The 111,758-nt window shown below is 45.8% G+C and overlaps 23 protein-coding genes across 24 annotated transcripts; 12 read left to right on the top strand and 11 right to left on the bottom strand.

Moving 5' to 3' along the window:
* Nucleotides 1-6,442: 6,442 nt before the first annotated feature.
* L3040_007389 (uncharacterized protein) lies at nucleotides 6,443-9,364 on the bottom strand (the record flags this gene model as incomplete). Its single annotated transcript, XM_066154845.1, has 7 exons — nucleotides 6,443-6,763; nucleotides 6,867-7,758; nucleotides 7,807-8,591; nucleotides 8,660-9,034; nucleotides 9,094-9,120; nucleotides 9,184-9,270; nucleotides 9,344-9,364. The coding sequence occupies 7 exons, from the start codon at nucleotides 9,362-9,364 to the stop codon at nucleotides 6,443-6,445; spliced, it is 2,508 nt and encodes an 835-aa protein (XP_066010737.1).
* A 562-nt stretch (nucleotides 9,365-9,926) lies between these two features.
* On the bottom strand, nucleotides 9,927-11,958 carry L3040_007388 (uncharacterized protein; the record flags this gene model as incomplete). The annotated part of the gene is made up of 4 exons (XM_066154844.1): nucleotides 9,927-9,964; nucleotides 10,018-11,566; nucleotides 11,650-11,713; nucleotides 11,927-11,958. 4 exons carry the CDS (start codon nucleotides 11,956-11,958, stop codon nucleotides 9,927-9,929), a joined length of 1,683 nt encoding a protein of 560 aa, XP_066010736.1.
* Nucleotides 11,959-13,088: 1,130 nt separating this feature from the next.
* Nucleotides 13,089-15,258, top strand: L3040_007387 (uncharacterized protein; the record flags this gene model as incomplete). The annotated part of the gene is made up of 2 exons (XM_066154843.1): nucleotides 13,089-13,602; nucleotides 13,802-15,258. 2 exons carry the CDS (start codon nucleotides 13,089-13,091, stop codon nucleotides 15,256-15,258), a joined length of 1,971 nt encoding a protein of 656 aa, XP_066010735.1.
* A 1,370-nt stretch (nucleotides 15,259-16,628) lies between these two features.
* L3040_007386 (uncharacterized protein) lies at nucleotides 16,629-19,935 on the top strand (the record flags this gene model as incomplete). 2 transcript variants are annotated; one of them, XM_007297562.1, is made up of 7 exons in its annotated part: nucleotides 16,629-16,674; nucleotides 16,805-16,916; nucleotides 17,023-17,255; nucleotides 17,309-17,613; nucleotides 17,660-18,030; nucleotides 18,080-18,423; nucleotides 18,473-19,935. In XM_007297562.1, 7 exons carry the CDS (start codon nucleotides 16,629-16,631, stop codon nucleotides 19,933-19,935), a joined length of 2,874 nt encoding a protein of 957 aa, XP_007297624.1. The 2 variants fall into 2 exon arrangements, with proteins under 2 accessions (XP_007297624.1, XP_066010734.1); XM_066154842.1 differs by having other exon boundaries at nucleotides 16,805-16,922.
* Nucleotides 19,936-23,845: 3,910 nt separating this feature from the next.
* On the bottom strand, nucleotides 23,846-24,425 carry L3040_007385 (uncharacterized protein; the record flags this gene model as incomplete). Its single annotated transcript, XM_066154841.1, has 2 exons — nucleotides 23,846-23,947; nucleotides 24,096-24,425. The coding sequence occupies 2 exons, from the start codon at nucleotides 24,423-24,425 to the stop codon at nucleotides 23,846-23,848; spliced, it is 432 nt and encodes a 143-aa protein (XP_066010733.1).
* Nucleotides 24,426-27,092: 2,667 nt separating this feature from the next.
* Nucleotides 27,093-28,146, top strand: L3040_007384 (uncharacterized protein; the record flags this gene model as incomplete). The annotated part of the gene is made up of 4 exons (XM_007297560.2): nucleotides 27,093-27,256; nucleotides 27,323-27,726; nucleotides 27,798-28,029; nucleotides 28,113-28,146. 4 exons carry the CDS (start codon nucleotides 27,093-27,095, stop codon nucleotides 28,144-28,146), a joined length of 834 nt encoding a protein of 277 aa, XP_007297622.2.
* Nucleotides 28,147-29,759: 1,613 nt separating this feature from the next.
* L3040_007383 (uncharacterized protein) lies at nucleotides 29,760-32,009 on the bottom strand (the record flags this gene model as incomplete). Its single annotated transcript, XM_066154840.1, has 8 exons — nucleotides 29,760-29,926; nucleotides 29,981-30,016; nucleotides 30,059-30,128; nucleotides 30,376-30,784; nucleotides 30,849-30,910; nucleotides 30,968-31,193; nucleotides 31,248-31,525; nucleotides 31,710-32,009. The coding sequence occupies 8 exons, from the start codon at nucleotides 32,007-32,009 to the stop codon at nucleotides 29,760-29,762; spliced, it is 1,548 nt and encodes a 515-aa protein (XP_066010732.1).
* Nucleotides 32,010-32,232: 223 nt separating this feature from the next.
* Nucleotides 32,233-33,553, top strand: L3040_007382 (uncharacterized protein; the record flags this gene model as incomplete). The annotated part of the gene is made up of 5 exons (XM_066154839.1): nucleotides 32,233-32,239; nucleotides 32,375-32,419; nucleotides 32,931-33,115; nucleotides 33,168-33,344; nucleotides 33,395-33,553. 5 exons carry the CDS (start codon nucleotides 32,233-32,235, stop codon nucleotides 33,551-33,553), a joined length of 573 nt encoding a protein of 190 aa, XP_066010731.1.
* A 456-nt stretch (nucleotides 33,554-34,009) lies between these two features.
* Nucleotides 34,010-34,658, bottom strand: L3040_007381 (uncharacterized protein; the record flags this gene model as incomplete). The annotated part of the gene is made up of 3 exons (XM_066154838.1): nucleotides 34,010-34,111; nucleotides 34,199-34,338; nucleotides 34,478-34,658. The coding sequence occupies 3 exons, from the start codon at nucleotides 34,656-34,658 to the stop codon at nucleotides 34,010-34,012; spliced, it is 423 nt and encodes a 140-aa protein (XP_066010730.1).
* A 1,235-nt stretch (nucleotides 34,659-35,893) lies between these two features.
* L3040_007380 (uncharacterized protein) lies at nucleotides 35,894-38,337 on the bottom strand (the record flags this gene model as incomplete). The annotated part of the gene is made up of 10 exons (XM_066154837.1): nucleotides 35,894-35,993; nucleotides 36,144-36,485; nucleotides 36,621-36,646; nucleotides 36,780-36,860; nucleotides 36,924-37,043; nucleotides 37,116-37,165; nucleotides 37,234-37,412; nucleotides 37,477-37,801; nucleotides 37,933-38,167; nucleotides 38,239-38,337. 10 exons carry the CDS (start codon nucleotides 38,335-38,337, stop codon nucleotides 35,894-35,896), a joined length of 1,557 nt encoding a protein of 518 aa, XP_066010729.1.
* A 1,260-nt stretch (nucleotides 38,338-39,597) lies between these two features.
* On the bottom strand, nucleotides 39,598-41,877 carry L3040_007379 (uncharacterized protein; the record flags this gene model as incomplete). Its single annotated transcript, XM_066154836.1, has 9 exons — nucleotides 39,598-39,766; nucleotides 39,914-40,207; nucleotides 40,307-40,413; nucleotides 40,482-40,601; nucleotides 40,667-40,716; nucleotides 40,779-40,957; nucleotides 41,011-41,056; nucleotides 41,125-41,698; nucleotides 41,770-41,877. The coding sequence occupies 9 exons, from the start codon at nucleotides 41,875-41,877 to the stop codon at nucleotides 39,598-39,600; spliced, it is 1,647 nt and encodes a 548-aa protein (XP_066010728.1).
* A 223-nt stretch (nucleotides 41,878-42,100) lies between these two features.
* Nucleotides 42,101-43,223, bottom strand: L3040_007378 (uncharacterized protein; the record flags this gene model as incomplete). Its single annotated transcript, XM_066154835.1, has 2 exons — nucleotides 42,101-42,849; nucleotides 42,902-43,223. 2 exons carry the CDS (start codon nucleotides 43,221-43,223, stop codon nucleotides 42,101-42,103), a joined length of 1,071 nt encoding a protein of 356 aa, XP_066010727.1.
* Nucleotides 43,224-43,611: 388 nt separating this feature from the next.
* On the top strand, nucleotides 43,612-45,022 carry L3040_007377 (uncharacterized protein; the record flags this gene model as incomplete). Its single annotated transcript, XM_007297555.1, has 3 exons — nucleotides 43,612-43,894; nucleotides 43,969-44,847; nucleotides 45,003-45,022. 3 exons carry the CDS (start codon nucleotides 43,612-43,614, stop codon nucleotides 45,020-45,022), a joined length of 1,182 nt encoding a protein of 393 aa, XP_007297617.1.
* A 1,238-nt stretch (nucleotides 45,023-46,260) lies between these two features.
* L3040_007376 (uncharacterized protein) lies at nucleotides 46,261-47,377 on the top strand (the record flags this gene model as incomplete). The annotated part of the gene is made up of 2 exons (XM_007297554.1): nucleotides 46,261-46,399; nucleotides 46,557-47,377. The coding sequence occupies 2 exons, from the start codon at nucleotides 46,261-46,263 to the stop codon at nucleotides 47,375-47,377; spliced, it is 960 nt and encodes a 319-aa protein (XP_007297616.1).
* Nucleotides 47,378-48,301: 924 nt separating this feature from the next.
* L3040_007375 (uncharacterized protein) lies at nucleotides 48,302-50,428 on the top strand (the record flags this gene model as incomplete). The annotated part of the gene is made up of 6 exons (XM_066154834.1): nucleotides 48,302-48,610; nucleotides 48,674-49,014; nucleotides 49,085-49,257; nucleotides 49,312-49,361; nucleotides 49,432-49,542; nucleotides 49,607-50,428. The coding sequence occupies 6 exons, from the start codon at nucleotides 48,302-48,304 to the stop codon at nucleotides 50,426-50,428; spliced, it is 1,806 nt and encodes a 601-aa protein (XP_066010726.1).
* A 5,631-nt stretch (nucleotides 50,429-56,059) lies between these two features.
* On the top strand, nucleotides 56,060-58,192 carry L3040_007374 (uncharacterized protein; the record flags this gene model as incomplete). Its single annotated transcript, XM_066154833.1, has 7 exons — nucleotides 56,060-56,182; nucleotides 56,230-56,843; nucleotides 56,931-57,136; nucleotides 57,206-57,258; nucleotides 57,401-57,520; nucleotides 57,643-57,724; nucleotides 57,843-58,192. The coding sequence occupies 7 exons, from the start codon at nucleotides 56,060-56,062 to the stop codon at nucleotides 58,190-58,192; spliced, it is 1,548 nt and encodes a 515-aa protein (XP_066010725.1).
* A 1,737-nt stretch (nucleotides 58,193-59,929) lies between these two features.
* Nucleotides 59,930-61,008, top strand: L3040_007373 (uncharacterized protein; the record flags this gene model as incomplete). Its single annotated transcript, XM_066154832.1, has 2 exons — nucleotides 59,930-60,256; nucleotides 60,379-61,008. The coding sequence occupies 2 exons, from the start codon at nucleotides 59,930-59,932 to the stop codon at nucleotides 61,006-61,008; spliced, it is 957 nt and encodes a 318-aa protein (XP_066010724.1).
* Nucleotides 61,009-63,743: 2,735 nt separating this feature from the next.
* On the bottom strand, nucleotides 63,744-64,739 carry L3040_007372 (uncharacterized protein; the record flags this gene model as incomplete). Its single annotated transcript, XM_007297550.2, has 1 exon — nucleotides 63,744-64,739. One exon carries the CDS (start codon nucleotides 64,737-64,739, stop codon nucleotides 63,744-63,746), a length of 996 nt encoding a protein of 331 aa, XP_007297612.2.
* A 5,252-nt stretch (nucleotides 64,740-69,991) lies between these two features.
* L3040_007371 (uncharacterized protein) lies at nucleotides 69,992-72,368 on the bottom strand (the record flags this gene model as incomplete). Its single annotated transcript, XM_066154831.1, has 4 exons — nucleotides 69,992-70,134; nucleotides 70,189-70,964; nucleotides 71,010-71,940; nucleotides 71,993-72,368. The coding sequence occupies 4 exons, from the start codon at nucleotides 72,366-72,368 to the stop codon at nucleotides 69,992-69,994; spliced, it is 2,226 nt and encodes a 741-aa protein (XP_066010723.1).
* A 764-nt stretch (nucleotides 72,369-73,132) lies between these two features.
* Nucleotides 73,133-74,954, top strand: L3040_007370 (uncharacterized protein; the record flags this gene model as incomplete). Its single annotated transcript, XM_007297548.2, has 2 exons — nucleotides 73,133-74,786; nucleotides 74,836-74,954. The coding sequence occupies 2 exons, from the start codon at nucleotides 73,133-73,135 to the stop codon at nucleotides 74,952-74,954; spliced, it is 1,773 nt and encodes a 590-aa protein (XP_007297610.2).
* Nucleotides 74,955-76,770: 1,816 nt separating this feature from the next.
* L3040_007369 (uncharacterized protein) lies at nucleotides 76,771-78,783 on the top strand (the record flags this gene model as incomplete). Its single annotated transcript, XM_007297547.2, has 3 exons — nucleotides 76,771-76,890; nucleotides 77,303-78,567; nucleotides 78,699-78,783. 3 exons carry the CDS (start codon nucleotides 76,771-76,773, stop codon nucleotides 78,781-78,783), a joined length of 1,470 nt encoding a protein of 489 aa, XP_007297609.2.
* A 5,496-nt stretch (nucleotides 78,784-84,279) lies between these two features.
* On the bottom strand, nucleotides 84,280-84,642 carry L3040_007368 (uncharacterized protein; the record flags this gene model as incomplete). The annotated part of the gene is made up of 1 exon (XM_007297546.2): nucleotides 84,280-84,642. The coding sequence occupies one exon, from the start codon at nucleotides 84,640-84,642 to the stop codon at nucleotides 84,280-84,282; it is 363 nt and encodes a 120-aa protein (XP_007297608.2).
* A 4,395-nt stretch (nucleotides 84,643-89,037) lies between these two features.
* On the top strand, nucleotides 89,038-89,593 carry L3040_007367 (uncharacterized protein; the record flags this gene model as incomplete). The annotated part of the gene is made up of 3 exons (XM_066154830.1): nucleotides 89,038-89,138; nucleotides 89,282-89,398; nucleotides 89,551-89,593. 3 exons carry the CDS (start codon nucleotides 89,038-89,040, stop codon nucleotides 89,591-89,593), a joined length of 261 nt encoding a protein of 86 aa, XP_066010722.1.
* Between the last annotated feature and the right edge of the window lie 22,165 nt (nucleotides 89,594-111,758).

Genomic DNA, 111,758 nt, shown 5'->3' with positions numbered 1-111,758 from the left:
CGTACCCGTCTTTGCGCTTGGCGAGTGAGGTCTCTCTCTCTCTCTCTCTCTCTCCACCGGAGAAATCAGTGGCCGATGAAGGCACGTATACAACCACTTACCAACTGTAGAAAAATCCATTTTCGATTATGTGACTTTTCACACTGAGTCATCTGCTTCTCAAGTCGAATACAGTAGAAACGTGCAATCCCTTCGTATACTAGTAGAATCGATTAGAAGCATTACCCTTCTTTTGATCGGTATCTTTACCGGAGACAAAGATACTTCGTACCTGGCGGGGCCTCGATCGGTCGTTCAGTACCTACGTAGTACCTACTCCGGTGAAAAGGTCTGGCCAGGCGTCCCATACGAAGTGACGTTGAACCAACAAATCATTCTGCTACTACTACTTACTACGTAAGTACTGATGCTGCTGGCATAAAGCCAAAAATTCCTATACTCTCCCCATGAATAAATGTCGGACCCAGTTTAGGCCCATAAATCATAGAGCGGTGGTTTCTGAATGGCTCAGAGCCCTGTCAACTCCGCTATATAGACCAAATACTAGCTCAAAATTTCTTTTCAAAGCTAAGTCCTTATACAGTACTACGTACTACGTAAGTTGATTGGTTGAAGCCCTGGTAAAATCCCTTGCGAAATTATACTTTCGACATTTCTTCATAGAGGGGAAAGTAAATAAAAGAACGGGGAAACAATGGCATATGAATCGGTAGTCAACAAACCTCCTCCGCACAGCCTATACCCTATATGCCGCTACATACGCTATACGGAAATACGTAGTAGTAGTACGTAGTATATAGACTCACAGCTTCATCTGTTAAGTTTAGCATGTTCAAATTCGATCTCGCGATTTTTAAAGTATCGGTAGGGCTAGTAGTATTAGCTGCTATCGCTATTACTTTTATATACTTTGATACGTAGTAATTATCGATATTATCCGCAATGTCTTCCTTTATCCCATTCTCTTGCTTTCTTAGTCTACGCTTGGCTGCCTCCTCCTCTTAATGGTCTGCGTATCAGCAGGTTATCATAGGCCGGTCTATGTATCATATCTGTGAGCGTTTGTACGAATAGTACCGTAAGTATGATACTTACTTTATCTTTCAAACACCGCTACTCTCTCTTTCCCCTTGTGAATAGTAGTATTACATTCCTCGATTCCTCTACCCCTCGCCTCTGGTGTTCCTTGCACTAACTCGAACTTAAGACAGATAACAGGCCTCTTAAAGAGAAACCCGTAGCGATCAAGCAAGGCGACGACGTACGTAGTATTTCATATTCTAAAGTTCTTCAAAGACGCGGCACTTGATCAAGCTGTTTACGAGCGACCGGATCAAAAGACTGTAGTATACAGTATATACAGTATGATACAGCTATGCTATACATGCGCTACCTTAGCATGATACAACTGTGTATAGCCGCGGCTTACGCTTGATAAGAGCCCAAGTGTCTCAATAACCAAAGGACTCATAGAAGATACTACGTACGTATCCTTCTCTAAAGATACGTGCACGTAAGTGCCGCCGTTACAACCTTAGAAATCTAAAGGCTACGGTATCGGTATACCAAAGGAAGCATACGTAGTACATGCTCCAATCGTTTTACTTACCTCTTTATTTCAAAAAGTTTGCTACGATAACTAGTTTTACGTAGTACTACTACATCGACATCACTGAAAAAAGTATAAGCGGCATCACTGATGGTTTTCTCTCGCACAGAGCGGCAGCTGGCTTCGGTAAGGCAGGGGAAGTATGCAACACCGCTATTTCCGAGGCATTAAACAACAAAACCATCGACCAAACAAATACAGTACCGCCGCGATACTTTCCACCTAGAGGAATACACTTTTTCAAATCATGTAGAGGAGACACAGCACAGCACAGCACAGCACAGCACAGTACCTACAGGACGAAATGCAATCCCCAAGCTTTCGCCCGGCCGCAAAGCTGAACCACGCGCCATCCGCAAGCACCGGGGCCAGAGTTTCGCGGACTTGGCGGTACCGCACGATACACTTTTTGCGTCGCAGTAGCCTCTCGAGATGCGATGCAGCCAACTCTTGTCTTTCGCCCCTCGAGCAAATCCAAATCCACATTTACTTCCAAATTTACTTCCACGTTTACTTCCACATTTACTTCCCCCTTCTTTTCTCCTTTCAGCGCAGTATGGCTACAAGTAGTTACTGTAGCCGTAACCGTCCCTCTTCCTCTACCGAAACCCCCTTTTGGCCATCAGTAAGCCGTCGATCCGCCGTTTCTCAAGAAGTATCTACTACGTAGAAATAGTCTCGTCTCGTTCTAGGTAGGTAGTCCCATCGGAAAATAATCCCATCCAAATCCATTCCAATCTAATCCAATCCACATCACACACAACTTAAAAAACTAAACCCCTCTTTTCCTCCTTATACCCCCCCTTATAATAACAACATTAAATAGAGTAGGCCTCTTTACGTAGTATATCCTTTCAGTCTTAGTCGGCGTATGTAAGCGAATGCGGATTTTTCGTACACCACGGTACAAGCATAAGTACTACTATTACCTTTCGAAAATGCTTCAACAAAAGTTTTAGTTCCTATGATGAACCCCTTTAATGACCCTCCCCTCGAAGGATAATACTACGTACTACGTAGTAGTACTTACGCCTAAGACGTAGCGTATTAGAACTCCTTTCACACTATAGCAGCTACTATTATAACTAGGTATATAAACTATCTATACGTATAAACACTCACTCAACGAGTATACTTCTACGTAGTACTTTCCTTTCGACACATCCAAAATCGTCTCCTTCGATGAAAACATCGGACTAGTTCTAACATCTCGACTCGGGGGAGAGGATCTTGACCCTGCTGCCAAAATATACTACTAACAGCGGATCGTCTCGCGATAAGCTTTGAAAAAAAAAAAAAAAAAAAAAAAAAAAAAAAAAAAAAGGGAAAGAGATGCTGAATACTATCCCGTAGAGGAATCCGATTTACGCAGAGTTAGGCGCGAGCGGAAGAGGACTACTTACTATAGTACTACGTAGTAGTAGTAGTAGTAGTAGTAGGTACTGTACAGTACCGGTACATATCGGAAGTCTAATCTAGCAAAGGCTTTTCTCAAAGCTTGAACCAGAACCAATAAACTTACTGTACTTACTCTCTCCCCCCCCCCCATGAATAAATGTCGGACCCAGTTTAGGCCCATGAATTAGAGAGCGGTGGTTTCTGAATGGCGCAAAGCCCTGTCAACTCCGCTGTATAGACTAGATACTAGCTTAAAAATCCTTTTCAAAGCTGAGTCCTGATAGTAGTACTACGTACGTAGTAAGTTGATTGGTTCAAGCCCTGGTAAGATCCCTTGCGAGATTATACTTTCGACATTTTTTATTCATGGGAGGGGGAGAAGTATGATTGATGATTTAGCTTTGAAAGGTACTACTACGTACTACGTACGTACTACCGGTACGTAGTAGTACCTATCTAATCTACGCAACAGAGTTGATAAGTAAGTAAGGGCCTGTACAGTAGCCATTCAAGAACCACCCACCGCTCTACGCTCTGTAAAGCTAAACCGGGCCCGACATGTATGTACCACGGTACAGGCCTAACTAAGTATCACCCCTGGTCGATTAGTAGTATTTCCCATGCCTCGAAGAAAGTGGAATTGTAGGTATTTCCCATGCCGCAACCCACTTTTGAAGTAGGCCCGCCCAGCCAAATCTACTCGCTGCTCTATACAGGAAAATATTTTTCAGTAATGCCGCTTATACTAGAATTATTTTTTAAAGTTCTCGATTTTTCATTTGAAAGCTATTCACATTTACAATTTTTAAAAAAAAAAAAAAAAAAAATTTAATAGAAATGGATAAATACAATTCTATCGCTTATAGTAGTAGATCTCGGTGTAGCGCTGGACCTGATCGCGAATTAAAGATACATGTATGTTTTTAGTTATAGATATCAGCTTAAGAATCGATTTTAAAAGATACGCTATTCGCGCAAGCAACGGTCTTACTACTATATAACGAACACGATCAAAGCATATATGTTTTTTCTACTTTACCGATACCGTAGCTTTTGTAATTCGAACGTCGTAGTTGCAATGAGCGCGCTACTTACATATATCGTCAAAGTAGCATACATATCTCACATAAGTCTTCTTGCTATTCGAGCACTTAAGCTCTTATCGCTCGTAGATAGCTTGATTAAGTACTGCGTCTCTAAAAGCTTTTAGATTGTAAAATACATCGCTCTGCTAAATTGAAACAGAGTTTCTCTTGAGAATCTGCAAGAAATAGATCCGTATCTATATCAGAATCGAGTATACCGAAGCCGAGGTCGTTAAATGTAGCGTCAAGCAGCGAGTAGATTTGGCTAGGCGGGCCCACTCAAAAAGTGGGTTGAGGCATGGGAAATACCTACAATTCCACTTTCTTCGAGGCATGGGAAATGCGTAGTAATCGACCATTACCCTTCGAGGGTGCCTCGAAGGTTTGGTTTACACTTTAGACCCCTTGGTTACCCTACCCTCGAGGGGTAATACTTAAGCCTATACCGTAGGTATATTGACGTGCCTGCGTCAGGTCCCGATCCATATACTCCGCAGAGAAAGGCGGTCTTACGTAGCGTTGTTTAAACGTGATCGAGGCGGAGGGGTGGTATACTCCGCATAACTTTTTTAAAATAAAAGCTTACGGAGTATTAAAGGAGCGAGAATGTATCTTCAGGCGGTAGTTATTCGGAGCGGAGAATAGTAAATCGTTATCTCTCTCTCTACCTTTAGATTAGCGAGCCCTTTTGTTTTTATCAAGAATTTTTCAAAACTTGTTTTTTTACTTATTATCGGCAAGGTCTGAGAAAACGGAGCGGAATATACTACACGTAGTACTGTACACCCCCTGCTTTAACCCCATCTTTGAAAATTTTCAATTAATCGCCTGGGCCGCCCTTCCCCTTACCTTTTAAACGTAGTAAGATCCCGTCCTTTTGAAGTGTCCGTGTTTTCCATGTGTCTACTTGCCTCAACCACTTAAGACTGTACTACCGGTACGTACGAAAGTAATAAAATAAAGTAATAAGGTCCGGGGTAAGGTTGAGCTTACGGCCGGGCTGACGCGTTATAGTAGGTACTGCTACGGTACTTACTACGTAGTACTTACTACCTACTTATCGTCAACCTAGTACGTCGTAAAGCTATAGCTAATCTAGCTCCACTGCTAACTATATCAAATTGCTATACCTACCTACTATGCTGCTTACAGCGTCGCAGCGAACAGCTAAGAAACCGCTCGGCAAAAAAAAAAAAAAAAAAAAAAAAAAAAAAAAAAAAAAAGGCGCTGATAAGGACCCCCACTCGCGTAGGAAACAAAGACCGAAAGCTACTACTACCTACCTACCGCTACCTATACGCGCGTATTTAATTTAACCTGTACGGAGTAAAAAAAAAAAAAAAACAGTACTATACTTCCACTGCTAGTTTGCTTTACTGATTTTACGTAGTACTTCAAACGAAGATGGCATCCCGCGCTGGGAACTAAAATATGATATTTCTATCCGATTGGATATGCCCCCAAAACCCCCCCCCCCCCCCCCCCCCAAAAAAAAACGCTTGACTCCAGAGCGAGAACATCTTATTCCAATAACTCTCCAAGATCTTGCAAAACACACCCCGTTCCCGCTACGAAACTTCTCCATACAGTAGCAGCGCTAGTACCCGTATCACAGCCGTCCGACCGGAGCGTGGACTTGTCCTCGGGGAAACACAAACTGTGGTGGGAGTGGAGAAATAGGTTCGAGACGTTCTGGGACCGAGCGTGGGGGTTTGAGGACGGGGTGGGAAGCGATGAGGAGGGAGAGAGCGCGCGAGCGAGCGAGCGACTTCTTTATGGGTTGTACGCATATATACTTACATACATACATACTAGGTACATACATACATACATATGTTATGTTATGTCAAAAAGAAGATAAGAGGCAATCGTGTGAATTTTTTTTCCCTTCCCTTTCCCTATCCCTTTTGCACAAGTATGAAATTTTCGCGCGTGTCGGTCGGTATCGAAGTGAGTAAATGTATATAGGTACACAGATAGGTAGATATACATTTTTCCTTCAGCCCGTGGGTGGGGAGACGAACGACCGAACGAACGGGCGGAAGAAGTACGCGAGGATTTTTCTGGAATGTTGAGATAGATATATGGATGGATGGACCGACCGGTGTGGAAGGAAGGCCGGGCTACCTAGACTTTTACATCTATCGCGACTACCACGAAAGTTATCATGGTGTTTGATCTCATTCTAGTTCATACCTATAGAGATTGTAATCTTTCAGCGCGTTGCAAATTGTCTTCAAATCCGACTTTGACCTGAGGATTTTCTGTCAACGCCGTCGCTCACAAATTTTGAAATTCAACTGTGAGCGGATATTACCCCTACACCCCTATACCCCCTCCACCCCTCCACTTAGTAGACAAACGCAACCTGCGCCAACGGCAACCTCTCCGCCGGCTCACACGTAGCATGCACGCCATCAGCCTCGACCCGGTAATTCTCCGGATCCACCTTCATCTTCGGCATCACATCGTTGTACTTCATGTCGCTCTTGCCAATCTTCCTGCAGTTCCTGACGGGCTCGATGCGTTTCTTGAGGTCGTAGGAAGCGATGGTACCGGTTTGGATGGAGGACTGGGAGACGAAGAGGACGGAGGTGGAAGGTACGAGCGGGGCGAACATGGGGCGAGCTATGATGGGCTCGACGGTTGGGATGGACGCGTTGGGGTCGCCCTAATTTGTCATGTCAGTATGAGTGGTCAGGTAGGCGGGGGGGGAGGGGGGTGGAGGGAGGGGCGGAGGAGGAGGAGGAGGAGGAGGAGGAGGAGGAGGATACCATCTGAGCATAAGCGATCATCCCACTCTTAACAACAGTCGTCGGCTTCGTTCCAAACCAGGCCGGATCCCACACTACAAGATCTGCCAGCTTGCCAACCTCAACACTGCCAATGATGTGGCCCATACCTTGGGCAATAGCGGGATTGACAGTGTACTTGCTTACATAGCGCTTGACTCTGAAGTTGTCTGCGCCAGTGCCTTCGTCTTCTCTGAGGGTGCCGCGCTGCACCTTGTTCTTGTGCGCCGTGTTCCAGGTGCGGAGGATGACTTCGCCGCAGCGGCCCATGGCTTGCGAGTCGGAGGACATCATGCTGATGGCACCGAGATCATGCAAGACGTCCTCGGCCGCGATGGTTTCGGCGCGGATACGGGATTCGGCGAAGGCAACGTCTTCGGGGATATTTTTGGACAGGTGGTGGCAAACCATCAACATGTCGAGATGCTCGTCGAGTGTATTTCGAGTAAATGGTCGCGTGGGGTTGGTAGACGAGGGGAGGACGTTGGCGTGCTCGACAACGCTGATGATATCTGGGGCATGACCGCCGCCAGCACCTTCGGTATGGTAAGTGTGAATAGTCCGGTCCTTGATGGCCGCGATCGTGGCTTCGACGAAGCCGGATTCGTTGAGGGTGTCGGTGTGGATGAGACACTGAACATCGAGCTCGTCACAGACCGTGAGGCAAGAATCGATAGCAGAGGGGGTACTGCCCCAATCCTCGTGGAGTTTGAGGCCACAAGCTCCTGCAACGACTTGCTCGCGTAGAGCGATGGGAGAACTGTCGTTTCCTTTACCAGTGATTCCCAAATTGACTGGCAACGAATCGCATGCTTGGAGCATTTGCCGCATGTAGTTCTTGCCTGGAGTACAGGTCGTCGCACTCGTGCCAGCACTATCTGATGTTAGCCGAGTCCGTCAACACTGATATGTGAATGAATACCTTGGACCAGTCCCTCCACCCAGCATAGTCGTGATACCAGAAGCAATAGCCTCATTGGCCTGCTGAGGGCAGATAAAATGGATGTGCGAGTCAAACCCTCCCGCTGTAATGATCTTGCCCTCCCCGGCAATAACATCCGTACAAGACCCAACGATCATATTCGGCGAGACCCCCTCCATCACATCCGGATTTCCCGCCTTCCCAATACCTACGATGAAGCCATCCTTGACCCCGATATCAGCTTTGTAGATACCGGTCCAATCCACAATCAACGCATTCACAATCACCAAATCGAGGGAGACCTCATCCGAAACCCCAGTAGCTTGTCCCATGCCCTCGCGGAGGGTTTTACCACCTCCGAATTTGCACTCGTCTCCGTAGGACGTCAGGTCTCTCTCAACCTTGACCCAAAGATCCGTAAAGCCCAGCCTAACCGTATCCCCAACCGTCGGCCCAAACATCGTCGCATAAGCCGCCCTGTCCATCTCAAACGCACTGATATGCGCCGCATCGCCCATCGGCTCCGGGCTATGCGCGAACCCGCCTTGTTGGAGCTTATCTACGATATCCTCGACACGCGAGAGATCCAATTTGCCCGTGGCCAGATGGTTGCCGCCGCGAATGACTCTGTTCCCACCAATCTCAACCAAGTTAACAGTCTTCGTATCGCCAGGCTCGAAACGGACGGACGTTCCAGCTGCGATATCGAGGCGGTACCCGTAGGCTCTTGCGCGATCGAAATCCAGTTGGGGATTCGTCTCGATGAAATGATAGTGTGAACCAATCTACCACTGTCAGTTGCTTCCCCCTCACCACCCTCCCCTAGGTCCGGATATCGGTAAGGAGGACACACCTGTATCGGCCTATCGCCCTTACTGGTAACCCTCAACCGGATTCTCTTCCTCCCCTCATTCAGCACCACCTTGCCCTTCACCACCACCACCGCGCCCGGCTGCTTCTCTGCCGCGTACTCCACGCCTTCGGGCAGCGCAAATGCGGACGGGTCTGGAATGGGCAGGAAGCTGCCGTACAAGGCCTTCGCGAGATCGCCGTCGTCACTGGCGATGGGGTGGTGTACTGTAACGAGGTAGGTGCCGGTCGGGAACGTGCCTTCGACCATGATCTCGGTGAGGGTCGAGCAGACGGATGGCAGGACGTGGCGACGGCCCAGCATGGTGGCGCCGATGGACATGAGGTCCGCGACTGTGTGGTTGCCATCGCGGATGAGCTGAGGGGGGTGGTTAGCTGGTGGTTTGCTGGAAGGTGGGGGGGGGGGGGAAGGAGAACCTCTTGCAGATTGTTTGCGATTAAAGCCTGCAGAAATTTGCAATTTCTTTTAGTTCTATGTCAAGAATAGGGAGGAAGAAAATATATTACGCAAGCTTCTGTATGGTTGAGCTTCACGCCTCGAGCCAGTCGTCGTTGGGCGAGCAGTCCAAGCTGCGAGATGACAAGCTTATCGAGCTGTACGGAGCAGAGGAGGAAAAGCCCAGTTAGCGATTAATAAATGCACGTCCTTGGTCATAATTAGACTGACTTCTTTTGGAACGAGATGCATCTCGAAATATGGTCTGCCAACAATGGCGACTTCAAGTCCTCGGAGATATCAACTGGACCCAGGAAGCCAGGGAGCTGGTCTGGTCTGATCTGAGCGCGGTGTTACCGGTACTTGCCTACCGGTACTTACCAGTACCCCCCCGCAGTCAGCAACCGGACAGGGATTTTGATAAAGGAGAGTAAATAAATCCATTCAAGATAAGTAGAGAGAGACAGTACTTCTTGTCAACATTATACTAAATAAGCAAGAAGACACTTCACAAATGTCTTCACAAAAGTTTTCGAATATATCCTATGCATCCGCTCATTCGTGCTACTCGTCCAACTCCAACCAAGATCTGTGCTAGCAAGCCACTCGTTGAAATAGAGCACTCCCCCTCCTCTGTACAGCATCATCAACCTCACAACCGACTACCGGTATGATGGCAGGTAACTCCAAATCGCTTCATATATACTCCAAGGTATTTGCCAGCGCCGTAAAATGGCATTCCATGCCATGCCATGCAATGCAACGCTAAATGCAATCATTCAGAAATCTCAAAACAACACAAATCCCATCGGCATCAGAATCCAGGGAACGCATTGGATAAAGTATTCAGCCCTATGCGATTGTCAGCAATCATCTCGGGCGGGACAGGGAGAGATCAAACATACACCTCGGTGGCTGTCGTTCACGCACGAGATCGGGATCTCGTAAAGGAACTTGCGCAGCCTCCAACTCGCGAATTCTGTAACCAACCAGCTCTTCCCTGGACAGCGCTTTGCCCAGAGTGTCATATTGCCCACAGCCCGATGGTTCATGATTTGCAACAAAAACTGGCTGTGGCTGATCAGGTAAGGGCGGTCTTGCTCGTCGGACAGACGGCGCGCTCCCAAGATTCCTCCTGATGGTAGCTGTGATGTCTTGGACTCGCCTTCTTGTACCGTACGCCTCGAGGTCCTCATCATCTTTGCCTTCTTTGATACGAGATCGTACTTTCCGAAGATTACGTTCTCGTCGAACCATAGCATTGGTAATTCTAGTCGGACAGCACCCGAGAGGCAGTGCACTTTTTTTGCAGATCGGGCACAGAGAACTACTGCAGGATAAGAATGTATCGATACATTCCGGGTGGAAGATGTGCCCGCAGGGGAGCTCTCGGATCTCCGAGATGCCCGACTCAAAGTCTTCTAGGCATATTTCACACGTAGGCTGGATGTACGGAAGAAACGTATGGGCAACGACAGCCGGGACATAGGGGGTGCTGTCATCAATCGGAACAAGCTCTGGTATCGTGGAATCATTAGATGTGGAGAGGGCGTAGCGAACTTGATATTCCGACCCGGGACTCGTGGAACATCCATCTGCAAGGTCGTGTCGCTCAATGGTGGTAAACACTGTCTCTGCTTTCTGTGGGGACATCGGAGGCGAGGCCTCGTCTTCAGAAGTATAGATGAACAGTGGCAGACGTTCGATCTCCGACAGCGGAATCTTGAGCCGCTTGATGCCAAGAGCCTCGAGGTCTACTTCCCCGTTTACTACCCGTCGATGAAGGGACTTCCGGCGGGCTCGTTGCACAACATGCATGACAGCCGAAATCCCGCCGAGACAGATCATCAGAACAGCCGAGATCACTAGGAAGTAGACCCAGAGTCTCGGGAGAATTGTCTTGTTGCCGAGTCTAATCTGGGTATAGAGCCTGACATAGTCCCTGGGATCAACACCAGGCACTTCTGTGAGTTGGTGTCCGTAGGGTACTTCAGTCATATTTCCCGAGTACAGACTGAGTTGGCGCATCAAAGTAGAGCCCAGAACACCGGGAACGGCATACACCGGGAATTGATGCTTGGTTCTCCAGGCTCCTCCATCCCGAAGATCCCATGCGGATGAGCCGGAAGGCGGTGTAGTTGGATCTGTGACATTGTTTGCTTGGTAGAATATCAGGGCCCGTACGGGATCCGAACGGGCTGCCCGCATGTATGACAATGTACATTCCACGCTGATCCACGGGGCCAGGGCGACGAGCGTGTAATCGGTCGGAGCGAGGTTTGCTTGCCGGGTAACGTTTGCCGGGACGTATTCTTTCGAGACGTTGAAACACGCATCGTCCTGCTTGAGGTCGGGCACGTAGAGAAATCCACTAATTTTTCCGTCCAGGTCCGCGTCGCGCGTCGATAGGGTCTCGAGGTTCTTCTCGGCCCGTTGCGCAAACGAGATGTTGGGCTTTTCCACGACAGCGTCAGTCACGACTCGATGCGGGGGGTAGATAAGGAGGCAGAGCGACAGGGAGACAAGGAACCACATACCCGTAGTCGTGACACGACGGACTCGGGATTCCGACTACTCCACTCATCATTGGGAAACAGCAAACTGGTGGAGGGTCAGTGATATTTGCTTGATTAAATTGATTACAGCTTGGCTGAGGCGCACAAGCAGCAGTAGGGCAGGGCAGTGCAGTACAGGACATCGGGGGGTCGTTGTCTACACCGGATCACCGCGGAGGGGGCGACGGTGAGGTTTGGTGAGATTGATGAAGTTGGTGAAGTTGAAGGAGAGAAGGAAGGGAAATAGGTGAATACATACACAAAAGTCTCGATGGCTCGGATCGCTATCATCAGGGCTAACGGGGCAATCTCGTCTCTTTTTCTTTTTCGTCAGCGGTGGGAAGGGCCGGTTTGGATTTGACGGGCTTGGTGGGCTTGGGGGGCTTGGTGTGCTTGGTGGGCTTGATGACTGAGCCAAGGGCTTGGGAGGAGATGTAACGGATGCCGAGAGATCTTGGCATATCCCAGCGATCGGGCCAGATGGGGGAAGATGGGGGGAGATGGGGGGAGATGGGAAAGGAAGTATGTCATGTGATACAGTATCACCAAGGGTATACGGGTACGGGTACGGGGATGGAAGAGGGAAGGAACGGTAGTAGTCCTCTGCCAAGAGACCAAGAGACCAAGAGGCCAAGAGGCCAAGATGATACCGCAAAGCTTATCTGTCCCGTCTGCCCGCCTGTGCTGTGCTGTGCTCGGTTGGTCTGAGACACGGGACGTGGCAAGTCTGGCAACGGTACCGGTACTGTAACAAGGGATTCCGCTAGCCACTCAGTCACTCGAGAGTGATCCCATTCATCGGGAGACGAGACCTGTCATCTTCACTCGGGATAATGCCGCAAAGCATTGGAATACGGTACCGGTACCGGTACCGGTAATCATCAGCCTGGCACATGACCACACTTCCATTTCTGCCGACCTCATAAGTACAGTATTGCTACTTTCGAATCCACGCCCTCCGACCCAGTACTGTAGAATGCTTACCATGAGATCCTTGCGCAGCTCAAGCCTCCGTTCGATATCCCCCATAGAGTCTAATATCACGTGATCTCCACCCAAAGTACCTGGGTGTGTGTCGCAGTCTCAACACACCCACTGCAGTGACCCATATCGCAAGTAAAACAGAGCCCACGACTCAAGCCTCAAGTCTAGACACTCCCATCAAGACTCCCACACGTGTGCCTTGGATCGGTCAGACAGCCAAAGCTCTGCTACGTAGAGCCTTGAAGCCTCGGATTAAACTTTCCGCGAGGGCCCGCGCGGCTGCTGCGCTTGCAGGTCCACTCCAAACCACACCACATTACCGGTACATCACGTAAACTTCAGTGATGTGACGTCTTTCCAACTCCGACTCCAACTCCGACTCCAACTCGAGCACCATCTTCTGATTCCCTCAACTCCCACTCAAGCGCAGGATCAAGATGCCACCTCCTCTCCCAGGTCAGAAGGGGACGGGCAAGAAAGGCCGCGACCGCCAGTCTCGTAGTCGCAATAGCACCCCGAGCCTTGTCTCTCACCATCCCGACAGTGGCGGCTCAACTGCGCTCCTCGAGCTCCCCATCGCCAGCTTCCAGATTGACGACGAGATACTCGAGCACACTGGTGGCTCCATATCCAGCTCCAAGGAGCTCGAGGCCTTGCTTGAGCGCTTGAACAAGCTGGTTGCAATCGTCGAGACCCGAGGAAGTGTATGCGATCGGGGCATGAGAATGGCCAATGAGCTGCGTAAAGCTCGAGTGCAAGAGATTGAGAACGATAGGAGAGATGAAGAGCGCAGGGAGAGGCTGAAGAGAGACGCCGCTGAGGAGGAGGAGAGAGGGCGGAATAAGAAAGCCAGCAAGATGAAGAAGAGAAAGGATGCGAGTACTGCGCGTGAGGAGAGGCCTTTGACCCATGGGGCGCATGGGGTGGCACCTCAAGACGGTTCTCACACAGGTGAGATGAATTTTTCTTTTCTGTTTTCGCTTGTCCGCCGTGTTCAGTTTTGCCTAGTGGTGTCTAGTCGACCATCCATCGACCATCGGATTCCGCGCTAGTGTAGCTCTGTTACTATCCACAAATTCCGGCCCCACACCGCACTCTTGCTGTCTCTGTTCTGCTTTCCATGTGTTCCTCGCTGACATAGCACAACCAGAACGCTCCGCTCCATTGCAGGATAAGAAACACGCTCGCAAGATATCTCGAGAACGTGACAACGACTCGGCCAGCTCCTCTCTTTCACCACTTCCAGTAGCACTGACCCCCGCTGCCTCAGCAATGGATCTCGACAGAGACGACAACGCTGAATCAAGCTCGGACGAGCATCAGCCACTACCGGCACCTGCCTATCCCGCAGAGCAAACCTTTGGACCCGACCCCTTCTCATTCCCCGATCCCACTGTCTACGAGATTCTCCCTGCGTGGGAAGGCATGACAACCGACGAGAAGAAGGAACTCTACTCTGTCGCCAAATTCCCATCGCGCACCCTCGAGGAGTATATCCCTGCTTCGCCTCCCGACAAGGACTTCAGCAACGCGAAGCCTACCAATCAGGTCCAAGCTAATACCTTCGCTACCCATATTGAGCCTTTCTTCCGTCCATTGACCGAGGAGGACCTGACGTTCTTGCGTGAGAGAGGAGATCGTGTTGGCCCCTTCAGTATCGCACGTCGTGGCAAGAGGCATTACCTTGAAGTCTGGGCGGAAGAAGATGGCGCGTTGTCTGCGGATGGGCCTCAACCAGGTCGTGACAAGCTGCCACTCAATCAAGCTCGCGGTGATATCGAGAGCATGACCGATCTCATTGGCGAGAGTGATCAGATCTCTGCTGGCCCTATGCTCGCACGCCTACTAGCTACGATGAGACCGGAGCACCGAGCACCTGCTGAAGAGAAGACCCATGGCGCGAATGGCGACGTCGACACCAACCCTGACGGTAGCGATATCCTCAGCGATCCTCACGACTCCCAAACCCTACCGCCCGCCACCTTCATGGCCGACTCTAATTTGGACGCCTGGAAGAAAGCCACCCACCCCAAGCTCGACCAGCAACAGGTCGACGAGCGCATCAAGCAAGAGCTCCGCCACATCGGCTTCCTCGCCGCCGACGACGAGCCCGACTACGACGGCCACTACGATGATGAGGTTGCCGCCCGCCTCCGCTCTCTCCAGGCGCGCCTCAAGGAACAGTCCATCATCAACGCGGCGCGCAAGGCCCGTCTCATGGACATCGCCAAGGACCGCATGGCCCACCAGGAGTACACCCACATCCTCGAGGATCTCGACGCCCAAACCCAAACATCGTATCTGAAGCGCACCCGCACCCTTGGCAAGAGCAAGAAAGCCAAGCGCCCTGGCGGAGCCGGAGGCGGAAGCAACGTTGCCGCTGGCAATACCGGTATGGCTCGTCCCGGTCTCGGTGATGGCGTCAAGAACTTGATGGAGAAGCGCAGCAAGTGGATTGACACGGTCGGGAGCGTCTTGGACGAGGAGTCGATCAAGGTTCGGCGAAGCAAGGATCCTGAGAGCTCGATCTTCAAGCCGGAGGATATGGCGGAGTATATTCGGCGGGAGAAGGAGACTTGGGCTCAGGAGGTTGAAGATGAGGAGTGAGTGAGTGAGCGCTTTCTCGGCTTCGCTGACTACTTGATGATACGATGCTGAAAAAAAAAAATTGGGGTGGTGATAATCTGGGTCGGGAGGAGTTCTGGATGGTCTGGAAGGCATGGTCTGGATGGCATAGTCTGGATGGCGTTCTTCATGTCTTCATCACGCATGTATGGTGCATATCTCTAGAGGGAATGGGAAAAGAATTGTATTTATATTTCTATCCGAGCGTGGGGTGGAGTTGGCTGGCCGGGGGCAAACAAAACTAGATGGCAGCAATTCTCACTGCCTACGTACGGTATGCTCACTGAACAAGTCAAATTCTCAATAGCAGATCTTGACCCCCGCGATGCGATGCAGCCAGCAGACCGTCAAGCGATTGCCGCTTTGCTTTTATCACCCGTGCATGCTCTCACACTCTATCTACTCCTACCTAGTCCCTCTCCTCGTTACCCCGTTTCTCTTCTCTCTCTCGTATAGTAGCGTATAGTATAGTATAGTAACAGGAACGAGACGTGCAAGACCTTGTTCAGAGAACAATCTATCGCTGCTCAACAGATAGCAAACGAGGTGGTACGCTTTCCCCGCCAAGTTCTCATGAGAACCTTGCTGATGCTTCTAGCTGCCCCGAGCCCCTTTGGAGCGTTTCGCAAGAAGGAGGAGGCTGCTGAGGAGAGGGGGAAGGCTGAAGAACATGGAGGTGAAAGTGAAGTATCTGGGGCACCTGATTAGACGCGGAAGGCTGGGAATGGAAGTTCCAAGGGCAGTAAGGATTTTGCAGGGTGAGAAGCGGGCTCGTATTTGAGTCTTTGCGTTGGCCCTGGTTTGAATACGCGAGTGGGCGGAGATCTGGGGTGTTGGCAGTGATGATAACTAACTGGATTGATGCATAGGCGGGATGAGTTATGGAAGCTATGAAGCTATGTAGGTACAGTAACAAGATGTAGGTATAACGCGTCAGAAGTCTACAGACTTGAGATATAGGTCTTGCCAGGCAGACATGAAATGGAGTACATAGAAGCGGATATCTTGTGGCCGAGAAGCGCACATTTTATTTGAGCCATAAATCTCTTAAGACCGGTTCATCTCGTAGTCATACATTAAGGTCAAGTCGAACTCACTTGGCTACCCTTGGTTGTACAGGTCATGTGAGTCCGCGCCGCTGCCGAGACTTCGCGTTCTTTCTTGTATCAAGGCGAGCAGCCTTTCACCCACCATATGAGCAGAGACTGACATCCTTTTGTTCTGTTCTCTCGAACCGCCTCTATCAATCATAACAACTCGTGCCTGACTTCTCTTCTGTCCACGGTATAGCCGACTTCGAATCTCCTTTATGCCTATGATAATTATACGCTGTCACCGACCGTCATCGCACCATGTCGACCTTCAAGGGCGTAATGGAAGGGTTTGAGGATATCAGAGGTGGGTACAAAGTCATCGTCTTGTCGTGTTTTCTTTCTTCTTCTTCTTCTTCTTCTTCTTCTTCTTCTTCTCTAGAGACTGAGACTTATTGATTGATTGATTGATTGATTAATTGATCGGTGCATCACAGTTGACTACTTCCGCCCTGCTGCGGGCCTTGCACCTCCCCGTGCCTGCTTTCTAAGTCACGTGCACAGCGACCATCTGGCGGGTCTTGATTCGAAGCACTGGAAGACTTCCTTGTACGTGTAGGCGATCTCCTGGTGGTGAAGAGATGATATGGGTGATATGGGTGATATAGGTGATATAGGTGATATAAATGTGTGTGTTCTGACTCATATCCTAAAGTATCTACTGTTCACCAGCTACCCGGGAGATCCTCCTGCGACTTGAGCGGAGAGTGGACCGCGTAGGCTTCGAGATGAAGACCTTGGCGGCGCGAAAGGTGCAATACGGACATCTGGAGAAACTCCTGAAGCCGATTCCGCTCGGGACTCCCACCCAGATTGAGCTGAAGCCTGGTGTCACACTGCAAGTCACGCTGTTTGATGCAAACCACTGCGCTGGTGCGGTTATGTTCTGTACGTTTGGCTGAATTCCCGGTGGCATTTCCCTGAACTAGAACTCGGTGTAGTATTTGAGATGGACAATCTAGCGGTTCTGTACACTGGAGACATCAGATCAGAGCCCTGGCATGTCTCCTCTCTCGCCCGGAATCCACTCTTGCTTGAGTATACATCAGGCATCAAGACCCTAGACTGCATCTACCTTGACACCAGCCGTACAGACCAGTCCATCTTCCCTCCCAAGGCCGACGGGCTGAGGGAGCTCTTGCAGAAAGTGTTGCAGTACCCTGCGGATACCATCTTCCACCTTTCAGCATGGACTTATGGATATGAAGAGGTGTGGATGGCACTATCAAAGGCACTCAAATCCCAGGTACGCTCCTTTTCAAGACTCATGCCAAATCTGCTGATCGTCCCAGATCCATGTTAACAAGTACACGTACCGAATTTTTGAATCGCTACGAGGGGCGAAAGAGGACAAGAAGAGACCACCCACCGAGTTGATGATACAAGAAGGACCTACCTTCGCCGGCTACACCTGTGGGAACAATTTCCAACCCGGCTGTCTTACCACTGACCCCAATGTTCGCTTACACTCATGCGAGAAGGGTATGAAATGCCCAACGCTGGGCTCCAAGACCGTGTGGATTACGCCCATTGTCAGATGGAAGGATGATGCAGCGGAGGTGCCAGAGCCCGAACCTGCCGTCATCCAGTCTGGTAACGATCTCAGCGGAAGTCCTCAGATCGAGTTCGATGATAACGTTACGATAGACCAGCTCATGCTATTGTAAGTTGCGTATGCATTATCCTTCGGTCTCACATCTGACACTGCTCAGGTTTCCAGATGCAGATCCATTGATCAAGAGAGAAGTGAGACGATTTCTCGTTGCCGCCCTCGAATCACCTGGCCGAGCTTTATTCCTGAGTGACTTGGGGCTGGGTGACGAACAGGAGGAGATCTCCCTCGACCAACTTGGGAGGGCGATTGTGCGATCTGTGACCGAAAAACAGCAAAACGCCAGTACTCGCGAGGATGGGCAGGATGGCCAGTCTCTACCTCGGACCGTTAACTTCCCTTACTCCAGGCACTCGTCTTACCCGGAATTATGTGAACTTCTGAAAATCTTCACGCCAAAAGATGTCTGGCCGTGTACTGAGAATCCGCTCAGCTGGCATGAAGGTGCGTTCCCCAGGTGTCATTCGTTGAACGTTCAATGACTAGTTTGCAGATAGTCTCAGCATCAGGGGACTCTTTGGCTGTTATTGCTCGGCACAGATTTTCCGCTATGATGCGGAGATGAAGAAGGCTGTCGCTGAAGCTGAAGCTAGAGACCGGTATACGATCCAACAGACTCAGACGACAGAAAGCTCGCAACGATCGCTCGATCCACCTGGTAGCAGTTCACCTTGTCGTCGAAATAGCGATGCCGAAGGAGCTTTGCACGTCAGCCCTCGCGCTGCTATGGGAAAGACAAATAGAATACACCCTGTTCTCGGGTCTGCAACTGATAGCTTGGGATCAAGTAAAAACCCCGTCGAGATTGACGAGTCTCCGCCTACACGCAAGAATTCGACTTTGGTGAGGTTGCAACGGGATCAGGGAGGGAAGCTAAGACCTTACAACGAGAACGGCAACGAGGTACGATTATCACGGAAGGTTATACCACGAGATAGATCTGCTGGACCAGAAAGTCTCCGTCGCAAAGAGGCTCCCGTTACGCTTGAACAGAACAGCGCAAAGCGTTCACGGCCTACGCCAGGGGCACCGCAATGTTCCCCCAGAGATAGGGACCAAAGCTGTGATGAACAGTTGCCGTTGGTCATATCAAATGATCAAGCAGAAGAACTTCGCCGCCAGCACGGTACGCCCGCCCCTGACTCGGCTGGCAATGACCATGCGAATACTTCTGGCTCCGGAACAGACGGTGAGCAATCTGATGGCGTAGAGCCAACAACATACCATGACGCTATCGATGAGATTTTCCGCTGCATTTCTTGTGGTCACGAGGTCTGGGGAGGGGAGGAGGGCTACTGCATGGGTTGTGAGACCGGAGAAGACAGTCTTCCATATTTCGAAGACGCCCAGGAAGGGCCTTTACCGCAAATCGCTCTGGATGCATACACCGACGACCTTATCGTTGAGCACGAGGACGTCCAAGCTATAGTTGGTGCATGCCTCGACTATGACTCCTCGGCGTATGATTCTCAAGACTCGGGCGACAAGGATTTCAACGAGGATTACGAAGAGAACAGCATGATAGACAATGCTGAAACCCCGGAGCCCGAGTCCGAAGACGAGCCGTCGTCAAGCAGCGCCGATGTTGACTGGGAAGCAAAGTTCCGAGAACTTCAAGCTCAACATAGCCTTCTGGAGATCAAAGTTGTGGAACTCCACGGCGAGCTTCGGAGAGTCGCGGTTGGCAGCGAGGACTTTGAAGACAGCGAGGTGTTTGAGGATGATGTGGATGAGGATGGCATACTGATGGTTGAAGCGGCTGCTCCCGAACCGACTGTGACGGAGATTGTGCTGTCACAGGCGAGAGGGCAGTCTCAGGAGTCGGAGATCTCGGAATACCGTATCCTCAGCCGTGCTGAGGCCTTTGAGGCGGCGAGGAGTGGTGGTTGGCATGATGTTTCGACCGGTCTGGCTTCCGTCTCCGGTCATCACCAGGAGGAGGAGGTTGAGTTGTGAGGTCCCTCAGTCGGTGGTGCATCTGGCACGGGAATGGAGGTGTGATGCGGAGGGGGCGATAGTTGGGAGTGATTTTGCTTTGCTATTTCCTGGGAGGAGTCGATGTACATGTGGGGGGGGGAGCTAGCCAAAGATTGCTTTTCATTGCTGTTATTATTGAAAGCGGCGTATGGAAAGAAACGGGAAAGGGACACGGAAAGGGATAAGGAAAGGCAATATGATACCCCGGAGTGGCATCGGCATCATTAGCAATTGGCGTCTGCGCATTATAACCGATACCTACTACTAGCTCTCTCATATGATTTCTGCAAAATATATATCCGCAGCACCACCTCGTGTCTATATTCTATTCAGTAGTGGATTGTATCAAGCGTTTTGTAGATTGTGGATAGCTCAGAATCGTAAAGAGTTATATCACGAATTTATTCTCAATTTTCATATTTATTATATATATATATGTATATATATTTATTTTCTTACGAGAACGTGAACGTGACTTAAGAAACGTACATACGTAGGTATGCTGCTGCTTAGGTACGGTAGGTAGGTATGTAGATATGTAGGTAGGTACATCCGTCAGCGGGAAATAAATTATCACAGGAGACTGAAACTTGACCGATCGATCGATCGCTGAGTAGGTAAAATAGTAAAGTAAGTAAGTAAGGAACACGTGCGTGAGTTATTAGTTACGTGAGGGAAAGGGCGAGGGTTCCTTTTTTTTTTCCCTCACGGGTGTGGTGTGACGTGGTTGTCGGGCCGTTAAAGTACCTACCTACCTTACCGGTATTAACAATCGTCGGCTCGCTTAGCGGGGCCTCCTTACCGTAAGTACCGGTACCGGTACCGGTACATCCATCCTTCCAGTCTCGAGTCGGCGTAGGCAAGCGATTGCGGAATCGGAAGCGAGTGCGGATTTTTTCGCGCATACGTAAGGTATGTTGGAAAATTCTTTTCATGCTGTAATAGGTACTAGTAGTAATGAGCATTATCGTCATCACAAGCTATGAAAATATTTATATATATATAAATAATGGTTTCATCTACAGGTATACTACTACTACTACTTACTTCTTTGCGCAACGTCGAAAGATCGTGTTGTCCGATGAATTACCGAGTGCTATTTTTGTTAGCTGGCTAATTAATCAGCAGCTGAGAGAGACTAGGGCGGGGATGGAGAGAGAGGGGGAGAGAGAGAGACGGTAGAGCGAAAGGCCCGGTGGGTTTTATATTATGACTAACTATATCGATAGGGCGTCTGATTCTCAACATCGGGTTCACGAATGCCGTCTCGTGGACATAGAGTCTATTTCAGGTCTAGGAGGTACGAATAAGTAAAAATGATGTTTTTGCTTAAGGCTGTTGATAAGATCCAAGAAAGATCACGACGAGGGTTATAGAGTCATCTAGGTCCCTGGTTCGTTCGTTCGTTCATATTAGCTGTATATATATATATATATACCTGACGAGGAAGTAGATCCACCTCTTCCTTCCCTCCCATTCTTACAAGCTGAAAACCGTTGCGTGGTTTTTTGACTAAAGCTCGAGCTCTATAATATCCTCCGCCCAAAGATATCAAAGATGGGATTTCCTTGAGCCACCTTTCAAGAGGTGAAATTATGGCCCGCGAGGAAAGTCTATAATAGTAGTCCGCAAGGCGCCGGTCGCGTCAGTGTAAAATTTAGAGAGAAAGAGAGAGAGAGAGAGAGAGAGAAGTGTGTGTGTGTGTGAGAGAGAGAGAGAGAGCATGTCCGGCCCCAGGGTAACTGACTAACAGCTTTAATTGAAAGTCGCCCTGGGCACGGCCGAAGATCTCCTCAGCGGGATAATACCGTACTCACAACTACTTCGAAATGCCTTGTCTCGTAATGATCTGCCATACGTACTGGGGGTGGGGATCAGTATTCGTCCACCAGCAAACCCGGAACTGTACTGAACTGTGGAAGACGGTCGAGCCTACACACCTACCAAAAGCTGATCCTGTATAGTTCCCCGGCGCGGGATGTACCGGCGCACCAGACGTCCGTCGCCTCGTTGATCCCTCCTCGTCCAACGGTTGTCTGTTTCTGCGTTGTCCGTAAGTGACTAGGTGATACCGACATCGCAGTCGGGTGCTTGCTTGCTTGCTTTAAAGAATCCGGAATCTCGCTCAAATGAGTGACGGCCGGAGGGAAAAAAACAAAAAAAAAAAAAAAAAAAAAAAAAGGGAGGAGCTTGCGTGCTTGGCCTCACGCCTGCCTTCACATTTCGAGTATACGGTGTACAACTAGATCTGCGGGTATAAGGCAAGGAAAGGATAAGCCGTAGTCCCAACGGATCCGGCTCAATCAAGCCAGGAATATAGAGCCCTACTATCTCCTCCCCCCCCCTCCCCCCCCTCTACTCTAGGACGATCATCTTGCCGGCGATGGAAGAAGATATACGCTAGAGGGGGTTAGGACAACGACCTGTTTCGGACTTGGTTCGCTGGTGTGATCCAGCATTTCCCCCGACCTGCATGGTCTATCTGTCGAGGCCCGGGTCGAGGGTTTAAAAAAAAAAAAAAAAAACATAGATACTTCGTTCGCCACACATGTTCTGGGACGATCCCGACCCGGTGACCTTTTCGCTGCCGAATCTCGATGAATCCTCTCGCTGGTTGAGCTCGTGGAGTGGAATTGCAGCCAGCCAGCCAGCCAGCCAGCCAGCCCAAAACATCAACATCAACAGCGAAAGTGAAACCCGTCGTCTGCGGGTACAGTAACTCTCATCGCAATCGCAGTCACCGATAATTCCATACCCGGTAGAAGTATCAAACGCGTACCTACCACCTAGGACAGGTGAGCTACGATCTTAGCAAGACCACACATACATACACACACACATATATATATGCCCGCCCGCGAATCCAAACACCCTAAGCGAGCCCGGAGAATACCCGCACAATGCTATACGGTAAGAATTTACGACCTGTGACATATACCCAGCTACCACGACAGCCGACATCAAACAGCGCGGTACCTCACCATGCGTCATGCTACAGTCGGCCCCCCCCCCCCCCCCCCCCCACGGGTTGACTTGGTGTGAACATGGTGAGCCGTGTGGGTGGTAATGGTTTGAGGGCGCCGGACTGTACGCAATCCCGCCCGGCCTCTACTGGGTTCCCTGAAATGAGGTCCGCCATCTGGCCTAGCTAGAAATGGTGGACCTCCCCCCAGTAGGAGAGGAGTCGCGGCGAGCGGGGACTTCTTTTTGGCTATTTTTTGGCCATTCTTTTTGCTATTTTTTATCTTTTTGCTATTTTTCTGTAGATGAAAAACTACTTTTTAGGGGGGCGAGGCGGCGGGGAGGGAGGGAGAGGGGGGGGGGTCGTGATTCATCTCTTCCTCGGAACTAAAAAGAGAGGGAGACGCGTTCTGAGCGCGTTCTGAGCGCGCGTTTCTTCTCTCGCCTAGCGGCGAATTTTTAAACCAGGTCAAGAAAGAGGTAGGCTTCTCGTCGCTTTGAGCCCGTATCTTTCCCGCGGGCGGTGGTGCCACTTCACTCGCCTGGTGGCGATCACAGCATGCACGCATGCGCTCGCTGTCAGCAGAAATCAGTACGAGAAATGGAGGCTTTGCCCTAGATGAGATCGCTTTGGATACTCGCCATGGGTACTGCGAATTTTGGATGGGTGGCCCGCTGCTCGCTGCTGCCGTCGCTTGGAATTGAGGCGTGGAACTGTACTAAGACAGGGTAAGGTGAAGCCGGATATAAATTTCTACTATGCGAACGTCTCCGACCCTCAGATTTCGCATGAGTTAATCGACCTTTCTCCTGCGGTAGAGGCGCGCTCGTGTACCCCAAAATTGTGGGTACATGCCGTCAAATTCAGCCCTTTGACTGACTGCCCTCGCACAAGGCTCAAGGCTCTCGCTCTCTGCTGCCCAATCCATCACCTCCCCTCTGCTGCAGCGGGCTTACTGACGCTCCCCGTAGATATTGACTCATCTTTGGGAAGAGGTGTTGTCTTCTCTTCGGTGGGCGTCGGCGGTGACTGTGCTTTCGTTAGACGATCCTCTGTGTACGCTTCATGGCTGGACGGAGCCGATTTTAAAAAAGATTTTATTCTGAATTTGAATATATATACATACACATATATATATGTATATATTGAAGAGAGGGGAGTTGGAAGAAAATCGAACCTTTGGCTTTCTAGCAAGCGCAATCAGAGCCCTGAGGTCTCCAACGAGTATGATAAACGAGCCCAAGAAAAACGGCGCGAGCAAAAGTTTTATCTGCCATCCCCGTGTATCGAACAAGAGATCGAAATTGACAGAAAACATCTTGCTGTCGTCCTCCTCTGCTACCACTTTGTAACCTGGAAAAAATGTGAGGATGCCGGAAGGAGCTTCAATGATGATGCTGTCTTGGGAGAAGAGGGAGATGAAGACTTTGAAACTCTTCAAGTGTGATTTGTGCAGCCCCTGAACTAGACTTCTCGGGGATTGGCCAAGCTTCAGTGCTTGGCTCATCTTTGGGAAATGGAAAATTCCTGCTTGTGTTTTTCACAAATTTGCAAAGATGGATTGACCAGGGAGCTTGCCAGTCCCTGGCTTTTCCGCGGATGGGATGGGTTGTCCAAAGCTGGCGATGAGGAGGACAGAGAGGTGAGGTTCTCGAAGTGAAGACTCTGCAAATGCGTGCCTGATAGACAACTGAAGCCTTAACACTTCGCAACTTCGAATGTTAGCGGCTTTGGGAAGAAACATGTACATGGCTTCAATACAGTCGATAGGAGGTTATTAAAGCGAAGTCCAGCTCTAGTATCGCATCGACAAGTCGACACACGTGACCTTTGGGTCATCAGCACCTAGCTCAATTATACCAGATTCGGTACTTGACTGCAGATACCGAAGGCAAGATCTTGAGTACGGATCCATGCTGTCGAAGGATGTCGATTATGAACCTGTAGCCAAGTACCTATGTAAGACTATTCAGCAGGACACTGAACTGTTGTCCAATTGGGAGTTTCTGTAGCACACCTGATGGAAAGCTCCATGTACGTACCTACGGTCCACTAGGTAAATTCTCTCCGCTGTATTGACCTGGCTTCTTGAAGAATAGCTTTCTCTACTATTCCCATTCATCCCGATCAAACTCCTATGCATCCTGGCTCCGTGTATCGTATCAAAGCAGGCCCACACAGAGCTCTTTAACTGTAGCGCTCAGCTGTCGAGGGTCAATCCCCCTCTAGACTAATAGTTCATGCGATTCGACGGAGTTCACTAAGAGAAAGTGTTTCTCTTCAGCGTCTCGTTCCTGCATCCGAGAATCGATATGCTAGAAATATATGTTTGTTATCCGCTTGCTATGATGCCAGACCTAGAGAAGCAGCTGGCTCGTCGTCGGAGGAGGATAGCCGATACAGCCAAAGCGGATTCTGGGTTAGCGTCAGCTGGATCTTTACAGAATAACATTATCAATCCGTGGCAAAACATCCCCAGTTACACTTTCAATACTCACGGCTCAGTCCGACGGTGGCGTATTATTGCTCGTCGCTCCCATCTCTGCTGATATCGCTCTTTGATCTTACTTATCAACAGCCTTGATTAATCTCATTTTTACTTACCTCCTCGACCTCAAATAGATTCAAAGTCTACGAGACAGCCTTCATAATCTCGATCGTAAGAAGAAGAAGAAAGTCTTGCTCTCAACCACCGTAGAGGGTTCTGGCATCCTCAAAGAATCCATCGCCCAGATTTCCACGTAATTTAGTTCCTGCTCTTGGTGTACCCAACAACCAAGAAAATCGGTACTCTTTCCACAGGATTTGATGCAAGTTTCCTAAGGCAGAGGGTGCAAAAAGGAAGTTGGCAAAAGACATACAACAGCAGGTATTCGCTGGTGGTCACCCACCCAACTACTAATCTGCCGATCTGAGGCTTGTGTATGGCAGAGCGAACGGGATGCCCAATTCTCCTCAGTCTATGGTCGTATGTGATGGCAACAGCCAGTATTTGCTACTATATTGACAATTTTGTGGTACCGCGAATGGAAATAGATATGAATTCCACGCTGTGACGCTCTATCGATGCAGTCAATCACAATACGAAACTCACCGGGCCTCTCGCTATACCGATCCGCTATAGCGCCTCGCTTGCTCTCTCTCTCTCTCTGCACAGCGTGACTTTCCTGCTAGACGTATGGGGGCATCTCGAGGGCAGTAGATGGTGGTCACTCGGCTCTTGCCATTCATTCCTACTGTACTCCGCAGATCGATAGACTGTATTCTGTACGGAATGCATCTTATCTTGACGTTGGGAGACTACCTAGTCTGCTGGGCGAGTGGCAACAGTCGGGCCAGGAATTCACAGAAATGAATCGATCCAGGATGTTTACATTGGGCTAGCCCCGAGGACTAGCGGATCTTGGCAAGGGATTCGTGAGAAGCCAACTTCAGGAACGCTCCAAACCTTCTCCAGACCTCTCTCCATCACGGCTTTACTTCTACAGAGTACGGACTTTACATACAATCACTTGGATGATTCATGTTATTGTATTGTATAGTATTGTATTGTACTATCTCCATTTCTCTTCCTCCTCTCTGCGCATCGATTCTTCTCCCTGCTGTGATTTCAGTCCATTTGTTCAATTCGTTGTTTTCTTTTGCCCGGACAAGGTGACACAAACTCCCTGTCTCGTCTCACCCGGGCTCGCTGCTTTTACGTAGTACTTACACTCAATTCTCCACTCTCCACTCTCTCTCCTCTTTCGATTCGCTGTAACGTCCCGGGGAGTTGGGATAGCGGCCCTAGCAAGGCCCACCCAGACAGGGCATGTGACCCAAAGTCACGATTTTTGGCGTCGGATCGCGTAAAGTGCTTTTCCTGATCCCTACCTAAAGGCGCGTCTCCCCGAGGCCGCCTTGACCCAAGCCGCGTTTTTGCCCGAGAGCAGTATGCGGTGTATATATAGCTGCCTCCTCTCCCCCCTTTTCTTCCCCCCTCTGTTTCTGTTCTGCATTCCATCTCCGTCTCCAATCCTCGACGACGCGACAATCCGGCAATTTATCGACAAATCCAGCAAACAACGACAGCAACATCGACATTGACGAGGTAGCCGATCAGCAAGAGGCTTTTGTACGATACGATAAAATAACACTTATTACAACAGCTGAATCTGCAGGAAGAGAGAGCAACATGTTCAGCCGTAGTGTCAACAAATCAAAAACCGAGAGCTTCTCCAGAAGCAGTCGACGCGGCATCAAGAAGTCCTCATTTCGGGACCACGCCGTGTCGAAGAACAGATCAGAGAGGTCCACAACCCGCAGACCTCCAACCGAAGAAGCATACCCGATGGGCAGGTAGGCTACCTTTCCCACCTCTCACTCCGCAGAGCCATTACACTCACTAACAACTTTCCCAAACAGTACCCTCACATCCCCCATCATCACCCTCGTCGTCGGCCGTGAACAACGCCTTTTCGCCGCCCATGAAGATGTCCTCTGCATCTCCCCCTTCTTCCAAGCCGCCTGTCGTGGCCAGTTCATGGAAGCGAGCACCAAACGCATCTTTCTGCCCGACGAAGAACCCGAGATCTTCTCCTCGGTGCTCGAGTACCTGTACAAAGGCGACTACTACCCGAAACTCGTACACAACAAGCGGAAGAACACTTGGGATTTGGAGATGGTCGGTGGACAGGGCAGTGTGGAGAGCACCGTCTATCATCATAGTGTAGATGGGGAGCTGTTGAAAGATACGTTGATCTACTGCACAGCTGAGAAGTTTGGGTTGGATGAGTTGAAGCGGGTGGCGCTGAGGAAGCAGGGTTTGCGTATGTCTCTCGAGGTTTTCACTCTTCCACCTCTCCTCCAAGCTTGAAACACTGACAAGCTGCGAACACAGAATCCGGCATCCAATGCTCCACTATCCTCACCTCCGCCCGGTACGCCTACGCCAACACGCCCGACACCGACTCCAAACTCCGCGCTCACTACCTCGCTCTAATCATTCGCTCGCGCGGCACCTTCAAGCGCAGTGGCACCATGCAGATGGAAATGCAGGCTGGGGGGTCTCCGCTGTTCTTTGACTTGTTCGTCGCGCTGTGTAACCACGTTGACGACGTTGCTAGTGTCGTGTAAGCTCTCCTGCCTTCTCGAGAACCTCATCTCCAAGGCTCGACCGTATCTCGTGATCAAATGACTGATTTATATTATGTAGGGAATCACCACGTAGTGCCCGGACTCACTACTAAGTCACGAATCTACCGCCTGGCACATGGTCCATCTCGCGACCTACCCTTGACTCATCAACTCCTAATTCTTCTTCTCATACAACCGATAGACATTTTCTTCACTTCACACTCTCCTGTGGCTTCTTGACACCTCGTCAATAATTTGGGACGGCTTGCTCTATTATCTCTTGGCCATGATTTGATACCAGGCGTCCGGTATCAGGCGTTCAATATGGGATATGGACGGACGCTTGAACGCAGCACACACAACACAGCCCTTGTATTTCTAACCTTCACCTGGTTGCTGTTTAGGCTGGCTCAGATCATCGTATTCTCTCAATTCCTTGCTGTATTTGCTTGCTATATGCTACACGCGCTGCTCTACTCTACTCCTCTCCTCTCCTTAGCTCGCCTCCCAGTCTCTTTGGCGTGTCATAACTCATTTGAACCTGTCTGCTCCCCAAGGAAAAGAGAGAATAAAATTGTACTTCGTCTCGAGGGACAGAGAAGAGAAAGGGGAGAGCGAGTATACCATGTATGGTTTCTCGTTATTGTATCTCATACTCAGGCCTGGTCGTCTCAGTCACTGTCATTGTTCTTTGCTGCAATATCTTCCCATCTATCTATAAATTTATGTAATCGACGGGACTCCAAGACTTGCCTCTAGGCACGGGCTGCGAGCTGCGGAAGTCCCTCCCTTGAATTTCTGATGGGAGTGGGAAGAAGACTGGACTGCGATGGAGGAACTCCGTATAGCCGTGGGCCTATGAGAAAGATTGAAGCTGTATTCAGCGAGCAGATGAGCGAAAAGAAGAATGACGGACGGTCTAGGCAAGGCAAGGCAAGGCAAAGCTGCTTTGTGAATAAAGGTTTATTCACCATATCGATTAGATTGATGTGTTTATGTGTATCTATATCAATATCAACATCTAAATCAATATCAGAATTGATATCAAAATTGATATCAAAAGATCAGAAGTGCGAGTATGGATAGATAGACAGATAGATGAATACGAGAGACCACGAAGGAGAATGAGAATGAGAATGAGAATGAACAGGCAGCCAGGAACAAGGAGGAGGAACGTAATACGATATGATACCATAGGATATATGATATGATAGGTATCCTGGGAAAGAAAAATTGAGTACGGAAGTGGGCGATGCAAGCGAGTCAGTCATCATCATCATCAAAGGGGAAGCAGCTTTTCCTTTCGACGTGATGAGTGAGGGTGGGTTGTATGTATGTATGTATGTATGTATGTATCTATGTATGTATGTACACGGATGACCAACAGACGGACACGGAGGAACACGAGGTAGGTACTGTGGGTGCTCAGTCGCTCGGTTGGTCATCTGGTAGGTATTTTCGTCGACGGAGCAGCGGAGAGGTATGGGTGGGTATAGGTATGGTATGGTATGGTATGGTTGTCGATGCGGGAGGTGTGTTTATTACAGGGTGTGGGGGGGGGGTATGGGTATGGGTATGGGTATGGGAAAAATATGAGTGAGGGGGGCAATTGATTAGGTGAGCGAGCAAGCGAGCAAGCGATAGTCATATCTGCGTGGATGGATGGATTGATGATTGATATGATGGGAGCGTGTGGCTAGTACACTAATAGAGTAGTAGTTGATGGTCACGAGGAAGCTTCTTGTGATGTGTGCTTGATTGACTTGTATTCTCTAGAACTAGGAATTGGGACGAGGTTGTAGGTACGGTACCTTAGTATAGGAACCAGTGCCAAGGTCTGAGGTCCGTGCACTGCCTTGGTGGCCCATGTACCCTGCTCTCCTTCCGCATTACCTAGCAACAGAGTGTATGAGCAATAAGATAAGTCTACTTGCTGTAGGTACGTACTTGATGAGATTGAGTGGTAGGTGGTTGATACTGATACTGCGTGGATATATGAGGAGGGAGAGTCTTAGACGCCAGTACCGGGGAAGGCTCCAGCCTTGCTGAGGACGACGAAGCCACGCTCGCGGGCTATATAGCCTTTCATTAGGTTCTGAGGGAGGTGGCACGGGGTATTAGCCAGATAGGTTCACGAAGATGATAATTTGTGCAGGGACGAGATGTGTATGATTGATTGGTGTCGGGTGTGAGTGAGGTGAACGATAAAGGACATCGCCTGGCCAGGCTGCTATTATGTTAGGGCAGGTAAGGGACGCCTTAAAAGGGCGTACCGTCCAGCCCGTGAAAGTAAAGAGAATGTGCAGAAGGGTGTTTACGATGAAAGCAAGAGATGGACATACCTTGTAAATCATCGTACTTAACAAACACTCCACCTCATCCGACTCCATCTGCTCCTTGCTCCCAATGCTGATCGCTGCCCCAAACTCCGCAACCGGGATCCTCGTCCTCCTCACCGGCGCCGCTACATCTTTCGACGCCTCGAAACCGCCTGCGATGAACACCTTTCTAAGTAGATTCCGCAGCGCAATGTCGCGGCCCCGCTCTAGTGTGAGGTAGATGCGACGTTTCGTGAACTCGTCCTCGCCGGCTACCAGGGCGGCGTCAAAGCCAGCCAGGTCGCCGCGCTTGATACAGCGACACAGAGGCAGGAAGAGCTCTTGCAGGTGGGGGTATGGTGCTAGGAGCGTGGCGGAGGGCAGGGTGTGGGTGGTTAGGAGGTGGCAGGGTATAAGGTAGGTGAGGATGAGCCTACATATTTGCTATTAGTGTTCCTCCGAGGGCTTTGGATTTGATAGGATTTGCAGGGACACACTCTTTGTTGTGGATTGAGTCTTGGTGGCACATCTTCCAGGCTTCGGTGAGATGTTTCTCAGCCTAGGGTGCTACCTTAGCTGAAGTTCATTGGAGAGGTCTTATTTGGGATAGGCAGACCTCTTCGTAAGCTTCCTCGAGGAAATAGATGACTCCGATGTAGTATTTGAATGTCACCTGGTGGGCTTTCGGAAAGGCATCCAACGCTGGCATGTCTCCGCGATAGGCCTGGATCGCCTTGAGGACGTTCTTGGACAGAGACACGGAGTTGAGTTTGAAGTAGGTTTTGAAGAGGAGATTGATGATATTGTAGATCCCCCATTTGCGGGACTCCTCGAGTGGTGCTCTGACGTTGTCTATAGTCAATATCATTGCTTCACTGCGGGTGTGAGGGGCTTACCTGTCGCTGAGACAAATCGTGAATATCCTGTTTAGATGTCTTGCAGCATCCTCCAACTTTTCGTTCTTCTCGGCCTCGGGATTGAAGTCATCAAAGTTGGTCACGGAGCTGGTGGTTGCGGCAGCACCCTCGTCTGCCTTGATGGCGAAGATTCTAAGGTATTTGCCTGCGACGTAAAGGCAAGGCACTGTCCAGGCTTCGAAGCCATTGTTGGTGTATCCTCTGACGAGAGCCAGAGTCATATCACGCCATGCTTCATAGACTTTGACGTATGATACCTGGATATTGTCAGCTTGAACTTGACCTTTCGGGATGGCGAGGATAGTGATGGGATGTTAGATGTCACGTGAATGGTGAAGCCGAGGAGACGAGAGGTTTTGCTTGGGAAGTGTTTTGAGCTTCAACATGGGCTCAGATATTTCGTGCGTGTCTGCATTGCAATTTCAATGTGATCCTTCCTACCTTCGCATCCGCTTCAGCAGCACTGTCTGCCTTCAATATCTCCCCAACCGCCTTCCAGTAAGCAACGTAGACCTCAACCCATCCATTTCCTTCCTCTGTCGGGAGGGTAAATGGAGTATTGTTGCCGTTCAAGATTCCGTTCCGAATATCTCTCTGGGCTTGAGCATGATTTGTACTTCGAAAGAATTTGCTGAGTCGGTCTGGTTCGCCCGCTGGTGATACAGGAGTCAAGGTCATGGAAAGATCGTAGCCATTACCCTCCGAGTATGCCTTTCCGAACTCTGCGAAGATACGGTCCATCTTGAATGTGTGATGAGTAAGCGTCCGTGGCTGCAAACCGTGGGATGTCGTGAGACTTTGCTGGAGCCACGTGACTTCCACAGTGTAAGTGGTGATCTTGGGAGGTCAAACGCCCGTTAGGAGTGCATTGTCGGCGAAGACCGGAGCCGTGAGAGCCTGAGTTGGGAATTATTACTCGTCACCGCCTTGAAATCGAAACATTGAACCGTTGCACCAGTCCATCATGATCTGTTGTTGTGGTTCCGCGTTTGGAGAGTCTGTTGTGGTCGAATGAGGCTTAGCTTCAGCAGCTATCACGTGTTGGCTTTCGCTAAAGTGCCGAGCGAGCGGGCCACACATAGAATTTTGAGCGCAATCTGCAAAAGTCCGTTCAACGACAATTTCGACAACCGGCCAACGATACAAAGTAAGTCGCCCTGTTCCGAGTCGCCTCTTGATCAATTACTGACTTATCCAAGATGGGTAAGCTCTAGTTTTCTTTCCTCCCTCTGCTCCAGGATCCGGCGACGGCACTCCCACCACAGCGACGGGGTCGATATTCGAGGACGAAGCGACGAGGACTTTTAGGACTGCAAATGTGCTGAGAAAACTCGGTAATGTCTGGGACGGAAGGAGAGATTGAACAATCGAAATGAGACAGCAGGAGCGCGGGTTCGAAGGTTGTGGTGTTGAAGGCCTGGGTGGAGATAGGGACAGACGACACCCACGGCATGGCGAGTCCTGAGCCTACGAACCATTCCTGCTGGACAGTGTCGCGAACTGGCGTGAGACTTGCGACGGCATCCGATACTTACCAAGCAAATCGTACTTCATACCTGTATCAACAGCAATATTCGAGCGCGCACGACAAGTCTACACGACCGCAGACTCAAGCTACTGGATGGCGCGATACTGGATGGCCCAGCTAACATGCCCCCTCAGGTCGTCTTACAGAATACCAGGTCATTGGCCGTCACTTGCCAACTGACGCCAACCCAGCCCCCAAGTTGTACCGCATGAGAATCTTTGCCACCAATACCGTGGTTGCAAAGTCTCGATTCTGGTACTTCTTGATGAAGCTCCGCAAGGTCAAGAAGGCAAACGGAGAGATCGTCAGCTTGAACGTCGTACGTAGCCTCGGACTCATCCGCACATCCAAGTACTGATCTCAACCCCCAGATCCACGAGAAACGCCCCCAGAAGGTCAAGAACTTCGGTATCTGGATCCGATACGACTCCCGCTCCGGCACCCACAACATGTACAAGGAGTACCGTGAGATGTCAAGAACCGATGCTGTTGAGGCTCTATACCAAGACATGGCTGCCAGACATAGATCCCGCTTTAGGTCGATCCACGTACGCGCCCTAACTCTGCTCTTCGAAGTTTGTATGCTAACAAGTCCCAGATCCTCAAGGTCGTTGAGCTCGAGAAGACCGACGACGTCAAGCGCCCCTACATCAAGCAACTCCTCACCAAGGACCTCAAGTTCCCCCTTCCTCACCGCGTTTCCAAGTCTGTTGGCAAGAAGATCTTCTCCGGCAGCAGACCATCCACTTTCTACTGAGCGTGGGTTGTTGGTGGTTGATGGGTTATTCGGACTTGGGAATGGAAATCCGGTGTTGCACTGCATATGGGTTGTTTTTCTCGCCCTCGCTGCTAGATGAGCCACGGAAATGAATGGCAATGCGTAGCAAAATTCGATTACGAAACAATGGGAATGGCTTTCTGGAATTCGTGATGTGTTTAACTTGGAGGTAGGCTAAAGGCCGGCGCAATTGCGAAAGTGCAGCAGATGTGTTGTAAATTGCGAGATACCGAGATACAGAGAGTTGCAAGTGGACTCTGCTCTGTGTAGCAGACGGGACAAAACTTCACTACCTCGAACCCCCACATTTCTCCGTCCCTCGTTATCTTTGCTTTCTCGCTCTACTTGCAGATACTCACTCCATCGACGGATATTCTCACAGCTCAGGATTGCCATAAACAACAACCGGTTACTGCCCTTCAAGATCACACCCCGTTACTGTTCACTCGGCACTCTCCCATGAATCCTGGATACTAGCCCTTCAAACTCAACCGGCAGGTGGCTCATAGTTACCGACCCACAGGTATCATCATCATACTGAAACTCTGTCAGTACATGCAAGCCGAGGTCGTCGACAACGACCCGACGACCTTAACGAATCTGCTCGAAGATGACAAAACCTACTCGTTGGGGTTGTCGCTTGTTTCCCTGTCCCAGTCGCTGCTGTCGAGAGAGAGAGAAGCTAGTTTGCACTACTAGGACGACGACGATATAGGTTTGGAGAGGCCATGCTGCTAATTTGGAATCGACGACCTGGATGGCGGCTTTACACAGTCTCTGGCTAGCCCATGTGCACAATGATTTGATTCTTCATTGCTAATTGTGCTAGGCACGGACCGTTGGTGACTTCGGGGTTTGCTTACGAGGGCCAGCGCTTGGAGAAGGCAATGCTTGCTTACTAACCTGGACTCGTTTCGATGTTGACCGGTATGTGGTAGTAGCTTGGGGAAGCTTCACCAACGCACGGCAGGAGACGGAAGAAAGTACCGTTTGGAAATACAAGGGCAAGAAAACGCTTTACCAGGCGGACGATGCAGTAATCTTCGATAAAGAGCAGGCTTCCTTCGACACCTGACACCTGCATCGTGTTTTAACCGGAATGGGCTTGTCTTGTAACTCTCATTAACCGTGTCTCTAAGCGTCCGTAACTTCGCCTATCAGCCCAGAAACGGCGTTGATACTCACTGATGCTTCACTAACGCTCCGGAACGGATGTCTCCTAAAATTATTCCCTCAGCCTGCTTTGTATATATGTAAGTACATCGAGACCGACCATCATTTGCACACATACACATATCTCTCTTTCTCTCTAAGCGTAACACTTTCCTTATCACCAATTATTCTCCGTCCCCTTCCCCCACCCTACACTTCTCAAATCCGATTCAAGCAAGTCCTCCTCTGACTTCCAATATCAAGAACAACGCTTTTCATCTTGCTTCTGAATCTTGATAAATCCCAGGCAAGAGAGCATAGCGCTAAGCGCTAAACGTAAAGAAAAAGCGCGCCTCTTCCACACAGCCAGCCTCCACTCTGCTATTCCGGCAAAAAGGCAAATCCACCCTCGAACACAAATCGATTTCTCCGCTTTGTGGTCTCGGCCTACGAAAACACCCCGCTGCGTCTTGGTTCACAGAGGGGGTTTTTTTTTTTTTTTTTTAAGAATTAATTAGGTTCACTGGTTTCTAAGCTAGAAGTATGCATGCATACCTTCAGGCCTGTGGCGTAGGAAAGACGAATCTGGATCGATTGTATATTTGAATCCGGCATCTGACCTGGTGGATAATGAGGAGATAATGCAGAAGATGAGATGAGGTTTGCTTTTCGACATTTCTCGATTTTAATTAACGCTCGGCAGAGAGAAATGAAAGGAAAGCAGGTGTGTGCCTTCTTGACTGGAAGCCTTGAACGTCAATCGGTGCGGGTCTGCCATCTTCTTCGGAACGTCGCTTAGATTGTTTACGTGGGTCGGAAAACAACCCCTAGCTGTTTTTGTTTTAGAGCGAGATCGAGAGTTTATGTGTTCCTTTGCAAATCCAGCTGGGTTTGAGGCGGATGACCGGTGGCCTGATTGATATATCTGGAAGTACTAACTTGATGAATTTTTTCAATTGGATCTAAAACTACCGCCTTCTATCTACTGCTAGTGGTATCCTGATCGTGATTAAAGAAGCAAAAGGACTCCGTAGACAGATTGGCTGAATAAGAGTGTGCAGGCTGTGAAATAGTCTGGCACAAAAGAGTTTGACGGTACATAAAACGATCCTCGTTGATATCCAACTTATCAAAGGTACCTCCTCATGTACAAGTCTCAACCATTTCTTATCCTTTCGGAGACGGTCGGCGACGAGACCGACCTGCAGCAATACCCTCAACTTGCGGCCCACCGGCAGCAGCTCTTGCAATTGCTTTTGATATATCTCTATCATGTCCAAGTCAGTATAGAAGCCCAAGCTGCAAAAGCCACCAGATGCTCAACGACGGAAAAGGGGGGACATCAAAGTCCAACGATGGCATGACGGCTAGCTAGCTGCCTTTCGGTGGAGAAAGGGTGTATGTTTGCTCGACTTACACAGCAGCAGGGTCTGGAGTCTCCATATCGAACCACTCGTCTACCGTGGCACCACCTGCCACCAGCAGCGCCATCTGCGCCGCGATGGTCTGCTTCAACGTGGCGAGGGTGGGCCTTTGAGCGGGAATCTCGTACAGGCATTCATGAACCAGGTCTTTTAGCTGGGCCGAGTAGCTCTGCTGTTGCAGGACAAGGGGTGGCAGGGGCGGCGAGCCTGCCGGGCCTAATGGCCTTGGCTGGCCAACCCCGTAGAGAATCCCTTGGGCTGGGGCGCCCTGGATATTGAAGCCTGGCATGAATGGCTGGGTATGGTCCGGCGGCCAGAAGTCGAGGCATATCAATCTGTCGTCGAACATCAGCAAAAAATCCGTGAGAATGAAAAAAGAAAAAAAAAGTCGTTTCAGAGATCTCATTCTTCGCGTAGCAGCCTGTCCGGCCGGCCGGGCCTGGACTGAGATTCGGGGGGTGCTTGCTTACTGGTACATGATAACACCGACTCCCCACTGCGATGGCCGTCAGCATTCGTCTTCTAGACTCATATCCTTCGCAGGGAATCCACCCACGCCCGGTCAGAGATCATCACCGCGGGCGGGTTGTCCCTTCTGCACTGAAAGGATTATAGCGGTTGAGACTTACGATATTGGTAGCGCTACTGTACTGGCCGCAGACAGGCGACGCGGCGTAATCCGCGTTGTTCCAGCGCGCGGAGAATTGCTCCTGAGATGCGAGATCCAAATCAGTCCCCTCGGAAAGACGATTCTCAGAGTCGACTGGACCTACCGGTGCATAATAGCCATCCGTGCCCTTCGCGCGCAACTCTTCGTTGGTTGCCCAGTCCGCAGCAGGTACCAGCGGAGGCGGCATCCTGTCCTGCAACGTGTAGGTCCCAAAATCTCCTATCTGTCAAGGGTAGTCAGGCATGCTGTCTCAGAACCTGGACTGGACGCTCCTATATCGCATCCTCGGGCTTACTTTGTATAGCGGCAGCTCCGGATGGGCGACTGTCCGATTTCCCGCCATGACTGAGAGCCGAATGTTAGCACGTGGAGGTTCTCCTGGGCTGTTCGGATCTCTTTCGTGCTTCGCTTACTATTGCCTGGCTTCATGTCGAAGTGAACCCCTACAGGTCTCGCCGCATCAAAGGCAGGAAGGACGGCCAGCCCGGTGGCCGGATCATATCCAACCTCAGCACCATAATCTAACACGCCAATCCCGTCCACCATACATTCGAAAATCATCCATAGCGTTAGCTCGGAGAAAGGAAAGGTGCTACCGATAGAAGAAGAAGAGAGTCAGCCGAAATTTGGTATCATCGGAGGCTTGAGCGAGAAACTGTACTTGCCGAGCAATGCGTCTCCGGAGGAGCGTCAGTATCGAGCCCTGAGGACAGTATTCCATAATGAGGCGACGGACTTTCTGGTGCCAAGTATTATCCAGAGCCTCCCGCCGCCTATCTTGAGCATTCAAAGCTTTTGGGGGGGCCAGCAAGCGGGTTATGTGCGGCGAGCCCAATCGGGTGAGGTTTTGCATGATACCACCTTCATAGGTCAGATCATTCTCCACAGCTGTGATGGTCTTCACAGCGATATCTAATGGCAGAAGGGTGCCCTTGTAGCCAGGTACCCTCAGGCTTTCCCGCGACCATTGCCAGAGAATAACTGCAGTACAGCGAGTCAAAACCGATCAGCGAATTTTTTTTTTACCAAAAAAAAAAAAAAAAAAAAAAAAAAAAAAAAAAAAAGGAGGAGGAGGAAAGAACCGTCCAGTCTGAGCACGGAGTCAAACTCACCACTCCCAGAGGCTCCGGTGCCGAGAATCTTGGTGCCCTTCCACAATTTAGGAGTTCCAGTTCCTGAGATGCCTCGAGGGGCTAACGCGGGGACCATATAGAGGTTTCGTTCGGCAGGCGTCGGGGCTACGATGGCTTGCGGTATGATAGCACCGGGTGCTGGAGGAACAGCAATCGGTGCAGCTTGTCGAATATTCGGAGGCGGCGCCGCGAAAGGATCCCTTAGGTATTCATCCTAGTAGACACCAGATTCAGAAGCTGTGTATTGATCCCACACGTGGCTGAGATGAGGGTAGCAATGCTTACTCTGACCGTGGCATTGCTCTTGTCTGGGGCATTTGGATCGTTGTATTTGTCCCAGAATCTCCATTCGCGGTAGAATTCGGGGGTGTAGTTCATCGCCATCTTCAGACTTTACTACCACACACTTGCTGCGTGCGAGATTGATTGCTTTGTTATTGATCGACTTGATCGATTCGACAGGTGACCGTGTAGAGAATCAAAGAAATCGCATGTTGGAGGCTGCGTGGAAAAGAACAGTGTTATCCTTTGTGAGCCGGGCTTCTTTGTCGCACTTTTCCGGCCGGACCGGATGCGGAAGTCAGAGCAGAAACGGCTGGGGAAGCTATACAGAGAAAAAGGGTGGGAGATAAGCCAATCGGGGTATGTTGCGATACGAATCCAAACCTCGGGTTTCTGGGGAATACTAACTAAACCTGAGTAGGTAAACAAACAACCCTCGCTTAAACACCGTGGAAGCGAGTTGCAAGGCGAAGGCGGCAGTTACGTGCCGTATAAATAAACCACCCGTTCCAGTCAGCGTAGAACTGGGCGTTGTAAGCATTTGCCATGGTTACCAGATCTCTGGGAGGTAGGCCAGAGAGAGGTAAACCAGTGGGAGAGAGAGAGAGAGAGAGAGAGAGAGAGAGAGAGAGAGAGAGAAAGAGAGAGAGAGAGACAATAAAACACCACAATCCAAAACGCGGACAAAAAAAGTAGTAAGGTTGGGCAAGAAATTCCTTCGGGAGGACAAAGCCGTTGTTTGCATTCGGCTACCGTACCGCCAACGCAATCCTGCCGGCCGGCCCCCTCGAATCACTAAATGGGTGAGAGTGCCCGCCGTACACAATTCACAGATATGGAGAAAGCTCGTTTGGAATGAAAGCCCTATGAGGGGGAGGCTCCAGGTCCTGACAGATATCTACGGTAGGGAAATAGGCTCCCCAGCACCACTTCGCCAAATGGGGGAGGAGTAAATTAATTGCTTGGCGAGAATAGCTCGCTTGTGTTTTATGTAGACACGGCAACGGGCCATCACACAGACGCATTGCTCAGAGAAAGAAGCTAGAGAATTCCGTAAACGGCGCATACATATATTTTGCAAACGGTTGGATTCTGGCCCTGCATCGCATCGCATCGCGTACAAAATTAAAACAGTCCGCATTTATAACAAGCAACATACATTAGTTTCTTTGGCCCCCTTTGTGCAACATGTCAACTTTCACGTTTCCCTTTCGCACCGCTGGCTATACAAACCTATATAGCCCTTCAAAATTGTCATCGATTGAGACACTGACAAAGAGAGTGGTGCCCTTGGAGCAGCATATCAATTACGCAGGAAGCCACCGCCACCACCGCATCCGGTCGAGGTGCACGTCCATTCTATCAGAACCCATGCGGGTACCTGACGAGATCTTTATGGGCGAAGCAACGGGGCCGCGGATGGTCGGCACGCACTCGTTTTCTTTTTTTGCACCGAGCCATGTTTGCGTCTTGGCGCAGACAGGTACACTGCAGCACAGCTAGGCCGACGGCTGGAGGCACCGGTTGTCCGCTTGGAAAGATGTTAGCTTGACGCATATAATTTTCATGGAGAGAGAGAGAGAGAGAGAGAGAGAGATGGGGAAGCGGGAGATGGACACCAAGCAAAAGGGGACCTGAAGAATGAGTGAAAAGAATGGACGGTAAGGCCAAAACGCACGGGGGCATAGGTTCCGGGCGACCCAAATCCTCCCACGGCTCGGCGGGCGTCTCGAGGTCCAGAAAGAACTGCAGGCGCTCGGCAACCCTCGTCTTGAGATCGACGAGAGAGGGTCGGAAGCCGGGGATCTCGTAGAGACATTGGTGGATCATGTCTTTCAGCTGCTTGGAGTACTGAGGCTGGCCTTCGAGCCTGGTGCCGAATATGTTTCCCAAGGCTGGTGCCCCATCGATCGTGTACGCAGGTCGAAAGGGCATGTGCACTTCTGCTACGCCCTGGGTGAGGCAGGCTAATCTGCTCGGACTGTCAGCGGATCGAGCGGACGAATACTTTGTCAGGGCCAGAACCACACTCCACGTGTGTGGTAGCTGTCAGGAGATAGTACCAACGTACTCATACATGATTTGTCCTATCTGCCACACGTTGGTTGCGGATCCATATTGGCCGCAGACTGGTGACATGTTGTAGTCACCAAAATTCCACCTTGGAGAGAATTGTTCCTGATTCCGGGAGTTCCAAGATTAGCCAAATGGCCTTTTCCTGGCAACTCATGCGTACAATTACTTACGGGAGCCCTATACGCCCACGTTCCTCGATTCCGCCACTGTTGGTTCATTTGGTAAGTGGGATGGGGAGCCATGAGACCCAATCCTCTCAACAGCCACAGGGCAACCCCGAAGTCAGCTATCTGTGGCAGAGTCAGTATCAGCTCTAGCGATGTTTCCCAAGCGAGAAAGATTCGATACGTCTTACCTTGTATACTGGCATTGTCGTATGACCTGGGTTACGATCACCTGCAAGAACTTCTCGGGGTCAGCGAACTTCATTTGCCGAAAGTTCAGCTGCAGCATTGAGGATTACCCACTATTTGCAGGCTTCACGTCAAAATGGATTGCAATTTCATTGCCTTCAGGGTAGCCTTGGGGGATGACTGCCTGGCCACCGGTGTCAAGCGTAAGCTCTGTGCGGAAATCCATGATACTACACGCATCGATCAGACAGTCGAAGATGTGCCACAGCGTGACTTCAGCGAACAGCAAATTTCTGGAATCCTGTCAGCGAGATTATCCAGTGGATGCACGATGGAAGGTGGATACCGGGCACGACGCGCTTGGAGGAGGTCCTCAAGGGAGCCTTGAGGACCTGTGAGGTGAGTTTCTGTTGTCAGCATTACTTTCGGTGGGTTTCGCACCAAGAGGAACCCCGCTTACAGTACTCCATAATCAGTCGCCGGATACGCCCGTTCCATAGAGGGTGAAGGCCTTCAGCTGCTATCCGCGCAGGGTCCATAATCTCCGCTGGGTATTTCAACAATTGCACAAGATGTTCGCAATTACCAGATCGACTCAATTTCCACATGAAATCAACTTCTTCATCTAGCGGAAATTGAAAATTTGTCGCGGTCTTCACGGCTACCCTGTTATGTCGCGCTATGCCGGGCGGCCGATTGACAGGCAATCCTATGTATTCCCATAACGCAACGACTCCGTTGCCACCGGCCCCAAGAATCTTGACTGCCCTCCAGTCAGGTATGAAGGTGTTTCCGAACGCCCGGGGACCTGTTCCTCCCACAAGCATAGCTGCCTGAGCAGGGGATGGCACAAATGCCACGGCAGGGACCCTTGGGCCGGGCCTTGGTCTAGGAGGTAGAACAACAGCTGGCGGTGGAGCTGCAGGCGGACCGGCTCCGAATATGGGTAAAGCTGGCGGAACAATAGGTGGTGCTGGGTTGGGACCTGCTGCAACCACTGGCGCCGGGGGTGCAGCATAACCTTGCAATTGTGCCTAAGTGATGCGTGTTCAGCATCAGGATAGATAAAGGAAGGAAAGCAGTCATTCTGGCAGACAAGACTTACCATGATGACAGCGTTGGCAGGGAAGGGAGCGGCATTTGCATTCGGGTTGTTGAATCTGAACCATTGTTTCCATTCAGCAATATAATTAGGATAAAAAGTTGAACCCATGATGTTCCAAGAGCCACCAGACCAGTGACTATGAATTTGATTATTACCGACAGGCACGAGATCGCAATATGTAAGGGAGAAACACAAAGCGAAAGAAGTCATAAACTGGAATAAAGGCTTTGCCGCGCCAAAGTATTCTTTGTTGCAGCAGACTAGCCTGGTGTCAACAAAGGAGCCAGGAAGGCCAAGGAGTATCGACTCATCGTCTTCAAGAGTTCGGAATTTAATCGGAATTGCAATGTTGTTGCGATTTATGCCCACGTGATATCGACGATCGGCCAACTTCCTCGATGGCTTCCACAACAACTAGTCTTCCCTCCGGTCTCACTATAATCTCCGTATGCAATGAGCCCCCAATCACCTTCTTCTCAACCTGAAGCCCAAGCTCAAAACATCTCTTCAAGAGGACGTCGCCATGTTCAATGGGAACAAGCTCATCTTTGCCGGCCTCAAGGATCAGAGTCCTGGGGGCTTCCATGCCAGCATCCTTGAGGCTCTGCTTCATCACCCCCAGAGCCTCATAGCTGTCCAGATGATTCCACAAGAACGGCCAGAGATGCCTGTACGGCAACCATTTTTGTGGATATAAAGTCTCTAGCATAGCTCGGACACTGATGAATGGAGTTTCGAGGATCAAGGTGTCGAGAGCGAGGTTGTACTTCGAGAAGAGATGCTGTCGGGCGGAGAGGTTCGTGGCTATTCCTGCGCCGACGCTTTGGCCCCATATCACAACGGGGATGGCTTCTGTAGGGTTGCCGCCTTGCTGGAGGAAATGGTCTCTGATCCATTCCAAAGAAGCCGCAGCATCCATGGCGATGCCTTTCTCTGATGGCCGACCTTTAGAATTCCAGAAGCCTCGGTAGCTGCAGCAGACCATGGTGTATCTGACAACCAGATCCCGTGATCGGCCTAAGAGGGAAAGAAGGATAGGAGACAGGAATGGTAAGCGAGGAGGGAGAGAAGAAGTATTACCTGTGTACGAGAAATGAGCCTATGCATTCATGAAAGAAGAAAGTGTGACAACCCTGCAAGTAAAGGATATACACCGTCTTCGCTGTTGGTATCCCATCGTTGACACTTGCCACCAACAAACTGATCCTCGTCCCGTCCAAAGACTTGATCTTTTCTTCTCTCCATTCGATACCCCCGCATTGGCCTTTGTATTCTGCAATCGTCTCTCGGCGAGCGTTGGGGGGCAGTCCCGGCATGTATATGATCTTGCTCTGGAACAGCACCATCATGAGGCATTTCCAGCTCCATAACGCCACGATCAACCCACTGAATATCACCGGCGGCAACAGAAACGGAGCACTGCTTCCCAGATACCTTGGTTGACCGGCTTCCATTCGAGCGTGCTGTCGTCCTGGCCGGATGGGAATCGAAGGACCCTCGCGGCGGGCCACAAATGGCTGTCTGATGAAAGCCCTACTATGCACACGAAGCATTACGATGCCAACGATGCGTTGCTGCGACCGTGGATATGATGCGATGCGATAAACAGCCTTCATGCATGTTGTCGTGTCGCTGCGTGGGTTATGGAAGGATGATGTCGCCCAACACATACAGAAAAATCAAAATGCGGGCCATCTAAACTGTCAGTGAAGTCACAGCAGCCCCGCCATCTTCCCATCTACCGTACCATGGCCAACCTCCCATCTCCAAACTCCACGCCATGGGTTGCGCTGTCCACACCGCATCTCTCCAAACACCAAATACACATCCCCGAACCTCAACATGGCGACCAACGGCCACAAGAAAGAAGTCGTACTGGCGGTGGAGCCAGTCGACAAAGTCCCGGCATCCAGAGAAGTGACCCCACCACCGCACATCTCGATCAACAACTCTGAAGACGGCGCCGACCACGACATGCCCAAGTGCCCGCGGAGCAGCAGCGGCTGGGATGGGAAGTTGCGGCTGGAGAAGAAGACGGAGCTGGTGAACCCGGAGGCGATTTCAGACCCCGAGTACTCGGACGAGGAGAACGTGCTGCCTGGCGAGCGCATCGAGGCGGACGAAGGTCCATCTCTCTCTTCCCTTGCCAAAACTACTCTACAAGCTAAGCATACTGATCTCAAACCTGCTACGATACAGATCTCCTGGACGACTACCCGCCCGACACGACTGAAATCGACTGTGTGCACGCGCGCGTCTCCTCGATCCCCTCTCTCCGCCTCGAGCGCTTCGCACTCGTCGAACGGCTCTGCCTGCGCCAAAACTCCATCGCCACCATCGAAGCCCTATCCCCGCTCTCCGCGACCCTCAAAGACCTCGACCTCTACGACAACCTGATCTCCTCGATCCGCAACCTGGACTCCCTCACACTCCTCCAGAACCTGGACCTGAGCTTCAACAAGATCAAACACATCAAGCACATCTCCCACCTCAAGGAGCTGCGGGACCTGTACTTTGTGCAGAATAAGATTTCCGTGATCCAGGGGCTGGAAGGGCTCGGGAAGCTGCGGAATCTGGAGTTGGCGGCGAATCGGATCCGGGAGATTCAGGGCCTGGAGACGCTGGTGGGCCTGGAGGAGCTGTGGCTGGGCAAGAACAAGATTACCGAGATCAAGGGGCTGGAGACGCTCCAAAATTTGAAGATTCTCTCGATACAGAGTAACCGCATCCGCGAAATCACGGGGCTCAGTACGCTGCCGAAGCTCGAGGAGGTGTACATCTCGCACAACGCACTCACCACGCTCTCTGGCCTGCAGGACTGCAAGGGGTTGCGGGTGCTGGACATCAGCAACAACCAGATTGCGAGTCTGAGGGGGCTGGAGGGCCTGGCGGAGCTGGAGGAGGTCTGGGCGAGCTACAACCTGGTGGCGGACTTCCGCGAGGTGGAGGAGGTGCTGAAGGGCAAGGGGAACCTGAACACGGTGTACTTTGAAGGGTGCCCGCTGCAGTTGAGGGCGCCGGCGCTGTACAGGAATAAGATCCGGTTGGCGCTGCCGCAAGTGATGCAGATTGATGCTAGTGAGTGCTGACCCATTTCCGACCACGTACCCAGCCAGCTACCTCGCTACGTACCTACCTACCTCCCTCCCTCCCTCCCTCCCTCCCTACCTCCCTCCCTCCCTACGGATGGGAAATGATGGGAAAGGCAGGCAGGCAATGCTGACCGGTGACAGCCTTCGTCCGGGTGTCATAGAAAGCTAGATTGGGGTGGTCGATAGATACACGATTCACAGGCATGGAAGACAGCACGAAGGTTGGGAAGCCCGGGCGCGGAAATGTGATTGACTGATTGTATTAATGGATGGACGGATAATGGATGGCTGGATGGATGGATGGCGGCTCTGGATCTCTGGATTGGGCTGATCTGATCTGGACGGGACGGGACGGGACTGGACTGGAGATCGCTCCCTGTGCTGGCGGGGCACTCGCTGCTACTTAGCAGTCACCCGAAGCTACCGGTACTATGTACTTAGCTACCTATTCAGCCGCGTCGGCTTCGTCGCCTTGATTAGATTTAAGTATGCCTTTCTGGTATCTCTGGGTATCCCTGATTCCCTATCCTTGTCTTTACAGTATTCTTATCCTGATCCTTATCCTCAGCCGAGGCTACAGTACAAGTACAACTCTATCCCTTCCCATCCCTTCCCTTCCATTCAATTCAATTCAGCCGCCGCACGGCACGCCAAGCCCAGTGACGCACCCCAACATCAACTCAGGCTAAGTACCGGTACAAGTACGGTAGGATGGCTTGGTTGCCCTCCCCGTGATGGCGATGCAGGGGCTCGAGGCGGGGAAAGGGGGAGGGAGACTGTGACAGTACGGTACAGTACCGGTAGCTACGTAGTACGTAGTATTTAGCCAGCTCTGCGTCGGGGCGGCTGAAGGATGGTCGTGGGGGAGGGGGAGGGGGAGGGGGGAGGGGGGAGAGAGGGAGGGGGGAGGGGGGAGAGAGGGAGGGGCAGGGCCAGGTGGATCCGGATGGATTATGGGTTGTTGACATGACCTTGATCTGGTCCAGTTGGGGATGAAGAGAAGAGTCGAAACGGCATTGCGGATAAAGACACCCACCACCAGGCATCATCCACTCCCCATTCTCTCCTCTCGACATCAACCGACACCAGCTGACTCTTGACTTGGGACTCCCCGCACTCCAACTCACGTCGACCCCTCGATCTTCTACTGGATCTCTACCCCTCATCTCATCTCATCTCATCTCATCTCATCCTCGCTGCCACCCTTCAACCTCATCGTCAACCTCCCTCACCCTCCCTCACCCTCCCTCACCATCCCTCACCCTCCCTCACCCTCCCTCACCCTCCCTCACCCTCATCCTCACCCTTCTTCCCGCACCAACGCAGATCCTCCACCCTCCAAAAACACACACATACATACCCCCATACCCAACCCCCCCGCGACACATCTGCCCGCACTATGGCTACCGTCAAGCTCAACACCGGCGTCGAGATGCCACAGGTTGGCTTCGGCCTGTGGAAGGTTGCAAACGCAACCTGTGCCGATACAGTCTACAACGCCATCAAGGTCGGGTACCGACTGTTCGATGGCGCGTGTGGTATGTTATTTTTCTCTTCCTTTTTTTTTGAACCATTTTTCTTTCTTTTTTGGTCACTCACTTGCCTGTTCTTCTCTTCTCCGTGTTCTAATCTTCCCACTCTGCCCCTCTGCTCCGCGAGATTCCCCACGTTGACCAACCCTTCCCCCCCGCGCAGATTACGGCAACGAGAAGGAATGCGGCGAGGGTGTGGCCCGTGCTATCAAGGACGGCCTGGTCAAGCGCGAGGAGCTCTTCATCGTCTCCAAGCTCTGGAACTCCTTCCACGACGGCGACAAGGTCGAGCCCATCTGCCGCAAGCAGCTGGCCGACTGGGGCGTCGACTACTTCGACCTCTACATTGTCCACTTCCCCGTCGCCCTCAAGTACGTCGATCCCGCGGTCCGATACCCACCCGGCTGGGCCTTTGACGGCAAGGACGACGTGCAGCTGTCCTCGGCCAGCATCCAGGAGACCTGGACCGCCATGGAGGGGGTGTACAACAAGGGGTTAGCAAAGAGCATTGGCATTTCCAACTTCCAGGGCGCCTTGATCCTGGATCTCTTGAGATATGCCAAGGTCCGCCCCGCGACGCTGCAGATCGAGCACCACCCATACCTCGTGCAACCCACGCTCCTCGCCCTCGCCAAAGAGCAAGGCATGGCCGTCACTGCATACTCGTCTTTCGGTCCCCAGTCGTTCATTGAGCTCGGCTGGGACAAGGCCAAGGAAGCTCCCGTCCTCTTCGAGCACCCGGTCATAACCACGATTGCCGAGAAGGTGAAGAAGACCCCCGCCCAAGTCCTGCTCAGATGGGCCACGCAGAGAGGGCTGTGCGTGATCCCGAAGAGTAATGACCCGACGAGACTGCTGCAGAACCTGGAGGTAACGCAGTTCGATCTGGCGAAGGAGGATTTGGATGCTATCTCGGGGCTCGACCGGCATCTGCGCTTCAACAACCCTACCGACTACCTGGGGACGTTGCATATCTTCGCTTAGATATCGCTTAGAGATCGCTCCCTTGAGACGCGAAGCAAAGAATTGCCTGAGCATCTCTCCAAGTCGCTACCGCTGACTACGCGAGCGTTGGTCTGCGGGTGCATTGTTCTTCGTAGCGTTTAGCCTGACGTTATCCTTGCTAACTACTTGGTCCATGAGAAATCTTCCTGCGCCTACACTTCAGAGACTAGAATTACACAGCTTTGCCTTCCAAATTCCAATCTTCCACCCGGGTCGCACAGGTCCGGTGGCTGATTACTGTTTCGTCGAAGCAGCCTAAATCTTGTGTGTGTGTGGTGTTGTACACTCACCAGACTTGAACATCTGGGTGGAGAAGTTTTTGCCTCTGGTCTCGTTCGATTTTGCTTCGGCACTTCCGTTTTTTTCTTCTCTTTTGATCCTTGTGATCATCGACTAGTGAGCCCGTTTTGTCCTCTCGTTTCTATTATTCCGTTGTTCCGTTGCGACGACCATTCTCTGTAAAGCAGAAAGTGGATAGATCTCTTGCCGTGCGCTATTGCGCTCTAATTAGCACCAGAAGATGAGAGTGGAGGCGGTGAGAGGTGTGATTTCTTTTACTGAATGATCAATTTCTCGTCAAAAGTCCGCTTTCGGAATCCGGGCCGACGAAACCAGAAATCCGGGCCTGGGGCGGCATCATGTTGACAATTGCATAGTTGCTTGTTGTCTGTTGTCCTTGTGTCGCTTGATGCTTTGAGCGGTGGGAGTGATTGCATGCAGCGCCGTGTCTAGCACAAAGAATTACTCGACTCGACGCATAGTTGAGGAATCTCACAATCAGCTCTCAAAGCTCCGTTGGTATATCATCTTTTCTCATATGACCTCCGTCGTTGGAGGGACCTTAAATTTCTATTTGGCGTTCATTTCCAAGTTGTAAGTCACGTGCTCGTACTCTTGGCAAAGATGGCCGACCCAGCGAGACCAAACTCAAACATGACGCCAGCGATGCTGGAAGAAATCAACTTCTGGCGCAATTATAGGGGGGAGGGAGGAGATCTTGACATGGCAGCCGCGCAGGACTACTACCGACTCCACCCCTATGCATTTCCAGACACACCTCAACCAGAAGTTATTCCGCCAAGGATCACGTTTAATGGTGCACCAGGAGTCCTCGCACCCGTCGATAAGGTCCCTCCCGAACAATACATGAAGGACTTCCTCGCCCAAGATCCCCTGGGCATACCAGGAGGAGCCGGTAACTGGAAGGCAATTGTAAGCTCAGGCGTCCTACCTTGGGAGAAACATCACGGGCTTTCGGCTGATGCAAGACCACAGCGACTTCTCGGTGAAGGCGCGAGTGCGCTCGTAGGTTTATGGGAATGGACGGGCCTTGCCGGGGGGAGGCAGCCAAATTTAGACAAGGTCGCTGTGAAAGAGCTGAAAGCGGACGCTCCGGCGACGAACACCACCATGAACATCGAGGATCGATGGCTCACGCACTTCAGAGACACTACTAACTCTATCCACCTGGTGCGAATGCTCGCGGATGCTCAGGCTTTTGACCTTGTAGGCGATGAGGGCCTCGACGCGGCGTTCGATGGCAGACTGCGCCGGTTGTTCCTGGAGTACTGCGAAAATGGGGATCTTTCGGATTTGCTGGAAAAGCGCATCGTAGAGTACGGATGAATCTGTCGCTCATCTCTGTCGCTCACCTGGCCCTTTGTTATCTTGCTGACGCCCGAACAGACAGAAACCCTTCTCGGAGCTCAGCTTATGGCTCATATTCGAGTGCATGGTTGACGCCATTTGCGTTCTCGCGAATGGCTCCGAAATGTCTGAAAATAGCCGAGGGGATTGGGCGAGCGACAAGATTGAAGGCTGGTCGCCTATAGTGCATTTTGATCTCAAGCCTGAAAACAGTAGGTAGTCCAATATCTCTACCTTGGGCTCCCTCGGCTGACGACGGATCACAGTCTTCGTGGGCGGAAGGAATCGTCAGCATATGAGCGTGCCTGTCTACAAAGTAAGCCTTCATTCTCCATCCGAGAAGAAAAACACCGCAGGTGGGCGACTACTAATAGAGGCTATCATAGTTTGGCGATTTTGGCGTCGCGGCAATCGTTGAGCACGATGAAGTTGAAAAAGATGATATCGAAAGGAGAATTGGCTTGAGACGCCGCGGCACCCCTGGATACATTACACCTGTAAGCCCGGAGTCGCTTTCTTATCCCTTCTCGAAAGGTGACTAGCTAGCTAATACCAGAGAAGGAGCAATTCACAGCGCAATGGGACAGCTCGGACTGGTACGACGTGAGACCGGCCATCGCAGGCCGCTTCGGGCCCTGGACTATGCTCTGGTCCGTCGGCGCGATGATGTACCAACTCTTGACGCTCGATGGTTCCCCGCCCGATCACCTCGAGCCCTTCCTGCCCGACTTTGAGATCGACGGCGAGGACCAGCCACCCACCACCTACGGCTTGAGAATGATGGCCTACGACGAGTACAGCGTGGCCCTGCGAGACCTGATCTTTCAGTGTCTGTTCGAGATTCCTGATCAACGGCCAACGCTCGACAACATCCGGCTACGCGTTGCCAACGGGATCGAAGATACTTTGAGCTTGAACCTGGCCGTGGAGCCTTATGAGGATTTCACCAAGGCCGAGCCGGGCGATGCGCCAGCGCCTGTGGTCGCACCTGTAGCACCTGTCGCTCCTGGGCCTGTCGTCGCTCCTGGGCCTGTCGTCGCTCCTGGGCCTGTCGTCGCTCCTGTAGCACCTGTCGCTCCTGGGCCTGTGGTCGCACCTGTAGCACCTGTCGCTCCTGGGCCTGTCGTTGGTCCTGGGCCTGTCGTAGCTCCTGCTCCCGCGCCTGCCCCCGCTCCCCCAGCCGCCCCCCTCCCCCAAACCAGCATCTTCAGGTGCCAAGGCCTGCTCGCGACGGGCGTGCAGTGCGGCAACGTGATGCGGCTCCCGCTCCCGCAGCCCGTGCCGCCGGCGACGATCATCATGTGCCGGCAGACGCACGTGTACAACGCGACGCAGGTCGCGAGGGCGGTGCTGCTTGCGAGGAGTAGGAAGAGGAGGAGGTAGGGGGGGGGGGGGGGGGGGGGATAAATAGGCGGGGGAGGGGGAAGGGGAGGGGGAAGGGGAGAGGGGGAGGATGGAGTAGGGGTTGAAGTGGAAAAGTAGGAAATGGTAGATGATAGGGCGGAGAGGGGTGGAGCGGAGTGGAGTGGAAGTAGAGGATATTTATCTATTTATCTATCTGTTTATCTACCTTAAAGGGTGGTAGGGGGTCATCTAAATGGTCCTCTGATCCTCTTTTATAAGAGACGGCCATTGGACCGCTTACATTCAGTCTTAAGCTCTTTTCAAGAATAGTAGTTTATCGAAAAGACCGTCTTATTAAGAGAGACCGATTTATGGCCGTCTTATAGCCGTCTTCGTTTATATTTTTCAAAACAAGCTTATTTATTAATTAATCAGCTCGTTTTTAAAAGAATAAAAAAATCGAAATCATTTGATAACCATATGAAAGAAGATATACCTTAAAAGGTGGTAAAGGGTCATCTAAATGGTCCTCTGATCCTCTTTTATTAAAGACGGCTATTAGACCGCTTACATTCAGTCCTAAGCTCTTTTCAAGAATAGTAGTTTATCGAAAAGACCGTGCTATTAAAAGAGACTGTTTTGTGGCCGTCTTATAGTTAGCCGTCTTTGTTTATATTTTTTTTAAAATAAGCTTATTTATTAATCAATCAGCTCGTTTTTTAAAAAATGAAGATTGAAATCATTTGATGATTATATGAAAGAAGATATAGTTATAATAATCCTCTTTTATAAAAGACGGCTATTAAACCGCTTACATTCAGTCCTAAGCTCTTTCTAAGAATAGCAGTTTCTCGAAAAGACCGTGCTATTAAGAGAGACTGTTTTGTGGCCGTCTTATAGCTAGCCGTCTTTGTTTATATTTTTTTAAAATAAGCTTATTTATTTATTTATTAATCAATCAGCTCGTTTTTTTTTAAAAAAAAATTAAAATTGAAATTGAAATTATCTGATGATTATATAAAAGAAGATATAGTTATAATAATTCTTTTTTATAAGAGACGGCTATTAAACCGCTTGTATTCAGTCCTAAGCTCTTTCTAAGAATAAGAGTTTATCGAAAAGACTGTGCTATTAAGAGAAACCGTTTTGTGGCCGTTTTATAGCTGGCTGTCTTTGTTTATCTTTTTTAAAATAAGCTTATTTATTTATTAATCAGCTTGTTTTTAAAATAAAATAAAATTGAAATTGAAATCATCCGATGACTATGTGAAAGAAGATATAGTTATAATGATCCTCTTTTATAAAAGACGGCTATTAGACCGCTTACATTCAGACTTAAGCTCTTTTCAAGAATAGTAGTTTCTCGAAAAGATAGTGCTATTAAGAGAGACTGTTTTGTAGCCGTTTTATAGCTAGCCGTTTTTGTTTATATTTTTTTTTGAAATAAGCTTATTTATTAATTAATTAATTAATTAGCTCGTTTTTTTAAAAAAAAAAATTGAAATTGAAATCATTTGATAATTATATAAAAGAAGATATGGTTATAATGATCTTCTTTTATAAGAGACGGCTATTAGACCGCTTACATTCAGTCTTAAGCTCTTTTTAAGAATAGTAGTTTCTCGAAAAGACCGTGCTATTGAAAGAGATTGTTTTGTGGCCGTTTTATAGCTAGCCGTCTTTGTTTATATTTTTTTTGAAATGAGCTTATTTATTTATTAGCTCGTTTTTTTTTAAAAAAATAATAAAATTGAAATTGTTTAATGATTATTTGGAAGAAGATATGGTTGTCGATGAAAGATTATTTTTGGAAATAAAAATTGTTTTCATCATTATTGAAGAAGTTCGACGCTACGATATTTCTCGGTATCGCTGCCACGGCTTGTAGATCAACGCTCTGATTTTTTTATCATCGGAATCGATCGATTGCGCAAAAGTTGACCCGCGTCCCACGGCCACCCTGGTAACCTGCGTCCTCCGGAGGTGGTGTACCGGTGATAGTACTAAAGGGGGGTGTCGTCAGTGATTAAAGGAGGAAAGGGTAGACTAGCAAGCAATCGAAAGAGTAGGTATTTGCTTATCAACTTACGCTCTCCGAGACGGTTTTAAGCTCACGGACGGCCATAAGACGGCTATAGGACGGCTATAAGACGGTCTCAAAACGCTCGAGAACGGTCCTTAGACGGTTTTTTATACTAAAAGACGAGTATTTACCAAAAGGCGATTTCATCGAATATAATAGTTCTCTTTTAGCTACGATTTATAAAGGATTTAAATCGTTTGTTTTCAGATTCTGCGCGGTTTTAAATCTCGGCCTGAAGTGATCTATTAGCTATGCTAGCTTGTTCAAATCGTCCTTGAAAGGGATGGTTATCGGATGATCAGCTGAGCGTCGAAATGCTCTTGCATTCATTCCCCTTTAAGGTAAGGAGAGTAGAGGGAGGGAGTACATAGAGTAAAATTTGTTTGCAAAATGAAGAGATAGAAAGATAGGAAGGCATGTGGTGTCAATAGTCTGTTTATATGATTTGGATGGCAGGAATTGGGATCGGGATTGGAATGGGAAATTGGAGATTAAAGATTGGAGATTGGAGATTGGGATTGAAAGGGTGATTAAAAGGGTGATGGATAGATAGATAAGTGGATAGATAGATAGATAGATAGATAGATAGATAGATAGATAGATAGATAGATAGATAGATAGATAGATAAGTAGACAGATAGATAGATAAGTAAGTATGCTTGCGCTAAAGATAAAAGTGAAATGTTTGTTTGTTCGTTTTATAAATATTTTGTAAATACTTTGTGAATACTCTGTGAATACTTTATAAATAATCGATGAAATGTTACCATTATTGCGTAAAGAGATAAGATATGGAGTAATGTAAATAAGTAGGTGAAGTGGGTGAAGTGATAGGAAGCAATGGGAAGTGAGTGATATGGGTGAAGTAGGTGATGTGATGTGAATGATGTTAGTGATGTAGATGATATCAAGCGAAATCGATATGATGTTAAGCGAAGCCGAGCGAATCCAATCTCGCCAAGGTAATCAATCAATCACCCCCAGGTACGTAATAGTGGGACTTGACGTCGCAACTTTTGGGGCCCTTCCCTAAAGTGGGCGAAAAAATTATGTCCCGCGAAAAAATTATGTCCCGCTTCAACGCCAAAAACCGCGAGGAACGTAGACACTTATATTGCTTATAACATTGCTCACAACATTGCAATAATATATATATATATATTTAATAATATTATTCATTCTCAATTAAGCTACGAAAATTTTATTTCACCGCGTGTCCTTTGAATTGAGTTAAAAGATGCTATAGATCGAACCGACGGCGAATCTTTTTGTTTTTTTTATTTATCTTCTTCAAGCTCTTTCTTAAGCTCTTTCTATTTAATAAATATTATTTTTATTAAAGAAAACGAAGATAAGTATTTATTTTCTTGTAATCTTCGTCGTCGTTATTGATTTAAATGCAAGCTAATAGATTTTATTTAATTCAAAAGCCTTTTTTTTTGCAAATATTTAAAAGTCGATTAAGTACGAAGCGTCCGCGAACTTAGCAAGATCTTTTTCTCGAACTTTTTTTTAATAAAGCAAAGCGAAGCAAAGCAAAACAAAGCAAAGCAAAATAAAGTAAAGTAAATCAAAGCAAAGCAAAGTAAAGCAAAGCAAAGCAAAGTAAAGCAAAGCAAGTTAAAGCAAAGCAAAGCAAAGTAAAGCAAAGCAAAGCAAAGTAAAGCAAAGCAGCGCAACGAAAAAGTAAAATATTTAAGTAAATTAAAATAAATAAATAATAAAAAGTATTTAAAAAAAGAAAACAAATACGTAAGTGAATAAATAAGTAAATACGTACGTATATATATACTATTTTAAACTTATAAGAGATTAAAGTCTTAAGAATTAAAGAAAAAAAGAAAAAAGAAAGCGAAAAATCGAAAAATAAAATCTATAATAAGCTTAGCTATCTAAATTTATTATATATATATATATTTTTTTAAAAAAAAAAAAAAAGAAGAAAAGAAAAGGAAAAGAAAAAGGAAAAGAAAAAGGAAAAAGGAAAAAAAAAAAAAAAAAAAAAAAAAAAAAAGGACGAAAAAAAAAAGGATTTTTTTTCCCTTTTTAATTAAGATTAAAACTAACGCTAAAAAGATTTTAACTTATTTTTTTTAAAAATATTATATTAGATTATCAACGTTTTTCGCCGTTTTTTACGCTGAAGCTTGAAGCGGGACATAATTTTTTCGCGGGACATAATTTTTTCGCCCACTTTAGGGAAGGGCCCCAAAAGTTGCGACGTCAAGTCCCACTATTACGTACGTACGTGAGTATTTAAGCGAGCGAGCGCGCTAGGCATTGAGTATACCTGCCTCTTTTCTTCTTCCCCCCCCCCCCCCCCCCCCCCCCCCTTTTTTTTTTATTTATTTTATATATATATATTTTTTTTAGAGGAAGGATAAAAGGAAGGAAAGAAGGAAGGAAGGAAATATTTCTTATTCGCTGTTTGTATTTGTGGGTTTTTTTTTCTGTTGATATTGATATTGATATTGGAGATGAGATGAGATGAGATGAGATGTTGATATTGGAGAATGAGATATTGGAGAATGAGATTTTGGAGATGGGATTTTGGAGATGAAATTTTGTGGGGAGGAATTAAGTTAAGTTGGGTTGGGTTGGATTGGATTGGGTTATCTCTATATAGAGCATGTATATATATAGGTGTATTTTTACGAGTTCGGCCTTTTTTTTTTTTTTTTTTTTTTTTTTTTTTTTTTTTTGCAGCTGTGGTTACATTTTTTTAAAAAATGGGAGGGGGGTTGCTTAATAGGAATTAACGTTGAAGGTTAAGGAGTTTGGATGAGGAGAAAGAAGAGAGGAGAAAGGAAGTGGGGGAGGAGAGGGGGGGAGAGGGGAGGGGGAGAGGGAGAGGGAGAGGAGAGGGAATTGGGAATTGGGAATTGAATTGGGAATGGGGAATGGGGAGGGGAATGAGGAATTGGGAAGGGAATGGAAAGGAAACTGAAAGGAAGTTGAATTGGGAATGGGGAACGGGGAGGGGAATGGGAAGGGTAATGGAAAGGAAACTGAAAGGAAATTGAATTGAGAATAGGGAATAGGGAAGGGAATGGAAAGGAAGTTGAAAGAAGTTGAAAGAAGTTGAAAGAAGTTGAAAGAAGTTAAAAGAAGTTGAAAGAAGTTGAAAGAAGTTGAAAGAAGTTGAAAGAAGTTGAAAGAAGTTGAAAGAAGTTGAAAGAAGTTGAAAGAAGTTGAAAGAAGTTGAAAGAAGTTGAAAAGAATGAATTGGGATGCTTCGGACAAACAAAGAGGAGTAGAGGGGAGAGAGGAGAATAGAACAAAGAAAAGAAAAGGAAAGGAGAGGAGTTTTATGTTGGATGATACTCTGCTCGTTTCTCATTCCTTTCTGGAATTGGATGAGAATGATAGTGAGAGAGAGATTGAAGGGTTTTATTTCTGGATGAGAAAGGGAGAAGGAAGAGTGGACGACAGAGAAGAGGGAAGAGAGATTATAAGGACGTTTCTAAGGATTAAGATAGGAATTCGACTCTTAACTCTGCAACTTCTCGCCCAACCCTACCATCAACGACATCTCGAGAAAGGCCGTTCTTTTTGGCCTCTGAAAGGGAAAGAAAAGGCTTGCTCAGATGGCGGCGGCCGGGGCGCCGGGACCGGCGACAGCAGCCCCGGCTGACATTGCCGCAGAGTTTAACTTCTGGAACAGAATAAACTATTCAGCGTTCCCGGCGTTGCCGGTGGGGATGGTCATGGTAAGTCCCCCCCCTCTTCCTCTTCTTTCCACTGATGAGAGCCACAGCCATTATACCGACAACAGGCATTTGGGCCTGGGACCCTCGGACCGTTTCCCCCGCCGGACCCGCCCACGTGGGTTCCTCGGGTTCCGGGGCTCCGAGTGCGAATCGACCGAAGCTATATCAACAATGTGACTCGGCAGCAGCGCTTCGGCCGGGGGGCCATGGCGCGTGGCTTTGGCGACATGAGTCAATGGAGGGCCATCCGAATCCTCGGGACGGGAGCCTTCGGGGAAGTAACGCACTGGAAGTGGACCCGGGTCGGCAAAACCAGCCCGCGCTCCCGAGCGCTCAGCACGCGGCAGGGCGTCCGTGACGTCGCGGTCAAGACGGCCGCGAATCTGGCCTCCGCTGATTTTCTCCTCAACGAGTTCAACATGATGACGGAGCTGACGCTCCAGAACGACGATTGCCACGTCCTGAAGTGCTACAACGGCCTGCCGTACACCTTGGCGGATTGTCAGCGCGAGGGGATCGTGGCGGGGGTGCCGGGGGTGCCGGCTGGGCCTGGTGTGGCTGCCGTGCCCCCGACAGGCTGGTTGTCGAGGACGCGGAAGATCATCTTGGAGTATTGCAAGGAGGGGAGTCTGGGTGACTTGCTGGAGAGACGCCAGATTAGGTTAGTCAGCCAACTAACTCCCGAGCCGCCGAGCTCTTGGGAGCTGATATGGATCTGGATATCTGATATATGTCATGTCCTTGATAGAAGCGTCCCCTTGACCGAGATGACCATGTGGCACATCTTCCGCTGCCTGGCCGACGGGCTCAGCATGCTCGAGTACGGCGCCGAGATCACCACGGCGCCTAATCTCCCGCCCACCGTGCCCCCGACCTTCGCGGCGGCTGCTCCGGCCGTGACACTGGCCCCGGCTACCCATCTTATAGTGCACCTGGACCTGAAGCCCGACAACGGTAAGGTCCCCCTTAAATCTCCCCTTAGAAGGTCATCTCCGGTTACTGATAGACCACTGTTCTGCAAAGTCCTGATGGCCGATCGGGACCAACCTACGCATCCTGACTTGCCCGTCTTTAAGGTAAGCTATTCCAACCATCCATCCGTTCCCCCATTTATTCATTCGTAAACTCTGATTCAACAAACGTAAAAGAGAAGAACCTTGATTCTTGATTCTTGATCTTTCAAAAACACTGACTAACTGCTGCTTCTTCTCCCTTCAGATTGCCGATTTCGGCAACGCAATCAAATTCAGCCGGAATCCTGCTCAGGTCTTCCCCTTGAACGATTTTGTGAAGGATCGTGGGCGGCGAAGAAGAGGCACTCAGGGATACTACGCACCCGTAAGGTTATTTTATTATATTTTCATAACTGAAAAAAAGGGGGACGGGGAGGAGAGCGGAAACGCTTTGCCCAGATCAGTCCGTCATGCTAGCTCTTGGCTGATAGAAAATATTCGTTACAGGAGCAATTCACGCTGCGCTGGAACTACAATAATTTCATGACCTCGCCTGTGTGTGGAAGATACGGCTCTTGCACGAATATCTGTACGTACCGCGCCCTAAAACCCCGTCTCGTCTATTTCATCCCATGCCTCCATCCAACTACACTACCAGCTCACCAACTACCCACTAACCTTCTCCCTTCCCCTTCCCCCCGATACAGGGCAAGCCGCAGCCACAATGTACGAGGTCGGTCTCTGCGCAGACCCCAACCGGCCCGTCGCCACCACCGGCGTACGCGCCGACCAGCCCTACCAGCTCCCGCCCGGACGCACGATCAAGGGCGCGCCCGCGCTCGGCGTGCTCTTCGGCTTCGAGATCGACGCCATGACCTACTACTCGGCCTTCTTCCGCGAGACGCTCATGGAGTGTCTGTACGAGGTGCCGGCTCACCGGCCGACGCTGCTGCAGCTGAGGGCTACGATTGAGGATGGCATTGCGAGGTGTGCGCTGGCGGGTGGTGCGCAGGCTTTGGAGGATGACTGGAGCGATATTCAGGATCCTATTCGGTAGTGATTTGGTGGGGGCAGAGGGAAGGGAAGGGGAGTGAAGGAGAAGTTTGAGCTTTGGCATTTCTCTTTTTGGAGTTTATATTTTTGGACTTTCTCTTTTTGAAATTTCTCTTTTTGAAATTTCTCTTTTTGAAATTTCTCTTTTTGAAATTTCTCTTTTTGAAATTTCTCTTTTTGAAATTTCTCTTTTTGAAATTTCTCTTTTTGAAATTTCTCTTTTTCCCCCTTCCTTTCCCTCTTCAGACAATTTAGAGATCGAAACAGACCGCTTTACTTATCATCATAACGTCCGTCTACAAGCAAGGGAATCAAGGAAGGAAGAGGTGGATTGTATTGAATTTATGCTGCAAACGGATAGACAAGACGTCTACATCTTACCTCGCTTATTCTCGAGCTCCGAGTGGGATATTAAGCGAGTTTTGGAGATAGAAGAAAAAAAAAAATTGAAGGAGATGTAGATGGGAAAGGGTTATAGGATATAAATGTAGATATAAATAATCGGGCTTGCAATTCGCAGGTTTGAAGATTTATTTATAAGTAAACTGAATTTGATGAGATGAATCTTGCTGGATTTTTGTTTTTTATGTTAGGTAGGGGCAGGCTTGGGATGGGGATGGGGATGGCAATGGGAGTGGGAATTGTGTATTGGGGTAGGTGCGTTTGGTTTTTGGGATTCTCATTTCGTTTTGTGTTTGTGGGTTGTAATGTAGGGGTTTATGTTTATGTTTATGTGTATGAAGAAGTAGGAGAGGCGGGTTATTAAAAAGAGAGAGAGAGAGAGGGGGGGGGGGGGGGGGGGGGGGGGGTATGGAATGCTTGATGTGAAAAGCTTGATATTTGATACTTGATGTTAATCATAAGGGGATTAATAATCAGCATCGCTGAAAATGATATGAAATATGAAACGTGATAATGGTATTACGAAGTATAGTATGTGATACTAAGAACAAGAAATGTATTATGCAAAACAAGTCTTTCTCGCACCTGCACCTCCTCGTCGGTGCTAAGAGGGAACACCAAAGTCCAAGCTTCACCATCCGAGCTCAGCCACGTGATCTCCTATGAGACCTTTCCAGTTTTCAAATCCGATCAATCATCCAGATCGCTGGTGATCTGCAGCGATTAGGCGTTAAAGGGGCTGCGTGCTATTAGGAATCAGGAATCTTGGTGTTGGGATTGGTGAATTGAGCTTTTCTGATTATGATCTCCGACAGACTTTTCCAGCGTAACGGTAGGTGGGTGGACGATGAATGAATAGGCGAGGTTGGCGACCTTGGTATAGCAGCTATCGGGGATCAGATAGAGGATGGCGATTTGAGATGAGTTAGTTGTTTCTGATATCGCCGTTGTTAACTTCGCCGTTGCTGAGCTCGCCGTTGCTAAGGTCGCCGCTGCTGAGTTCGTCATCGTCATCCATCTTGTCCTACAGCTTCTTTTCTTCCGTCTCTCTCTTTGTGCCTGCCTGTACAACGGGTTATTTCCCTAGATCAGACCAGATCTGCTCTATTATCCGCTAGTCCGATTGAAATCGACGATTGATTGCTGCTTTGTTTCGTCTTTAGTGAAGCCGAATACGCATTCTCCTTCTATTATATCTCCTGCGTCGCGCAGATGATTGTCTTGCTTTGGGCCTGCCGCATGTTACTCCGGACGCGGTGACCGCGGGTTGCCATCCTTGAGGACCTTTGATATAAGTCAAGCTGGGCCGGCCTCTATCTTGATGGCACCCGTCGGCAGCATGCATCGTCGTGAGACTCAGTCCGCGGGTTCTCTATCTGCTATTTCTGAATACAGCATATCGTTTCTCGAACCGCGATCACCTCCGCCAGTGCCACCTCGAGCATGGAATCGCCTTGGAAATGAAAATGTTGCGTTAAACTACGGAACGAGTCAGCTGCCGTATAGTCATTTCGACGAGACCGCGAGTGTGCACGGGCCGAATCGAGAAAAATTGGAGAATGTGAAGAGTTGCTTGAAGGAGAACAAATACATTGCGAAGATAAAGGGATGGAAGCGATTAGGTCTCATTGCTGTGGTGGCCATATTGTGTTTGGTTGGCTTGATCGTAGGATTAGTCGTTGGGCTGCGGAATCGACATTATGGTTCCTCGTTCGTCTCTGCCTCCTATCGTCAGGATTACGACTGACGACTCTATAGAAATAGAAGTAGAAATATCTCAGCAGATAGCACATCAAGGACAACTTCCAACTCGGGCAATCTCGCACACAGCACCACTTTCCCAGCCGGCTCTATAGATTCGACACCTATCTCTCCACCACAACGACAAACTGCACCTCCAACCCGGCGACCTGGCGCTGCTACCCTTACTTTACCTACTCGCAATCACCCTCTCAAGCAACAGCCATCTTCGACTGGATCATCATCCCCGTCCCCAACACACACAACAACTATACCATCTCTTCTACCGCAAACCCCTTCTCTATATCCTTCGCCAACGCCCCTCTCATCTTGAAAGACGCCGCTGCAGACAACGAACACTACTCCTTCCAAACCCGCATGCGGAAAACGACAACCCCCGTCAGACAGCTAGGGAGCGAGAACGTGGCTGCGAAATGCATTTTCAATAGTACCATCTTCCAGGGCACGCTATGCACCAAGATGGCGAAGACGTACAAGGCGAAGAACGAGACGGATGGGATGGAGACGCAAAACGATGAAAATGATGGTTCAATATTCAAGATGTGGCCGTATGCCGTCAAGGTAGAGCTGATTGCCGCTGCTGGATCGGGGACGCCGACGTGTTTGGACCCCAGCGGGAACTCTTTGGGTGATTTCAGTGTGGTGGGTGCGAGCTGAACGTTTGATTGCTTGTATCTGAATACTGAGACTTGATATTCGATATTTGGTATGATATGATTTTGGGTCTTTCGGATCGGCGGCGTGCGTTGTAAGTGGAGTGAGAACTGGTATGTGGCAGGCGATCTCGGGAATTTATGTGGATGGGTTGTGCAAGGGAATGTATAACGAGGTGAAGCACGTCTGGGACACGATTCTATACGGTAATGTGTTCTCATAAGAGGTGGGAACTTGTTCGTATATTCTTGCTTTCCAATTCTTATATGTATATTATTCTCCACAGCCAAGCGTTCTAGTATCGATAAGTAAAATACTATAAATCCGAACTTCTCTTCACCAACCTTAAATCAAGGGAAATCGATGGAGAGAAATATGATATATAGAAAAAGATTCTGAGAGCCCTGAGCAAGACCCCGTCCCTTGACTGTCTCACAGCCGTCCCCGTTCAATTATTCATAACGGGGTTCTTGAAGAGCTCATTCTGAATGTTTAAAACAGTCTATCAATCATCTCTAATGAGATATAACTACAAAGTAGAAACTCTTTCTCTAATGGTATCGTTTTTGATTATATTTGTAATAAATCCGTGCCAAGATATTTCTCAGTATCGCTGACACGGCTTCCTATATCAACGCCTTACGATATTTAGAATTGGAATCGATCGATTCAGCACAAGTTCATATCACTGACCGCGAAATGCTTGCGCTTGGGAGTTTGTGGGGAGGGGGGGCAAAGGAGGGAGGGAAGGAGGGAGGGAAGGAGGGAGGGAAGGAGGGAGGGAAGGAGGGAGGGAAGGAGGAAGGGAAGGAGGGGGCAGGCAAGAGCCGGGGATGGCCAAGGGACGGTCTCAAAAAGGTCCAAAACGCTCCGAAAAAGCTCCGGAAACGCTCCGAGTCCTAAGACGGTCTCTCAATCAAAAAGACCAGCTTAACTAACGCCGATTTCAATCGTCTAAATCGCTTCTATTCTATCGACATTTTAAATGGTTATTCTGATTCAGCTATAGACTCAGGGTGATCTACCAGCCATGCTAACCTCTTTTTCCGTCTCCAAAAGAGCTCGTCATCGAATGACCAGCCGGTTTTCCAAAAGCTCTAGAATCATACCTACGTATATATGCATCTCGCACCCCTGGCATATACAACCACGCACTCCTATATAATTTCACACCTACCTAAGTAGAATTACTTCGTGCAAAATTTCACAAAAGATTTCCAAGCGCTAGATGATCGATTGCCTGAGCAACATTACCCCTCCTTTAGCGAAAAAAAAAAAAAAAATATCGGCACAGAAAGTTCGCTGAGGATTCTATAGCATTGCGGAGGTACGGCGGTTATGTAGTCCCTACTTTTACAATTCACTATAGAATTAGCTTGATAAGGGAGTACCTTCGGAGTCTTTACGGAGTCCCTCGTTTCGTGTCAAGGTACTGCTCGATTAGGCTAGTTTCCAAAATGTACCTCCATAGATGATCGATTACCTAAGCGAGCGTTACCCCTCCATTAGCGAGCAAATATAAACAAATATTCAACCTCATATGTCTAAGCGATCCGATAATTTTTTTTCATTATTCGTCCTGATACTTGTCACCACATCACACAAAACATAAAGGGGAACTCAATGTAGAGAACCGCTCTTTGTATTGCAGAGGACGCTTTATTTTAAGCTTAGCTTAGCTTATCTAGCGTTTTTTTAGTCTGGCCGACCACAGGTCCCCCCCCCCCCCCCCCCCCCCCCCCTACCCCGTGAATACATGTGCAAAGTACTACATCCCAGGCGTAAGTATTACCCCTCGAGAGTAGGATAACCAGCTGGTGAAACTAAACTTTTGAGACACCCTCGAGGGGTAATGCATAGGCCTGTACCGAGGGTATAATTTTGGAAGGGCTCTTCCCAAGGCTCGAACTAGTAAACTATAAATATTCAGCCCTACGAAGAAGTCCCTTTACGCAAGTGTTTAGTCTGTAGTCTGTGCAATAGAGTTCATAGGGCTTAGAGCCGACCCGACAATTTTTTTCATCATTCCTCTTGATACCTGTCACCACATCACACAAAATATAAGGAGGAACTCAATGTAAAGAACCGCTCTTTGTATTGCAGAGGACGCTTTATTTTAGGCTTAGCTTAGCTTATCTAGCGTCTTCTTTAGTTTGGCCAGCCACAGTCCCCCCCCCCCCCCCCTCTTACCCCGTGAATACATATGCAAAGTATAATTTTGGAAGGGCTCTTCCCAAGGCTCGAACTAATAAACTCTAAATATTCAGCCTTACGAAGTCCCTTTAGGGAAGTATTCAGTCTGTGGTCTGTGCAATAGAGTTCATAGGGCTTAGAGCCATGCTGAAACCGAATCACCGCTTCACGATTTTGGGGATAGTCTGCACATGAGTTCATGAGGGGGGCATTGTACTATATGTAGCTGAAATAGTTTACTTGCTCGAACTTGCTCATTCTGAAGGGGACCCAGTAGAGAGGCAAGAGCGTGCTTCGCCCTTAGCTACGAACATCAGCTACGTACATCAAATCTCGAGTCAGGAGCAAATAAAGTCATGAACTTACTCACTCAAGATAGAGAGAAATGGTGAGGGGCAGCGTAGCGAATGGTAAGAGATGATGTGGATCAAATTCGATTCTTATGAGTATGACATTGGATTCTAGATTTACATTCTCCACAAAAGCAGCTGCCAAATCAATTTCTCCCTTTTCCAACTCCAGACTAACTCAAGCCTAACTCCAGCCTAACTCGATTCCATAGCCATCCAGTCCAGTTCCAGCCCAAGCTCATATCCTGGGTACCGCGCCTCTGGCGCTAAGGGGGCGTCCTCCGCTGGTGGCTGTGGCTCAACCCAGAGCTCGTCAGCGGCGAGAATGGGCTCTTCAGCGGCGAGAATAGGCTCGTCAGCGACGGCAATGTGCTCGTCAGCGGCAAGAATGGGCTCTTCAGCGAGGAGGATGGGGTTGCCAATATCGCCAGGTGTTGACCATATTGCCGCATCGGGAAGGGCAGGCGCGAATTGAGGCTGCTGCCAGCCGAGGTCGGCACCTGGGTCGTAGAATTGTGCGGCGTGCTCGTTTGGCTGTGCCCCGTAGGGCTCGATAATCTGTGCCATCTGCCCTAGCACTGGAGTTGTGCCTGCAAAATCAGGCCCTGCCATCGCTGGCCATGCCCTGAGGTATGCCCGTTGGTCTTGAATTTGGCCTGGCATTGACATTGGGCCTGATACTGGTGCTGGGCTTACCATTGACCAAGCTGGCCCTGCCCCGAGGTGTGCCCATTGGCCTGGCATTGGGCGTGGTACTGGTGCTGGGTCTACTATTGGCCAAGCTGGTCCTGGCTCTTGGTATGCCCATTGGCCTGGAATTTGGCCTGGCACTGGTACTGGCCCTGCTGACCTTTCTGGGCCTGCCTGTGCTCCGCCTCGGAGCCCCTTCAATCTCTCAATCTCCTTCAGGATCTTCTGCTCCTCGTTTCCCTTCTTCCTCATATACTTTCGGATTTCCTCCGATCTCTGCCCCTCCTCCCCCATCTTCTGCAGGCCCATGGCCATCTCCTCCGTCTTCTTCTTGAGGCTTCTCTCCATCTTCCGGATGTAGCTGTTGGGATCGAGCAGCTTCATTTTCTCGGTCACCTCCTTCGGGTTTCTTCCGGCTCCCTTCTTCTTGGGAACGGAAGGCTGCCATGCCTTGTTCCAGAGATTCTGTCTGACGTTGAACACGAATACCCGGTGCTCCATTGCTCTGTGACTGCAGTGGAGAGAGTGGAGGAAAGGAGGCGAAGGAAAGAAGTTGAGGAAGGAAGTGAGGGGAAAGAGCTAGGCAAGGAAGTTGCGAGCTGATCCTCGGCGATGTGGTGTGGAAGTGAGGGTTTTGATGAAGGTGGAGTTTGATGTTGGCGGTGGTAATGGTAGTGACAATGGTTTTGGTAATGTTGGTATGAATACAGGTGACAGTAAAGTACAGTGAATATTCTCAAGATGCTTGTGATAGGCAGAAGAGACTGGATCCTGTGAATTCTGGTTTTGTAAAGTTGGGAGAGGGGGCAGAGCCAAGGCTTTATACTTCTGTAATTTTTGTTGGGAGGTGCGAGGGAGACTTAGGACAGTAGTAAACCCGCGATTGACATAATAGTTCAACTTTACTACTGTGGTCCTGTTCTAGCCTCTGACCCACTGGTCGAATGCTCCAGCAAAAGTGTGGATCGCACTTGGAGTATAGGGAGCATGTGCCATATAGCGATCACCGTAAGGCATCATCACCTGTACCATATTTTTCAATACATTTTCTACAGTTTCTACTATACGCGTATCTTGTCGCTGTCGGGACAGCTGAAATTCACTACCCATGATCTGTCTCATACAACTTGACGTGTAGGTATCATGACAAAGATATGAAGAAATATTTTGAGGGTATGGCCTTTGGAGTGGCTATCTCCAGCTCGCACCTGACGCATCATAACAGACTTACTGATTAGCGCTTTATGTAATTGGGGGTGGCCCTTCTAATTCAGGGGTCAGAATAGAGTTTGAGACTAAGCGAGGTGGGGCCATTACGGAAGGAGCAAAGCAAAAGTTTGCAATACCTCATTGTTCTTTAGCAACATTCGATTTCTGGTTAAAGTCTTTGCTAGAAAAACACAATGTACGAAGTATATGCGGAATGGCGAGACGGAAGTGTGGACACTGGACATACGACTCAGGTGAACCGATGAGCTAGAATATCGTCATAGAACGAGTCCGTGGGCTATGCACTCCTCGTTGCTGGTGTGGCAGTAGGAAGAAAGTGCTATGATCCGGATACGCTCTCGATTTTTGAGAAATTTTGAGAGCTTCGATGTAGAGAGAGTGTGTATCTGACAGTAAGTCCGCCACACTGCAAGGAGCTATGGCTTCTACGCGACCGTGTCCACATGGATCCAGTTGTTGAACCGCCAGTCCGTCACCATTCACTCGTCCACTTTCCCGCTGTCATCGCGATCTTCTCCAAAAATGGCCAGTAGGACGACAAGATCAAGACGATGGAGACCCAGATGTTGAGAGAGATCAGATCGCACCAGCCTCCCCGCAGGAGCGTGGTTGACGTGTCGAGTCGACGAAGGCAATCACGTTTGTCTCTTTCTTCGTCGCTATTTCTATTCTCGCAGATAGTGATTTTTTGCGTACAATTCATGACGACATTGAGGACTCAGAAGGGTGACCTGTCCGAGCCAGAAACCTTCACAGCGATAGAAGGAGTTGGGCGCTCGAGATCTCTAGACTACATTGAGCAGAAAGGTAAACGACAGCAGCAAAGCTTTTGACAGCACTCTTAGAAACTCAAATACACCGATGATACACAGAATGAAAATGGACAATTTTCGAGCTCTCAAATGTAGTTAAACGGATCATGAATACTCACCTCTGAAGAACATATCGACGTCGACTTGGCACATATAACACAGAAACTAAGCGCATTTTAGAGCATTCTATTTTTCGGCATTCAATCTGCCGTTGTATATACGGAGATCTGGAGCTGTATATACTTCTGTCCATGTATCTTTCCCAGGCCCATTCTGAATATTTTTTGGTGTTCGTCTCAACCAAAATAACGAACTTTGGCAGTCCTTTCAATAAGTAATAACTATCGAAAGAATCAACCAAATCACTATGGAAACAAAATTACCTCTGATTTACCCCTCTGAGTTAATTTTGAGAAAATCTGTCAATTGATGGTGATATGGTGAGGAAGTGGCGATGGTAGGTGCACGACACGGGATTACATTCCGCCCACCTCCATTCCGCCAGCCCTAACCCTTCCATCACTTGAAATTTTGAAACCTTTCCCACGCACTGTACGTGAAACGGGCAGGGGAACTAGATCAAAAATAGAAGAAGATTAGATCGCGCACAATTTTAGTTCTCAAGAACTTGAGATGAAATCATAAAAAGATATCCCTTCCGCTCCTGTTCTAGAACATTTTCTGGTTCTCGGTAGAATATATGAACTTTGCAACTTTTTCTAATAAAATTTGATTATTGAAATGATGAAGTGAAATATTTTTGAATTATTCTCTATATCTAATCCTTATTAGATAGTTTGGTTTGCGGAATTCTATATATTGATGGTGGAATGCGAGGAAGTGACGACCGTGAGTATGCGACATTTGGAGTGGGGGGTAGAGGGGGAAGGGGAGAGGGAGGGGAAGAACCAGCTCTCACGGTATTGATTGAGATTGTAATCGGCAACCGATAGTAGCGTAGAGAAACAGCGGGTGTAGTAGAGGGAGGGAGTTTGTAATTCCCCAGAGCTCGAATCCATTTTTTTTGACTCGAATCCAAGGTTTGATTGCTGGGTCGAGACATACCTGTGGCTCTTCTTTTTTCCTATTTCATGTATGGACTTTGCTGGCAGTGAATACGACCTCAACTGCGTGTATACGAATCACACATACTAAGAGCAAGCTTACATGACTCTGATCAAGATACAGCATAGGATTATGAACAAGTGATTCGCGATCTATATGTGCGAGGTTATATACTCCGGGCTACTGGAAATATGAAAAAATTGGCAGAGTACCTTGTGGCTGAAAATATTTCAGAAAACATAGGGTAAAGAAGATACATATTCAAGAAAAAAAAATTCATGGCAGCAAATTCTCTATCGACGATAGATATCACGTGATCCTAGACGGCATTCCGAAACCGAGTCAGTCAGAGACGATGGAGTAAGAATGAAAAGCGCGTAGTAGTACTAAATCAACGTGATATTGACCCGCATACCAGCGGTTGGGCAACATGGTTACCAGTGATCAGAAGCTCTAATTGTCCAAGAAGCTGCGATTATACAAAATTGATAAGGAGTGAGGCTTTTCGCCCTCACCTGATATAATCCCAACCGTTGAAAGTTGATACACATACAGATGACAGCACTCAGAAGTACAGGCGGTAAAGTAAGGAGGTCCAGAAGTAGGCCTGGCGCAGCTCTGCTTCGCCTTTTACTGCTTCTTCGTCCAGGAGACAAAGGAGAGGAATAGGTGGATGATATCTAATACCGTACCCGCTGCATATATTTATTCAAGTAGAAGAGGGACAAGAAATGAGAAATGAGAAATGAATTTGCGCATGAATTCTCGGGTCTGGTATCCAGACGCGTCCAATTAATCAACCAAGTTTAAAGGCAGGAAAGAAATAAATTCATTCTCTTTTGCTGCACACCAAAGGCAGTCACGAAGCCACTGTCCATCAGGAGGTTCACCTGCGACTGCACGCACTTCCCACTGAAATTTATCGACTACAGAATGGATTAGAATACTAGAAACTCTTCATATACCGCCGAACACTGTACATACAATTTTCATGGAAATTTGATACTTGCTTTGGATATAATGATACCCCAGTTGAGAAGTTCAGCCCGTCAGCAGCAGGGAAAGACACAACCACAGCAGAAGTTCTACCGACAGCATGAAACACGATTGGCAATGAGATAACAGTAAGCAACAAGGAAATCATAGACCAAGAATGAGTCGCAGCCCAAGCAATCACTCCATAGGTACCTATAATATGCCCCGGATCTCTAATCAAATTTAAGCCTCGCATTCGCAAGGCCGAGGGGGTATATAGGTACGTAAAACCCCAAATTCGCTCGACACTTCTCGATTTATCCAGCTCAATACTTATATCTTTCCGCTTTCGCTGTCCTGGAAAGAGAGAGAGGAGTAGGAGTTTTACATAGCTCCTTATCTCCTAGTCTAGATACTGCAATCATTCAATCACTTACTTTCTGCAAACAATTGATTATTAACAGGTTGAGCCTGGTGAGAGGGAGGATCAGTGAATGTATCAAATACCTCCACGCCAGCCAGCAAGAAAAGAGCCTGAGAAGGGAGAAGTATATAATATTGAAATCTCCTCGAAGCCCTAGACGATAGCTGTTAACAGTACGTCACAACAAGGCACAGCTGCACATGAGCCGCGGGGAGGGGGATGTATTCTTTCCTACACCAGCACCAATTCCTCAATAACCATTCCGTTATAAATGAAAAACCCGCCTCGCTCACTATACTATTAATCATCTCATTTCAAAAACTCATTTTCAACAAAAAAGTTAATATATATCCCATACCATTTCCATTTTCGTATATCCATCTCATATTATCTCTTTTCTTCACCCTCCCAAAAGGGGTAAAAAAATAAATAAATAAATAAATAAATTAACCATCATCGACTCCCATGTTCCTACATTCACTCACTTCCTCACTTCCTCACCCTCAAAACCACAATCCAATAATCTAAAAACATAACTAAAAAACCCCCCAAAAAAAGTCCACCATCTTGAACCCAAAATCCTCCATCTTATAGTCAAGTCAAGCGAAAAAAATGAACGCTCTTCTTCCAACTTCGCTCTAAAAGTGATAACTTTACCAACCAACCGGCTATAAAAAGAAAACCGGTCAAAAAAATAAGACGGGTGCGTTACATTGCAGCTATTCCCTTCATTCTCTTTCCATTCTCTTCCATTTCAAACATCCGAAGAAAAGCACGATAGAAAAAAAAAAAAAAAAAAAAAAAAACACTTCGAGAAGCGAGAAGAGGTAAGTAAGCAGTAATCAACAGCTAACTACGTCTAAGCTACACCTACACTTCGATCACACTGTCCCTTCTCATCTCATCCATCCCGTAACCTCTTATACAAAAAAGCTCCTATTGAGCCAAAAACCTTTGCCCCTTCGATCAAAAACGCCGAGAACAATGCTGCATATGTACGTACAATCATTCAATGCTCGTTTCGCTCCATCATTCGTTGCATCGAGTCCGTCCGTCGCTCGTCAGATTCCAAAAAATAATCCTCCCAGTCCCGCTCCCACTTCCGGCCCCAGTCCAGCGTAACCAAAGCAGAAGCCGTACGAGCCATAATAAAGGAGTCCTCCCTCGTGTACCACCAGAACGCCAAGAACCACCCTGTACACACACAGTTACCCCGAAAGAGAAAAGGAAAAGGCTGGCAAGCTATGTTACGACATCTCCATCTCCTCATTCTCGTCACCGTCGCTCCCCATCTCCCTCGTCTGGTTACTGCCAACACTCATCTTCCGCGCTACACCACCTACACCGAACCTACCCCCACCAAGACCACCCACAGCCTCCAGCTCGTCACCTAAAAAATATATGTTAGATTAAATATTGAGATATGCGACATCGAACTCCTCACCTCCAACCACACGGCCTTCCGTATCAATCTCCTGGGACAACTCAACCAGAGCTGAGCGTGGAAGTTTGAGGAATCCCCGAGTCCGGACCACACGGCCCCAGTGCATGAGGCAGAAATTCGCCGTGCGCTTACGCAACCATTCTTCATTCGCTATGCCGGCGCAATGCCAGATGACACAGGCGTGATCGACGTCCAGCTCTTTACTCAGACGATTTACGCACAGCAGTCTCAAATGGGGAATGTTATAAATATTCGACATCACCAGCAATCCCGCGACATCAGACAGCTCACCACAATCTTCAGGTTGAATGCTGTCGGTGTACAGGTAATACAAGAAAGCCTTGACGACAGTGTAGGGCTCGGGGATATGCATTTTCTTTGTGTGGAACTCAGCCATCTGGGCGTTGTAGAGGCGTGCAAAGTGCGGCCAGCGGGCTTGCAGGATGAGCTTATGCACGTGGATAGGGGGCGAGGTAGTTGCATTCGGGTCGAGCCAAGTTTGTTGGTCTGATGGGGAGTCGCGCATCATGCTGGAGGACATGAGATCTTCGTCATCCCAGTCGCCGTCTTTGAGGGCCGTGATGGTAAAGTCGGTACCGCTGCCGGATTCCGGGGATTGGTTAAAGAGCTTGGCGAGATCAGCGCCGAGGCCTTTGGATTGTGGGATTATGGTGCGTTCAAGGGAGGCGGCAATCAGAGAGTGTTCTGCACGGGGTTCGGGGGTTAAGTTGTTGCCGATAATGCCGTATCTTCGAAGGTCGATTTCCATAATGTCACTATCTGTGTTAGTAAGTCATCGGCCTCGTCAAGAGATAACTTACCTCAAGTACTCCTCGAATCCGCCTGGTCCAAGATCAGTGGCTGTAGGGTCAGTGGGGCATCCGAGAAGCCAAGCTTTCGTTCCATCTTCGTTCATTGTACAATAATGCCATCGATATCCCGGGCGAAAAATGTCACGACCCTCAGCCAATTTTGCCCATCGCAAAGTATCAAGTTCAAGAGACGACAAGGAGCACTCCTGGGGAGTAATAGTCGCGGCTGGTGTTACAAAATCGAGCAAGGTACCGGATGTGTAGACATGGAAATGCATTCCCGAACCTTGAGATGGGATGTTGGGACCAGAGACGAATTTCAAGGACGAAATTGGACCCGGAGCCACGGGCGGAGAAGCAGTGAGCTGGAATGAGGGAGGATTGACTTGAGCACTGCTGGAATTCGCGGCGTATCCCGAACTTCCAACAGCTGGTGTTGGGGTTAACGCAAATGATTGACGAGAAGAACCAGATATCCGGCCCAAGGCTGAGTGGCGGTCCAGAGAGCCAAATGGTGGTGGAGAATCGAATGCAGGACTGCCCTTGAGATCTAACCACCAGATGTCACCGACCTTGTCCATATCCTCACTCAGTCCGCCAAACACCCAGACACGATCTCCCCACAGGTATGCCGAGTGGTCAAATCTGCCGACAAATTTCCACGCTCTTGACCAAGTGAAAGTCTTTAGGTCGAGGTAGCAAATATCGTCGAGAACATAGTTATTGTGGCCAGTGATCCCACCAATGATAAATAGCTTGTCATCGTGCAGAACCGCAGCATGTCTTGCTCGGCCTTTTGGAATGGGACCGTTGACAGTTGGTTGAGTCCAGTGTGCAGTCTTGAGGTCGAAGATGATAAGATCAGAAAGGTAGGTGCGGTGTTCGTTCTCTCCTCCGAATATCAACAGCTTGTCGCCTTCGAAGAGAGTTGCAGTATGGCCTGGGGGTTGAGTTAGTGCTGTGCGGAAGGGACATGACGGGAGGTTTCTTGCCCATGCGGACCCCCGGAATGTCTCCGTAGTTGTCAACCAAACTCCACTGGTGACTAACCATATCCAGCCTCAAGACATGGTTGTAGACTTCGTCTGTATATTGATCGAAACCTCCAAAGGCATATATTTGATTATTACCACAGTATGTAACGCTTGCGTTGACCAAGCAGGCGGGTCGCTGGCCCAGAGTCCTGGTGATCTTGGGCTTATAGTTTTCCATACTCAGGCGTCCCTTTACCGGCGAGTTGGGCATGAGGAAGGTGTTATTTGAAGAGGCCGCAGAGCCTGGAGTGAGGACATTTGCGCCAATTGCCTGGCCGCTGTATCCGGAACCAAAGATCGAGCTCCCGGCTCCGGGTGTCGACGGCTGGGCCATCGTGATGGGAATGGTGCTGACGGTGGTGTCTCAGATGCACATGCTATGTATGATGAGAGGAGTTTCGTACGATGGAAAGGAAAGTCGGGGAGAAGACGAGATTGAGGCTCCAGCGCAAGTAGAGAAAGTCGCTGATTGCAGTATTCGGTGAGGGATAACGGCATTGCATTGCATGTCATGGCATGGCATGGTATGGCACGACCACGGGGCATTTGGAAATTGCATCGGATTATCCGGCTTCCGCCACGGATATTGGTTAGTCCGCCTCATCAGTCAGCTGACAGCGGGCGAGGCGTTGCTGGGCCAGAGAAGAGGCACGGGCCAAGTCAACATTTGCTTCTTAAGCTGGACCACGACCTGCATCTCCTCTTCTCCTTCTCATGCCCATTCGCATTCTCCAAATCCGCACACCTTCAACCTCATCTCTCTTGCAATCCGCCTCCTTCCCTACCTACCTTCATCATCCCAAGAATACTTTCAAAGTCCACTAGATCTCTCGCTCGTACTTTGTACCGCCTCTGATCGCCTCCGACTGCGAGCCATTCTTGACGAAGGCCTCCCTACTCTTCGACATATCGAGCACACACACGAACATACTAACCCAACAAAACTACCAGGAACCATTAGGTTGAGTCTCTTGGAGCTCGTTCGATATACCGGACCGTACCGAACCTCTTATCATCGATCGATACATTTATTTGTCTTTCGACCGAGATCACAAACCACTTCACATCACCTCCAACCACCTCCACAGATACTTCAAGATGTCCGCTTCAGTATCAACCCCCATCAAGTCCCACACGGGCCTCTTCTCGTCTCGCACCGCTGGCGGCCGGATGCCCTTGACTCCCTCGCCGCGCACTCGTACCGCAGCGTTGACCAACAACTCATCGCCGTTCACTCCCGAGCGCAAGTTAGACAACGAAAGCATCCGGTCCTCCTCCTACGGGGGCAACCTCTCTTCCCACTTCAAGTCCGCGTCCAAGATTGCCCACCGCCACTCGCCGAAGTCCAACATTGCGAAGGGTGTTCAAACTCCTCGTCGTGCCCTTGAGCTCGGTGTCTCCGACTTCTCTCTTACCGGTACTGGCAAGACTCCCAGCAGCAGTCGTTCCCGCAAGGCTCCTCTCCGTCAAAAGTCCAACAAGACCACCCTCTCCTACGGCGACAGATTCATCCCCAATCGGACCGCCAGTTCAGCAATCGCCAATGTCGGCTCGGGCAAGCTCGATGCTGGTGAGAAGCGACCAAAGAGCGCGAATGTGAACCATTCATCCATCCTTGCATCTGGTGCCGACGACGCTCTGGCTGCTCTTGGATCATTGTCACTGAACGATGACGATGAGCCGTCCGCCTACTCTCGCCCATCCCCAAACACAGTCGCCTATCAAGATTCCCTCGCCTCTGCCTGCGGTGTCTCCCTCAACCAACGGATCCTTGCCTTCAAGCCTGCGGCTCCTGAATCCTCCAAGCCGGTCGACCTCCGTTCCCAATACAACAGACCTCTCAAGAACTCCAACGCTGCCTCTGCTCAGTTCAGACGCCGTGTCGCCGTCGCGCCTGAGCGAGTTCTAGATGCCCCCGGCCTTGTCGATGACTATTACCTCAACCTCCTTGACTGGTCTTCCGGTAACCAGGTTGCTATCGGCCTCGAGCGAAACGTCTACGTCTGGTCTGCCGAGTCTGGAACCGTCAGCTCTCTTCTCGAGACGAGTCCTGACACCTACGTCAGCAGCGTCAAGTGGTCTGGTGACGGAGCCTATGTCAGTGTCGGTCTAGGCACGGGCGAGGTTCAAATTTGGGATGTTGAGGAGGGTACCAAGCTCCGTAGCATGCACGGCCACGAAACCCGCGTCGGTGTCATGGGCTGGAATAAGCACACGCTCTCTACCGGTGCCCGATCTGGCCTCGTCTTCAACCATGACGTACGTATCGCTCAACACAAGACCGCTGAGCTCATCTCCCACACTTCCGAAGTTTGTGGTCTTGAGTGGAGAGCCGACGGCGCTCAACTTGCTACCGGTGGCAATGACAATCTGGTCTCCATTTGGGATGCTCGTTCCCTGTCTGCCCCGAAGTTCACCAAGACCAACCACAAGGCTGCCGTCAAGGCCCTCAGCTGGTGCCCATGGGCTCCTACTGTTCTTGCCACTGGAGGCGGATCATACGACCGCCACATCCACTTCTGGAACACAACCACAGGTGCCCGTGTTAACAGCATCGATACCGGTTCTCAAGTCACATCTCTCAGATGGTCTCCTCACTACCGTGAGATTGTCAGCACCAGCGGCTTCCCAGACAACTCCGTTAGCATCTGGTCCTACCCAACCTTGGTCCGCAACGTCGAGATCCCAGCTCATGAGACCCGTGTTCTCCACAGCTGCCTCTCTCCAGATGGACAGATGTTGGCTACTGCCGGTAAGTAGTTCCTCCCGATCTATACAAAAAATATTGCTAACTTTTTCAGCTGCCGATGAGAGCTTGAAGTTCTGGAAGGTCTTTGAGAAGAAGTCTGGCGCCAGCGCCTCGACAGCGGCTGCTTCCTCAGGCAAGGCCGACATGGTCAAACAAATGACCATCCGCTGAACTAACACTCAACACTTCAAGACTCTGCGGAGTGCCCGGGCTTCCAAGAGAGCGGCGGTAAAGTATACAAAAATTTCCATACTGGCATTAGCGGGTTGGATGTGTTTGCAAGCGTGGCGTTGGGGAATATCTCGCAATGCCCATGGCAGAAAGTGCTTCACCTGGTGCCGCTGATTTATGCTTGATGATGGTTGATGACTGAGGTCGTGTGGGACAGGACGGTTTACTTCATGGGTGTGGGCTTATAGGAAATATTTATAATTAGGAATGAAGGATTACTACTATACATATTGGACTTCCCTCACGTGCCTATGATCTATTGCATTGAGATTCTCGATTCTTTAAATGGGTAGACAAATCGGCAACATCCGCCAGGCATTCTATAACAATTGAGCATTGTACATTCAAGAATCTGCTTTGAATTTATGCTTTTGAAGAACTATGTAATTCTTTTAGGCTTTACTTCGAGTGCTGTCAGCAAGATCTGGCTACACAAAGACGACTGCAGACTTCTACTAATACCCCCCCCCCCCCCCCCCCCCCTCCACCTGAATGTTTGTCGGACACAGTTCGGCCTCATACTACTAAATCGTAGAGCGGTGGTTTTCTGAATGGCTCGAAGCTCCGTCAACTCTACTACACAGACGAAATACTTGCTTAAAGATACTTCCAAGGCTGAATCGTTATAAGTTTATTGGTTCAAGCCTTGATAAAAATCCCTTGCAACATCATACTTTCGACAAACATTTAAGAGGGGGGGGATAGTGAGTGGATTTTACCAGTTTATCCGTGTATTGAAAGAGAGCGGCTTCAAGTACACATATATCTCTTTGTACTACGTCCCAGGCGTAAGTATTACCCCTCGAGGGTAGGGTAACCAGGGGGTTTAAAGTGGAAACTAGACTTTTGAGGCACCCTCGAGGGGTAATACTTAGGCCTTTACCGTGGTATTTATCTACATTTTAAATAGCGAGTCGAGCAAGATCTGACCCTAGCAGAATCCAGGGACTTGGTGGGGTCGAACGTCGAACGGATAAACTATCCTACTAGTAAGTAAGCCGGGGAGAATTCTCCGAATGGGGATGTTGCTAGCTGGGCAGGAAACGCGACAGGACAAAAGGCCCAGCATCAAAACTCATCCAAGTAGAGTGAATTCATAAGAATAGAAAAGGGATTATCTCTAGTTCGGTCATTTAATTGCAGGTCGCCAATTTTCGTCAAATGACGTGTGCTATACAATAAGCTGCTGAAGATAAGGGCCTGAGAATTACGGCTCTAGCGCAGTCCCGTGACTCGGCCGATTAGCTCCGGCTGCGATCTACCAAGTTCCTTAGGCAAGCTTCGTCAACTCTAACAATCTCATCGATCAACGGCCGACGACGACAACGTTCTTCCTTCCCGACCCCCCTACTACTATTTACAGATCGAGGAATCGCATCGCCCACACTCAGCGCGCAAGCAGAGTGCTCACGAGGACGGGTGTTTTCACGACGCGCGATTCTAGGGGTGAGAGAGAGGAGGGGCTACCAAGACAAAGGCGACCGACCGTGGTTGAACCAAGTACCTACCTACCACGACTACGAGATCTCTCCGTACAGAGAGGAATCAGATATTTAAAGGCGACGAGGAGAATTAGTAGAAGAGAAGAGCAGCAGAGATCAGGAAGTGTGCAGCAGCAGATCGGCGTCTGGTCGACGAAGCTGTCACCTCACCTCCCAACCTCGCATCACGCCTCCATTCTCACCTTCCATCCACATACACACACACGCCGCACCCGCACGCCGCGCATCGATACCCCATAATAAAGAAAGGCAAGATGTCAAACACGCAGGTCGGAAATGTGTACCAGACGATCATCAACGATGTGATCGAAAGCTCGAGCGTTGACTTCGAGGAGGGCGGTGTCGATGATCGGGTGCTGGAAGAACTGAGACGGGTAAGGCCTCCTCTTTTCTCGTCGTCCTTTTTCTTGTATCTGCAATATCGATAAAGGTTATTCTCTTCGTCTGGATCTCGGTGGCCTTCTGCCCCGGATTTGGGGTTGAGATGTTGAGATTTCTGGTGGTGGCGGATGGCAGCGCTGCCACCCTTCTGTGCGTGGGACGGCCAGACTTGATTCCCAGGGTGGGCGGCCTTGGGTATTTGGCTTTATACCTCCGCCGCTCGCCAAAAATGTGCCCGCGGCTAGTGCCGATTTGGACAAACCGAGCAGTCACGTGGGGGCACAATGTCTACGGGGTAGAGACAAGAAGAGAGAGGGAGTCCCGTCTGCTATGATTTTCGTCGCATGCAGCAATGCATTGCGGTTTACTCATACCAGAGAAAATGGTGCTAACTCTTGTGCACAGGGCTGGCAATCAAAGTTGTCGCAGCTTCAGGTAGCTCAGTTCCCCTGGGATCCAAAGCCGGAGCCAGCACCTGTCATTAACAACCCTCCCACCGTCCCATCCAATGCAGGCTATCAAGCTCAAAACTCGCCCGCTCCTCAATCCCAAGGCTTGACTTTGCCGCAACAACAACCACCACAACAACCGCCACAACAACCGCAACAACAGCCGCAGCACCAAGGCGTGCCCCCGCAAGTCAACAATGGACCACGTATCAAGACAGAGCCTGGTCTTGAGGGACAAGGACTGTCTATGCCACAAGCTCCTTTCCAATCGCAACCGCCACTTAATCATCCAAACCACACTACCACTGCTCAGCAGAGAGCTGCCCAATCGTTGCATTCAAGCTATGGTCCAAGAGCCGCTGCGTCCATCAATGCCATCCACAACGGTCCCCAAGGCCAGTCGAACATGAGCCAAGGCCAGTCAAACATGAGCCAAGGTCAGTCGAACATGAGCCAAGGTCAGTCGAACATGAGCCAGCCGCAGCAACGAGCTATGCAAGCTCCTCAACAGCAGAACGGCCAAAACATAAACATGCAGCAAATGTCAGCCGCTCAGCAAGCCCAATATCAACAGCAGCGCAATCAAGCCATGATGCACGCCCAGAACATGCAGCAGCAGCAACAGCAGCAGCAGCAGGGTAATCAAATCCCCACCACCCAGGCCCCAGGGCAATTCAAGCAGATGAATGCACAAAATCAGGCTCGGCAGATGATGGGTCAGAATCAAGGTGTGCAGCAGCAACAGCAACAGCAGCAGCAGCAGCAGCAGCGCAACATGCAGAATGGTGGACTTGGCAATGCACAAACGGACGGCGCTGGCGATGAAGTCGAGACCTTGTCTGTCATCAAGCGTTTCTCTCCCTCCGGCGAGGAGATCTCTATGGGTCGTATCGAAATCGATGGCTTGATCCGCGAAAAGATTGAAGCTATGGGCAGCTCGATGGAAGGCGGTGGACTCATGCTCCCTCTTCACAAGGCCTCTACTTCAGCCAAGCGTCAACGCCGGGTTGCAAAGTCAAAGTCGGCTGTTGCTGCGCAGATGGATGGTGGCGATGATGATGATAACAAGGACGGCGGGAATGGGGAGCTCGATGAGGATGCGATTAATTCTGATCTGGATGATCCGGACGAGGGCGATAATGAGGAAGAGGATGACGACGAGAGCATGGGACATATTATGCTGTGCATGTACGATAAGGTGCAGCGGGTGAAGAATAAGTGGTACGTACTCCGTAATCCTTCCTTGCTCAGATCCTCCACAAACTTGACGATGCTTAATAGCACCAGTCCTGGCTCGGAGTGGTCTGCGTATTGGGCGGGGAGGCTGTAGATATATGCTGATTAGGAAACAGGAAGTGCGTCATGAAGGATGGCGTCTTGACCGTCAACGGCAAGGAGTACGTCTTCCACAAGGCGAGTGGGGAGTATGAGTGGTAAATCTGCTATGCTCCCCCCTCTCTACGGTGCGTCTCGGATATTCATTGCTTTCTTCCCGCTGCTTTGCTTGTCTACCATGGATGCCGCTTTCGTCCGACATGGAAATCGAGATCGTCTTTGCTATTGGCGTCTGGCTACCTTGCCCCGTCGAGCTCCTGCATTTCGCCGGAGTATGCGGAAACTTAACTCTCTGTTTCGTGGTTCAGGGGGCGCGGAATGGAAATCGAAATTATCGCTGGCATTGGATGGGCAGCCAACCTTTTTTCCTTTTCTGCAAGCGTGTTTTTATGCATGTGCGTTGGTGCACAACTCCCTCACATACACATAACATAATCCTACTCTTCTCGCTGCATCTCAGCTTAGAAGAGGCAGACAGACAAACCATTTGTACAATAAGTAGAAAGTATAAAAGAACTGATTTCTGAGTTTCGGTCCGTTCCGTTCCGCTCCGCTCCGTTCCGCTCCGTTCCATCTTTTCCTCCTCTTTTCACTCCTCACCTTTCCTTTGCGGATTTGATGCGATGCAGTTATTTATTGGCCTGCTTGCAAGCCAGGTTCTCTTGCACGCTTAGTGGATAGGTGGAGAGGGTTTTTCATTCTTTCTTTTTCTTGTGGATTCTTGTTGTAGTTATTGTTGTATTTATTAACGTCGGGCGGGTAGCAAGCGAAACCTGCCGCCCTGAGACCCCCCATAGGGTACGGCGACGTGCTAAGCTAAGGTAGTTAGTTACCTACAAGGAGGCCCTAGAAAGGCAATTCAAAGTGCTGCAGCGAGAGCTACTACTATCGTCTGCGCCCTTCTCCTACGGATAAGATGGGTCACAGTAAGAGGAGATCTCTCGCCAAGGGCAAACCACGAAAGAAAATCAGGCAGGTACAGACTGCTGTAGCCTGCTCATGGCTTTTTCTTGTGCGGGGGAGGCGGGGGAAGATGTAAATAAGTTTATATATCTATATATCTACTTTCTTATACATGATATGATTCTCATCAACAGGAAAGCGACGCAACGATTCCAGAATCGAGATGGGAAGATATCATACCACATGGTTCGTCTGAAAAGGATAGATAGTCTTCTCATTATGAATGATAGGTAGGTAGGTAGGTAGGGCTAGGTGAAAGCTCTCGGATTTGGAAAACGCTCAGGAGAGGCAAGCAACTGTAGCTCGGAGTTGACGGAGGAGCGTAGCGGAGATGATTATTAGAGCGGTCGAATTTGGCCCGTGGGCTGGACTGGACGCCTTGGTTGGGCGTGAAGTTGGAAGGGGGAAAGAGGTTTTGGGAGATGGGGAAGTTGGGAACTTGGAAGGGAGAGGAGAGAGTGTGTTGACGAAGTGGGTGAGTGAGTGGGTGGTGTTAATCGTCGGTTTCCTTAAATTTTAATTCGAAAGAATTGACCGACTTGCTGTAGCAAGTCGGCACTACCAAGGCGGGACACCCAGCAAGGCGGGACAGTAAAATTTGCTCCTTTTTAATAAATAAAAAATCAACCAACTATTATATAAAAATTATTTCTATATAAAAAGATGCGCCGTACTGATTTTAAAGTTAATCAATTAATTTAATTTTAATTACAAGTTGTTATTCTTTTAATGTGTTGAGTTAAAGTAATAAAAAAAGTACTTTTGTTGTATATTTTTCGATTTTGGTAATGCGTACCTATATATCAGAATTGCAGCGTATATATTAGAATAAGCGAGGAACACCAAAATCGGACTTTTATTCAAACCTATCAAAAGAATACGTGCAATATTACCAAATTTGATTTAACAATCAATACCTTTAGTAATATGATATATTAAATCATTAATTTTCGATCTATATGACGTTTTTTAAATTAAGGTTGTGGTTGTTAAGATATTTGTAATAAACAAGTAAATTCGAATTATTTAAGACAGTTTTTAGCTATATTTTCACTACATTTTATTGTATTTTATTATCAAAAATAAATGCATTTTTATGTTTTTAATCTACATTTATAAAGCGAAGTTTTTTAAGCATATTGATATTTTTTTATTTTTATTTATATTAATAGTTGTTGTTTAATAAGTGGTATACCGTTACTATCCCGCCTTGCTGGGTGTCCCGCCTTGGTGGTGCCGACCTGGCTGCGCCAGGTCGGGATTTTTTACAAATTAAATTCAAGGTAACCGACGATTAGTATCGTTTTTATTTTAATTTGTCTTTTTTTTTTTTTCCTTTTTTTTTTTTTTGATCGACTAGTTTTTTCTGAATCCTGTTTTCTGCGGATATTTTTTTGTTGAATCCCGGCCTCATGCATTCCTTTCAATTCAATTCTTTATAAGAGTTGGGGGGGGGATGGTTTGCGTTAGGAAGGGGCGAGGGTTCTGGATCAGATTCCGTACTGCTCCCGCTTGGAGATTACTATTTGTGCAACGACTAGTCGAATTTTAGTGCAATATGCAGAAGATTAAACTTCTTTAGGAACGGCTTTTTAATATTTATCTAACTCCCTGCATAGCTTGCAAAGTATGAATTTGAATAGATGGAAGGGTTTATAGGTAGATGTTGAGTGTGAATTCCTGGGGTCTGGTAGGGTGGAGAAATAAGCTAATGGATGAGGGAGGGGTGAGGAGAGTGGAATTGAAGAGAACTGGGAAGTGAATACCTGCGCTGATGTTTCCTAATTTTAATCACGTTATTGATAAGTCTATGCTGTATTTAAGGGACGGCGATCTGCTTGCTACTTGCAATATTCTCCCAGAAATTCTACCGCGCGAGAGGCTTCGTGGTAAGTTGTTGTAGTAGTAGTAGTAGTGGCATGCATGTATAAATATTTATCTGGCATTTGCGTATTCGTTCAGGCGGGTTATTGAGGTGTTATTGGGCAAGTCGATTTATTTGCGAATTATCGGTTCATGCATGTTTCATTCTCATCTACATTTTGAGATAGCCGTAGATATATCATATTGCCCGGCGAGAAATTACAACTTGCTGTCCATTACTTACTTGCTGTCGCTCGCGAACCAGCTGTCTCTTGGTTTCCCAGTTGGAGAATGATGGATGCTATTGGTTCCCGCGCGAGAGAAGAGAGGTTTCCGTTCGGAGCGGAGAAGTGAGTGGAGAGAGGGACAGGAGGGAATAGCTTGGGGGTTAGCGGGTAAGATGATAAAGTGGCTGGGGTGTTAACGTGTCAGATATTGAACCCGAATTACAGGCAAGCGTTTGTTGGCTGACTGAATGGAAAGGTATCGAAGAGTGGAGAGTTTATATATGCTCGATTTTGGCAACTAAACTAGGGGTGGGAGGGATGAGTGATGAGGTGGGGGCGAGTCAAGGAATTCAAATTTTTCAATAATTTCCCGTAGCATTCTATTCACATATCTAGTTTACTCTTTTCTGCACGCTGCCGATTTACTTACAGGTTTGAGGCTTAGCATGCTTGATTTAGTACTGCCGAATGCGCATTTGCTGTCAACACCTCTCTGCACACATACTCAAGAGTCTCGAAAGACACAGTAGGCTCCTCTCGCATGTTCTGCGCTCGCTCGAGTTTGACCGATATCTTTCCTCCACTATTGTACCTGATTCCTAGCACCATCACCTCTCGCACGAATTAGAGACACTTTTTTGAAAGGTGACTTTGGATTCGGAGCAGAACACCTGATGACCCGTGTATCCCCGCTGGTTGGAGACTCTTTTATGTAGAAGGACCGTGACGGTTTAGAAGCTACTCGTCACATGATTTTTGCTGCTATGTTCTGCGTTGTCATTTGGTCTGCCTCTTCGTTCGTATCCTCTGTAGAAGGGGCAGTGAAGCACTTGAAGACTTGCAGGCTATCGTAGCTGCAGAAGGGGCAGCCCAGGGCCTCTCTTCGTAAATGGAGATACCTGGTGCTCTAAAATCAGTGGGATTAAAAAGATTACGTGATCACTAGCAGAATATGGGGCGGAGAGCTGGGTGTACATAGCTTGATACAAGGTAGGCAAAGAAGAGAGGAGAATTGAGCTGAAATGAGGTGAAACATTCCAAATTGAGGTAGAAGAGACCCAGTCTCCATCAATCGAAAGAGTGCTGAAAAGAAGAGGAATGGAATAACAATATCCAATTGAAAATATTGGGATGTTTAAGCAGAGCTGGTTGATGGAAGAGACCAGTGAGTTTAAGATTCGTCAAAGTTCTTCTCAATATGATTTGAGACAAGTGTTTAAAGAATTCAAAGATAGTTTAAAGAGAACCAGAATATATTTCTCTGGTTTTGAGATATATACGCAGAAATCTGAGTTCTGAGCATCGTTTGCCATCTATTCCCGCCCGTATCGGAAAATTATCACTTTCTTGATTGCCACATGGCTACATTAAATCGCAGTTTCTGGAAGTGTGAACGGGCATGATTGGTACTTGGCTATTCTGATTCCAAATGAAGATAACTTCTTTGACCTGCGTAGCAGCCGTGTTTTTTTTTTTTTTTTTTTTTTTTTTTTTTTTTTTTTTTTTTTTCAGGCCCCATCTTTAGCGCTCTTGCCCAGATTTTGTAATATCTATACAGTCCGGAAGTAGCCCAAAACCTCCCCGGTGACAGTCACAGCGCTTTGACCTTTCGACTGCTGGATAATTCTTCGAAGGCACTACTTGTGCGACCTTCTTTCCTGCTCATAAACCCTACATATTATGCGAGTACCAGTGTAAACAATAACGATTCCAGCGACATAAGCACGAGTCCCTCGCTAAGATCTCTAGGCGCGAGACGAGCGCTTTCCCAAATAAATCACATCACCACTAAGCCTTGTTCTTGATCAGGTACGAATTTGCCTCTTTTAGGAGATGGGCCGAACCAATTACAAGTAATCTATCGCGACTGACGAAGATCCGTTTTGAAGGAAAGAAAATAGGCGAGATGTTGAAGCGCCCCACGAAAATTCAGGTGGTGCTAATTCCTAATCATAAGCGACGCCTTTAAAATAATCAAGGACGAGCTCCTCGTTTATACAAGCGAGTGTGGATTGTGTAGAAGGAGCGAGGCCTCGAAAGAGGAATGCGCTATGCAGCAATGCTCGTCAGCATAGCGAATATTACCAAGACATACTTGATGATCTGGCGCGCAGAACCAAGCAACCCCCTTGTTTATATATACACGTACAGCACAGAAGTGATTCAGCGCCAGCTTTTGAAAGTTGTCGTGGCTCAGTGTCAGGAATGCGTCATCACGTGAATCTGAAGAGAACTTGGTAATGATGTACAATACTCTCAAAACACCGGCGTGGTTCTAAGACGAGCAGGAAAAAGCAAAGTAAAGCTCCGCAGTATAGTTCATTGGTGAGTGACTATGCAATTAAGGTGTGTGAGAGCCCGAAGTCTCAAGTCGTGAAATGCAACCTTTTCCAGCCGATGCTATCCTCCGTGAACAAGGCCAAGACACCAATACCCCCTTCCCCCCCACCCAGATTTCGAGCTCATACCAAATTCAGCGCGCGCCATACAAAAAAAGAAGAACCAAAAAAGGATCTACCAGCCAAAATAAGCCATCGCTGAGCACTCAGTACTTGTAGCAAGTGATCTGGGCGTTGACGAGGTCCAGGGGATTAGAGACCGGAGCAAAGCCCTGGTAGGTGTGCTGCTCGCTGATGGTGGCAGTGTATTGGGGAAGTTGCAAGTAGCACTGGACTCCCTGGAAGTTGGACTGCAGGAAGAAAGAGGTGGCCAGGAAGGTGTGGCCGCTGTCGAGAGGGGAGCCGGCGAGGAGAGTGGCGACGCTTTGAGTGACGCCAAAGGGGATTACGGCGTTAAAATTGCGGCCGGAAGCCTCGTTGGAGAACTGGACTGTAGTTGTTGGAATGATTGGCCCTGCGGAGGCAACGACGGCGAGGAGAGCGGCAGAGAGGATTGTGGTAAACTGCATTTTGCTTTGTGGGTGGAGGTGGTTGGTATGTTGTGTTTGGAAGTTGGAGTAGCTGAGGCGGAGGATTAATATATAACTAGCGTTTGATGAATTTTATGAGTGATTCTTGATGTTTAATGACTGTTGAAGATGATTGTTGAGGATGAGTGTTGAGGATGAGTGTTCAGGATGAGTGTTGAGAAGATGAGTATTGAAGATGAGTGTTGAAGACGAGGATGCATTCTTTTGGTGGATATCCCGGTTGTTTATATATTGAAGATCTCTCTCTAGACTGAGATGTAGACTGAGATCCCGAGTCTGCTTGACAAATCGCGCAACCATAACATGAGGATTGTAGTGGCTGATTCCCACTCAACCCAGAGAATAAAATGTGCAAGGTTGAGGATTGATGGGCTGCGCATCTGACGAGGAAAAAAGCTGGCTGACCAGCTGCCCCTCGTAACGAATATCGGTGAAGGAGAATACGAAATGGGGGGAAGGGAAGAGTTCTATTTTTACTCCTTTTCATTATCTTCCTGTTCAGCTTATGTTCAGCTCAGGAAAACAACAACCCATAAGCCCGAAAGCTCAGCCTGCCACTTGCGTAGAAGGAGAAAAAAGTCATTGAGGATGGCATGATCAGCCCAATGACACTCGATTGAATCGTACAGCTGTAGGGTTTTATATTGGCATTAGCAAATGTCTTCGGAAAGTCGCTGTTCTATTTCGAAATCTGACTGCAGAAGCTGCTGTCATGCACGACACGTGATATGTGAAAATCTGACCGACCACCTTGGAGCGGGTTCCTTCGTCGGTCCGCCATGCGTCGATCACGATAGTATTGTTTCTGTCATGTCCAAACTCGTATTACGGCATCGAAGACGGAATCATGAGTTGGCATGCTCAGCCAGAGAAGACTCGCGAAAGAAGTTAGGCGAGGGAACCGACTCACTGATGCACGCCACTATTGAGCGTGCATAGGTTTTCGCATGTCTCGAAATAACTATTCTGGAGCGTAGCGTGTCTTCCTGTCATCTTGATTTCAAAAGCTGCGAGCACAATCAAGCGCGGATGGTGACTTGGAGAGATCTTGGCTTTTGCTAGTACAGGACTCAGCTCTGTTGCTCTTGATATGTTCTTCTATAGTATGCCGAAGTCCGACATCGTTCCCCAGCATCAAGAATTTTTTCCTTGATCAGAATAGACTCGGGCTCTGAACTGGGAACCGTTGATATTAATGGCTGAAATGATATTGATAGCTGGAAGTGCTCTGAAGTTTGGTCAGGACTCCATGCTTTGGCTTAGTTGGCGCTCGATTAGAGTTGAATAATATAGCATTGTGTGTGCCAGGATCGTATATGCCTCCAAACAAACGGTTCAGATAAAAATATTGACTGAGATTCAGAGCGCTCTGTGGACAAAGATCGATTCTGTTGTTAGTCAGCTAATATTCGGTCTCTCAATATCGAAAACTTACCCGATTGCTCACCCTCGCGCTTCCATAGGATCTTTCTTCAAAATAATAGAAGTTCTTCATATGTCGAGACCGCGTTGTAAGTCTTCTCCTTCGCGTCACTCTGACCCAGCCCCCTCTGCTCCAGTCAAACTGTCCCCCAGCCTCCCTTCGATAACCAATCAACATGCTCCCACCGCTTTCGCAGTACCGACATACATTTTCCAAGAAAACCGAGAGCTTGATTCATACATATTCCCCTTCTTAGCTTATGACATGGCACAGATAGGTGACGACAGCTGCTGCGTTGACACCCAGGTACCACTCCCCTGGAACCTTGTTCCCGGGCGATCATCAAATAACATAGAATTAAACCTCATAATTAAGAAAGCGCGAAAGGCGGCATCGTGCATCGGAAACCATGTAATAATAAGCTCGGCTTCTGTCTTGGAAGTGAGGCTGTGTATACACAAGTTCAAAACCAAACGTTGTCATCAGAGCCAGACTTGGAACGTTAGAAAGAAGAGGCAGAGATTCAGAGATAGAAGAGGGCCGTGGGTAGAGAAGGGGAAATTGATGTCGTGCGCCAGAACTCGTGTCTGAACCAACCCCCCGTACCGTACCGAGTGTAATTAATAAGCGCAAATTAAATTGGAGGTTACCGACAATTACTCCAAATGGCATTATGTGACATTGCCAACTGCGGAAAGCCAATCTCGAGCCTTGGAAACGCGACTTCACAGGCGTGTGTACTACTATAAGCCCTTTTTCTGTTTAGGTGGTATGCGCAAACAGACCTGGTTTACAGAAATAAAGAGCCTTGTGAACACTTGGTTAGGTCCCAGAATTGGATGTAGCGGTTTGAAATTCTACTTTGTTTACGTACGCTTCTCAGAGTGGATCGTGGCTCTCCTCGATAGGCAGTTATCCTAGTATTGGTTTACGTCTGGCGGGTTCCGGACTTGCTCATGGTCTAGTTAAAGTGATTCGCACTATTAATGATTTTAATATCCATTCTACCATACTCAGTATTGGTAAATACTCCACCATAGTCTTTTTTCGAAACTTTTTGTAGAATGGCGCAGTACATAACCCCAAGTCCAGGGTGGGGGCTTTGAATGGCTTGTGCAAGAACTTGACTGTGAGGAATAGGTAACCTCAAACAACATACGTAAAGCCTTAGTATTCCGGATGCTATTTTTTCCCCCCCCCATAAGTCGCTTTATGATAGAACCAAGGACTCAGAAAGAGTTGATTTTAGAAGGTGGGAGCTGAGAGCTATATACCGTGGGAGTAGCCAAGAGGCTAATCCCAGTACAGGAATAGTGGTGAACCCGATTTTTCCAATACTTTTGGGTTTGAAGGCTTGGATCATTAGTCGTGTTTTAGGGCACCGATAAATGATAAGCTTAAAAATAATGTTCTTTCAATAATTGAGCTGGTTCATTCAATCGATACATGGTATTCGAACGCCGTTTGAGATTTCCTATCATCTATACATTTGTGGAATAATAGCAAATAAGCCTACGAGATACATTAGAAAATTCTGCAATTGACTTGTGATATATGTCTATCTGTAGTCTTATATCGCCACGTCTCTTAAAAGTAAATCGATCCGGCATATCCCAGATAGGGGTCTTCGAAGCACGATTATAGCCAGTGCGTTATCTTCCAACGCCGCATAACGAGAGAGTCATAACATTTATTATCAGATTGGATCGGTGAGAAAATGCTATTATTCTCTTATCTACGATCTAGTAGGGAATCCCTGCTAAAATGCCAAAGTATTGGCAAATCGAAAGGAAGAAGCAGAAAACCACGATTATAGCTGCACTTAAGGCAGTAAAAGAGAGATAAAGTTAGACCGTGACTTATCATCCCTAACAGCCTTGAAGAACTTCGGTATCAGTCAATAGGCGGGAGTAACAAGGCGTCTTAGTGGCCTTTAGCGAACGCTAAAAATTGGAGGACTTTATCTTCTTTCCCTCTGTCTTCCGTAGAAACAATGAATAACCGCTGCTTGCACTTCTCTTCGATAGAATTATTATATCTACTGTATATGCATAAGGTAAGAAAGCCTATCGGTAAGTAAGCCCAGCGGCACATTTTAGCATCCCTACGAGATAAAGAATGAGTAGTAACGTTTGCCAAGTGCGAGTCGGCCCGCCCATCAACTCTTGTATTTAAAAGGGAAGGGCGCAGTCGACAGCATCGGCCTGAAATGCTTCCTATATTCTTTGTAGTATGCAACTCTTTAGCTTTGCCAACCCGCTAGACGCGACTAAAACTCGACACCGCTACTATCAACCCTTGTCTTTTAAATTATATGTACTTAGTATGATACTTGCGTAACCCTCTACGCCTTTCTGGATCTGCTGGAAAGATGACTTCAAATCGCCCAGCTCTATGATCCACTATCTTGCCCTGTCAATTGTAGATCATCTCTTGCAGAACCTGCTGAAACACGCCTCAGGTCGAGAATGCGCCTTCGGCTCAGAGTTAGATTTGCGTTGATCCTGTGTCGGCGATTCGGCAGTGAGTCAAGGAATCTCAGCCGCAGACTGTACGTACTTTGGAATGTTACAACGTACTTACCTTTTTTTAGCTGCGGAGAAAAGGCAGCCCTAAACCAGTTAGACATCCTTGGCCAAAAGTCAAAGTCACCCTGTAGCAAGATTTATCACGGTACTTGTGCAGAAAAGAAATGCAACTACCGGTACATCTCTCGGACAACAATATCAAGAAAACTCAAAAGGCTGCTTAGCTTTTTGATCTTTTCCTGCTCCCTTTCTTCATTCTGAGAGGTATATAAATTGACCTTTACCTCCGTCTTTTCGTCCGGCACCATTCAGTATCTCGATTCTGTATCGAACCCTTTTCTTCGGAAGCAAATCAAAGCAAGACAAGACCTTTCTGTATACAAAATTCCCCAATATTCAAGAGCAACAACAACAACAAACGAAATGTACTTCCCCAACATCCATCTGGCCCTCGTCGTCTCCCTCTCCAACATCGCTCTGGGTGCTATTGTCCCGTTGGAAATGCGGCAGTTGGATTGCTCTGTGTTAGTCTTTCTCTCTCCCCCCCCCTCCCTCAATCCCTCTTCTCTCCCTCTCACAGGACTCCATCTCCCAATCGCCACCAGAGCCAGACTATCCCCCATCTCTTCACACCTACCACCCAACTAACACCATTCAATTCCAACAGGTACGACACCCTAGTCCCGGGTCCCGTCTACACCGGCCCTTGCGAAACCAACAACTGCGGCGCCGCAGGACTAGACTGTACAAAAGAGAGAAAACTAGGCTGCGTGGTCGGTCCCGCGTAAGTAGACCCCCCTTTCTTTCTTTCTTTCCCTTCCTCCCTTGCTCGGTAACTATTGTATCAGGCGGAGGATTTCTCTCTCAAGTGAGCTGTATAGATACGTATGTGTGTATGTATATGTGTGTATGTATGTACTAAGCAAAAAACTATAGATTCGGATGCCCGCCGAAATTCTGCGCCTGCACGAACTACTGAGATGCGTGCGGCCTGCAGGAAAGAGTGAAAGGCACGGCACGCAGGCACGGCTCTAGCTGGCTAGGCTGAGCTGGGGATTGATTCCTTTGCTTTATTATGAAAGGAAAGATGGATGATGATGATGATGATGATGATGAAAGGGGTTCTCTCCTTCGTACGGGTTTCGAGAGAATTTCAGTTATGATAAAAATGATACCAAGCTTTTTCGCGAAAAAGAAAGTCTTCGCATTTTCCCTGGTTTTTTTTTTCTTTTTTCTTTCTTTCTTTTTTCTTTTTTTTTGTAGCTCCTTTCTATCTACTCTTTAGTACACCGTTAGTTATTCTTAACGATTGTACAGTGTATCAGGTAGCGGACAGATGTATGCCTCCTACATAGCAGCTTGCTTGCTTGCTTATCCACACCTCAGGGAATCAAGAGGGCTATGACTCTCTAGCTATACGAGGTCTCCTCGCACGAACCTCCAGCTCTCTTTCTTTTTCCTGCGCCAGAAAAAGAGTCTTGTCTGGAGAGCCGAAATCAAATCATAATCGACACGCGGCGAATTTTCAAAGAGATTTTCTTCTTCGTACCGGCGATCGATCGATTACGAGCGAGCTTCTTCTTTCTTCTTTTCTTGAATACTACGCTGACTACGGATCTATATGCCTAACGAGCATTCAGGCTGAAAAGAAACAAGGGATTTGCGATGGAAGGAAAGGAAAATGCAAGTATTTTTAAGGGGGGGGGGGGGGAAGAAAGGGTCCAGGACGATCCATAATATCTATCATGCTCTCGGAAAAAAGCCTCTTGGCTGACCTCGCTCCGGCTTCGAATTATCTCGACATTATATCGATATCCGTTATATTCGTTATATACGTCGTAAAGTGCTTTTCAAGTTTTCCTCCGATACAAGACATTTATTTTCTATGACCTATCTAACTTATTTAAAAATAAAACGCTTAGTCGATAAATAGTAGCAACTGCGCTGCACGAATGTGAAATGCTTTCAAAAGATTTATATAAAGAGTTTGCGATACCGCGAGATAGAAAACTCGAAGCTATCTATCTATCAGAGAGCCTTTCTTCCTTTAACGTAGTGACTATTCTCGATTAAATAATCCTTTATATGTAATTCCTCTATTTAGCACGTCGCTGCCGTACCTTACAAAAGGTCCCAGGATGGCCGCAAGCAAAGCTTGCTACCCGCCTAACGTTCGCAGTAACAATAACAAATACAAGTACAATAATAATAATAACAATGATAACAATCTATCAGCAATTTAAATCTCATCAAATCCTTTTCAGATAATCCAATCCAATCACCCGTTTAACTTTAATTCAAGTCTCATCGGCCTAAGTGAGATGAATCTAATCCACTCGCTAGATAGCCAGCTATTATATCAACTAACCAACTAACCAACCGACCAACTAACACAACTTCTTAGCACCGTCCGTCTGTTTGTCTCTTGAAAATAGATTATCATCATTATCATCAAACCGAATTAGCTAACCATTTAAAGTAGCCCATTTCCCTCTCACCTTACTTGCCCATACAGACACACACACACACATACATCTGAGGTCGGTGAAGAAATATCTCAAAGACCAACCCATAAATAAAATGGAAGGAATAAACATATTTTCCTTTCTTTCTTTAGGGAAAAAAAAAAAAAAAAAAAAAAAAAAAAAAAAAACACGAGGGCATTATATCACATCTATCTTCATTCAAGTAAAATCGATCCATCTAACAAACAAAGTAATGAAGTTCAGTTACTGAATTCCAACGCTTTCTATTCTTAATATATGTATATATATGTATAATAATAAAAATAAGAAGAAGAAAAAAAGCTATAAAATTAAAATTTCTCTTACCTTCATTATCATTATCATCACTATCCATACTATCTTATTATCCTATCACTCATCACCACTTTCGCACTTCCACACTTCTTTATATCTTTACTTTTTCACTTTACGTTTTTACTTTAATACTTTTTTATTTCTATACTTTTATATTTCTATATTTTTATACTTCTATACTTCCATATCAGCTCAAAAGAACCAAAGATAATAAGATGCTTGCTTATTCATTCACTAAATCACTTATTCACTTATTCACTTATTCACTTATTCACTTATTCACTTATTCACTTATTCACTTATTCACTTATTCACTTATTCACTTATTCACTTATTCACTTATTCACTTATTCACTTATTCACTTACTCACTTATTCACTTATTCACTATTTACTTAATCACTTATTCACTTATTCACTTATTCACTTATTCACTTATTCACTTATTCACTTATTTACTTATTCACTTATTCACTTATTCACTTATTCACTTATTCACTTATTCACTTACTCACTTATTCACTTATTCACTATTTACTCAATCACTTACGAAAAAGGAAAAAGAAAAAAAAAGAAGAAAAAAAACACCCGACCTGACTCGGAAAGCGCTAAAAGTACGGCAAATAAGTAAGTAAGTATGCACAGCTCTTTTCTTCTACCTACCTATTATCAAGCCCCCCCTTTCCTTTTCTTTCTTTCCCCTTCTTCCCCTTTTTACTTCCCTTCCCTTTTCTTCCTTCTTTCCCGCTCTAATAAAAAAATTATATATATATTCAAATACCTTGACTTAACCGAGGAAACGCTAAAAGTAAGTATGTAAGTATGTATACACAGCTCTATTTACCTACATTCCTACCCACCTACCTACCTACTTATTCACCTACCTACCCCAGGTCCTACCTATCCACTTACCATCAAGCCCCGAAGGGCCACACGATTCTTCACCTATACGAAATGCCCCTTACGAACCCCATCTCTCTTTCCAGCAGCAAAAAGAGTCCAAAGAGCCGAAATTGAATCAAAGCAGCCTTTTCGAAGAGATTTTCCTTTACTAGCGATCCGAACGAGCCACCTTTTATTACTTAGACCACTACGCCGACCACGATCTATACGGTACTTAACGGACATCTCGATTGAAAATACTGAAAAGACTGACGATATATAAAAAAAACCCAAGTAAAAAAGATATAAAAGAAAAGGTTCAAGACGATCTATGATATTGCGCCTTCGAAAAGGCCTCTCAGCTGACTCCGGTCCGGCCGCGAATCATCTCGATATTACATCGATACTAACACACGTTTACGTACGCTATAATTTACTCTTTAAGCTTTTCTTTCAACGAAGATATATATATATATATATATATGTGTATGTATATATAAATATGTCCAACCTTTCTTACTCGTAAAAAGAAAAAGCATACTCGAAAGCAGCCGCGCTGCACCAATTTAAACCGCTTTTAAAGCTTATAAAGGATGGGGGTATGCGATAGCGCGAGCTTAGCGATCCGGGGCCATCTAAAAGAAAGCTTTTCTTTTACGTGGTTTGGATTCTTGATTGGATAGTACTTTGTTTCTAATTCTTTTACCTAGCACGTCGCCGCTTCTTTTACAATAGGTCCTAAGGCGGCCGGCTGCAAGCAAAGCTCGCTCGACGTTAATTAATACTTATCCACAATACAACAACAATAAGCACAACCACAACCACAACCACGGGGGAGACAAAAAAAAGACGCAACACGCAATCAAAACGCCTTTCCAAATTTCCAGAAAAAATAAAGTCTTTATAAAAAAAAAAAGAAAAAAAATTTATATAAAAAAAAACAATAAAAAAAAAATAGAAAAATAAAAAAAAAAAAAAAAAAAAAAAAAAAAAAAAAAAAAAAAAAAAAAAAAAAATTAAACATCTTATCTTATCTCGCACCCCCGACGACGATAAAAGCGAAAAAACAAACGAAAATCGGAAATAAAGACAACTAGTCGGGCAAGAAAGTAGGTATATATATATATATATATGTATCTTAAAAGACCTCCTTTCCAGATCCGCGCATGCATGCATGCATGCGCTAAAGCTCCACCGAGCAGATTTCAAAGAGCAGAGCAAGAAAGGGCTCGCGATACTCTTCTTCGTCGAACCTATCGAAGAAGAAAAAAAAAAGAAAAAGAAAAAGAAAGTCTCTGCCAAGCAAGACTCTTTTTAGGAGTCGGGAGAGGGATGTTGGATGGTTAGGGTTTTGTTTGGTTAGGGTTTACTTATTCTTACTTTCTTTCTTTCTTTCTTTTTTTCTTTTTTCTCGTATTATTTTATTTCTTTTTTTCGCCCTCTTAAGAGAGGAATACTTATTCTTATTCTTCCCGCTACTCTTTTCCATCGCTTCATCGCATCTTAAAACATTATAAAGCGATATGAAACCAAACCGATTCGAAAAATAAAAGAAAGAAAGAAGCTTTGCCGAGCGAGTTTTTTTTTTTTTTAAAAAAAAAGTCGAGAAAAAGATATTGGATGGTTGTGATTTTGTTTAATCAGGGTTTACTTATTCTTACTTTTTTTCTTTTTTTTCTCGTATTATTTTACTTCTTTCTTTCGCCCTTTTAAGAAAAAGAATACTTATTCTTATTCTTCCCGCTATTGTCTTTTATCGCTCTATCGCATCTTAAAGTATCATAAAGCGATACGAAGCGATACGAAACCAAACCGATTCGAAAAAAAAAAAAAAAAAAAAAAAAAAAAAAAAAAAAATCCATAGCTGAGCAAGAGTCTACTTAGCGCGCGTAAAAAGAAATCGGGAATTGATAAACTAACTAATTAAATAATTACTTACCCACCTACCTCATTAACTAACTAACTAATTAAATAACTAACTAATCAATTGCATAAGGTAGACCTTTAGACGTAAAGGGCATGAGACGAGGAAGAAGAGGCATGCTGCTGCGCTTGTAGGTAGGTACCTAGGTACCTAATCCCGCTAAACGGTAATCGTCGGCTCGCTTAGGTGGGGCCTCCTTACATACAGCCTTTCAGACTGATTAAGGGATATGATAATAATAATAATAACATTATTATTATTATAATAATAATATATATATATTACGAGACAAGATACGATATAGCATACGATAAGATATACGAGAGGACATACGAGAAATCATACGAAAGGATATACGAAAAACTATACGAAAAATCATACGAAAAATCATACGAAAAAACATGCGCAAAAAATCATATAAAAAAAAATCATACGAAAAAAAACATACGATAAAATATGCGAAAAAAAAAAACCATACGAGAAATCATACGGAAAAAATCATACGAAAAATCATACGAAAAAAACGTAATAATCAATGCATATTAACTTTATAACTTGTAAGCTTTCGATCACACTTAAAGCAAGCAAGCAAGTTTCTTATTCCAATCATCTCAAACTTACCACGGTACAGGCCTAAGTATTACCCCTCGAGGGTGCCTTAAAAGTTTAGTTTCCACTTTAAACCCCCTGTTTTCCATACCCTCGAGGGGTAATACTTACGCCTGCGACGTAGTATATATATATAAAAAAAAGCAAAAAACAACTTAACCACGAATAAACGCTTTAATATTTAAGAACTAAACGCATACATATATAGATCAGCGCAATCGAGATCTTTCAAAAAGTCTAACCGAGTAAAAAAATAGAAATCACCCGGTTACTAATCTACATTCCGCGGAACGGTTTCAAGTTTTGTTGCACAGTGTGGTCTGCACACGTGCTCCTCACGTGCTTGCACGTGCTCCCTTGCACGTGCCTGCCAAGCTCCTTAGAGGCCACGTACCACACATGTACATATCTACAGTTGCTCCCGTGCTCCCCTGAATAGATCAGACACTTCTATCGCCATCTCTTGGACCCTTGATCTCTGCTCCACCTACCTAGGTATACGCCATCTGTCACCATAAGTTTTAAAAAGACGGCTTTAAGACGACGGGCTATAAGACGATCTTTTCATAAAAATACCGACTTTTATAAACGATTATTTAATCGATTAAAACAATCTCATTTCAATAGTAATAATCTTTTTTAACGAAAAGACAAGCTTTAATAAACGACGATTTTAATCGATTGAAATAGTTTTATTTCAGCTACGATTTAAATAATTTTCAAATCGGTTTTTTTTTTTTTTCGGATTCTATTTAATTTTAAGTATCGGCCTCAAGTGATCTACTAGCTGTACTAACAACCTCTTAAAATCGTTTTTTAAAAAGAAACCGTCATCGGATTATCAAACTCGGCTGACGGTTTAAATAACCCTCTACTTGCTTTCAAAGTAATCGATCAAAACAATTTCATTTTAATAGTAATAATCTTTTTTAACGAGAAGACGAGCTTTAATAAACGACGATTTTAATCGATTAAAAAATAGTTTTATTTTAGCTACGATTTAAATAATTTAAATCGGTTTTTTTTTTTCGGATTCTATTTAATTTTAAGTATCGGCTTAAGATAATCTACTAGCTAGCTATGCTAATAACCTCTTGGAATCGTCTTTTAAAAAAAGGACCGTCATCGGATTATCAGACTCAGCTAACGGTTTAAATAACCTTTTACTTGCCTTTAAAGTAATCGATTAAAACAATTTTATTTTAATAGTAATAATCTTTTTTAACGAGAAGACGAGCTCTAATAAACGACGATTTTAATCGATTAAAAAATAGTTTGATTTTAGCTACGATTTTTATAATAATTTTCAAATCGTTTGTTTTTAAATTCTATTTAATTTTAAGTATCGGCTTAAGATAATCTACCAGCTAGCTATGCTAACAACCTCTTAAAATCATCCTTTAAAAAAAAGGACCGTCATCGGATTATCATACTCAGCTAACGGTTTAAATAACCTTTTACCTGCTTTTAAAATAATCGATCAAAACAATCTCATTTCAATAGTAATAATCTTTTTTAACGAAAAGACGAGCTTTAATAAAACGACGATTTTAATCGATTGAAAAATAGTTTGATTTTAGCTACGATTTAAATAATTTAAATCGTTTGTTTTCGGATTCTATTCAATTTTAAGTATCGGCTTAAGATAATCTACTAGCTAGCTATGCTAACAACTTCTTGGAATCGTCTTTTAAAAAAAGGACCGTCATCGGATTATCAAACTCAGCTAACGGTTTAAATAACCCTTTACCTGCTTTTAAAATAATCGATCAAAACAATCTTATTTCAATAGTAATAATCTTTTGTTGTGCGGAACAGGCATGGTTTTACCCAAGCTATATGTAATATGTCATATGACCTCGCTTAGTAGCGCTTTTAGCATACTAGAGCTCTTAAGTACATGTACATAGATCTTGACGAGCTTCTTAAATAGAATATACTAAGCTTTATTTAATCTATAAAATCTCTTTTTGATCTTAGTACTAGTAAGCATTATAATTAAGAGCCACATTCGTATTCACGAGCTATTCAGTTAGTCTTTAATAACTTCCGAATTAATCGAAAGCGGATTTTGCAAGTCATTTTAACGCTACTTCGCTATAATTTTCATTTTGCAATCTATTCTTTTTAATTATATTCATTCTTTATAACTAACACTTACTACTTTTAAGAACTCTAATTAATTTTCAAAAGCTTTAGTTATAAAATCAATTGTTATAATAATAAACGATAAATTAAAAGAAGTTCTTTTAATTAATAAAACGAACTTTATAAGTCGTAGCGACTTTTTAAAATAGATTACGAATTATAAATACTTTATTAAGCGCTTTAGCATAAAACAATACGCAGCTCTTCGTATTAGCGTAAAGGAATTTGCTCTTTCTATCGAGCAGATCAGATTAAAAACGAAATCTATTATAAAGATAATAACGGAGCTTAATAACGAATAGTTTTAAAATTAAGACCGCTAACGAAAGGTTTAAGATAAATAGCACTTAAGAGCTTTTGCAAACGATCTTAATAGACTTTTACGATTACGCGAAGCTGAGTTTAAAGACGTTTAAAAAGCGTATAACGATAATATAAAAGAATACAATTTCGCTATAATCAATTAAAAGATCTTAAGTAATAAGAGTAATTAAATTATAAATTAGATTAGATAAACGATTAAGAGCTTTATTCTCGAAAAAGCGATCTTAGCGGTTATAAAAAAGGATAACACTTTTATTTAATTCTTAATAAAAAAGCTTTAAGAAATATGCCGTTTATTTGACTCGAGCTTTAATTTATCGATAGTACGAGATTATAATAAATCTTTGCAAGTAGCTAAGCAAAATAGCGTTTTTTTAGCGGTTTAAATTAAAGAATATCGAGCTATTTATAAGTTAGCGAAGATAAACGAGCTTTACGAGACGACGAGCATATTCGCGATAAAAGCATTTTTAAAAGCTATTAGCGAAAAATAATTATTAACTTAAGCGTCGCTAAAGCTCGCAAAAGTCATTCGAAACGACAAGCTATTATTGTTTTAAAAGCGAACCTTTTACGATTACTTTAATTAGTACGAAAGCTAAGTCAACGAAAAGACTAGCAATCTAAACTTTAACTTTTTTAATGTATTCGCTACTTTCGAAAATCAAACGACTCGCAGCACTTTCGAAAGCGATAAAGTTAACGATACTGCTTTTAAGCAGTCCGGTAAACGCTTCAATAGCTTTAAAAGACTTGCTAAAAGTTTTAAGTGCTCGTGCTTTAAAAAGAGAATATACTATTAAGATGCAATCAAGTGTAAAGTCTTTCGCTATTGCTTTAACGGTCTTAACGAAAGTAGATTTTTAAAGCTGAATCGAAATGATATCGTCGTTATAAAAAAAAAGCTTTAAAAGCTTAAATTCAAAGCGCTTCGAAAAGAGATTACGAAAGAAAGTTAAGCACAAATTCAAGTCGATAAGATCGTCTTAAAAAGCAAAAAAAAGCAATCGAATAATAGCGATAAATTAAAATACTTTAAAAAAGTATTAGCAATTATTATCGATTTTAAGCTCTTTAGTACGCTCGATAATCTTGTCTTTAACAGTCTTTATAGCACGGTTAATAATAAGCATTAGTTATTTAATAGTATTCTTTTCGATAATTGCGGCGCTATTCACTTTATTAACGATAAGAATCTCTTAATGCTAAGGTCAATTTAGCGCTCCCGCTTAACCGACTTTATCGAAGCTAGAACGAGTAGTCTTTTAATCGTCGGGCGAAAGACTAAAGTCTTTAAAAGAGCTTTGAACGGATTAAATAAAGCTAAGACAAAAGATTTAAAGTTAAACAACGTCGTTATCGTTAAAAAGTTTAATATTAATATTATCTTAAAAGCTCTTTTAAGCAAAGCTAGCGTATAATATTTAAGATATAACGCAACTTTCCGCTACGGAAAGGTTAAAGAGAGCGTCGTATTAAGAAAGTTAAAAAAGAAATTTAATTTTACGTTTTTTAAATATAAGCTATTTAATTATTTTTTACTTTAATTAATTCGTAGTGTGGTGGAGTTGCGGCTCTGTATTTGTTTTGTCCATGTATATAGTACTGATGCTAGGCACCTTTGTCACGTGGGTGCGCTGCATGCTCTGGCCCTGCTAAGCACGTGGTTAGGTCACGTGCAAGCTCTTATATAGACGAGTAGTTGGTTCCTCCCTGAACCAGCATCACATCACTATACAATACAACACACGTACTTACAGCACACATTCGAGTGTCCTTCGATCGTCCTCCTTCTCTCCCCTTATTCACTTACGATTCTACTATGGCTATATTCACATATATCTCTTGATTTGACGTTGGGTATATGTCGGAGCTCTTCCCCTCCACAGTAGCTCTTTTTGCTTAATAATATTCTTTACAATTTAAAAGCGCTTGCAAACACGTTATAAATTTTAAAAAAGTAATGTTTTTCGAGCTTTAAAAAAGGATTCATCGATACTTTAGCATTTACGAACAAATCATTTAAGCAAAGAAGCGCTCGAAGCGCTAGCTTATAACGTTAAAAGAGTAAGACTTAAAAGAATCATTAAGGTTGAATATAAAGCATATGCTATTACGCACGCTTAATAAGTTATATCTCGCCGTACGTTAAATAATAAAATAGCTAAGTTATTTTATAAGATCGCTTAAAATCTATTCGATTTTTTTAACGGTTTTAACGAAAGCAAATAGTTATTAATAATTAAAAATGAATATAATAAGAAGCTATTCGGCTTTATATTAAAAGATAAGTTGCAATTGACGGTCATAAAGGTGCTAAAAGAATTTAAAGCATAAACGAGACGCAAATACGGTCTTTTAATAGCTATTATACGCTATAATAACGATTCTTCGGTAATCGTAATTAACGTTATCAGCTTTATCGAATATTAAAAATAAGCGAAGAAGGTTAAGATAAAGTTAAAGCTTTTATTATCTTTTAATTACGAATCTAATAAAAGAGCCGAGAAGGCTAAGAAAGAAGTAATAAAACGGTTTATTAAAATAAAAGTAGAAGCAAGGCTTTTAAAGAAGCTTTGGCTTGAGATTATATTAGCCGTTATTTACTTTTATAATATAATATCGAAAGCGAAGAGCTTTATAAAGAGTCCGAATGAAGTGCTATAGCTTTAGTTTAAATAATATTTTAAATAATACGATCCGGCGATCTTTATAAAGATCGATATCGATTTAAAATTAGATTGTAGCGGTTTGGTTGCGTATAGCGCTCGTGCGTACTTAATAATTAAGAATCGAAAAGTTTTTCGTAATAAAAGAGCTTTTAAAGTCAAACCGAAAGGATATATAAATTACTTAGTTAGATATATAGCTTTTAATATATATAAAGTCTATGTTTTTGTGCTTAATAAAATGATTGTCATACGCAACGTAACGTTCGATAAAACTCGATTTTATTTTAAAAACAAAGAAAAATCGGTCGGCTAATTAATTAGCGAGATTAAAAGCATCGTTATTAAATTAAAAGATATTAAGAACTTTAATTAAATAAAAGACGCTTTATTTGATATAAAGAACGTTACAAAGGATTGCTTAAAAGAGACGAATGCAGCTAATATAAAAGGTAAGCAGCCGTTAGACTTTATAAAAGTTAAATTAAAAGGATTTAATTAAAGCTTAAAGAATGCGACTTTATTTAATTCGAGCGATGCATAAACGTTAAGAGCTTTAACTCTAATTAGAGACTTTATAAATACGTCTTCACTAAAAGCAATTGCTTTACGAAACGATTTAATAAACTTTAATAATTCGAATTATACCGTTGAACGTCTCGCTAGCTTTTTAGCTAAAAGCAAAAGCGAAAGTGTCTTAAGACTGCTAAAAGCAAGAAAAAACACCGTAAGCGAGCAAAAACTCGGCCTTAATAAAAAAGCGCGCAAATTATACTTTCAAGTTGTTATTTAAAGCCGAAGCTCGAAAGGCTAAGCTATAGGCCGATCAACGAGAGCTTTTATATTAATAATCGGCGGAGATTCAAACCGAATAATCAAAAAAGTGTGACAGCCTGCCTTGTTACCTGCAGTCAGCTGATCACCCGTCCAGGCCTAGCGCCTGCAGCCATGTATATAGACCTTCCTGAGCTCCCCGAGCTTCCTGTTTCCTCTCCTCACTTTGTATTCTAAGGTCAGAATTCATCAGTTCGTCACATTATACAAAGTCCTTCGATTAGGTCGTCGTATTACAGCTTATTGTTATTGATTATTGTCAAGAACGGAGTGAGTTACTTGTTGGGTGCTCCACGGTCTTCATTTATTGCTTACAGATTATTGTCTTTTTTACGACCTCACCTCTTCCTCAGCTCTTCCGACCTAAAAGAGCTCCCTCCCTCAATTTTTGCACTTCGGTTGCAAGACGAACTCTCTTCCCTACTCTTTTCCTAGCGTTTCCGACACTCAAACGCCCCCCCCATTTCCACCACCATGTCCTCCCACGAAGACGACGGCCCTTCCCCCCTTACGAGAATCGCTCAATTGAAGTCCTTCGTAAAGCAATTACGAATGGCCCTTCGCTAGCGCAAATGCGTCCTTCCTGATCCCGATAAGTTCAACGGTACGGTTCAGCGGTAAGATACCTGGCTCCCCTCAATCAAGGCCAAGCTTCTTGTCGACGGTGAGGCTCTTGGCGGACCCACTGCGCAGTTCTATTACGTTTACTTCAATATAAAACCCGGTCCCCAAGCAATAGTTTTGACTCAATTGGCCTCAGCTCAAGACTCCGGCAATTAAGACTACAATACTCTTCTAGATCAGCTCGCTCTCGCTTACGACAATCCAAACAAAATTCAAGAAGCTAAAGATAAGCTGCTTGCTTGCAAGCAAAGTACGAACGCTCTCTATATCTACGTCTCACGCTTCGAACGACTTTTGCACGCTACTCGCTGTCAGACCTGGCCCGACGCTAATAAGATTATTGCGTTCCGCAATAGTCTAAACTCAACTATACGGACCCGTCTGAATGGCCAATTGACTCTCCTAACTACGTATACTGAATACGTGCACGTCACTCAGCAGCTTGGACGCTCTTCCGGCTCTTCCGGCCCTTCCGGCCCGTCCCACGGATTTTCTCGACCTTCGGCACCTTCGGCCCCTCTTCAAAACCGCCCTCGCACGTCAACGGGCCCTTCCCCCGGCGACCCAATGGACCTTTCAGCAGTCGAACGCGCTCAACAACTCGAGCAATTGCAGCACGCCAACAAGCTCGGCGCTATAGAGCTTATCGACGCTCACGAGGCTAACCAAACTCAGCTGTTAGAAGAACGATACCCCACTCTCCAGCATGCTCTTCACAGCACTCTTAATCAGCGCGAAGCTTGGCGCAAATCAAATCGCTATACCCGTTGCGGTGCAATCGACCACTAGATAGCTGGCTGTACCCTCCTTCCAGCTAAGCCTTTAACAAAGAAGCGAGTTCTTTAGGACCCTTTTTCGGACCGACCTGTCAAGGAAAATGAAGGTTTAAGCGAGTTTGACTCGGACGAGAAGAAGGAAATTTTGGCGGAATAGAACGCTTCTAGAGGCTACGACGCTGACCCTGACGATTATCGCGATCTATAGCCTCGGCGTATTTTTTTGGTTTTTTTTCAGCAATTCCACCCGTGAACCATGGTTCACGATTGAATTTTTTTATTTTTTCCTTCCTCTATCAAGTACTTTTTAAGAGAGCTGGGACCGCTCTCTAAAGGGGTAGTATGACAGCCTGCCTTGTTACCTGCAGTCAGCTGATCACCCGTCCAGGCCTAGCGCCTGCAGCCATGTATATAGACCTTCCTGAGCTCCCCGAGCTTCCTGTTTCCTCTCCTCACTTTGTATTCTAAGGTCAGAATTCATCAGTTCGTCACAAAAAGAGCTTTTAGACCTCTTTAAATCGAGCATTAATAATAAGAAATTAAACTATAAACACTTTAAATAAAATTCCGATTTTAATAAAAAGCACTCATTTATTAATAGCCGTATTAAAAAACGCGCGAGAATATACGCAAGTGTTAATAAGCTTTTCTTAGATAATTCTCGCGCCGATTCGAATTGCTATTCGCGCGTTTTAAATTTTATATCGACTTTTTAAGTTAATAGCGAACTCGTGCGCGAAAATAACAAGGATTACGAGATATTGCACGCTATTATAATAGCTGCTATCTCGTCTAAGCTGTTATTAAAATAGCTTAACTCGTAAGAACGAAAACATTTAAAACTTTTTACTTATTAGAAAGAGCTATAACGGCACTTATACGGCAAAGAGTTCATAGACAAAGCTTTTATAAAGCTGAATAATCTAAAAAAAAGGAATTGCTAAAGAGTGATTCTCGAAAGCGAAGTTAAGTTAAAACTTATACCTTTTAAGTAAGTGTTTATATATAAGATTAGCTCGTCCGGAGAAATCGTAAAGTTTAAATCGAAGATTATTATTAAAAGTGATTTTTAAAACGAATCTATTATCTATTTAATTTACGCTATTACGCTAGCAGCTAGATCTTTCAAGATCATGATAGTTATAACAGCCGAATTTAACTTAAAAGTAAAACAATTCGACGTCGTTAACGCTTTTATTAACGCTATAAGATATACGGATAGCGTTTTAATTACGTATTATTTTTTTAACGGTTTTAAACAAAAAGGTATGCTCGTAAAGGTCGATAAAGCTTTATACGGACTTAAAGACTCGCTAGCTTTATAGTATTTCGACTTTATAAGCACACTCGATAAATTGAAACTTATATTATTCGATAAAAAACCGTATATTTTTACGAATTTAAATAAGACGGTTTTCGTAACGTTTTACGTAAACGATAATTAAGTTATATACTATTCTTTTAATCTTTTTAAAGCTTAAGAGATCATTAACGGTCTTAATAAAGCGTATAAGATCGAAGCGATAAAAGATATTAAATAGTTTTTTAATATAAGAGTCGTCCGCGATCGTTAGCGAAGAACGCTAACGCTTATATACGACGCTTATATTAAAAAGATAGCCAAGAAATTCGAACTTATTAACAGACGCTGCTTAGCAACTTTATTATCGTTTTATAACTTAATTAAAAATAAAAAGATAACTTCGCGAAAGCTGTGACGACCTTAAGCGATTACCTGAAGGAACTCACGGGAGCGCGGGGGTTCACATAGGAGCTCAAGAGAATCTCAAAGTAATAACTTAGAATCAACAACTACCGAGTGTAAAGGTCGAAGGTAGCTGAGGTCTATATATACGAAGGTAAGAGCGCCAAGGACTCGTGAACCATGGTTCATGGGTCAAAAGCGGGGAATGAGAGAATACGAAGAATACGAAGGAAAAAAGGAGGGAAGTAGCTTGGCGCATGTGAGGTGCGTCCAGGAGACCTGGCGTATCGTCACAAAAGCAAGTAAAAGAGTATTAAAAGAAAGTTAGATCCGTATTATATATAGCGATTATGCTACGCTTAAATGTAGCGTTTGCAGCTTCTCAATTCTTTTATTTTAATATTAATTTAAGCGCAAAGCACTTTCGAGTTGTAAACTAGTATTTGCGATATTTATTTAGCTCGCGCTTTAAAAGTATTTAATACAGCTAGTTTAGCAAGTCGGAGCTAATAATAGCTTTTAACGCTTTTTACGTTGATAACGAAGAGATAAAGCGATCTTTTTAAAAGTACATTATGTTTTTATTCGAAAGTGCGATCTTTTAAAAAGCTTTAAGGCAAGATATAGTCATTATATCATTTATTAAAGCGGAGCTTCTTAGCATAGCTTTTACGATAAAAGAGATTATAACGCTTTAACGATTTTTTAAAAAGCTGCACTTTCGATTTGCGGCGCTTTAAGTAATCTATTATAATAATCAATAAATAATTAAGCTTATAGCTAATAAGAAAAAGCGTATCTTTACTAAGCTTCGCTACGTCGATATTTATAATATGTAGCTGCGCTAAAAGCACTTCAAAAAGAGCTTTCAAGTTTAATATCTTTTTATTAACGAGATGCACGCGAATAGTTTTATTAAGAACTTAACTCGACAAAAGTTTAAAAGCTTTATTAAGCTCTTAAATTTATAAGACGCTCGCGCGTCCGTCGAAAAGCTTTAATAACACGTATATACTATTTATTTATTACATTTTATTTTATCTTTATTTGCACGTGATTTAAAAGAAAACATTTATTTAATAATCTTAACCGTTATTTTATTTTATTTTATACGCTTTTACCTTTCGCTTTTTATAATAAAAGATCAATTAAAGCTTTTAACAATATTTTTACTTTAGCCCGGCGCTTCGCAAAAGTTATAGCAACGGCGAGCGCCGCCGCGAAAGCGGCAAGCGTAATAATTAGCGCAAAAAAAGCGACGATAATAAGTGCGACGAGAGCGACGAGAGCTGCGAAGACGACGGAAGCAATAAAGGCGGCTAGCGCAAGCGTAAGAGCTGCTATAACAGCAAATTAAAGCCTTTGCATAAAGTCCGAAAAGAAGTTTTAATTAAAAAGAGCTGCTTGAATTAAATTATTTCGAAAATCAAAAAGCTTGACTTACGAAAAGGTAATATGTTCGAAGCGCTCCGTATTACCGGACCACGGTTCGTTGCTATAAGACTATTTAATCTAATAAAGGCTATATTTAAATTAAAGGTCTTAAAAGCAAGAGTAAAACTTGCAAAGCTATCGAGATTACTTTTAAAACCTTTACTTTTACTCGCAAGACCGTTCGGATTATTAGCAATACTTTTTAAAAAAGCAGTATTTAAAGCGAGCTATTATCGCATAATATCTCGGAGACTTCGACGAACTCTTTGTATAGCACTATTGTCTTTAGCGCTTACGAAGTTTTCGAAAGCGGTATTAGCTATGACGACCTTAAGCGATTACTTAAAGGAATTCACGAGAGCGCGAAGGTTCATATAAGAGCTTAAGAAAATCTTAAAGTAATGACTTAGAATCAACAACTACCGAGTGTAAAAGTCGAAAGTAGCTAAGGTCTATATATACGAAAGTAAGAGCGCTAAGGACTCGTAAACTATAGTTTATAAATCAAAAAGCGAAGAATAAGAGAATACGAAAAATACGAAAGAAAAAAGAAAAGAAGTAGCTTAGCGCATATAAAGTGCGTTTAAAAGACTTAACGTATCGTTATACTACTTTCCCGTCCGAAAAAAGCTCGTCTTCGAGCGTTTATCTATTGCTTTATCATTGCTTAAGTGATCGTAGTCATTAATACCGTTCGAATAAACTTTGATCTATTCGAAGAGCTTCGCGGAAAAGCCGGAAAGCTTTTTATGTTTTAAATAAAAGTCACGTATTTTAAAAAAAGCGTATATAAAGTCGAAAGCGGAGTATTAAGTAAAGTTAATATCGCGGTCGAGCTAAAAAGCGCGGTATTTAAAATGCTTTTTGATTTAACGTACGGTTAAGATGTTTTTTACTTCGTATTTAAGTTCGCTAGTAATATTAATCGAGTTAAGTTTAAGAATGATTTGCTCGAAAGTAAAGTTATTAAGAGTTTTACGTAATCGTTCGAAGTAAAAGACTAAGTAAACCTTTATTAACTCGAAGAGCTTAAGTTTAAAGCTATTATAAGCGTTATCGATAACTTCGAACGGTCCGTTCGTAAGGTTATCGAGCTTTTTTAACAATCGAGAAATAAAGAACGAACGTATATTTAATTAAACTTTATTATTAACGTCGAAGTCAATCGAGCGCTTTAATTTATTAGCTTGTTTAATTATGCGATCTTAAGCGCGTTAAAAGTGCTTTTTAACGAAGTTTTAAGCTTCGAAGTAACGGTTAGCGTAAGCGCGAGCTTCGTTTTAATTGAGCTTACGAAAAAGGGTTTAATCGTCAAGTCGTTTTAAGCTTTAATTCTAAGTGGTTCGAAAAGCGTAGCTGTAGATTACTTTAAAAAGAGAAAGACCGCCGAAAGAATCGTAAAAAAGAATCAATTAAGCGAAGTCTATTATAAGAAAAAACTTACTTTAATCGTTTTAATAATAGCTTACGAAAAGACGGAAGCGCTTTTGCAAGTATTAGTTATAGATTTCAGTTTAACCGTTAATCTTAAAGTATACGGCGGTGTTAAAAGTCAGTTTAATACCGAAGATTTTATTAAATTCTTTTTAAAACTCGGATTAGTATTAAAGTCTTTTATTAAAAGTCAATATTAAAAGAGCTTTAAAATACTTATAAATATAATAAATATAAAGCTTAACGAAGCTTTTAGCGTCGATAGACTTATAATAAAAGATCGAGATTGCTTGCTTAAAAAAGCGGTCGATTATTATAAAAACGTTATCGTAGCCGTGTTTATCTTTATTAAAGCTATAAAAGTTTATAATAACGTGCTTTTAAAAGCGCGAAAAGATCGAGAAAAGTTAAAGCAAATTAAGTTTTTTATCGCGAAGCATTAAAGCTCGTTTGTAAGCGTAGCAATTGCAGCAGTATTAATTAACGAATCTAATTATACCGTACTAATAATACTATGCTATAAAAAGCTTATAAGTTTTACGAAAGCTAAAGTATACCGTAAATACTTAATCGTAGACTTCTCGAACGAGTAACGAGCGCAAGTTTTAAACGTCAAGAATTAATAAGCGGCCGTTATAAAGCAGCAAATCGCTTTTTATAATAAGTTTAGCTCGTAAACCGTAGTTTACGAGTAAAGACTTAGCTTTAAAAGCTCAAATTCGAAGTGCTAAAAAACTAAAAGCGGTCCGATTAGCTTTTAAAACTTGGTTAATAACTTAAAATATCGATAAAAGCTCCGCGATCTTTTCGATAATAACGGCGGTCTTTAAAAGCGTAAGTTAGCGTAGCTTTTCGATCAAAAGCCGTAAATCAACATTGTTAGCGCGGAGCAGCGTTTATAAGCGCTAGATGCGCTTAAAGCTATTTTAAGAAAAGAGCTTTTCGGTACGACGTATTAGCGCGTTAGCTAAAAAGTTGTCTTTGCTTAATTTATACGTAATAATAAAGTTATAGTCGAAAAAGAGCTTTACTTAACGTGCTTAACGAGCGTTAAAAGTCTTAAAAGTCATAAAGTACTTTAAAGCTTTATAATCGGTGATTACTTGAACTTAATAAAGAAAGCCGGCGAGTTTAGCGCGGAAGTTATTAAAAGAGCGTATAATAGCTAGCATCTTTTTATCGTAAACGACGTAGTTAAGCTTAGCGAAAGCTATAATTTTAAAATAATAAGCGATTAGTAATTAATCGGAACCATGCTTTTAAAAAAGGATTAAAGCGATTACGCCGTCGGAAGCGTTAATCTTTAGCATACAAAAGAGGTTTTAATTATAATATTATAAGATTAGCGCAATAATTAAAACGAGCTTTAAAAATTCGAAGCTCTTTTAGCACTAAGAATTAAATAAAAAAAAAAGTTAGCTTTAGTTAAGTGCATTAAAAGCTTTGCGATCACGCCGTAATCTCGAATAAATCGGCGGTAAAAGTTATAAAATCTAAAAAAGCTTTAAACGCTTTTAACGGTTATAAGAAGCGCTTAATGCTTTATTATCGAAGTCTTATCTAGATCTACTTTTAAGCTTTCGATAAAGATAATAAAGCTTAAGTATTTTACTTTAATAATATTAAATTCGCACTTTTTAATATTAGCTTAAAAGCTAACGTCGTCGAGTCGTTAAAGAATTTAACGGACGTAATAAGCGTGCTTTAAAAAGTCGGAGGAGTAGATCAAGATATCGTTTAAATATACTATATAAAAGATATTTAAAAAGTCGAAAAAGAAGTCATTTATATAGCGTTAGTAAATAGCGAGTCTATTAGTTAGTCCGAATAAAAGAACTTTGCACTTATAAGCATCGTAGCGTATTCTAAATATTATAAGCTCTTTTAAAGCTAGGTCTATCCGTATTCTATAAAAAGCTTATCGAATATCGAGTTTCGTAAAGATTTTAGCTTTTAAAAGACGTGCGAAAGTCTTATCGATTAAAAAAAAGAAGTATCGATTTTTATAAGTAAAGTTGTTTAACGCGCGGAAGTCAATACAAAAGCGGAAAGAACCGTTTTGCTTTTTAGCAAAAAGGATTAAAGCTGTAAATAGCGCTATTAAAAGTTCGATAAAGCTTTTGTTAAGATTGTCGATAAAGTAAGCTTTAATAAGCTTTAGCTTAAGGATCGATATCTTATATAATAATAAGTACTAAAGCGCTTTCTCTTTTCTTTCGAAAAGCTCGATTTTATAATCGTAAAGCTTATGTAATACTAGCACGTTGCTAACGGCTTTAAAGAACACGTATACGTAATCGGAGTATTTAATAAAAATAAAAAAGTCGTTAATAAGCTTTAACAATTCCGCTATAAAGTTAATAATAAAGATAAAGCCGTTAATAAACCGTGTTAGCGCTGCTTAATAGTCAGCTTAAGTAAAAGCAATCGTTTAACGCTCGAAGATTAAGCAATCGAGCTCGTAAAAAGACGTAAAAAATAATTCTACGTCTTTTTAACGAGCGATTATATAAAAAGCGTGTCCGAAGACGCTATTGATTTTAAAGTTTCTATTGATTTTATGCTTAAATATTTAGCGAGAGCGTTTAACGAGTAAAAGAGGTTTTACGAAAGCGATATCGGTTAATATAAGCTTATAGTTTATCTAAGACATTAATTTAACGTAATCTTTAGAAAAGGTGTTTTTCGTAAAGCGAAAGAGTAACGGCTTTACGCAAAAGTAAATAAAAGAAAAGGGTTTAACGATCTTAAAAGAAAAAGCGAAAGGAAGACGATTTTAAAGAAAAAAAAATGATTTTACAATTATCGTTGCTGCTTGATTTATTCGTAAACTATAATTCATAAGTGAATTAGCGTCGTAAGCTTTTTAAAAGCGGTTTAAAGCTCGATTACGTTTATTAGCGTCGTGTTAATAACGAGCGTTCACTTTACGCTAATTAAATGTTGTGCGGAACAGGCATGGTTCCACCCAAGCTACATGTGACATGTCATGTGACCTCGCCTAGTAGCGCCCTTGGCACACTGGAGCTCCCAGGTACATGTACATAGATCCTGACGAGCTTCCTAGATAGAATATACCAAGCTTCATTCAATCCACAGAATCTCTTCCTGATCTTAGTGCTGGTAAGCACTACATTAAAGTATATAATCTTAATAAGTTTAGCGTAAGTAGCGGTCGGAAAGTTAAAACGAAGCTAATAAAGCTTACGGCGAGCGCAGTTAAAGAGAATCTAATACTTAATTAGCTATGCTCGTCCGAAGATCACGTTGTGATTTTTAAAGTTAATAATAAAAAAAAGAGTAAAAGATTAGACGCGCTTATTAACCGTAAGGTTAAGAAGTTCAAAATGTAAAATAATAGCTTTACGAGCTTTATTATATAATTTAACAAAGAATAAGGCCGGGAAAGTTAAATTAAAAGTTTAAGAAAAAAAGAAAGCGATTTGAATAGCGCTAAATTAATTAACGCGTATTTATTAGCTCTTAAGTCGAGCAAAGCAAATACTTTGTACGAAAAGCTATTCTTAATAAAGGTGACGGGTATAGTCATAGCTTTATTATTAAAAAGCTTCGTAAAGTCAAAGTATCGCATATCTCGAAGCTAGCTTAAAAAAGAAGCTTTACTTAAGCTTCAACGTTTCTTTTATTATCGAAAGCGTCGGAGTTAATAAAAGAGAGCTTTTAATAATCTTCAAAAGCATCGGAGTAAAGCTTATCGTCCGAGTCATCCGAATAAAAGCCGTATTTAAGTCTAACGCCGTATTTTATTTCGTTGATTAAATAATAGCGAAAGAGCTTCGGCGTATTCGAGTCTTTGCGAGACGATCTAAAAGTCTTGATCGCTGACTTAAAAGCGTTTTCGAAAGAAGAGAATTTATTAAATCGATTAGATCGATCTGCATTAGCGTTAAAGCTATTAAAGGTTTAACGCTAAAAGGTAAAGAAAAAGACGGAAGTTAAGCTACTTTAGCGGTTCTCGTAATAAGTGATTTGCTTAACCGCTACTTTTTAAGCCGAGCGGGATTCGTTATAAGCTTTATTATAAAAGCTTTTCGCGAATTAAATATTATACTTAGCTTATAGAGCATCGTAAAGCTTTGCAAACGCGTATTAGCTAATAGCTAACTGTTAAACGGCGATCTAAAAGTCTTTAAAAGTTATAGTCTTAGCAAATTCTAAATAAAGCTAGTCGCGTAGCGTTTTAATGATCTTAAAACGCAAAGCCTTACGTAATCGGTCTTCGTCTTTAATTTCGGCAATAGCGGCAAGCTTCGAGAAAACAAAATAAAAGTCTTAGAATTGCTAGTTAAGCTTTATATAAAGTTTTTCGAACTTAATTAACGCTTTAGCTTTTTTAACGAAGTCGTTTAAGAACTCGAAAGCGATCTAAACGAGTTCCGAAGCGATTACGAGGTTGCTACGATTTATAACTAAAAAGGCTAAAAACAAGTAAGTTGTTTTTTCGGTTTAGTTAAAAACGTAGTTTTTGCGTTAGCGTTTTGTAAAAAAGTATTTTTCGAAAGCTTTTAAGTTGTCGAAAACGCGAGCTTGCTAATAGCGTGCTCGATAGCTTACACCGTCTAAAAGCTTTTGTTTAAGGTTAAAGATCCGCTTGATACGAGCGCGACCTTAAAAAGCTAAAAAAAAAGCTTTAAAAGTATTAAATTTAATTAGAATACGAAAGTTAATTAGCTTATAAAAAGAAAGTAGTTTATCGTCGTCGGCGAAAAAGCGGCGAAGGTTAGCGGTTTTATAAGTAAAAAGAATAGTCTAAAAGATCGAAAGCTTATATAGCTTTTTACTTTTAAAGTTATTTTCGAAAAAGACTTAAGAAAGCTTTGACGAACGTTCCGTAGTTAGCAAGACCGCTTAAAGCTGGTCTAGTTCTTTTCGAGCTCGACGAGCTTCTTTTTCAGCCTTATTAGCGAAAGTTTTTTGCTCGCTAGCGCTTTTATCGAGCTTT

The sequence above is a fragment of the Drepanopeziza brunnea genome (assembly GCF_022702325.1).
Source record: "Drepanopeziza brunnea f. sp. 'multigermtubi' strain 214-2 chromosome Unknown ctg13, whole genome shotgun sequence".
Lineage (NCBI taxonomy): Eukaryota > Fungi > Ascomycota > Leotiomycetes > Helotiales > Drepanopezizaceae > Drepanopeziza > Drepanopeziza brunnea.
This window is presented reverse-complemented; position numbering and strand designations above follow the sequence as displayed.